At 37.4% G+C, this 144,179-nt stretch overlaps 4 protein-coding genes and 1 pseudogene across 13 annotated transcripts; all 5 read left to right on the forward strand.

The window, feature by feature from the left end:
- Positions 1–16,817: 16,817 nt before the first annotated feature.
- LOC105049109 (uncharacterized) lies at positions 16,818–59,620 on the forward strand. Of its 3 annotated transcripts, none has more exons than XM_010928668.3 (18): positions 16,818–16,956; positions 19,627–19,813; positions 20,521–20,760; positions 21,901–22,047; positions 33,029–33,107; positions 36,221–36,404; positions 47,399–47,464; positions 48,773–49,021; positions 50,425–50,631; positions 50,752–51,055; positions 51,129–51,288; positions 51,367–51,475; positions 55,882–56,017; positions 56,186–56,241; positions 56,359–56,658; positions 56,739–56,864; positions 57,727–58,434; positions 59,203–59,620. In XM_010928668.3, exons 2-18 carry the CDS (start codon positions 19,681–19,683, stop codon positions 59,371–59,373), a joined length of 3,375 nt encoding a protein of 1,124 aa, XP_010926970.1. In that variant the 5' UTR covers positions 16,818–16,956; positions 19,627–19,680; the 3' UTR covers positions 59,374–59,620. The 3 variants fall into 3 exon arrangements, with proteins under 3 accessions (XP_010926970.1, XP_029121561.1, XP_019707415.1); XM_029265728.2 differs by lacking the exon at positions 16,818–16,956 and adding an exon at positions 17,102–17,217; XM_019851856.3 differs by lacking the exon at positions 16,818–16,956 and adding an exon at positions 17,180–17,197.
- On the forward strand, positions 25,840–30,486 carry LOC140859130 (uncharacterized; annotated as a pseudogene).
- Positions 59,621–66,122: 6,502 nt separating the features above from the next.
- Positions 66,123–84,830, forward strand: LOC105049110 (uncharacterized). The gene is made up of 6 exons (XM_010928669.4): positions 66,123–66,703; positions 67,005–67,111; positions 82,994–83,102; positions 83,188–83,349; positions 83,739–83,912; positions 84,544–84,830. Exons 1-6 carry the CDS (start codon positions 66,362–66,364, stop codon positions 84,571–84,573), a joined length of 924 nt encoding a protein of 307 aa, XP_010926971.1. The 5' UTR covers positions 66,123–66,361; the 3' UTR covers positions 84,574–84,830.
- A 25,393-nt stretch (positions 84,831–110,223) lies between these two features.
- LOC105049111 (uncharacterized) lies at positions 110,224–111,358 on the forward strand. The gene has a single exon (XM_010928670.4). It carries the CDS (start codon positions 110,283–110,285, stop codon positions 110,898–110,900), a length of 618 nt encoding a protein of 205 aa, XP_010926972.1. The 5' UTR covers positions 110,224–110,282; the 3' UTR covers positions 110,901–111,358.
- A 27,174-nt stretch (positions 111,359–138,532) lies between these two features.
- On the forward strand, positions 138,533–143,564 carry LOC105049159 (uncharacterized). 8 transcript variants are annotated; one of them, XR_012142665.1, is made up of 5 exons: positions 138,542–139,145; positions 139,624–139,705; positions 139,782–139,917; positions 140,609–140,687; positions 141,681–142,274. XR_012142665.1 is itself a non-coding variant. In XM_073260844.1 (4 exons), the coding sequence occupies exons 2-4, from the start codon at positions 139,121–139,123 to the stop codon at positions 140,008–140,010; spliced, it is 336 nt and encodes a 111-aa protein (XP_073116945.1). In that variant the 5' UTR covers positions 138,533–138,691; positions 138,995–139,120; the 3' UTR covers positions 140,011–140,600. The 8 variants fall into 8 exon arrangements, 6 of the variants coding, with proteins under 6 accessions (XP_073116945.1, XP_073116948.1, XP_073116950.1 ...); XR_012142664.1 differs by having other exon boundaries at positions 140,609–140,930; positions 141,681–142,272; XM_073260844.1 differs by lacking the exons at positions 140,609–140,687; positions 141,681–142,274 and having other exon boundaries at positions 138,533–138,691; positions 138,995–139,145; positions 139,782–140,600.
- The last annotated feature ends 615 nt before the right edge of the window (positions 143,565–144,179 follow it).

The following is a 144,179-nucleotide window of genomic DNA, read 5'->3' on the forward strand; positions in this document are numbered from 1 at the left end:
ATAGTAGATATTGCAGACACTAGTGGTGCTTTAACCCTATCCAATTTCTGCACCTCAAGTGCAACAGACTGAAAACACCCAACTTGGAAATAATAAAGCCTCACATTAATTAATTTATTGACATGGAATTAACACATATACCATTGGGTATGTCATGATATGATTCCAAAGAAGAGAATTAAGTATAATAATAAAAGTACAGAAAGAATGCAATGATCAAAGCTAGATATCTAAATATATTAAAATTAGTAGAGTGTGCCAACTGGTAAAGTCAGCCACAAGGGGATCAAATCTCTTCTTGGACCTCTCCTTCTGAATCAGAACCCTGTGCTGATTGTGCCTTGATTCCTCTCTAATGTTCTTATTCTGTTTTCTGTGTGCCTCTAATACTCTGATGAGCTACCCTCTCTCTCTCTCTCTCAGAAAAAAAAAAAAAAAAAAAAAAGACTCTGATGAGGGCTTTATGACAATTTATTTTTGCAAGTCTTTATACTGAAGACTTCCAACTTGGAAATGATAAAGCTTAACATTAATTAATTTATTGACATGGAATTAACACATATACTATTGGGTATGTCATGATATGATTCCGAAGAAGGTAATTAGTTATAACAATAAAAGCACTGAAAGAATGCAATGATTAAAGCTAAGAATGCAATTATCAAAGCTAGATATCTAAATACATTAAAATCGGTAAAGTATGACCACTGGCAAAGTCAGCCACAAGGGGATCAAATCTATTCTTGGATCTCTTCTTCTAAATCAGAACCCTATATTAGTTGTGCCTTGATTCCTCTCTAATGTTCTTTCTCTATTTTCTGTATGCCTCTAATACTCTGATGAGCTGCTCTCAAGAAAAAAAAAAAGAAAACTCTGATGAGCTGACCTTATGACAATTTATTTTTGTAAATAGACTTTATTGTAAAAGCTGGGGCAAGCTTTTGTTTCCTCCATTTCCCTTCAAAAAAAAAAAAGGAAGAATAGTAGATATTGTAATATGATGCTATAGCTTTGTTTATGAATTAAGCATAAATTATGATATAGGATACCCTTTTTCTATGGATGTTACTAACCGATTTAATTACTCCAACCATCTCTCGATTTTGTTGAGGAGAGAGGAAGCCCAAAAGTTGCTCAGGGAATTATTCAAAACTTTGGATGGTCATCTGTCCTGAGTTTTATCACTTGCCTTGATATTAAATGAAGTCTATTTTTCATACCAATATGATCTAACTTGGAAAAAACATATTTTCTCCAACCCGTTTTACTCGAATTGCTTAAAAAAAATTAGAAGAAAATGAATGAATTACGAAAGTAGGATTTCGTTCCTTTTTCTTTTATTGATTCTCCACATTTTAAAATAAATAGCCTCTATTTATAATATTAGAGAGATTCTCTCTTGTACAATTCGAGTAGAATACCTCTTCTACTTCGAATAGAACTAGATATCTAAAAATTAATATGACTAATAGAAATAATTATAAAAAATATTAAAATTCTATAATAGATAGATCTTAACTTCTATATTAAGTTTGTCTTCTACCGCTCTATCTAATTCTTCATGGTTGGAAAATAATATCTGGTCAAAGTATTATTTGAAATTTTTTTTTGATTTGATCAATCCGTTTTGTAGTCCAAGTGATGGAATTTCAGTCCAATTTAATCCTTTAGAAGGTTGGCTTAAAATTGTAGATCTTAAAAAATCATCTAATTTCAAAAAAAAGATCATCTTATTCGGACATCATATGGCCATAACGTATTTTTAAGCTTGGCATGTGATTCAGCTTTTTGTTGTGAAGGATTTTGCTCCCGGATGCTATTTAGCTCTACTCATCATCATGGCCAAAGTAGTTCATACTAAGTCCAATAATTCTCCTAGATCATAATATGAATCTATATATTTTTGTAGGTAATCCTAAGAATGAAGCTAGATTACCACTAAAACACGAATCAATGGAAGCGCATATCCATAGGTTCCTTCATGTGTGGCTATCAAGTACTTAACCTGTATGCCTACATGGGCCAAGAAAATTGAAATTACAAGCTGATGGAATGGCAGTTAGTGATTTTTTTTTTTTTTGATGAAAAAGGAGGGAAAACTCATACAAATTGATTATAAAAGAGTACAAAAAGATGTAAAAAAAAAAAGTAAGAGGAGCCCCATCATCTCATCAACATTAAAATTCAAATTTTAAATTTTTCCTACCATCCCATCAATATTTAAAATTCAAATTTCCTTATATAAATAAAACATTTAAATTTTAGAATTTGAATTAAAAAAAAAAATCTCCATTGCACCGTCATGTGGAGTATGTGGAGCTGAGAGTTTATTTAACTTGTCCCAAAAAAGGAGAAGAGGGCCCAAACCCAATTTGGAGTGGTAGCTGTTGAATGATCGAAAAACAACTACTGCCTTGGAAAAAAAAGGTGGAGAAAGAAATAAACGATTAGTCATCCTCAAAGAGAGGATGAGGAGTCAACTGCAGAATGGGTTGATCAAACACAAGAGAGAAGAGAGAAGAGATAAGAGGGAGATATGGGAAAGATTCTCATGACTGATCCGCACCAAGAAAGAGAAGGAATCCGGTAGCCCAGGAGAGATAGTACCTACTGCATTGAAAAGTAGAGAGAGATATAGAGGAGGTATCCAATAGATGGAAAAAAAAATGGCGGTTAGTGATTATAAGTTAAATGTATTCTCTAGATTTCATCACTCTGGATGTTTATGGTGTAGGCATGCTACATGCAGCTGGGATATATGAATTCAGGAAATGAGATGGTAAAAGAGGGATTTGCATGAAACATTACATAAATGCACGCTGATGCCTTGTTCAAGGGTTGCAATAACATTTTGATTTCTAAGAATTTATCAGCTAGCTAGCTTGCATATTTAGCTACTTGAAGAACCTGAATCCAATAGGATAGAAAGCATTGAATTGATACAAGATGTATGGTTTCAAGTCCCATCTTCTCCGCAGTTCGTAACTTGGTGGATTAACTTCTCTTTTTCTCATAAATTAATCATATATATTATTAATGTGGCTTGAATTTTGGATATCTTTTATGGGCTCGAACTATGATCCAATCTGAAAAGCCCACGTTGCGACCTGAATGAAATATTTTGAGAGGTCTGTGGTAGTAGCGGAGGGCATGGGCCGATAGGCCCATGCCCGAAGCCCACCACTGACCTCATTGGGGGGTGCGGGGGACAACGCCCCCCGCAGTATGGACCAGTATAAATATTGTATTTTCTGCCAATCTCGACAGTTTTGTGAGAGGTTTGAAAAATCAAATTGCGGCTAGGGTTTGGAGAGTTCTTGAGTGATTATATCTCTCTTTTCATCATAGTGAAATTTTTCTCTCGTGTCTTGTCCGTGGACGTAGGCTTTTCAGCCGAACCACGTAAATCCTGTGTTTGTTTTTCTTTTTCTTCTCTATTTTGTGTGATTGTACGAATCTGTGTGTGCCTTATATTTATGCTTGCTATAATATATATATATATATATATATATATATATATATATATATATATATATATATATATATATATATATATATATATTTTTTTTTTTTTTTTTTTTTTATTTGGCAACGCAATAAGGTCAGAAACAAAATGCAGTCTTATAGATTTTTTCTTTTTTTTGGTTAAAAGGATAAACTAAACCAAACAAGTATAAGTGTATCCATAAGAATTAACAATGTAATAGGAAGATATATCCTAGAATCCCATAATATTTGATTGTGTATGATTAGTCATATAAGATGCCATCTAATCAGCTGTATTATTATTATTATTTTTATATATATATGAAAAATCTCAAATGAGAACAAAGAATGTGACAAACCCAAGCAATTTAGTGGTAGAGGGTGAAGTCTAATTTCAGCTGATAGGAGATCGGAAAGCCACCTTAATAACAGTCTGAAATTCTCTCTCTAAGTATTGGATGCTTGCAATGCTTGAACAGCATCAGATAGTTCTTCCCATCTCCACGAAATTCTGCCATTAGAATGGTCATGTTATAGATCCTAACGCCACTTGCAGCGACAGAAGCACCACTAGAGCCGAAACAAATCTTTAATCAATCTATTATAATGGAAGGAAAAAAATAGCAATTAAGATCCAATCAATTGCTTGCCTGTTTTCCATTTATTTGTTGGACTTCATTGAAGGCATTCTTTGCATCTAGAAATAAATTATCATAAACTTACTTGTGCTCTAACCATTTTTATTGGATTCTGCGGGACCCAATCTCGTTAAAGATGTGGCCACAAAAAATAGTCAGGAAGTCTGCAGATTATCCACAAGACCCGCCTACCGTCGCCACCATTTTGACAATTCTTTATCTAATATGTGGACAATTAAAAGCTTGGAGATTAACGCTTGTTATATTATGGATAGTGCATGAGATGACCCTTCAGAGGGTATCTGGTTGAAGGAAGTCAGTGTCTCGAATTGGAATAAAAATGAATGGCTCTTGTTGGGTATAAAATACCCACAGCCGAAGTCCTCAGCAGAATCGACTCCAGGAGGTCCGCTCGGACTCCTACGAGAGCCGAGCTTCCTCGCCAACGTCAAACACCAGCTGCAGACAGACTTCGTCCGGACTCTTACGGGAGCCGGACTTCGCCTTTAACTTTAAGTGCAGGAAGACTCCGCCCGGACTCCTACGGGAGCCGGGCTTCGCCCTCGACTCCAACGGCTGCAGACAGACTTCGTCCGGACTCCTACGGGAGCCGGACTCCACCGACAACTTCGACCTCAAGTAGACTTCGTCCGGACTCCTACGGGAGCCAGGCTCCGTCCTCAACGTCAACTGCTGGTAAGCCCCGTCCGGACTCCTACGGGAGCCGGACTTCGCCTTTAACTTTAATTGCAGGAAGACTCCGCCCGGACTCCTACGGGAGCCGGGCTTCGTCCTCGACTCCAACGGCTGCAGACAGACTTCGTCCGGACTCCTACGGGAGCCGGACTCCGCTGACAACTTCAACCTCAAGTAGACTCCGCCCGGACTCCTACGGGAGCCGGGCTCCGTCCTCAACGTCAACTGCTGGTAAGCCCCGTCCAGACTCCTACGGGAGCCGGACTTCGCCTTTAACTTTAATTGCAGGAAGACTCCGTCCGGACTCCAACGAGAGCCGGGCTTCGTCCTCGACTCCAACGACTACGAGCAGACTTCGTCCGGACTCCTACGGGAGCCGGACTCCGCATCTGATTTTGATTGCAGGGGATTCCGCCCGGACTCCTACGGGAGCCGGGTTCCGCCCGCAACTTCAGCTCCGAGAGGGCTCCGCCCGGACTCCCACGGAAGCCGGGCTCCATCCACGACCCCAACCGCAAGGAGGACTCCGCCCGGACCCCTACAGAGGCCGGACTCCGACCGCAGCCGAACTTCAGTCGATGGATCTGCGCCCCCTGGCAGGTCACAATAACAACCATGATCCTGCTCCACTTCCTGCGGCGGATTCCGCGCAGCTCCATCACCCCTGACAGGCCGCAGTAACGGTCGCAGCCCTGCTCTACTTCCTACAACAGATTCCGTGCAGCTCCACTACTCCATGGCAGGCCGCAATAACGGCCACGATCCTGCTCCACTTCCTGCGACGGATACCGGGCGATTCTCCCATCCGCTGGCAAGTCACGACAATGGACGCTGCTCCACTCCTCGCAACTGATTCCACGTGGCGAGCTACGACGATAGCCACGATTCCGCTCCACTACCCTTCGCAATAAATTCCTCCTGACTATGGGCGGTCCACTACCAGACGGTTACAAACGTCGCCATCAATCCGTTACCTCCTCCGTCTATAAAAAGGGGGACCCAGATACGTTATTCTATAAGCTCTCATTTTTCATCTCAAAACTCTGCTAAATTCTCCGTTCGAGCACTCCATTCTTGTTGAGGCAGAGAACTGACTTGAGCGTCGGAGGGTCTTGCCGGAGCAACCCCACCTCCGGTTTAGACTTCTTTTGCAGGTCCCGACGGCGACCGCGACTTTCCCGACTCCAGCTTCTTCGGCGCAAGCAGATTTTTGCACCAACAGGATTGGCGCTAGAAGAAGGGCCTGTCTTCGCAATATCCTTGTTCTTAAAGGAGCGCTCAACGGATCCACTTCCGACCATCTTTTCCAGCACCCACTCCTCCTTCCCTCATCTGATGCCTTCTCGCAAGGCCTTTGCACAACTACCTCCGACTATGGTCGCCGATGAGGAGTGGCCGGATGATCGGCCTCTGCCGGATTCCGTCAATGCCATCTCGGGGGAATCCCGACGGGAGGCAACCAACATACCAGCTGCATCCCCCAAGCGGCAAAAAGTTGAAGAACCCATAACCTTTACCGAAGAAGACACCCAGGGAGTCCAATTCCCTCATAATGACACGATCGTAGTTTTCTTGAATATAGCAAATTACGACGTCCGTCGCATTCTCGTCGACAACGGAAGTTCGGCCGACATCTTGTTCTACGATGCCTTTTCAAGGATGTCCGCTCTTGGCGGTCATCTGAGGCCGATTTGCTCCCCCTTGATAGGGTTTACCGGTGACGCCGTTCCGACGGAGGGAATGATAGCTTTGACTGTGGCCGCGGGTCAGTATCCAAAGTAGTCCAGGGCTCTGGTGAATTTCTTGGTGGTAAAGGCGCCATCCGCCTACAATACAATCCTTGGCCGACCCGGCCTCAATGCTCTCAGAGCTGTCGTTTCAACCTACCATTTGAAATTGAAGTTCCCCACCAACCAGGGGATCGGAGAGGTCCGGGGAGACCAAGCCCTGGCCAGACATTGCTACAACATCGTCTTGCAAAGAAGCGACCGGGCTGACCCCTATCCCGTCGATGGATTGGATGCTCGCGACGACCTCACCGAAGAAAGGGGCGGCCCAATCGAAGATCTGGTACCAGTTCCCCTGAATGATGGAAACGCGGAGCATGTGGTGTTAATTGGCTCTAACCTGGGGGAGGAGGTGCGGACGCATCTTATTGATTTCCTCCGAAGGAATGCGGATATTTTTGCTTGAGTTCCGACGGATATGTCGGGGATTGACACGGAAGTCATGGAGCATCATCTGGCAGTCGATCCGAAGCATCGACCGACAAAAGAAAAAATCCGGAGTCATGCCCCGGAGAGGCAGAAGGCGATAGCCGAGGAAGTGGATAAGCTTCTCAAGGTCGGATTCATTAAGGAAGTTAATTATCCTGATTGGATTTCCAATGTTATTTTGGTCAAGAAAGCAAACGGCAAATGGAGGATGTGTATAGACTTCAAAAAGCTGAATAAGGCTTGTCCAAAGGACAGCTACCCCCTTCTCAGAATCGACCAACTGGTGGACGCTACCTCAGGCCATGAGCTCCTCACTTTTATGGACGCGTTCTTCGGCTATAATCAAATTAGAATGGCATCGAAAGATGAAGAAAAGACAGCTTTCATCACCAATCGCGGCCTTTACTGCTACAGGGTCATGCCATTCGGCCTCAAGAATGCGGGCGCAACCTACCAACGGTTGGTGAACAAAATCTTCAAAGAGCAGATCGGCCGAAACATGGAAGTCTACGTGGACGATATGCTTGTAAAAAGCAAGTCTTCCAGAAATCATGTCGCCGACCTCGAGGAAACCTTTGACGCTCTTCGAAAGTACAGAATAAAGCTGAACCCAACTAAATGCGCTTTTAAGGTAACCTCAGGAAAGTTCCTGGGTTTCATGGTATCAGGGCGCGGGATTGAGGCCAATCCAGAGAAAATTCACGCTATCCAAGAGATGACCACCCCAAAGTCGATCAAGGAGGTTCAGCGCCTCACAGGGAGGATAGCGGCTCTTAATCGCTTCGTCGCGAGGTCGGCCGAACGATGTTTGTCCTTCTTTCAAACCCTCAAGCAGCCGAAGAACTTCTGTTGGACCTCTGAATGCCAACAGGCATTCGAAGAATTAAAAAACTACCTTAGCTCACCCCCGCTGCTGGCAAAGCCTGAACCTGGGGAGGAACTATTTTTATACCTGGCGGTCTCTCCCATGGCCCTTGCGGCCGTCCTTGTCAAAGAAGAAATGAAAGTCCAGCGACCAGTCTACTACATTAGCCGCGCACTGAGGGACGCCGAGACCAGGTACACCAAATTGAAAAAACTGACCTATGCCTTGTTGGTTGCAGCTCGGAGGCTCCGACCCTACTTTCAAGGGCACACCGTGACGCTACTCACCGATCAGCCGATCAAGATGGTTTTGCACCGGGCTGACGCCTCCGAAAGAATGGCAAAATGGGCGATCGAGCTCACGAAATTCGACATCAACTACAGACCTAGACCAGCAGTAAAGGCCCAAATATTGGCAGATTTCATAGTAGAGTGCACCATCCCAGAGGAGGCCGAACCTGAGCAAAGCAAAGGTGACGACCTGAAGTCTCAACCGAACTCCCTCAACGAAGAAGCCAATCCCTCCGATTGCTTTTGGACCCTCTATGTGGATGGATCTTCCAACATGGCAGGCGCGGGTGCAGGCCTGATCTTGGTCAGCCCGGAGGGAGTCATCGCGGAATACGCTCTACGTTTCAAGTTTCCCGCAACAAACAATGGAGCGGAATATGAAGCTCTGATCGCAGGATTAAGGATCGCCAAAGAGCTGGGAATAGGTCAACTCTGGGTACACAGCGACTCCCAACTAGTGGTGGGACAAGTCAGCGGGAGTTATGAAGCGCGGGAGGACAGTATGGCCAAATATCTTGAGAAGGTAAAGGAACTTACCCCCGCCTTTAGCAGTTTCGACATTAGGCAGATTCCAAGACTGGAGAATACCAGAGCCGATCTTCTCTCCAAGCTGGCGACATCGGCTCCGGCCGAATTGCCCAAAGACGTCCTCTTTGAAGTTCTAAAATATCCGAGTACAAAAGAATCGCGGCCCGTAATGGAGATCGACCACGAGCCCAGCTGGGTCGACCCGCTGATGACCTATCTTAGAGATGGAGTTCTCCCCCAGGACGCGAAGGAGGCTCGGAAGCTCCGAAATCAAGCCTCCCGGTACATCCTTTATGAGGATAAATTGTACAAAAGATCATACTCCTTGCCCCTCTTAAGATGCCTCTGGCCCTCGGAAGCTGACTACGCCTTATGGGAAGTACACGAGGGAGCTTGCGGAAACCATTTGGGAGCTAGATCTTTATCCCACAAGCTACTCCGCCAAGGATATTACTGGCCAACAATGCATCATGATTCGATTGAATATGTCAAAAAGTGTGATCGATGCCAGAGATACGCCAACGTCCAGAGACAGCCCGCCACCAAGCTCACACCTTTGGGTGTCCCATGGCCTTTTGCACAATGGGGGATGGACATCCTTGGCCCCTTTCCCATGGCGTCTGGACAAAGAAAGTTTCTCCTTGTAGCGATCGACTACTTCACCAAATGGGTCGAAGCCAAACCACTAGCAAAAATCACAGAAGCGAAAGTACAAGATTTCGTCTGGAAGTCAATTGTATGCAGGTTCGGTCTGCCTAGAACCCTAATCACTGATAATGGACAGCAATTCGCGGGAGTAAGATTCGCCGAATTCTGTGAAGATCTAAACATCTCCCACAACTTCACATCAGTAGCCCATCCTCAGGCGAACGGCGAAGCTGAGGTGACTAACAGAACCCTTTTGCAGGAGATTAAGACAAGGCTTGAAAAAGCAAGAGGAACTTGGGCAGACGAGCTTTATCATGTGCTATAGGCGTATCGAACTACCCAAAGGTTACCTACGGGGGAGACCCCCTTTGCTTTAGCCTTCGGAACGGAAGCCGTCATTCCGATCGAGCTTAAACTCCCGTCGGCACGAGTCGTGGCATTCGACGAGCACCGAAATTCACAAAGTCTTAGAGCCAACCTCGACCTACTGGAAGAAAGACGGGAGATCGCTCAGGTTCGAATGGCAGCCTACAGACAGAAAGTTGCTCGATATTACAATGCCCGGGTCAAGAACAAAGCCTTTAAAGCAGGAGATCTAGTGCTTCGATGAGCTGCTGTCTCGCAACCTCAGGACCGGAGGAAACTCGCCCCAAACTGGGAGGGACCTTATGAGGTCAAAGAAGTAGTCCGGCCCGGAACTTATTATCTTAAGGAGCTCGGAGGAGCCGACCTCCCGCGACCATGGAGCTCAGAAAACTTACGGATGTACTATCAGTAACTTCGTTTTAATCAAAAGTCACATACCCATATGTCTTTGGACAATTCAAACAAACTGTATCAAAAACAAAAGGGCAACCTCATAAAGTCGAAGGCCCGGTTCCATTTAGACCGGATTGGGGGGAGAGGCCTTACAACGCCCATATGTGCCCCCACAGCCCTGTTAGGGACAGGAGGAGAACCTCGCCCTAACTTGAGCAAAGTCGAAGGCCCGGTTCCATTTAGACCGGATGGGGGGAGAGGCCTTACAACGCCCATATGTGCCCCCACAGCCCTGTTAGGGACAGGAGGAGAACCTCGTCCTAACTTGAGCAAAGTCGAAGGCCCGGTTCCATTTAGACCGGATGGGGGGAGAGGCCTTACAACGCCCATATGTGCCCCCACAGCTCTGTTAGGGACAGGAGGAGAACCTCGCCCTAACTTGAGCAAAGTCGAAGGCCCGGTTCCATTTAGATCGGATGGGGGGAGAGGCCTTACAACGTCCATATGCGCCCCCACAGCCATGCCAGGAACAGGAGGAGGACCTCGTCCTGACATGAACAAAGTCAAAGGCCCAGCTCTTTTAGACCGGATGGGGGGAGAGGCCCTGCAACGCCCATATGCGCCCCCCCAAGAGGAAAACCTTGCCCTAGCTTAAGCAACTTCGATCGGTGATAAGCCCAGCCCGGACTCCTACGGGAGCCGGGCTCCGTCACCGACTTTGACTACATGACAGCTCCGCCCGGACTCCTACGGGAGTCGGGCTCCATCACTGACAACTCCGCCCGGACTCCTACGGAAGCCGGGCTCCATCACCGACATCGACTACAGGACAACTCCGCCCGGACTCCTACGGGAGCCGGACTCCGCCGACAACAGCAACTGCCGGTAAGCCTTGTCCGGACTTCTACGGGAGTCGGACTTCGCCTATGACTTTGATTGCAGGAAGACTTCGCCCTGACTCCTACGGGAGCCGGGCTCTGTCCAGGACGCCAAGGAAGGCTCCGCCCGGACTCCCACGGGAGCCGAACTTCGCCTCGGCTTCAGCGGAGAAAAACTCCAAGCAAAAAAGGAAGGCAATGGATTACAACAGTGACGATTGGAAAACAAACAGCATCCGAGAGGCTCGGATCCCTGAATTCAAACCCTAGGAGGGACCCCGGGCCCGAATGGCCCCAAGCGAACCTGCAGCCATTGACGGAATGACAACCGGGTATCTTCGAACGGCGTAAAAGCCGAAAAGGAGCTCGACAAATAACAACCCTACACGAATAAAAGAGGTCGTCGATGACCTTAGGATGACGTGAAAAAGAAAAGAAGAAAAGGAGGAAGAAAGAGGAAAGGAAAATGAAGAAGTTCGACAGACAACTATTTGATGCAAGATGCAGACAAGGTAACAAAATCTCCTTTTTCATTTAATAAGATATACGTTACAAGACCCGGTGGGTCAAGAAAAAAAGATATACATCATTGCAAGCCCCGCGAACACGGCTTGGAAAGGATATACCGGAGGCCGCTCCAAGCTGCAAACTCCTCTTCCCGTCTCTGTCCTTCTCAGCCGTGTTCTCCAGTGCGTGTAACGGACCTATCGGCTCTCGTCCCGTCTCGCTTCGCTCCATCTCCGAAGTCCCAACCCTAGGGGAAAAGGGTGGGATAGATTCCCGGGGGCGGTAAGGGCAACGACAGCAGTGACGAAGACCTGTTTCAAGAAGAGCTGGAGTCACCTTGGAGGCAGCGGTGATGCCAAAGATATGCTCCATCTCCGAATGCTCCGCGACAGCCGCCACCCAAAATACTCCGGCAAGGTCGGCATGCGCTACTTCCACCGTCCCCACAATAAATTCCACTGCCCCACCGTCGACGCCGACCGCTTCTGATCCCTCGGCCCCGACGGCATCAAGGATCCCGCCACAGCTTGTGACGACAGCTCTGCCCCCTTGATCGGTATCACCCCACCTTGCTACTCCGAAATTCTCGGGCAGAATAACTTTACCGGTGGCCCCCGTTATTAAACCCCTGTTGTTGAAGAAATTCTTCCTTGAGCCCCCTTTGAAACGATGGGGATCCTCACCGGCCACTGTTCTCCTCCTCGCCTTCCTCCAAGCCCTAGACATCCCTTCAAGGATGGCCTCCGGGGTAGAGGACATGGCGTGGGAACCCCTTAGAGAAGAATTGGGGGGCTGAAGACGGCAAGGACCGGTGCAGGGGAAGTAGCTGAGTAGCTAGGCTCTCAGATGAAAGAAGGGTGCCGTCTTCTCGGCAGAATGAAACCCTGAAGGGAGAGTAGGGGGTTTAAATAGCCAGCGGATCTTAGCGCAGTTATGGCAGCGGATGTACCTCGACCAACTGATACATGCCACGTGTCCGGCATGTCCCCCTCACCGCTATCGAGGATTGACCGTTCGCAGATTTCCGAAGCGCGGCGCTTGGGATCGCGTTTCGGCGGGAGTTCCGAAAAGACTCTTCAGGTCACCTTAACCAGAAAAAGAGCTCCGATATGCACACATTTAATGCCAAAATATCTGAGAGCGGCGGTGTGCAGGATTCGAAGGGACGGTTTCGGCTGTGCCCATCTCTCTGTACTTCCTTCATTCGAAATTCGAACTCGAAAGTAGGGGGACTGGTGTTGGGTATAAAATACCCACAGCCGAAGTCCTCAACAGAATCGACTCCAGGAGGTCCTCCCGGACTCCTACGAGAGCTGAGCTTCCTCGCCAACGTCAAACACCGACTGCAGACAGACTTCGTCCGGACTCCTACGGGAGCCGGACTTCGCCTTTAACTTTAAGTGCAGGAAGACTCCGCCCAGGCTCCTACGGGAGCCGGGCTTCGCCCTCGACTCCAACGGCTGCAGACAGACTTCGTCCGGACTCCTACGGGAGCCGGACTCCGCTGACAACTTCGACCTCAAGTAGACTTCATCCGGACTCCTACGGGAACCAGGCTCCGTCCTCAACGTCAACTGCTGGTAAGCCCCGTTCGGACTCCTACGAGAGCCGGACTTCGCCTTTAACTTTAATTGCAGGAAGACTCCGCCCGAACTCCTACGGGAGCTGGGCTTCGTCCTCGACTCCAACGGCTGCAGACAGACTTCGTCCGGACTCCTACGGGAGCCGGACTCCGCCGACAACTTCGACCTCAAGTAGACTCCGTCCGGACTCCTACGGGAGTCGGGCTCCGTCCTCAACGTCAACTGCTGGTAAGCTCCGTCCGGACTCCTACGGGAGCCGGACTTCACTTTTAACTTTAATTGCAGGAAGACTCCGTCCGGACTCCTACGAGAGTCGGGCTTCGTCCTCGACTCCAACGGCTACGAGCAGACTTCGTCCGGACTCCTACAGGAGCCGGACTCCGCATTTGATTTTGATTGCAGGGGATTCCACCCGGACTCCTACGGGAGCCGGGTTCCGCCCGCAACTTCAGCTCCGAAAGGGCTCCGCCCGGACTCCCACGGAAGCCGGGCTCCATCCACGACCCCAACCGCAAGGAGGACTCCGCCCGGACCCCTACAGAGGCCGGACTCCGACCGCAGCCGAACTTCAGCCGATGGATCTGCGCCCCCTGGCAGGTCACAATAACAACCATGATCCTGCTCCACTTTCTGCGGCGGATTCCGCGCAGCTCCATCACCCCTGACAGGCCGTAGTAACGGTCGCAGCCCTGCTCCACTTCCTACAACGGATTCCGCGCAGCTCCACTACTCCATGGCAGGCCGCAATAACGGCCACGATCCTGCTCCACTTCCTGCGATGGATACCGGGCGATTCTCCCATCCGCTGGCAAGTCACGACAATGGACGCTGCTCCACTCCTCGCAACTGATTCCACGTGGCGAGCTACGGCGATAGCCACGATTCCGCTCCACTACCCTTCGCAATAAATTCCTCCTGACTATGGGCGGCCCACTACCAGACGGTTACAAACGTCACTATCAATCCGTTACCTCCTCCGCTTATAAAAAGGGGGACCCAGATACGTTATTCTATAAGCTCTCATTTTTCATCTCAAAACTCTGCTAAATTCTCCGTTCGAGCACTCCATTCTTGTTGAGGCAGGGAACTGACTTGAGCGTCGGAGGGTCTTGCCGGAGCAACCCCACCTCCGGTTTAGACTTCCTTTGCAGGTCCCGGCGGCGACCGCGACTTCTCCGACTCCAGCTTCTCCGGCGCAAGCAGATTTTTGCACCAACAGCTCTCATTCTAACCGTTTGATAGGAAGGAGTTCCATTCTGATTTATATTTCGGAGCGAAATGGAAATGGCCCAATCTATCTAAAATTTAATCATTCTCTCTTCTAAAGATTCAAATTTCTATTCTGATTCTGATTCCAGTAATAAACCAAATGCTTAGGAGGATTTGGCCATTCTGATTTTGATTCCAATCCATTATGATTTCCATTCCAATTCTCATTTCAGTTGCGAACTAAACATCTCTTTGGAGATTAGAATCGAAATGAAAATCGAAATAGGAATGAAAATTTGAACCCTTAGAGAAGAGTAAGAATTGAGTTTTAAGTAAATTGGATCATTTCTATTCCATCTTGGAATTGGCATCAGAACGAGACTTCTACCAATCAAACGGTTGGGGAGTCATTCATTTCTATTTTGATTTCAGACCTCCTCCCTCCAATCAAACACCTCTTAAGTACAGTGAAGTCATTTAGATAATGTATTATGCTTCCTAGTTATGCATATCCCTCCGGTTTGGCTTTTCGTACAAAAAGTTTGTGTTGCTAACTTAGCATGATGAGATTGATACCGTTCAAGAGAGTTGGTGCAAATTGAAAGACCAATGAATCTCACCGTTGATAAATTTTTCATGTAAAAAACCAACCCATTATTACCAAAAAAAAATAACCAACCTGTTACAATATTTTTGATTTTTAATTTAAGTCACATCTTGTGCTTCATAAATATTTATTATTTTAAACCAATTTTATGATCTACATTGAGCAAATTTAACAAACAAATGAACAAATGTAACTAAAAGGGGATACATATAACTACTATGCTATTTGATCAACTGTTGCCATCAAACTTTCAGTAACAACAATATCTAGAAATTGTGATTGATCATTATAGCAGATATAGAGGTGGTTATATCAATACGCTCTACCTTGTATGATTGAAGTTATTCAATATTAACATAAAAAATATGATAATGACTGTTATAATGGTATTGCAACAGAAAAAAAACATACGAAGGAAAGATAATGTGGCTGTCTAAATCATCATTTATTTAATAAAAATATATATTTTTTAATATACGTGGGAGAAGTTTCCCCATCAAGCGTTAGCTATTCGCATCAATCATTAAAATATCCTAAGGTGCCTGGTGATGGCTGATGAGGGCTCTAAGAGGACCCTACGCCCACATGAGAAAGGTCTACGACACTTGGCCTCCATGTAAATATTATCGGCGATAAATGAGATGGGTGTCTTTCTAATCTACCCAACTATTGATCCAGGACACTATGTTTTGGAATCCCCTCTCAAGATTACATTGCAGCGTAGATTAGCCCCTCTCACATACCTCTTAGCTTGACAAAAAAAAAAAAAGAGAGAGGAGGCACCACAATATTAAATAGCTGAGTCTCCTTTAAAATGATATAACTTTTATAAAGTAAAATTTTATAAAAAATTTAACTTTGAAAATATTATTTATTAGAAACAGTAAACACATCAAAGAGATATTTAATATGAGATGATTCATCTAAGATCAGGAATGATGGAGTAGAGATAATAAGATCATCATATTTAGTTACATCATAATGATCCTACATTGCAATGATTTCAAATTATCCATGCTCCTCAAATTACTCTCAAATCCAGTGATGGATTAAATATCTTCAAGGTTGGAAATATATGATCATCTCCGGATAATGATTTTAGACTAAAATATATAGATAAAAATATCACTCAATCTAGCAAAAAAAATTGTATATCAATATATCGTTAATATATTATATCAATATTATATATTATATTATATTTGACAATATATATTATATTTATAATATATATTATATTATAATATATTATTAATCATATTATTATCATATTATGATTCAATGATAATTTTAAATTTAAAAAAAATATTTTATTGTACTTTATATTTATATAATAAAAATACTTAATATATTATTTTATTTATATTATTTTTTTAATCAAAATAAATATTTATATTAAGAAATAGTATATTATAAGTATAAATAAAAATATTAATTCTATAATAATAATTAATATATTTTTATAATATTAATAATTTATAGGACTAATAAATATATTTTTATAGAATCTATTATTATTAATATATTAATAAATATAATAATATTTTATTTATAATATATTATATGTGATTAATAAATATATATTTTTTGAATTATATTATAGATAATTTTGATATTATATAATCAGTATTTTTATATTTTCATAAAATATTAAATAAATTATTTATGAATATTCAAAAAATTTTAATGACTGGATCATGGCTTACTAAATGCTGTGATCTTAAATCATCCCGGTGACCCAAGAGAAAACTCTAATGAAATGGTAATTATGAGATAGATTACAGGAAGTAATTAATACTCACAAACTTTGCGAATCCAATGCACCGGAGGATAAACCCAAAATAAGTAATACATCCTCATTGGTTAAAGACCTTCGCTTTATTTACAAATCACCTGGCACACCCGATGACATCCTTTCAAGCCTCTATGACATCACCCAGCAGTTGCATCTATCCATCGTCTTGCGAATCTGGTGGATTTCCAAAGTAGGAGGCGGCGGGTGCTGGGAAGTCCGTCGTCAGCTGCCGTCATCTTCCAGTTCAACAGGTTTCTGGCAATTCTGTATCCGATCCAATCTTCTTTTATCAAAAGCAAGAAGATTTTTTGATAGATTTGTTGGTGTCATCTAGAGTGGGACACCTTGGTGGAGAGTGCCAAGGATATGAAACAGTGAGAAGAGAGATCACTGGAATTTCCATATCCTTGATGAGTGATTTATGAGCATGTTGTTATTGGTGAAGGAAAGGTGAAAAATAAATATTGAATATGCCAGTGGAGAAGTTGAAAGGTTTCAACTGTGATTAAACTGTAGGACTTCTACTTGCAAGAGTTCTAGTTTGATTATTTCAGTTCTTGATGCTCTTCTAGGGCAAACATTTTCTTCAGTTAGAGGGAAGCTTTTATGATACTATTCACTTCTGTTTTGATTCATTAATTTTATAGACTGCTGCTATGAACAGGGATCTGCTCTGAATGTGGAAGATTGAATGTGTTGCTAAGGAGAGTTTCTATGCTTTCTATCTTGGATTTATTTCTAAATTGGAGTAGATGTGGAACTTAGTTTCAGTTTTAAGCTGTTGGTGCTTTATTGATCTCTTTATGCCTCAGGAATTCTTCTTCTGTTTTTTTTTTTTTTTTGCCCCCTGAGTTTTGTTATGTCTTCTTTTATTCCTGGTCGCAGATTTATGCCATTTTGTTGCTTTTGACCTTCATTGCTGTTTTGAAATACTCTCGTTTTGTTTTGGATGGGATTTTGAGAGGAGCATCTCTGGTGTTTTCGGCTTGCTTGTGCATAGCTTTGTCTTTTAGCCCCTTCTCTGTTCTAGGATTTGATCGATATTACTTTTATCCTTTGATTTCCTGTCTGTGAACTTGTTGGAGTCTGCAAAACACTCTGCGCCCTCTAGATGGCTTTCTTGGACGGGAGTAAAAAAGAGTCAGTCGATGAGCTCTTCTGAAAAATGGTATGAGATTGTTTCGGATGAAGTGTGCAGAAAACTGCAGGTGGTCACTCTACAGAGGGTTATTGTAATTGGGTTGAAGTCAGGACTTACTAGTGTTTATTTTGCTGATCTTGTCTTAGCTGGAGTTTGTGCAATACTTAGAAAATTTGTTTACGCATTGTCAAATCTATTTATTAAATCATGTGGCTGGTTACAAGGAGGCATCATGGCTCTCCGATCTGATTAATCTGTACCTTGTAGGGGACATCACTGATAGAAAAGTGGCTGCCAGTTATGTTTCAGTGGCTTGACTTCTTGATTGTGTAGCTGGTTATAAAGAGCAGATGTTTGCATGGCTCTTTAAGTATCTATTAATTTGCACCAAGTAGGGAGATCCCTGTAGAATTTGGTTCGCAATATTTTTTAGTGTCTTAAAAGTTGCTACTTGCTTGGCTGAGTACTTCCATGAAAACAGGAACAATGACGAGACTTCAATTAATATTGATAGACAAGAGATACCATGAAGTTATTGGTTTTGGTATCTGTGATCTATTATACGAAATAATGGAGAGATGGATCAAGATGTGTGATAGAATTAGAGCTGGTTTGATAAAAAGGAGAGGTGTTTTTGGGATATCATGTGACCTACAAATACTTTGTTGATTTAAAGGAAAAGTTTATAGAATGGCTTCAAGGCCTCTAGTTTTGCATGACTATGAATGTTAGAGTGTAAAAAGGGTCTAGAACCTGTCAAAAAAATGAGAATGCTAAGATGAATGCATGGTGAAATTAGGAAGGATAGCATGAGAAATGAAAGAGTTGTAATGGTTACACTAATTAAGAACAAAATGATGGAGGAAAAATTAAGATGGTAGAAATATTATACAACACAGACCTCAGGGGGCTTCTATAACAATGGGAAGGGTACTTCAATTTCTGCTGAAGGACAGAGAAAAAGGAGAAGACATAGCATAACATGAATAGATCTTTTGAGAAAGTATATGGAAAATCCTGTAATTAGATTACAGCTGGTTGTAAGCAGGAATGCTTGGCAAATGAGGATCAATAAAGCTAACCCCAAATATTTGGAAGAATGCTGGATGGTTATGGTCATGGTAAGAGTTGCAAGTTTCTTCCCTAACCTATTGCATTCTCTGGGTTGTCTTCTTGGAAACAATGCTGTAAATGTGTCTATTGACCATATCAAGAGTAACATGAATGTAGGTGGCCTGGGATTTAGATAGGATGGGGCCGCTAAGACATTATATTAGTGAGATAACCAGCCATCCATATAAGTTTGTCTGACCTTAGCCGCTCTTTACCTTGTTTTTCCTTGCTTTTCTTTTGTTGGCTCTTTAGGTGAAGCTTATCATAATTTATATAAAGGAAATCTTTCTTCACAGTCTTTTTCTGTACTCTAGTAGTCACAGATGGCAACATGAACATTTCTTTATAAATATTTTGTTTCACACATTTCACAATTTCGGTACACTTTTTCTAAGATCACTATCAACATTATCAGAGCTAATGCCAGGGTTTGAAAGGTGCATGTTTGGAGAATTTCTTTCTCTATATTGTTTTTAACGCAAAGCAAAAGGGTAATTGAAACTGCATACTATTTTTTGTTACTATATTTTTTACACAATATATGAAATCACCAATGGGATTTCTGAAATCTTGAAGTTTTGAAGTTAAAATTGTTTTATAAGTTCCAGTGGCAGTTACAGACACTTTTTTTATTTTTTTTAGTTTTAATTCTTTTGCTTGCATGCAGGACATATATTCTATTACTTTGTCGAAACATATCTTGAGCAAATTTTCTGTCACCATGCCTGCGGATTTTCCGGTTGGACCCTTCTCTCCCTTAGATAATTCTCATAGAGTTTGGGAAGATCCATCCTTTATCAAGTGGAGAAAGTGTGATGCACATGTGCCACTGCACTCACATGATTCAGTTGAAGGTGAGCACACCCCATTCTACACCAACTGTACGTCAATTCCGTGTACTAAAATTTTAGCTTGGTTAGATTTTTCTCCATTACTTAAGTAGGTCAACTAAGTAAACTCCTCATGATCATAGCTTGATAGTTTGACAATTCTTTTGTGAAGGACATGTGATGTGCATGTTATTTTGTTAACAAAAATTTACAATTCATGATTCAATAGGCTGATGTCTTCTGTGGCTTCTTGTTTTGACCATAGAACTTGAGGAGTGAATCTGGACTGGATTTTATATTGCAGAGTCCATTTCTAGATGTGGGCAGATAAACGTGTCATATGGATTTAAACCATTGACATTTGCACATTGCACAGGAATATGCAGTATTTCTTCTATTCCTTTTGAGTATCAAAGTGGTGATTATTCCTGACTACAGATATGCTAGTATTTTTCACTCTGAGTGTAGCAACGAATAAGTTGTATGTCTGGATCCTATTCCTTCAGTTCATTGTATCCATTTTTCATCATGTCTGTGAATTTGTTGTGTTCCATGTCTCTCATCTTGCCATTGTTCAGCTTTGCCCTGGACTTTGTCATGGATGTTCCCTTGTGTAATACTTAGGGTGCTGACTGATATCAGTCAATAACCTCTATTAAGAAAATTTCCTGCAGCTAATGCTGTCAAAGTCTTGAAGCTATTTGTGCAATGATCTATATTATCCTGAACAGGATCTCTTAGATATTGGTATGAGCGCAGCAAGGTGGATTTGCTGAATTCAAATTCAGCTGTATGGAATGATGATGCTGTTTTTGCTTCCCTGGAGAGTGCTGCTTTCTGGGTCAAGGGCTTACCTTTTGTAAAGTCTTTAAGTGGGCACTGGAAGTTCTTTTTGGCCTCTTCTCCTACAAGTGTTCCAGCAAACTTTTGTGATAGCAGTTATGATGATTCTCTTTGGGAAACACTACCAGGCAAGTATTCATGACTTAAAAGTTGTTAATATCCATTATATATACAAGTCATTGTTGGTTGTTTTCTTTGTATTTTTAACTTATTATAGTATTACTTCAAAATTTTCCCTAGATCTCATTGATTCTAATATGCAGTTCAATACCTAGTAGATGAACTCGAATTTCAAGAAAAAATGTTAATTGTTGAATATATTATTTTAGCAAAATGAAAGGGCTGCAAAACATGCCTAATCGTTAACTTTCAGAAGTATGGGCTGGTAAATCCTTGTAAAATGGATACCTTTTAATAATAGATAGTTTCATAGAAAACAAGATCAGCAACGAAATGACTAGTGCTAATGTTTAATTGGTTAAACTAGCGGAAAGAGATAGAACCGCCAGTGGTTCATTATTTCGTTTTGGTCCTTTTAGCTTTACCTTTTTCCTTTTTTCTTCAGTTTTTATGCTTTTATGAACGTTGTAATAGTATTAATTCGTTAGCCTTTTGGAATGTTGAGTAAAGTTGGTCCATTTCTATACTCTTGATAAAATATATGTACTATCTGTTCTATCAATTTGTGAAGGTGCAAACTGACCAAAACATGTCAGCACCTGGAAGTAAACATTCCAGGTCCTTTGATTATTAAATTAATATAAGATTGATAGATTTCGAGCTATTTCATTTTGCACACACTTTTGTTAATATGTAGCTGTATCATTTGAATATTTCTGTTTATTATCTTTCTAAAGTCTATAAACCTATGTCTTGATTTTTTTTTTTCTTAATCATACAAATGGGATTTCTTTACTCTCCATCCTTAGCAAGAATTATAAAACCGAAGTACAAGACTAGTATATACCACCAGTATTGGCCCATATCGTCCCATATCAATACAGGAACTGTCTTGTCATGGCTGAATTGTAAGAACATACAGGCCCGCACTGTGGGACATGCCATACTGGTTCATGACCTATACTAGCCTGTATTGTGTTTCTTTTTTTTAATAAAAAAATTAAATCCTTGTTTACTTGTGCTATATTAGGGGTGTAAATTAAGTAATTGTCACAGTCTGTGTTCTCTCTCCCGCTTCGCTTAAACACTTGCACACATGCTTTTATTCTAGAGGACCTTTCTGATATGATTGTGCTTTGTTAAGGCAGTTCCTTCAAATTGGCAGACGCATGGTTTTGATTGTCCTATCTATACAAATATTCCTTATCCATTTCCTATGAATCCACCCTATGTTCCTCCAGACAATCCCACGGGCTGTTATAGGAAATATTTTCACATTCCAAGAGAATGGAGAGGTATGTTTTGCATACATTTTTTTGTATCTTATTTATGTAATATTTTCTTTCTTATTGATATTTTCTTCCCTTTTGTAATATATGCCAGTTAACATACTTATATGGATGTATCTCTTATTTATTTTGATTGTTGTCACAAGCTATTTAAAATGTTCAAATGCATTCTTGGCTATTTGGTCAATTCTGGATCTTTGATATTCCATTATATCTTTTGATGCACTAAAAAAGAAAATTAAAGAAATAAAGAAAGGAAAGAAATGGAATGGGAGATGTGATAAGCACATTCTAGTCAACCGAACTATACAAATGTTTTTCCCTGTAGAAGTGAAAATGTGAGGAGAAGACTACTAGTAAGAGAAAACTATATAGGCTTCTTTGTTATACACTTAAAAGGGGTGCTTTTGAAGTATGTAATAAGTTTTGCTTTAGTAGAAAATTGATCCAAGAGGATCACTAAACTTGATGTAGATCACTTTAACCACTGTAGCTTAAGGTTGAATGGGGTCTAGAAGCAATCTGCCACATCGTTAAGTTGAATCCTACGTCAAAATTCTGGAAGCCATAACGTGGCCATAAGATGCCCAATTACGATCATTTTTTTTATTTAAATTAGATAATTGTTTGAGATCTACAATGTGGCACCATCTCCTAATGTGGGTGGTGCAGCCAATGATAAGGTCCACCTTCCATTATTTGGTCCCGAAATAAGCTTGTCAAATTGAATTTTTTTACTCTGACTGAGTGTATCTTCCAATTCAAGAAGAATTTGGCAGAGTGACAGCAAGCAAAGTTGATGTCAAAGTTGAAATTTACTTTCCATAGGATTTTAGCTTCATTGTGTTTATTTCTACTAGTCCTGTCTATTTTAGAAAGCTAGTTTTATTCGAACTAAGAGAGGAATCTGGCCCGAATTGTGCAAGGGCAATCCTCACTATTGTACATAGAGCCTGTGTTTCTCAGTTTATGAATCATCAACAAAAGAAAATTTGACTTAGACCCTATTTTTGTCAGTCTCTCTCCTTTTTTTCCCTAAAATTTCTTGAGAGATTTGAGTTTGTGTGGGTTAAGGGAATTACTTTCTTCTCCCTAATCAGATCAAAAATTTATCCAAAACTTTAGTCATGAAAGTTTAACTTCACTTTTAGACTTGATAAACATATGAAAATCTGGAGCCATTAGATTAAGATGTGATGGTTGTATCTTCTTTCCTGAGTAAATATCATTATTATCTGATAATACTTTATAATGTAGAAATGCTTATGCAGTTAACTAATAAATAATATACTGTATATTATTAGATATTTATATCTTGAGTTATATTGAGCCAAACATGAGCAAATTGGACATAACTCATGCTCGCTTACTAATTTTCCAACTCAAAGTTTTAGCTCGTTTTGCTTGTTTACAAGATTAGCGCAAGCTTCTCACAAACAACTCATTTATTAGACAGCCCTATCCACGGTAGTCTTCTAGTCCATTTTAATCTATACTTTAACAAGGTTTTCTTTCACCTATATAGTGTGTCTTACTCCTTGAGAAGCACCCAGTAGTTGAACATAGATGATACAAAGGCCAACAGAGTGTAGCAATAGCAATAAAATTTCCTTGACTTCATTTCTATGTAGATCTCTAGAAGTAACATTTGATTGAGCCATTGGAGTTTTTCTTCAACCACCTACTAAGTGTTCAAATCCATTGGAAAGAAATGGGATAGTTTTTATTTTCTTACAATACAACCTTCAGTAAAAATTCCATATTTGGCTGTCATTCTACTGATAGCCTCAACTTCCAATTTGCAACAACATTAGAGAAGATGGTATTATCCATTTCAGCAAAGCCACCTTAAAATACATGTCTACTTTATTGTCAAATATACCATGTTACAACTATTAGGGATTAGGGTGCTCTTCATAACACCTGTCTAGTTCTTGATACGAGAATGAATTGACCATCAAAAACATCTTCTCAGTTTATATTTAAGATCTTTAGGAACAACAGTCACACGCAATGCTAAACACTCTTTTTGTAGAATTTCTTTTACATGTTATAGTATTTATTAAAGGATGAGGTAATGGCATATCAATTTGGTTCTCCTGAAATGTATAGAATTTCTTATCTTAGTTATATGTGAGCTTTTGTGTTGTTTTGGTTGCTACTATGAACCCCCACTGCATGGTTGCTTTGGCAATGTGGTGGTGATGCCCAGAGTTGCTGATGCTTGGCTTTTGCTCTTAATGCAAGATTTTAACTTTGGAACTATTTCTGCATGACCTTGATATGTTTCATTGCTATATTTCTTCATTCTGACTTGCTCCATATTTGCCTTTTGCTATGTAAACCTCTCTTGATTTTTAGGCTATGGTTTACGTTTTAAGGCAAACACGTGACTTGGAAAGCTTTTCTAAATAGAACACAACTATTAGTTAAACAACATATGTATATATGATATGGACAATGGAAATGAACTAGAAAAGCATCCCTAGGATGGCTAAATTTTATTTAAGAAAACTAATTTAAGTAGGGAATATCTCTGTATACCAGTGAAATAATGAAATTTTATAGTTTTCATTTCATTATGTGGAATATGTACTAATCCATAAATCCCATAATCGAAAAAAGGAAAACTATCACAAGCTTACAACAAATCACAACAAGGTGATTGACTGATTGTTTGATTTCAAATTTGAATTTTAAACTTGAATTTTAAATTTGAATTTAATTTTGAAAATAATCAAATTTTCCTGCTACTCCATTTGGAGCTTCAGCATTCTTTACACCCTATGAAGATAAAAATCAAAATTATTCATAACCAAAAGCTTTGATAAACATATCAGTTTGTTGTTTACTGGTTGGAATATAATTGTGTGGTGCTACTTGGTCTAGCATCCTCCATCTAGGTTTGGAACTTCCTTCCAAATTCTGACCCAAATTCTTATCATATAGGAGTTAGGTTAGGTTTAGGTCTAAGTAGGACTTCCTAAGACCTATCACTTCTATGAGTCAGGTATATGTATGTGAAACACTCATTGGTTCTAAATAAGATATGAATAGGGTTTGGGATGGTGTAGGAGTGGATTGGAGCAGTGTTCTTGGAGGTCAGGATGGTGCTAGTGTTAGCCTTGATTGCTTTATTGTCACTGGTGGTGGGGGAAGGGTCATGTGGTTATAAATGTTAAATGAGGCCAGGAGAGTCAAACAAGAAAAGGGAAGAGAAATTAGAAGAATTTTATATAAAGAAGGAAATTTTAAAGTGAGATATTTCGAGGGCACAGTCTAATGAGTGACTGGTGAAATAGCGGGATGATTTTATGAAGATGGAGTTTAAATCAAGAGGAGGGGTGTGGGATCAAAGAAATTATGTAGTAATTATAAGGGGCAAAGAATGAGTGGAAGCCTACATGTCAAAATAAGAGAGGGAGAGAGATGAAGAGTTACTAAGGGATGGGCAGAAGGTATTAGAGACATGTGGCATGAGAACAGGAGGTGGGAGGTGAGGGTGATTTGTGGGACTTCGAGATAAGAAGCGGGGCTTAGTGTGGGAAATCAGTGTTGGGAGTAGCCTGATGCAAAGGCTAGTGGCCTTAGGGGCATGATACAAAGAAGGGCCAGGGTAGCCAATGTTATGAAGGGTGTCAATAACAGGAGGTATAAAGGGGAGGATAGGGCTTGAGTTTTCAAAGAAGATATATAAGGGGATTAAAGATTTGGTAGGTCCAGTTCTCTTAATGTCATTACAAGGAAATAAAAATCTTCAAGAAATGACATATACACTTTATAAAATTTCATACACAGATGGTGATATATTATGTTCAGGTTGGCTGCAAAGTTACTAGATCTAAACCAAGACCTGAATTTTATTCTGTCCTTCATTGGATCCATTCCTGGCCTGTAAGTCTACAAGTCAGGATATGGTCTGCATTTGCATGTCTTAGTGAGTAGTGGCAACTCGCAATTACGTGCAATCTGGCTAAGAGGTCTGAAAGATATTGCTACAATATCTTGTAGTGATGTTTTAGTGTCTTGTCTAAAACTAATGCATCGGGCTAGTGGAAATTTTCATGTATAATTCAGTCTTTTGATCCAAGGTAGCTCGAGAAAGGGGTCAAACGGAAAAAAAATTTATTGAATTGTTAGTTTGGTGAGTTGGAGAATTGTCTTTTCATGAATGCTGTCTAAATTATTTGAAACCCATGGTTTGTTGCAAGGTCTTAAATCCCGTGGGGCAAAGGTGTCCTAGTTTCTCCATAGAACGGGATGTCCCGTTGTCCCGTCCCATCCCGACAGTAGTTCCGGTCATGCATCCCGGTGGATATCCTTTATCTTTCTCTTCTTCTTTTTTTCTTTCTTTCTTTCTTCTTTTCTTTCTTTTCCTCTATCTTCCTTTTTTTCCTTTCTTTTTTCTTTCTTTTTCTTCTCCCTTCATTTCCTTTTTTTTCATTTTTCTTATTCTTTCCTTTCTTTTTTTTTTCTTCTTGTTTCTTCTTCTCTCCTGTGTGGATGGATTTTGGTGTCTCGAGCCTATCCTGATCCCATTTTCTCATAGGAACGGGATGAGACAACTGGGACACCCCCCCGTCCCACTGGGATGTAAAACCTTGGTTTGCTGCCAGCTTCCTGGTAAGTATAAATTTGTAGTATATGTAGCTCCAAAATGAGCATTGATGATTATATTGGCCCATTTCAAATTTGATCAATAATCATTTATGTAGTTTGTGATGTTGTGTTTTTATAATTATGAGTTAGATGTACTGGTTTAAACACCTCTGCTTACAAAACATGGAAAGCAGAACAACCTCACTGGTAGATAGGCATCTTTCTTTACCCAAGTAAATCTCTATGAGGACTAGATGCTATCTATAGGATCTTTTGATGTAGTGTGCGATTTTTTTTTATTGGGCTTGATATGATTACGCTATATATGCTTGAAGAACACTCCAAATTAGGGTTCACCGTATCGGGTCGAACCGCCCGGTACGAGGCGTACCGAGCCGGACCGGTACTTTACCGGTCCGGTTCGGACCTTTTTTTCGAAAAACTCCCCGAACCGCACCGAACCGCTCGGTTCGGTCCGGTTCGTTTTCATACCGCCCAAAACCGGATGGTATGGATCGGTTCGGTCTGGTTTGGCGTGAACCGAACCGTGCCGATATGCCCATATGCATAAAGTGGAGAGGGGGGAGGGGGGTGGGGTCGGAGACTTTTTAAATCATTAAGCTTGTTTAGAATTCTCTGAGAAGTCTCAGAGAACTCCCGAGGACCCGAAGCTTATGAAGGTCTCAACGAAACCGTTGAGACCTTCGAAAAATTAGAAAAAAAGAAAAAAATTTCGTCAAATTGTAGGAGTGGTTCGAGGAGAGGCTGATCTTTGGTCGGAGATAAGATAATGTGTTATTTTTTTAGTAAATATTTTTTTTTTATTTTTGTTGTTAAAAATAGGATAAGAATGAGAAAGAATGAAAATAAGAGAAAATCATATGATTTTGGGATGATTTAATTATATGTGATAGATCTTTGGAAGATCTACACGATGACACTAAAATTGTTAATTTTCGTTAATTATATATTTTTTAAATATTTTTAAATATTTATTTATTTAAAATAAAAAAATTAAATTTTAGGAAAAAAAATCAGAGTTTGGGAATCATGTTTAGAATGATTCAAGCTACTTAAATCTAATTTCAAATTTTTTTCAAATATTTAAAATTAAAAAAATTATTTTTTTAATTATTTAAATTAAAAAATTTAATTATAAAATAAAAAATATATAAAAATAGTGTTATATTTTAGTTAATTTAAAAATATTATTTGAAGCATATAACATATTTATTTTGAATTTATAAGTTTTAAAATAATTATTAAAATTATTTTAAAATTATATATAATTATTTTAATTATCGTTAAACTATCGTGTTTTGTTGTACTTGCATATATTTATAAGAAAAAAATTTAGAGTATGACGTTCGTTCACTTTAATTAATCAGCTATTTTATAGTATATATTTATTTATATAAAATTATTAAAAAATTAAAAAAATAAAAAATCAGTGTTAGTTTTGAAATTGAGAATAATGTTTAGAATGATTCAAAACAATTGAAATATTTGAATCTAACTTGAGATTTTTTTGAAATTTTTTTTGTAAATATTTAAATAGTAAGAAATGTTATCAAATAAAAAATATATGTATTTAGTGTTATATTACAGGTAATTCGAAATAATTAGTATTTTGTTATACCTGCAGAAATGAGTAAGAAGAAAGATTCAGAGCGTGACATCGGTTGGGATTATGGCGAGATGCTCTCGGCTTAGCATCATTGAAGATGCAAATGGTGCAACACAGAGTTCAAGAGAGAAGGGGTGACTAGGTTGAAGCAGCATCTGACTGGTGGTTATCCTGATGTGTCTATGTGTCGGAAATATTCGCAAGAGGTCCGACAATTGATGAAAAAGTACTTTGCTGATTCGAAAGCAGCGAAGAAAAGGGCAAAGCAGAAAAAGATCGAAGTAGATCGTCGAGCTGCAGAGCCATCTTCTTATCACTCTAGAGAGTCAGAGGAGGCTTTTGCTCCAGATGATGAGGAGGCACAGATTGAGGCTGCCATTTAGACGAGCTTAGCGGATCAGTACTGGCAGGAGGAGATGGCCCGGTATAGAGAGCGATTTGGACCATCATGCTACGAATCAGGATCTGGATCAGCGACTGGTAGGAGAAAATTCGAGTTAAGGAGGACTACCTCAGTCAGAGAGCCTGGTGGTAGAGGGAGTAGACGCAGCATGTCTTCTTTGTTGGGAGCTTTTGACAATAGGAAGAGGTCCTCCAGAGATATTCCAGCAAGAGCCAGCATTCAGGATTTGGATCCACATGCTTTGTCCAGCAAGGATTCAAAGCAGCAGAGAATTGATAGTATGCTGAAAAAAGATAAGAAGAAGGATATGTGGTGAGCTATTGGATCATGGTTTCATTTCAGTCATATTCCAGCAAATGCAGGAGCCAATCCTTACTACCGATCTGCTATTTTAGCCATAGAGGTTGCTGGCCAGGGTGTAGATCCTGCAGGATCTAAGGACATCTATGGTCAGCTTCTTGACAGCAATAAGGAGGATCTGCAGAGATGGATTGCTTCTTACAAAAATAAATGGCCTACATACGGTTTGACAGTGATGTGTGATGGTTGGACAGGTCCTACAAGGCGGAGCATCATTAATTTTTTGACATACTGTGATAGAAAAATATTTTTTCACAAATCAATCGATGCTTCAGATAAGATGCACGATGCCACATATATCCTTGGTCTGATGGAGGAGGTGATTGATTCAATGGGTGAGCAGCATGTCGTGCAGGTCATTACAGATAACGGACCACAATATAAGGCTGCCGGAGAGTTGCTGATGGAGCAGCGATCGCAGATATACTGGACCCCATGTGCTGCACATTGCATTGATTTTATATTGATGGATATCGAAAAGATTCGCAGGGTGCAGCAGGTAGTGGAGATTGTCCAGACCATTACTAGATTCATCTACAACCACACATGGGTTCTTTCATTGATGCGGACGTATACTGGAGGGGAGATCTTACGACCGGATATCATACGGTTTGCTACCAACTACATAGCACTTGATAGTTTTTTTCAGAAGAAAACAGCCCTACGTCAGATGTTTGTCAGTGCCGAGTGGCAGGAGAGCAGATATGCGAGGGCCGGCACTGATGGAAGTCATGTGGAGAACTTGATGACGAGTCAGTCATTTTGACAGCGGGCTGAGAAGATAGTGAAGGCTATCAAGCCTTTATATGAGGTGCTTCACATCGTGGATAGCGAGAGATACCCCCAGATAGGCTTCTTATATTACATGATGGAGAGGGCAAAGAAACAGATCAGTGAGAATGATCTCAAGCATGCTCAAGAATTCATTAACATTATTGAGCACCGTTGAGACTATCAGATGGGCAGAGATTTGCATCTAACTGGTAAGTTTGGATTTAAGAATGTTTTACAATATTTTTTTGAAGCGTGAAAATAAAATTATGCTTAATCAGTCTTAAAATTTATCTGCAGCTTATTACTTGAATCCGAGATTTCAGTATATTATTCCGGGGATAGATATGGATAGCGAGCTTCTTGCTGCTCTTCGCAATGTCATATATAAGATGGTGCCCGATCCAGAAATCGCATCGTTGTGTCTGCAAGAGGTATGCTAGTTTAAAACAGATGTAATTGAATTGAATTTGATCTGATATATTTATAAATAATAAATATATTTTGTTTCAGACGAAATAGTTTAGAGAGGGATCAGACAGTTTTGGAGTCCCATCAGCTGTCGTAAGCAAAAAGCAGATGAATCCAGATAAATTACGTTCAATAATGAGCAATGTAGATTGATATATAAATTTGCTTAATAATATCATCAAATTTGATATGTAATTTTGCTTTTGTAGCTGAATGATGGATTCATTTTGGAACGTCAGCAGAAAATTTGAGATATATGACTGTCCGTATTCTTTCTCAGACGGTCTCTGCTAGTGGCTGTAAGCGCAATTAATCCACTTTCGTCTTTATCCACAGCAAACAGAGAAATCGTCTGACACAAAAATGCCTCGACGATCTTGTATATGTTCACTACAATCTGAGGTTGAGACTAAAATATATTCAAGAGGAAGTTCAGTTGAAGTACACTGATCTGACGAGGATGACGATCCGATCATCGGATGGCTTGCAGGTCAGCAGCAGGAGCCAGAGCTTGATGAGTCAGGATCCCCTCCACGACCAGCTAGTGTGGTGGCGAGGGAGATCAGGGTGGATCCAGGGCAATGGGCAAAAAAAAAAATTCCACATAGGGTTCCAGCTGATCAGCCACAGTCTGAGGGGACACAAGGGACTCATTCATCACATGACTCGCTATCCGATACATCTTTCTAGAGATTCGAGCGATAGATGTATAGACGATCTTCCCAGCAGCCAGCAAGAAGGCATCCATCCTCCCAATCACAGGAAACTCAGTCACAGAGGGGCACAAGGGGGGAAAGAAAAAGACAGTTGTACGTGCACCACTCTCGAGAGTATAGGAGCTATCTGGTTCAGATACGGACACCAGGGAGAGTGATGATGATACTAGTAGTAGTAGCCATGGATCTGATGATCAGGGAGGAATTGGAGGATAGGAGACCACCGTTTATGAGACATAGCCACAGGGTGATATTCGATTCATCGGTGAGTCTCAATTTACGCATGTCACACAGGATAGGGATCATAGTGGACGAGTCGGTAGAGATTGTGGGGAGCCAATTTCATATAGACGACGGGCTCCTAGAGGTTGTCCAGCATATGATGCAGCTGCGGACGATCTTGCACGTGGAGTAGGGCCCATGAATGTATCTGGATCATCCTCGCATTATGGATCCTATTATTCACAGCCACCTTATGATCCATATGCATATGGTGCATCCGAGGCATCATCTTCTAGTGGTTACTACCTTATGCAGTTTGGAGCATCTTACGGATCAGATTTTGCTACTGGCATATTTGGATGGACTCCTCCACAACCGTACCATCATCTCGAGGATACTTCTTAGAGTCAGAATTTTAGCGAGAGGTCTGAGATGTCTTACAATCCAAAGAGGATGCCTTATGGGATGATGAATATTCGAGAGTACGGTGCAGCTTGGCTAGAGGGTTGGACTGATGTCCCTTCAGACTATATTGATGATCCAGACATCTACGAGCGTCATAGACACTCGACAAGAAATTAAATGTAGAGTACATCTTAAGGTTCGTATATCAGTTATTGTGCTTTGTACTTAAATATTTAGATACATTTTAATGCGCATTTTATATATATATTTTTTAGTTTTAAGATAACATAGTTGAAATATAATGTAAATAAATATATGTTTGAAATTTTGGATCAAGAGTCTTTGTACCGCAACCTAACTCCAAATTGAACCCAAATATGTCAATAATATGCAATATAATGCTATATTGAGGTTGTATTTATCAATTATTAACTTCAAAAATTCAAAAAAAAAAGAAAATCGAAAAAAATATTGTGTACCAGTACCGGACCGGTATGCCTAGACGTACCGTATGTCGGTACGGTACTGTACCATACCAGTCCGGCACCGGTACGCTGTCCGGTACCAGTACAGCGAACCTTGCTCCAAACTATGCATATATTAAGCTTGTTTGTTACATATGCTATGGACTCCTATATTACTAGTCAATCATTCAAATCTTGGGGGATGCAGCCATGCTGGGTTTTTTATGCAATGGGATTTGTCACCATCCCACCTTGTCCTGACACTTGAGAAAGTGCCCATTCCCGAGTACCACTGGACATTCCATTGGGACTTGAATAATTGTTACTAGGTACATGTGTTCATCTGATATGCAAGTAATACTTGGTAATCTACACAAGCTTAACTTAAAGCCTGATTTATCCTCTTTGTATTATGTTCCTTAATAAGTTGGGCGGCTTCCCTTCCATCAAATAAAAATAAAAAAAGATCCATCAGGAAAAATTTGGATAAAAATTTGTGCATGAGGCTCATTATGTTAATGAGTTAATCTTCCCATGTAGAAACATCATATCCACCTTATGGGGAAAGAAATTAAGTCCCTTGTTTCAGTATACACTTAAATAAGTACAAGATCTGAACTTCTAGAAGACATGTGAAGGTTTGATCATGCTTTGCTTATTGCAATAGTAGGAGTTCATGCTACAAATGTAGCTTATTCTGGCTAAAGTCTCAACAAGCTGATTAAGTAGAATCACATAAAATTTCATCTATTTGAACAGGGTTCCCTTCATAATTTTCTAATTTATTTTCAAGCTTGGTCGAACTTAATAAATGAGATATATCTGTATGATTTCTCCTTTTTATTACCTTCATATAGACATATTGTTTGGTGACATGATTTGTATATATTTTGATGCTTTGGCTAGATGCTTCATAATTATTGATTGATCTAAAAGTGATAATTGATAGGTCGCCAAATCTTGCTGCATTTTGAGGCTGTTGATTCTTCCTTCTTTGCTTGGGTAAATGGAATCCTCATTGGATATAGGTGTGTGCTAAAAATATTGATGTTTTTATTAACCATACTGTTATAGCGTTGTGTTTTGCCTTTCACATAATTCTTGTTGACATTTAGATTTATTTTGTCTTCTTAATCCATTTGCAATAGATCCATTTGTGTTAATCTAATGCTCACTCTCACAACCTCTTTTCAGAAACTGATTTCATTGGAAGCATAATGATGTAACTTCTTGTGAAGTTTAGTAATTCTAAATTAAAAAGCTTTATTTGTTGGACAACTTTTAGATTTATAGCTTGTTATTCATTGACCATCATATACTTGATGCTGATGATATTATTTGAAAATTTTTAGCGTGAACAAGTTTTGGGCACTTGGGAGTGGCTATATAGGGTTGACACAACTAAGAGTAAATAATTGAAAGTTGCCACAGTTTGTTACTTTTTTGAAAAAATGCATATGTATATGTGGGGGGAGGATAAGGTCAAGCAAGATTACGGTAATGGGTTTCTAGGCCACGTAGAGTGCGGTCACTATTGATGGTTAGGAAAACTCAAGCATCATTACCTTTTTTAAGAATTGTTGTTTGTGCTGGATTTTAGTTATCTTGGGTTGGTCAAGATAGCAAATTTCTATTAAAAATGTGCTTGACTTAAAAAATATCAATATAGAGAAAACACAAGTAAGAAAATTCAGAAAAATATAGCAAATAAACTGGTAGGAATGCTGAAAAAAAAAAAAGCAAATCAATCAGTTGGTTATGCTTCAAGAAGCTTGAGCTCTGGTAAAGAGTACTTGAGATGGATTTCTTAAGCGGCAAGGCCTGCCTCACTTGATTGCTTATAAAAAAAAAAATAGCAAATACAAGCATTGTAATATGGAGATCTGAGTCATGTGATTGAGGAAGAAAAGGAGCTAACAGGCAAAGTAAGGGAAAAGTGATGGCAATGAGAGATGTATTATGCCTTATGGAAGTGTTTAGGAACCCAAACGTGTCAATCAGGTTGACCCCTCCAACCCAACACCTACGTTACATGATGACATTAGGTTTTGGGGCATGATAAAACCTATATTCTGCTAAAAAAAACTGCTGGAGTGATCCAACTGAGTTCTTCAGTTGTTTGAAGCAATTAAACTGCTTAAATTGGATGACTTGACCTACCGATTCAATTTATTAAGATAAAAGAGTAAAGCCCTACATTGTATTTGGAAGAGGATGCCATTACCAGACTTGAGGAGGTTGATGTTGAGATTGATGAGGATGCGGACATTGAAATTTGAGGACATGAATGCCAAAGCTGAAGAAGACACTGATGTATAGGAAGTGAAGGATACTGTTGCCAAATGAGAGGATGTTGCTGCTAGGGGAAGGAAATCGATACTAAGAGGAGGGAGATCTTATTCCACTATTCTTGTTTGGTTTAATCAAGGAGATATCCTTTCGGATGACAAATTTCTAGGTTGATAAATGGGGAGATCGGAGAAGAGCGTTCAATCTTAAGCTTTAGATAGGACTCTTGGAGAAACTCGGAATAATTAAGAGTATGGTCAGTTCAAGGTTTGGCAAAGGCTCGTAGGAAACCTAAAGGGGAAAAATATTTTACACCTTCACAAATGTTGGATCGACAAGGATCAAATAATGGAAAAAATAGTCAAACCATGATTGCCTTGCATCCAATTCAAAACCTATGACCCAGCCATGCTGTTTGGTCCGAGTTGGCTGCTTCAAATATTGTTATGGTATATTCATGCTAGTATCCCTTTTCTTGGAAGAACTCCCCCAAGCTGGGCTTGCACTTTCTTGCTCCTGTTATATCTCTTGCTTAGATCTAGTTGCTTAAGACTTAAAGATCTTCGTTTAAGCTAAGCTAGGTTAATGAAGGGAAGGTGGAAGAAATAGTTTCCATCGTAATGTGTTGTAGTCCAAGGGAAAGAAGGGAGAAGAGTATGGAGAAGGATTTTGTTTTTAGCCAAATGTGAGGGCATTTGAGAATAAAAGGGATCTTCAAAGAAATTTATTAGTACCGTATGGTACGATACATACTGTGTATTGAGACAAGCTTCCAGCATTTTTTATCACTACCAGTCATTAGCATCACTCTGAAATGAAATGGTATGGATTGGTAATGGATGGTATGAGGTGGCTTCACTTGGTTCAGACTAGTATAGGCCAGTTTCAACTTGTATACTGAACCGAACCTTGGTATCTTATGAGTAGTTTATTGGTATGGTCCAATTGGTATGGGTTGGTACATCGTATTAGTGTCAGAATTAATTTTAAGTTCAAACTTAGCCTGGAACATAAAACCGACACCGGCTGATTGGTACAGGTCGGCACATTATATTAGTGTTAGGATTAATTTTAAGGTCAAACTTAGCTTTGAATGTAAAACCGATATGGTCCGATCGGTATAGGTTAGTACATCCTATTAGCGTCAGAATTAATTCTAAGTTCGAACTTAGCCTTTACACTCTTAAAGTATATGTACTCGTGCTGTTCAAAACCTCGAACAATCCATGCTAAGAGATTAACCTTTTACATAAGGTTTATTATTTCAAGATGAAGTGCTGATCTTGTAGTGGTAGGAAATTATGAGCTAACGCAGGCAAAGATCTTGATGCACATCCATCACTAGAGTTATTGACTAAAGTAATAATCACAATCAGATAATCCATATGTCTCTTTTAGTCTCCCTCTCTACATATTTATTTTAGTACATAAATTTATATATGCACACACAAATATGCACATAGATACATACATATGCATGTGTTTATGTATCTATGACACCGCAAGAGTAGAGTATTTGTTGCTTTAGACAATTTCTCTATTAGAGTGGTCCTGCTCATCAACCAATACTATAAAAAAAAAATTCTTGCCACTGCTTTATATTTTAGTTTTCTAGTTTCACTTAGAGAAGTGCATTTAGTTATTAAGGATTCAAATAACTTTTTCCTTGATTAATGTCCTATTGATTGATATGGCAAATCTTGTCTAGATATGCTGTTCAATATTTTCCTCTACACTGGATAAATTTGTACAGAACTATGCTGAAAAGTCTCTGCATGTTTCCTGGTGATAACTTTAATTACTGTTTCTGCTAAAAATTTAAGGAAACTATGTTGTTTATGTGCTTATGCAGCCAGGATAGCAGACTACCTGCTGAATTCGATATCACGGATTGCTGCCATCCTTGTGATTCAGACAAGGAAAATGTTCTTGCTGTTCAAGTCATGAGATGGAGTGATGGTTCTTATTTAGAAGATCAAGACCATTGGTGGTTGTCTGGTATTCACCGAGATGTGCTTCTTCTATCAAAGCCACAGGTTTGTTTGCTTATCCTTGGTCTTTTTCTGTAGATTATATATATGTATCTATGTATACTTATACAACATTCCCATTTAAATTATTTATTTATGCATTTATCTGTGCAGACACTTACACATCCATGAATTATGTATGTATGCATGTGTGTGCCTAATTATGTTGGTAGGTATGTCTATAGTTATTCCATTCTGTTGAAAGTTGAAATACTAAAAAAATTAAGGCTTTTTCAATTCCTCCTAGAGAGTGCTGGCCTTCTATTCCATTAGATAGTCCGAGGCTCCGAGCACTTGGAATGTGTCCATTGTCCAAGCTTTTCTATATGTTTCTCACATCTCTTGTATATAAAGAACATGTATCAATACCACCACATGTTATTAGAGAAAGTAAACCATGAACTTGCCATCAATCACTATGTTCTTGCAAGTAAAGCTTAAAAATCCATGTGCTCAACCTTGACCATCCATTGCTAGGACCACCGTTCTCAAAAATTGCTACTTAATTTCCCATTAACATGGCTTCATAAACATCCAGTAAAATGTTTAATTGCGATTTGATCTACTTAATTGCTTAAACTATCATCTAGCATTTGTTTAGAAATAAATGTTGGGAAATAGTATGATATGATTCTATGGAATAACATTACATATTATAGTTTTTTGTTGCCATGCTAGGATAAAGACGAGCGAGGACATAACCTGCTATATGATTTTGTTCACTCTTTATTAAGGTCTGCCAAATCAGTACCAAGTGCCATACTAGGTGACTAGTATCAACCAGTATGGCACAATATCGGTTTGGTATTGTACCAACATGGTACGAAATAACATACGGGTCATTTGATTAGTGTGTCATAATCTTTTTTGCTTTTATTTTTTCATTTTTTTTTTTATTTTCAATTACTATTTTAATCATTGTGGTTGTTTAATTTAGGTTTTGATATTGTGTAGATGTCTTTTTTGTCATCAAATGGATTTGAAGTACTACCAATGCAATTGTAACATTACTAAAAGTATGAGTATGTATAATTAAGTATACATATAATATATATAATTGACTTAAAGTCTAAAATATGTATAAATATCTCAAATTTTGTAGGATGTCTATATCTTTTGCAGATGTTAGTATCCCAGTCACAATTCGGGCTTGGGATATTACTCTTTCTAGATAATCTACTCTATATCCCTGCATCACATAACCTACGCCTGCTGGTTAGCCACCTTGATAATGATCCTCTATTTGATACTCGATGGCCCTTTTGAAGGTCACGAAAGCAAAATCCAACCTGTAAACTGCCAAAGGCTGTGGAGGGTAGTAGCCGCTCGAATACAACACCTCAGATGAAGGATATCAATGCTGGTTATAGTTTGGCTGTGTAATAAGATCCAATGTATTACTTGAATTCAGGTACATCTCGGGATCCTACTTCACGTGCGAGGCTATCTTAGAAGTAAAACCATATCTTGAATTATCTTGAGGGGCCCATCTCCTGTATGCAATGATATCCTCATGGGCTTTACTAGGTTGTGCACCTTGGCCCCTATCCTATGTAGCACAATTGAACTAGGACTCATTGGTGAATGGAAGATCTTGGCCTACAAGTAATATGCAGCTGCGCATGTCCAGTGCTACCTTCTTGCCACCAGATGCATTGTTGCTTGAATTATCATTGTTATCATTGTTGTTATTGTGAGATGACCTAGGCAATTGGTCATCCAAAAACTCACTAGTGTTTGAATCAAGGTTTTAAGTTCCAATGGGATGTGGTTGTCCCGATCGTTTTGTCCTGTTTCTGTGAGAAAACAATACCTGGATGGGGTTGGGATTTTGAAACCCATCCATGCGGAGAGAGAAGAAGGGGAAAGGAAGAAAAGGAACGAAAGATGAAGAAAAGAAAAAAATGAAAGGAAAGAGAGAAAGGAAAGAAGGAAGAGAGGATAGAGAAAGAAGAAAAAAGAAATAAAGAAATAAAGGAAGGGTAAGAAAAAAATAAAGAGGAAAAAAAAGAAAAGAAGGTAGAAGAAAAGAAAGAAAGGGAGGAAGGAAAGAAAGAAGAAAAATAAAGTAAAAAAGAAAGAAAAAAAGATGAAAAAGAAAAAAATGGGAGAGAAACGGAGGATATCTATCTGGATGCATGACCAAGACCGCTGCTAGTATAGGGCAAGACAATAGACAATCTCGTTCCATGGATAAATAGGAACATCCCCATCTTGTGAGATTTAAAACATTGGTTTGAATAAGAGTGAACAAAATCCTTATACACTCTTTCTAATGGAACTGTAGTTTTCTTTCATTTCCTTTTCTTGCCTACATAAGGAATTGTCTTCTTTTACTGGATGCTCCTGCCTGTCAGGCTCTGTTGGGTGGTTCGACCGTGCTTACCATCCTAATTGGCCCTACCTATCTGGCTAGATTTGGCATTATGGTGGCATCCTCTTAGAATCTTTGTCACATCTTTGAGAGGGTCTCTTGGATATGGCGCCTTGTAATGATGATCGGCTCCCCTTGGTTGTTGTGGCTGCTTGCTTGGATGTGAGCATAGCATGTGTTGTTTTGCCTTGGATTCTGCATCCACCCTAGCCTCATTTGCTATGAAACTAGCCAGGCCAGAAGGAGATCTTGGCTCATCAAGCTATTGGTCCTCAAGCCCACCAATCATCGGATCCTCATTGTATATGAAATCATTGTGCAAAGGATCATCAAATGCAAAAAATCATGGAGTTACTTCAAAAAATACTTCTATAGCATCTATACATAATGATAATTTTTCATAATTTTTGTAATTATTTTGATATTTTTAATTAATTTTTATGTAATAAATTAATTAAAATATCTTAAAAATTAACTTTAATTTATATCAATGTGGAATCCTACCACAGATGCTACACATATTTTTATTTCAACTGACTATTGTTTTATTAATTATTTTAAAAATTAGTGAATTTTCATTGTAATTTAAAAATTAGCTTATTACTTCAGAAAATACTTTTGAATTATTCATATTTTTTATATTTTTTAATTATTTATGTATTTTTTATTATTTTCAATTAATACATCAATATTTAATGGTAAAATATCTATAAAATTAATTTTAGCTCAGATTGGTGTAACACCCTGCTAGGGGTGCTACTTGCATTATTCTTAGTTGATAGGTACGTACTAATTACTACTTATTTTTTAAATTTATTTAAATTTAGTCCTAGGTTGCTATGTGCACGGTCATGCCTAAATTTAAACAAAATTGCTATGAAATTGAGATAGCAAGTAGCATGCACACTCCAAAACCTGCAACCAATTTTTTTAAAAAAATAATAATTATTTTATTTTTATTTTTAATTTCAAAAATATATTTACAAAAAATTAATATACTTAATGGAAAACTTTGAATTTGGCTGTATTGTGTAGATCGTCCATAAATCTACAATATATTATAAAATCATGTCAAAATATTAAATTTTAGCACAAGCTCCTCTCATTTTCCCTATTTTGGTCAATTTTCTGCATGAAAAAGAAAAAAGGGATAGGAAGGGAAGAGGGCCGTTTACTTGAGTTTGGGTTGGATTTGAGTGGAAATCCATGAAATTTTCCTCTTTTTTCACTATTTTTGAGTGGAGAAAAAATATAGAGAATGAGGCATGAAGGCATAGATGGCCTTCTTTACCTCAATTATTTAATGTGGAACAGGGCCTGATTACTTTGAACCAAGGTTTTACATCCTAATGGGACGAGGGGTGTCCCGCTGTCGCATCTCATTTTTATGAGAAAATGGGATCGGGATGGGATTGGGACTTCGAAACCCATCCACATGGGGTGAGAAGAAAGAGGAAAGAAAGGAAGGAAAGATGAAGAAAAGAAAAAAGTCAAACAAAAGAAAAAAAAAATGGAAGAAAGGAAGAGAGAAGAAAAAAAAAGGAAAGAGAAACAAGAAGAAAAAGTGAAAAAACAAATAAAGGAAGAGATGAGAAATGAAAGAAAAGGGTAAAGAAAGAAAGGAATGTAGAAGAAAAAGAAAGGAAAGAAAAGAAAGAAAGAAAGAAAAGAAGGGAGAGAGATGGAGAATATTTATCGGATCGTATGATCGGGATCGCCGATGCGACAGGATAGGATGGTGGGGCATTCTGTTCCATGGGGAAACAGGAACCATAGGGTTCAAAACCTTGTTTGAACCACCTAGTTTAGGTCCTAGCCGCCCATTTCGAGCCTGTGGAAATGCTGAATTGCTCTGGTTCCGAGGTGGTATAGTTTCCTATGCCTATAATGTTGGGTGGATGTCTGGTCAGGACACCACCTCCCAAGATCCTTTCAGTACCACGCGATGCAGCAGGAAGAAAGAAGAAACAAAACAAAAGAAAAAATAATCAAAATACGTGGATCAGCCACAAAAGGGTTCGCCTCCACGGGGCATGCAAACTTCACTATGACAAAGAAATTTTACAAGAGGAGACCTCATCCTCAACCCTTGTACACCCAATTCTCTCTCACTAGAAGTTCTCCTCACAAAAGCTCTCTCTTTCTCTCTTGAAAGACCCCCTGAACCTCTGAAGTGCCTGGCGACCGCTGTCCAGGAGCCTCCTGCTCCTCTCTCAGCGCTTCCGCCTCTCTCTCTTCTCTTGGGTTCGTACGGCTCTGTACGGCGAGAAAACCCGAACCTCCACTTTACTGTTCGTCCACAGGCCTTTTAAAGGGTTAAAACCTAATTAGATTAGGTTTAAGAGTCCTTAATCAACCCAAATCAGGTTTTGAACCGTCGGATCAAAAGACAGATCAATCCACGCCCTCCGATCGCGACCGGTCCACGGAATAGTGCCGTGGACCGCGCGAAATGCATGGGAAACGCCCGCGCGGTCCACAGGCCCAGCCGTGGACCGCCCGGTCCACGGTGGACCAAGGTAAAGGGCCAGCAGGCCGCCTGGGCCTGGGCCGGCCCGCGCCCGCGCGCGGGCCCGTGCGCGCCTGGGCCGCGCCCCCGGCTGGGCTGCGCGCCCGCCTGGGCCGCGTGCCCGCTTGGGCCGCCCGCCCGCGTGGGTCGCGCGTCCCGCGCGCTGCCGCCTGCGGCCGCGCCACTGCCACCCACCGCCGGTCGTCGGCTGTCCTCCGCTGCCTCGGATCTCGTACCGACTTCAAAAGCTCGTATCTCCTCCATCCGAGCTTCGTTTCGGATGATTTTGATCTCGTTGGACTCCATTTTTCGCCGCGAATCTCGCTGTGGGCTCAATGTGGGTTGAATCTTGAGGCATCAAATCCTAACAATCTCCACCTCGACTCGATATTCGGCCTCCTCCAAACTCCGAGAGCTTCTGAATCTCCTCGCCCCCATGCCCTGGGGCAATCGCCTGCTGATCATGGATGGGCAAACATGGGAGTCGAGCCAGGCTGCTCGATCCCATCTCCGTCGTATGCTGTGCTCCTCCTGACCTGAGATCTGCTCGGGGCATCGTCTTGTGGCAATAGGAATCTCACCTTGCGACGTCGCCTCTCGTCCTCCCGAGTCTCCTGTCTCGTGCTTGATCCACCTCCTGGAGCTCCACCTCGCTCTGAGCTCCACCTGGCTCCCGAAGCTCCACCTCGCACTGGGCTCCCCACCAGGTAATAATGTCCTCTGCTCTCCTTCTTCCCCTCCAGCATAATCCCATCGCCGCGTAACACCCTCAGGATTTCTCCACCAGCTACCGTTCTGTAGCCTCTCGAATCCAGTCTGCTAAGTGAGATAAGATTCTGCCTGAAATCGGGTATGTATCGGACCTCCCCCAATTTCCTCACTGCACCGTCATGTGTCCTCCAGCTGACCGTCCCAATGCCTCTGATCGCACAGCTCGATCCATCCGGCAGATATACAGTGCCCTCACTATTCTCCAGGGAGTCAAGCTGCTCCTCTCTGCAACATACATGATAGGGGCATGTAGAATATAATATCCACTGCTGGAAAGAAGTAGATACCTCGTTAGATATCTCTGCAATATACATGATAGGGGCATGCAGAATCTAATATCCACTGCTGGAAAGAAGTAGATACCTCGTTAGATATCTCCAGAACATCTCCATCTGAATCGCTGCCGACTGTCGCTACAGCAGCCACCGTCCGATTTTTCAGTTGAGGGCAATCTCTGGCTAGATGCCCTAACTCCTCACACCGGTAACACCTGATTTTGCTCAAGTCCCTCCTGGACTTGGACCGCCCTCGTTGCGATCTCCTATCACTCCGTCTACTGCCTCCTGCTCCTTCAGAAGCCACCAAAGCTGAGCTACCGCCACCTGAGCTCGAAGCTGGGTTCTCCCTCCTGAGAACCTCGTTCTGGAGTATCGCCGCGGTGACCTCGTCCATCTTGATAGTGCTCTTCCCCACTAGAGAGCAGTCACCAAGGACTCGTACGAAGGGGGAAGCGACGCCAGCAAAACCAGCGCCCTGGTCTTCTCTTCAACGTTCTCGCCAACGCTGAGGAGGTCGGTGAGGATCTTCTAGAAGTGGCTCAAATGCTCCTGCACGCTCTGTCCCTCAGTCATCCGCAGTTGGTAAAACTGCCTCCAGAGGAAAAGTGTGTTGGTGAGAGACTTCGCCATGTACAACTCCTCGAGCTTCGACCACAGCACCGTCGGGGAAGTCTCGCTCAGCACATGGATCACCACCTCATCCGTCAGGTACATGCGGATGGTACTCACTGTCTGCATTTGTAGCCGTTTCCAATCCCGCACCTCCATGGTGGTCGGCTTCTCATCGCACAAGAGAGCATCGATCAACCCCTGTTGGATGAGCACGTCTTTCACCTTTGCCTGCCACAAGGAGAAAATGCTCTTACCATCGAACTTGTTGATCTCCATCTTGATTGTTCCTGTCTTCTCCATCTTCAGTCTTGCTCACCATCGTTGCAATCTGCATTTTTGTACCGCCTTGCTCTGATACCACTTGTTGGGTGGATGTCTGGCCAGGACACCACCTCCCAAGATCCTTTCAGTACCACGCGATGCAGCAGGAAGAAAGAAGAAACAAAATAAAAGAAAAAACAATCAAAATACGTGGATCAGCCACAAAAGGGCTCGCCTCCACGGGGCATGCAAACTTCACTATGAAAAAGAAATTTTACAAGAGGAGACCTCACCCTCAACCCTTGTACACCCAATTCTCTCTCACTAGAAGTTTCCCTCACAAAAGCACTCTCTCTCTCTTGGAAGACCTCCTGAACCCCTGAAGTGCCTGGCGACCGCTGTCCAGGAGCCTCCTGCTCCTTCTCTCTCAGCGCTTCCGCCTCTCTCTCTCTTCTCTTAGGTTCGTACGGCTCTGTACGGTGAGAAAACCCGAACCTCCACTTTACTGTTCATCCACAAGCCTTTTAAAGGGTTAAAACCTAATTAGATTAGGTTTAAGAGTCCTTAATCAACCCAAATCAGGTTCTGAACCATCGGATCAAAAAATAGATCAACCCACGCCCTCCGATCGCAACCGGTCTACGGAATAGTGCCGTGGACCGCGCAAAATGCGTGGGAAACGCCCGCATGGTCCACAGGCCCAGCCGTGGACCGCCCAATCCACGGTGGACCGGGGTAAAGGGCCAGCAGGCCGCCTGGGCCTAGGCCGGCCCGCGCCCGCGCGCCCGGCTGGGCTGCGCGTGCGCCTGGGCCGCGCGCCCACTTGGGCCGCCTGCCCGCATGGGTCACGCGTCCCGCGCGGGCCTAGGTCGCGCGTCCTGCGCGCCGCCGCCTGCAGCCGCCGGTCACCGGCTGTCCTCCGCCGCCTCGGATCTCGTGCCGACTTTAAAAGCTCATATCTCCTCCATCCGAGCTCCGTTTCGGGTGATCTTGGTCTCGTTGGACTCCATTTTTCGCCGCGAACCTCGCTGTGGGCTCAATGTGGGCTGAATCTCGAGGCGTCAAATCCTAACACATAATCAGGTGGTTGTGGTTGGTAGACCTTGCTCTTTATTGTATGACATCACATGGTCTAGTAGTTTAGATCTAAAGTGCAACTATTACACTTTTTTTAGTAAGATGATCACTTTTGCTTAGTTCCAATCATTTAGAAACAACATCGCGGAGTTGTAAGGTCTATAACAGCCCTAAAAGCTTTTCTTCCTGATAGTTTGGAAACTTTAGTTTTTAACTAGTTGATTGATTCCCAAAGCTTAAGCTAATAGAAAACAAGTCAACGATGTATATCATGCTTGACACCTGCCTTTCACATATAGTTTGGACCATAGACATGGAGGATAAGTAATTCGGAGATAGACAAGGATCAGGGTAACAAATAAGCAGAGATAATTAAATAAATAACTAGATTTGAGGGATTCAAACTCATGACCTATAACAAACCGGAGCTTTGATACCATGTTAGCGAACCAACTAGCTCCAAAAGCTTAACAAGGAAGATCAACAATACATATCAGGCTTAACAATGCTTTGGCCTTTATGCCAAAACATCAGCTGACCTTCCTTTGCACTCTCTTCTCCATCTTGTTCTTCTTCCTTCACTTTAGATGGTAGAGCTACTACTCAATGTTTTGTTGCTTAGAGGATTGAGTGAGATTTGATTGATTGTCGTATTTTATAACCTGCACAAGAGCCAGTAATAGTTTTGTTTCCTATCACGTAGAAACCCCTTTGTTCTCCACTTAGCCTTGTCCTATTTTAGTTATATGTTTTATTGGAACCTACAAAGCATGGAGATTGATACAAGATACGGATACAATATAATACAGAAACATTACTATGACAAAGCTTATAAAAGTAGGATATGATATGGCCAGGATACATCAAGTCTTGGTTTTACTTGTCGGAGGGATGGGGGGCATCCCAACTATCTTGTCCCTTTCCTATGAGAAAATGGGACTAGGATGGGATTGGGACTCCAAAACCCATCCATTAGGGAGAAAAGAAGAAAAAGGAAAGGAAGAAAGGAAGGAAAGATGAAGAAAAGGAAAAAGTGAAAGAAGAAAAAGAAAAATGAAAGAAAGAAAGAAAGAAAGGGAAAAGAAAAGAAAAAAAAGAAAGAAGGACGAAAGGAAAGAGAAAGAAGAGGAAAAAGGGAAAAAACAAACAAGAAAGGGATAAGAGAAGAAAGAAAAAGGAAAGGAAAGAAACAAAGGTAGAAAAAAAAGAAAAGAAGGAAAGAAAGAAAGAAAAGAAAGAAAAAAGAAAGAAATAAAAGAAGGAGAGAGAGATGGAGGATATCTATCGAGATGCATGATCAAGACCACTGTCAAGATGGGATGAGACAACGGGGCATCCCATTCCATGGAGAAACCGAGACACTTCCGCGATATGGGATTTAAAATCTTGACGAGGAATATATATATATATATATGTGTGTGTGTGTGTGTGTGTGTGTGTATATCTATGTATGTATGTGTGTGTGTGTATATATATATATATATATATGTGTGTATATATATATATATATATGTATATATATATATATATATATATATGTATGTATGTATGTATGTATGTATTTATATATTTATATCTATGTATGTATGTATATATACATACATACATACATACATACGTACGTACGTTTATGTATGTATGTATATATGTGTATATATATATATATGTGTGTGCACACACACACACATATATATGGACGTATATTATGCATATATACATGCAAATACATAAAATATAAATTCAAAAAAGAACCCAAAAAGCATATTGGCTATGTCTAACAAAATAACAGTCCATACTTTATATTTTATACGGTAGCATTAACTTTTACCAGCTCATCATCTAGTCATTATTTCATTGACTATTTTCCATACCTCATATTTCGAAATTAATACCATAGACTACAAATTTAACCCTCTCCTCTTTTTGGAGATACCGAGCAAGTATCTAAAATGTAACTAAGAAGTATCTGGATCGTTTTTTTAATTTTGAAAAATCGGATACTTAGCACAAGTAGGACATATATCTGAGAAGTATCCGATGAGTGTTGGTATCCAATAGGGATATGGTACACACACATCATGTGATTTGAAGTATTTGTTCTTCATAGGTTGGAACCTGATGATCCAATTTGGTCAAATACCTACTGATAAACTCCTATGTTTCTTTCGTTATTGTAGTTTTGAACAAGGATCTATATACAATCCTAGAATGGGCAAACCTAGCCAGAATAGTAAGATACTCTTGGACCTCATGTGGTTGAGGCTTGGAGGCTGCAAGTGGCCTCCAAGATAATTAAGACTTTCCAATCAGAATTAGGTGCAAATATCCAGGGTTGTGACTTTAGAGCTCTGGAACACTGCCAGGATATCAAGTATTTCTTTTAGGATTAAATCTGAAGCCCTGTATGGAAAAGCACTACCCTGAATGATGTTGAGGTTTGAGTCCCGCATAGCCCATGCTGCACCTGCAAGCTGATTTGATTCCTTAAACAAACCATCTTAATGGAAAATAAAATGAAGCATCTGAAAAACATGGAATATTTATCCTCATGCAAATTTTTTTGGTTTTGTTGGGAGTTAGATGGGCAATCCAGTCAGCTATTTTCTCAGGCCACCATCCCATCTATTGTCCTGAACATTCCACATAAAGAAACATGGTTCCCAGTTTGTCTAGCCAGTTAGTTTGCTTCTTGTTCTAGGTTTCTGTTTCGAGGCTCTTGAGGACACACCAGATGAAAGGGACCAGTCAATATGGTATCAAGCTCACCTCTAAACTCTTCTAGCCACTGGTGCAGAAGAAAAGGCAGTATGGTTTTTTTTCAAGTACCTCAACAAGGACAAATTGCTAGGCTAGGAACCTTTGCTTAAGCACTTCAATTTAAAATAACTGTAGAGACAGCCTTAAGAACCCCTGAGATTACAACTACTACAGTTAGAGGTTCTTAATTCATGACAGAAGAAAGTTTCATGCTTGTAAACGTAATGCTTTCATTGACGTGTTTCTTGTTGCATTGTTGATGTTGCTGTATTTTTAGTTTGAGATGTCATGCATGCTGCTATTTTTTTTTAACTCTGTAGATATTTTTTTATAATTGTTTAGGAAAAAAATGGATTTGCAGGTGTTTATTGCAGATTACTTCTTCACATCAAATTTGGATGAAAAGTTTCTTTCAGCTGATGTGCAGGTAATTTTTCTCCACAATACAGTTCCCATTTCATTGAAAATTTAATGCTAAAACTGCATATTAAGAGTTAATTTTTATGTAATTTTCCTGCATTTTATTTGCGGCTAATCTTTTTGACTTCAATGCTACAATCAGACAATTGCATAAGCAGTTGCTTCAAGATGTCTCGAGTCTCGACAGTATGCTTATTCGACTCCTCCTCCTTTTTTTTTTTTTTTCTTCAAGTTTCAAATATTTTTGAAACAAAGGTAGATGTCCCTACCTATACCTTAAATTGTAGGACTTAGAAGGACAAAACCCCATCCCTCAAATGGTGATTGGGTATTAGATAAAGAACACAGATTTACATGGCATTGGTGTTGAATTTCTGGAGCTCTCAGCTTAGCATCATTTTTGTACCTCAGCAGTCAATTAAAGACTGTTGGGCATACCTTGATTGCCACTATTTGATGATAATTGTGCACTGTTATATTTGAATGGCCACTCCAGATGTCTAGAAACAAAAGACCATAGGATACTATACTATATGTGAATTTCTTGGTGTACACAAATTTTCTTCTTCTTTTGTAGTTCAACTGATTGATGCAAATCAAAATGGTTATTCATCCATGAACAGTGGGTTCTGATGACTTTGACTAAACCTTACTTCCAGATTGATTCTTTGAACTCGAGCCATCTATACCGTATACTAAAAATATCATTTTTTTTTGAAATATGTATTAATAACATGGCTTTTATATTATAGTAAAACTCTTTGTTTTTGTAAATGTTGATTGTAGCCTGTGCCTTTATATAAGACATCTTATTTTTTTTCAGATTATAGATACTACATTACATTTGATTTAGCTTCAATCAACTCATCAACATACTGAAATTTCGAGAATCTGGGGGAAGATGAGTTGTTTCCAAACACTGGGTCCAAATTTTGTTGAAATAAATGCAATTCATCCTAAATCTGCTACTTGCTTCCAGGAAATCTATAGTGAATTTATCAGGTCATGGTCTACAGGGCACATTTTCTTTGAAACAGGATACAGTGTCACTTACTGTCACATGTGCAAAAATCCTTTCATTGTTTTACTTATCTACTCTTAGATTCCCCAAGTAATAGTTTTGATTTCCATAAATGGCTATTCCCGCTTGCTTTCTTTAGATATCTCAGCAAATAATGGCAAGAACTATCATTCCTTGTGCAAAACTTAAATTCTATCATGCATAGCTAATATGCAGTTTTATCTGACTTGGATGTTTAGAACTAGAGCATGGTATCTGATTGCTTCTTTCTTGTTTTTCCTGCTATGTGTACAGGTTGAAATTAAAATTGATGTGATGCGGGAAAATTCTGAGGATGTCAATCTTTCCAGCTTAACCATGGAAGCTACACTTTATGATAATGCAGGGTGGTCTAACAGTGGAGATAACAGTAGAAAGATGGATCTGACTTCTTATGATGTGGTACATATGAAGCTCAAATCACAGCCTGCTGGAAGTCTTGGGTTTCATGGTTATCATCTCGAGGGGAAAGTGGAGAGGCCAAGACTTTGGTCCAGTGAGCATGTGAGGAATCTCATCTCAAGTGACAGGGACTCAAGCCACCCAATAGATTAATCTTATTCCAAGCATTCGAAGCTTGGCATGCATGATAAACCAATACTTCTAGTAGACTAAAGAAACCATGCAAACCTGACCCAGGGTGGACATAGACATGGATGCAGCACATAATAGACATATTGACAAATGACCATATTTGTTGACTATTAAAAAGGATATACAAAAAAGGTGGTAATACAGAATGCAATCATTTTTTGGGTTCAAGAATAGTAAACTTGAAATAGTAAAGAAAATCCAATTATTTATCACCTCTAAGTTTTAGGACAATTTTTTATAATTTTAGATAAGAATATACCTGGCTGTCAGTTTTGGAGTCAGTATTTGAATATTTTTAAAGTATTTTGTTTCAGTATTGGTGACAGTAAATGATGGCATCATATGATTTTAGTACTCTATAGGTATAGATGTTGTTAGTATGATCATGCTTTCACTTGATTTGGTGGGACACTGGTATCAGCATGAATGATGGGGTATTAAATTGTTAATAACCAAGTGACCAAAGATCGTGTTTGCCAAAGCCTAAGATGTTGGAAATGAGTCACCAGTATATATCAGGCTTAGTATGAATCACCACTCACATGCGGTCTAGAGCATGAATATGAAGGAATAATTGGCTGAGGACAAACGAGTTAAAAGACAGATAAGTGTCAAGATTTCAAATAACTTGGGATAATTAAATAAATAACTGAACTTGAGGAGATTTGAACTGATGACCTTTAGTAACTTGAGCTATGATACCATGTAATGGTATCAAAACAACAAGAAAAAAGAATAAGAATAAAAAGATATGGTGGTGAGAGAGAATAAGAATGGAAGAGAGAAGACAAGTTGGGAGAGAGAGATGAGGGAAAGAAGATGAAGAGGAGTTATGAGAAGGATGCTGCATGGACTTAACTGATCCGTGTGTTATCAGCCCTTTTAAAAAATAATGGGCCAGTTTCTAATTAGGGCAAACAGTAATCCCCTGATAAGTGGCTTGTCAAATACAATGTAAGCTTGGGCTTGTATGGATCCAATAAAGGCCTAATAACAATAAAATTGAAGAAAAAACAGCCCAATATGCATAATACAACAGATTATTTAGCAAATATCTGGAAAAAACTCCTTGATCAACATAAATTGTATCCCTTAACTTGCTTAGGAACTTGAGTTAAGAGAAACACTTATGCTAGGAGATGCTAAGAAATTTCTCTCTCTTTATTTGCATCTATTTGAGATTTGTTTATTTTGTTATACATCTTCAACAGAAAATATTTCTTTTGAGCACCATATTCTTCTTGAATGTTGCTAAGATATTTCATCCACATGTCTAAAGATTATCTGTTTTGCTTGTGATCTTCCCTTTTCAGCCAAATTTATATACTCTTGTCCTCGTTCTAAAAGATGCATCCGGGAAGCTACTGGATTGTGAATCATGCCAAGTCGGCATACGGCAAATATCTCGAGCTCCAAAACAGATGCTTGTGAACGGGCTTCCTGTTGTAATACATGGTGTAAATAGACATGAGCATCATCCACGTACAGGAAAGACAAATTTGGAGGCATGCATGATTAAGGTGGTATTCTTTTGCATTTATTATTGCTTGAATAACATTGATGAGTAGCAAATGACATTTATAAACCAGATAAACTTTGTTTGTCTTGTTGACAATCACATGTATGTGTATTTCCTGCAGGATTTGGTTCTAATGAAGCAAAACAATATCAATGCTGTAAGAAATAGCCATTACCCTCAACATCCAAGATGGTATGAATTGTGTGACCTTTTTGGTGTCTACATGATAGATGAAGCCAATATCGAGACGCATGGTTTTGATCTTTCTAGCAATTTCAAACATCCTACATTAGAACCGAGTTGGGCTAGCTCCATGTTGGATCGCGTCATTAGCATGGTCGAGAGGGACAAGAACCATGCATGCATTATTGCATGGTCCTTGGGAAATGAATCTGGATATGGACCTAATCATTCTGCTCTGGCTGGTAAGTCAAGATTTTCAGTAACCATTCTTTTATTATTTATCTAAATGATGTCTGATCAAATACCTAAATATAGGTTGGATTCGAGGAAAAGACTCATCAAGGCTCTTGCATTATGAAGGAGGTGGCTCCAGAACATCATCAACAGATATTGTATGTCCTATGTACATGCGTGTATGGGACATGTTGAAAGTCGCTGGAGACCCTTTTGAAGATAGACCTCTTATTCTGTGCGAGTATGTCATCATCATTTCCTTTGCCTTCCCGTTTTTCAATTTGTTCTGTTGTTACTAAAATTTCTTTCTCTTCTTAAGGTATTCACATGCAATGGGAAACAGTAATGGGAATATTCATGAGTACTGGAAAGCTATTGACGGCACAGTTGGTCTCCAAGGAGGTTTTATTTGGGATTGGGTTGACCAGGTACATTGTTATCCTACTTACATAATTGGATGGTTGAAGTCAGTATCTCTTACAAAATTTTCTGTTAATTTTTACATTAAACAATGCTTTATTATTTTATTTTAATTCGATTTTTGATGCATATTACTTTAAGTGGAGGAAAACATAAATGGAAGATGGAAGCTACCATGTATCAACTAGCATAGTTGGACAACCATGAACCACTTACCAAGTAGTATAATGCTACATTTCGAACGTGAAAGGACATTGGGCATTGATGTGCATGTGTGTATCCACTTGGTTTCTCTTGAGCAGCATTATTTGAATTCGAAGAGTGCCTCAAACATTTTTATTAGACACTTAAGCATATCATCAAGCTCTAAGATGTTTATTTGACCCATCAGAATTGATTGAGAACAACAATAGTCATCACCGAACTTCTTAATGAATTCTTCACATCTAAGACTAGTCACATAAACTAATGTTTGTTGAACACATACAATGACCAGTACCAATTAGGTAATGGTCGGTATGGTACAATACCATACCATACCGACATATGATACATAGCAAGGTATTGGTCAGATGCGAGTTTAGCCAAAATAAATTTTTATTTTTTTTATTCTTTTGGTTTTTAAGGTTTTTTTTGTTGGATCATGCAGGTAGACTGAGGTAGTGAGAGGGAGAGAAAGGAAGTGGGGAAGGAGGCAGCCTACCAGATTTGGTGAGGGAGGGGTCCTACATGGGCAGTGGAAGAGGAGAGGGAAGGAGGAAGCTGCAATGCCACCATGAGTGATGGAGGAGGGGGGTGTGCAGAGGAGGTATCTAAGGTATTTTAGAGCCCTTGAGCGGCTCAATTCTACATGAGTGAACTGATCAAAACTTCTTGAAACTAGATAGAATTGATCAGTTCGTCCTTATTTGGCCTTGTTCAGACCTATTCCCCTCTGCCCCATTTCTAAAGTCTGAACCATCCCAGTTTTTGGCTAGTTTGGTATGGTATTCCCTGAACCCAAGCAGGTCGGGACAGTTTGGCGAACCTAGCATAAAATAGACCAAAGATCAAGTTGGATCAGCAACCACAAATGAGACAAAGGTGGTTAAACATGGCAAATAAAGAGGGTTCGATACTTCCATAGACTTATTCTTGTCTTATATATTGACTAAAGACTAATATTTCTAGTCTAGTTTTTTGGTTTGAGTTAGAATGATAAGCCTATCTACAGATTGATAGTTCTTTTTTTAGTATGTATGACATGTTCTTCATTATGAGAACTAGGATTGGGAAAAGCCTAGCCAAAATCAAGGTGAGGGTGGGACTTGAACCCATGTCCTTGGTACACACACAGACTTTATCAGCCGTGCTAGTTGACACCCTCTTAACGAGTATAACATCCAATAATAGTATATATTAGTGGGACAATCCAATGTGATATATCTCATGAAAATGCTAATAGGGATTAAAGTATCGCGCATCATGTCTGGCCTAGTCAAGGACCATCATGGCCTCCATATTGTTCCAATAGTTGGAGTACACAAGTGGGAAGAGATGTGCAACGTATGAAAATATTTGCAACTTATTTATCAAGCTAGTCTAATTATTCAGTTTTTCATTATATATGGACAAACTTTGACTACTTTTCTACAGTGTATAGACAAAATAGTTTCCAGCTAATCCATGGAAATCTTGAATGACAAATCATTCTATATACCTTTGGTGATTGTAGTCATTACATATTTTCAAGTTGTCTCACACTCTGAGAAAATAAATGCTATTCATTGTACTAACATAAGAAGGGTGATCATATTGATTAACATTGCAACAATTGTTTTACACATTACCAATCAAAAAAACAAAATTTGTAGTAAAAATATAGAGGTTAACAACTCATTTTAAATGTTCTACATATATTGCCGTTACTATAGGAAGCTCATATCTAATTCAGTACTGCAATACTGTATCGAACTACCCGATTCAGTACATGTCGTATCATATGGACTATGATTTTGGACAATCTGTAATCTTGGCACAGGTTTTTGCCTGAACTAGTGCGAATTGATCCTTACCAGGCCGAATCACTTGGTTCCGCATGGTTCGGCCTGGTAAGAGCTACATATCTGTTCAGGCATCAATAATTAGGGGTGAAAGGGATCTAGCACCCCTTTTCCCCTTTGTTTTAGGGTAAGAGAGGAGAGAGAGGAGAGGAGAAAGGGATAGAGTGGAAGGGTGAGTTGTTCCTATGATTCAGGTATTTCCCTCTTCTATTTTCTTTTTTTAATTGCATCCTATAAATGGGTAGAAATTGAAAAAGAATGGGGAAAATGGGAAATCATGCCAAAATTTTGGCATGATTTCATGGTCTCTAATAAACTTGGAATTGAAAAAAATGCATGTATGTTGTGTTTCAATTTTTTAATGGAAGTATTTTACGTTTCAATTAGTTAGTTTGACTTATGTAGTCATATTCTTTAGGAGTGTAACATAAAAAAATTAAACTATATTACATTTAAACATCAAAAATGAACTCACAATACCCAATTCCCACCCAAAAGATAAAATAAAGGAAGCTTAAAAACCTTGAAAACAGAAAAAATGGTGGTATGGCTTGGTATCATAAAATACAATACCAGAACTGTATCGTGCCAATATCCTACTGGTATGTGATCTGGTATGGAGACTATGAACCTTGTATAGTAGTATTTTGAAAAGGCTTAAATGTTACCTTAATGTTCAACTTTTAGTCCAATGTAAGATGAAACTTTTTTTATTTTATCATGTCTGGTGGGAACTAAAATCCTCAGTGAAAAAGAAGAAGATATTTGAAAAGAGTTTCTAATCACCTAATGTGGAATCATAGGCTGTTTAGAATGGTTGAGTACAGGAGGGACATTATGATCAAGTTAATTTGGAAAAAATCACTTTTAAAATAAGTGGCGACATTAATTAAGTTGTCATGTTGGCTTGTCTTAGTTGTCTCATATTAAAGGAAGCTTATCATATAGAATGGTTTTTAGCTACAAATTAAAGGAAGCTTATTATATCTCCATTCTTAGACTTCTAAATTATTTTATGGTAATATTTTGTGGAGGATTGCAACAAACAAATGTAAGAACTAATTGCATTGCAGTCATTTGACCATATTCCCTTGCCCTTTATCACATGGCATTGTGCTTTTGAAAGTTTATTGAAATTTCTACAAGGTTATCTAGGTAGATTTGTAATCCTCTTATATTGTTTCCAATTGCAAATACAAATTATTTTGTGACAGTTTGTTTCTTTTTTTTTTTCTTTCTTTCCTTTTTTTTTTTTTTTTTTTGTTGAGAAGAAGAAGGGAAAGGTTCATCAAAATCCATTGAGATTATTAGTTCTTGTGAAGACAGGACTTGAACCCAAACCCCAGTTACTTTAACAAGTCAAAGCTGGCACTCTCCACTGAAACATACTTATTGAACTTGGTATAATAATAAATAACGATTCTATTTACAATCATTTCGCTGCTCAGCTGTATCTCTTTACATTTCTGCTGCTTAAAAATTGAAGAAATGTTTTAAAATTGTATCAAACTTTTAGAAGAAGAAATTACTTAAAAACATTCAGTTGAAATCTTATTTATTTATTTAAAATAATCCATAAAGACACTTATAATTTTATGTTTGATTCTGCAATGTGAGGGGTTACTGGGAAGAAATATACGATTCAAGCTAAAACTCATGTTGATATGTGCTTTCCAGTGGGGTGGGGAATATAGCCTGCAGTGGAGTTTTGTTTCATTTGTATGCAGAACTAGGAACAACAACCAAAATCGGGAGACAGTGATTTATATTTTGTCAAGCTCATGTTTTGAAAATATAAATTTTTACTTCAAGTGCAAAAATATATAATGGAAAATGTTTGCATTTGTTTTCCCAGGTGTAAACTCAGATCAATGGTGTATTACAAAAATTGATTTTGCTCGGTAAAGTGAGGTCAATTTGCCACTTTGTTAATTGTATTGCCTTAAGTAATTGTTATACTCTCGTAATATATTCAGAAAATGCTGCAAGAGATGATCTTCAACTTCTTTCAGCTGAATAAATCAACAAACTCATTTCTGGCTTGCCTACTTCAAAAAATCCGAGTCTATAAAATATAGTTTGTCCTGAATTCTTTGAGCTTGCAAAGAACAATTTATAATGAATTAAGTTGTTTCAATACATTATCTTTTGATACTGTGCTGTTTCCTAGCTTTCTCGTTGTAGTCATACTCCTTTTTCAGGCGACAACATTGTGCTGTTTAACTATAGAATAAGGAGTAATACTTGTTCATATTTGAGTATGCCCCAGCTTTCTCATTATAGTCATTTTCGTTTTGAATGGAACATTGCTCTGTTGAACTAAAGTGCAGAGTGTTAGTTGTGTCATATGACTTTTATTACTTTTCATGCAGGGCCTGCTGAAGGAGGGCAGTGATAGACGTAAATATTGGGCATATGGAGGTGACTTTGGAGATACACCCAATGATTTAAATTTCTGTTTGAATGGCCTTACATGGCCAGATCGAACTCCTCACCCTGCTCTACATGGTAATTAAAAATTAATCTGTCTCTTTACATTTGAAATTATTGAAATTATATTTAACTTGCCCACTATTATGGTCATTAGACATGGGGGCCAGTCAGGTGATTGTGTGTGTGAAGGATTTTTAGGCATCAAAATATTATCCTTACTGATTGCAGATTTATTATTTTCAGAGGTTAAATATGTCTATCAGCCCATAAAGGTGTTCTTAATGGATAGCACAGTTAAGGTATTTCCCTGATTGGTATTCATATAACCTTCTTGGATGCCATCATTTTTTATTTTTTAATTTTTTAAACTTTCCCCTCACAATCAGGTACTGAATAGCTCTTTGTTTATTTTGTAGATAGTTAATGAACACTTTTTTGACACAACACAAACTACAGAGTTCAGTTGGATTCTTCATGGAGATGGATGCAACCTGGGTTCTGGGATACTTGACCTCCCTGTAATGGCACCTCAAAGTAGTTATGATATTGAATTCAAATCATCCCCATGGTATTCTCTTTGGAAATCATGTTCAGCAACAGAGATATTCTTAACAATAACTGCAAAACTAAAACATTCAACACGATGGGCAGAGGATGGTCATGTCCTTGCTTCTACTCAACTATGTTTACTCGCCAAAAGTGAATCCAGTCCTCATGTACTTGTTCTGCAGATCCCTATTCAGGTTCTTAATATCACTGTTTGTTGGATTCTGAAATTGAGTGTCATCCTTTTCAGGTCATCAACTTGACAAAAAGCAAAACCCTACTTTCTGAGTATGTTGGTGATATTTTAACAGTTAGCAATCAGAATGTCTGGCAGATAAAACTTAACACCTGCACTGGAACAATTGAAAGTTGGAAGGTAATTGTTTTACTGATAGTTTTCATAATCATCTTCTGTGTTTTGGAGAATGTCTATACTCTGTATTCTAGAACTTTATGGATTTTTTTTGAAAAAATTCAGTAATCTGTGCGGAAAGCTCTTAGATCAGCTTTGCAAATTAAAATCTCAAGGTAATTCATTTTGTGGATCTTAAAGCTGAGTTTTCTTTAGTGTCTGCCCAGATTAACTTTGTTTAATCGTGGATGGAAGTGTCATGCCCCAAAACACAGGCTGGCACGTGACATGGCCACACCTTCCATAGCGTATAACGCTATGGTTAGAGGGAGGGAGGAAGGTTCTAGTAATTCTAGTAGGTTTTTCTACATTCTTCAGTTGTAGTTTTTGGGCTTTTAAACCTTCTCTTCTCCATTGTGCACCAGTGCTAATCTGTATGAAGGTACAGTTAATCATCATGAGGTGTAGGATCATGAATGTCAGTGATAAAATGAACACTCCTGTGCTTATTCTTGCACCACAGAGATAGGGTGGGCCACCATGCTATTCATTGATTGCTATGGCACATCTTTTTCAGCACAATATGATTGTTCATGCAGCAACAACATGGCACCAGTGATGAAGTGTTCAAAGGTCGCTTGGTAACCATAAAAAGATGTTTTTGAATTATGTCCATATCTCCTTTCTTCATATGAACAAATGCCTTAAAGAATGGCCCTGCCTTTACAAAAGTTGATAACTGATTGGCCATATTGCGTCTGTTTTCTGTGGAACTTGGGTTTTGTATCAGGCATCCTCGGTTGCAATCGTGTCCATACAATCCATTTTATCCAGAAATTTTTTGGTTGATTAAGAAAAGAGCACTTAAGATTTTGATGAACTACAGGTTGAAGGGTGTCTACTTATAAATCAGGGCATACTTCCCTGCTTTTGGCGAGCACCTACTGACAACGACAAAGGAGGAGGTCCAAACAGCTATGCCTCCAAGTGGAAGGTGGCCGGCCTAGATAATGTCTCATTTCATACAGGGCACTGCTCCATAAAGGAATTGACAGATTGTACTGTTCAGGTATCAGCTGTATATTTTGGTGTTTCCAGGGATCAAGAGATCCTGCGGGGTTCTGGAGGTTTCAACGAGCATGAACATTCAAGTTACATTCTTTTCAGAGTTGATGTGTGTTACTGGATCTATGAAACTGGTGATCTGATAATTGAATACAATATAAATCCTAAGAATAATCTTCCTCCTCTTCCTCGTGTTGGGGTTGTATTCCATGTTGACCAATCATTAGATCATGTGACCTGGTATGGGAAAGGACCATTCGAATGTTATCCAGATCGGAAAGCAGCAGCCCATGTTGGTATTTATGAAAGTACCGTAGAAGATATGCATGTACCTTACATTTTTCCTGGTGAGTGTTCTGGTCGAGCAGATGTACGATGGGTAGCATTACAAAACAGGGATGGTGTTGGCCTGTTTGCTTCCATTTATGGCACATCACCACCTATGCAAATGAGTGCAAGCTACTATAGTACTGAGGAACTTGACAAGGCGACTCACGTCCAAGACCTAGTCAAAGGAGATGACATTGAGGTAGTCCTCTCTCTCTCTCTCTCTCTCTCTCTGCGCGCATGCGTCCGTCCGTGTGGTTGTGTGCATGTGATTTGTATGTAGTTATCACTTCCACGTCAATGATTGTTGCATCATACGTAGTGCTGTATGAGCACTTGGAAGCCATTTGTTTGATCACCCATGTGGTTTTCAAAACACTGGCTGGTTCAATGGGGCAAACCATATTATTCTTCAGATTTTCACCAAGTTTAAGAGGTCTTTGACCTATTGGAAGACTTCTCCAATGATTGTTGGACTTTCTCAGTTAAGTAAATCTTCTGGTATCATCCTACATTTTCCTATATGCGTGCGTGCGTGAATGCACTTTTTTCTGAACTGATAAGCATTGTGAGTTATTTATCAAATCCTAATGTCTTGTTATATTAGAAACTCCTTAATGTTACTTCATCATCCCAAAACCTGATTTATGTTAGGCATGGTGGTTTAAGAAAGATGTAAGCTTCTTGTTATGGTAAGTAGTCAACTAACAAGATCAATGACAGTTCCAATATTGATCTTTGGGAACCAGAATACTTCACATTCTTATTCATGATTAGAAAACTTGATTCTCTTTCTATAATCCTCCCTGAATGTTTAATATGTAATTTGTGAGTCTTATGGTAGGCTTTATTGATGCACTTTCTGAACTCACATAGTACTCAGATAATTAATTCCCGCTAAAATTACTAGCGTCTTTTAGTTAGATAAAGTTTTTAAGCTGAAATTTGCAGCTGGTTTCTTGAGTTACAGGTACATCTTGATCATAAGCACATGGGTTTGGGTGGGGATGACAGTTGGTCCCCTTCTGTACATGATCAATACCTGGTGCCTCCAATGTCTTACTCTTTTTCCATGAGACTATGCGCTGTCTTTCCAGCAACTTCATGCCAAGAGATCTATAGATCGCAGTTTCCACAGTGATATTACTGGTACCTGTTGGACAAACAATGAACTATGAGAGTTAATCTGTACTATGGACTGACTAGCGAACAAGATTGCTGGACAGAAAGATAATGCTCTGACCAATGAACACATCATGCTATATATTCAGACAAATTCTTGGACAGAACTAAAATGGTATTAAGCATTGTGTGTCTAGTGCTGAACTCTTGTATTTTAGTCATCCAATATAGTTTTCATGGATGAAATATAACTTATATTTTGTGCAGTGTTATTTTTTCTTTTTTGTTAGGAAAATGTTAAAATAGTGAGTTATTTTATTTGGTGCATGGTGAAAAACAAATGATTGCCAAAATATTTATATTGGTGACACTGGTTACGCATATAAAAACAGCATGAAACTTTATACTTATTTTGGAGAAACAATGATAAAAATTAGAGGTCATATGCCTGTCTATAAGATGGTTCAATTATATAGAGATAGAGAACTGAATGTTTCTAGTACTACTTAGCCTAGAGGTGAAATTATATTGAGCCTTAGAATTTTAAGACGATCAATTAAAAACTGACTTCAAGATTGAAGAATGCTAAAGAAACCGGTTTTAGAATCTTGTGATCTAAAATAATATTGAAGACGGGCATTGAATAGTGATATAAAATTTTAAAATTCTCGTGAGTTTAAAATTGACCATCAAATTTGGGATATCTTAAATCCTAAGAAGTTATTACGAATTGAAAGAGATTTCTCTCTCTCTCTCTCTCTCTCTTAAAAAGCCTACTTCATGTCTCCTTTCCTCCCTAGGCTTGGAATGGTGGTTTTGGAGATGGGTTCTACCGTCAGCTCCTCCTTGGTGGCTAAGTAGGTTGGTTTGTAGCGTGAGTTGGTTAATAAGTTAGGTAGGTTGAGTTTGTAGGATAGGTAGATTACAAGATATCAGACAAATAGGCCTTTATTAGATTTTTTTTTAATTTTTATTCTCTTATTTAAGATATTACAACTAACTAAGGGTGCATTTGGTTAGCTATTGAAAAAATATTTTTTTTATTTTTAAATTTTTAAAAAGCATTATTTGTTAATATCATGAAAAGTAAAAAGTAAAAATTAAAATAATTATTTTATATGAAAAATAAAAATTTTTTGCTTTTCAAAATTTATTTTTTTATTTTTTTTTTATTTTTTCATATATAAAATATCAAATCAAAAAGTAAAGAGTCTGAATCCTTCTCCTTCGTTGAATTCTTCATCTCTCCACCTCTTTCTCCCTCCCTTTTCGAACTCTTTTCTCTCATCGAGTTTTTCACTTGCCATCCCAAAATATTATTTTTTATTTTATAATAACATAGTTACCAAATATACTTTTTACTTTTTTATTTTTACTCAATAATAAAAATAAAAAAATAAAAAATATTTTTTAAAAATTAAAAATCAAAAATAAAAAAAATGTGTAACCAAACGCACCCTAAGAAACCGCCCTCATATTTGAGTTCAATAAATCTATTTTTTATAATTCAAATGCCTCAAGAATAAAAATTGATTTCATAAGTTTATATAAATTTTAAATTCTTGGTGTCGACTCTAATTTCAACTCTTAAATGCAAAAATATTTCTCGATTTTGAAGGCCCATAAGTTCTGTTAATGTCTAAACTTTGTTATCCCAAAGGTCAAGCAAACCAAGTTACATATCGATCTACAAGGCATATCACTAAAATGACAGGAAATATCACTTAGTGCTTGAACAGACTTACTTATTTTCAACTTTTATGTATATAAGCAACGATATATTTTTCCATGCATTTTGGGTTATCACACCTGACAAGTTTGAAAAAAAAAAATTCTATAATATTGAGATGAACGTAATATAAAGTAGGAGAAATTGAGAGATCTTTCAAAAGATCCAAAAAAAACAATGTTGGCATAGCAGCCCAGATAACATTAACAAACAAGATCGTCTAAGAAGATTTAGAATCACAATAAGGCTTGAAAAGCGTTGTTTGAAGATCATATAACATGATTCAAAATAAATTATGTAAGAATTTGAGTGCAGATAAGTAGAAAAACTTGTCATAGGATTGTCATTGATAATGTTAATGAAATACATTTTTATATAGAGAGCCTTGATTCACTAAGTTTTGCAGCCTGGTGTGGGTTATGCACTTGATTTTGTAGTTTGGGTTGGATTCTCCTTCTTAGTTTCTAGAAAGATTTTTGCTATTGCACAATTAGGTAGGATTTTTCTTTCTATTTCTACTAGTCAGGACTTTTTCATCGAAAATAGATGTGTCTAATAAAAATAATTTAAAAAAAATTAAAAATTTTTAGGAGGTAAATTTTGACTTCTATATCAATTTTATTTTCTATCGCTCTATTGGATTCTTCTTGAATTGAAAGTTATGCCTGATCAAAATCATACAAAAAAAAAAAAAAAAAGTTGGATTCAACTATTTCATGCCTAAATAAAGGATTTTAGGCTTGATTGCTAGAGGTGCTGCCCTCTAAAAAATGAGCATCATGGTGTAGATCTCGAAAAATTTTCAATCAAAAAAAAAATCAAAATTAGATATCATATGACCAAATTATTCTGAAAATTTGACTTGTTACTCACCTTTCCAATAGGGTGGATGTTGCTTCTAGACTTTATCGTGCCTTATTATAATGATTAAAATAGTATATATCAAATTTGATGATCCTTCTGCTAGATCATGGCACATGAGATATAATATAGGACCATATATAGAAAGTGCACACATTATACATGGTTCTATTATCAATAATTTGCATCACATATTTTAAAAATACGAAGAAAGAAAAAGCATGCATGGAAAATGTGTATTGAAATAAAAAAGAAATTTTCTCAATACACAAAGTGTGGCTATTAGTGCATTGGATCATTAAAGTAAGAATTAGCTCTTTTCTTTTAAAAAAAAAAAAAGTTTTTGATCGTATCTTATCTCACTAAGCCTATAAAACCGAACCACCTAATTACCAAGCTGCATGGATTTCTCGCAGTTTGAACCATAGAATCTGCTCATGGATGTTGGGTCCAAGTGGAATCCTCCGTCAACTAAATTTGTGAATGCCGTATTTTCTTTTATTTAAATGAATCTACCACCAAGTCAAGCATAGATCAACCATAAGTTCAGAATTACTCTCTGGATAATTTCTTGCGTTGTCCTACCAGCCACTCCTCATCCCTTTCCAAAAGGTTTCAAGCTTGAATCTTCAATAGTGCACCTTCAGGACTATTCATCTTGAGGTTGCTCTACTTTTTGCTTCTAAAAAGTAAGTGAATAAATAAATAAATAAATCCACCATTATTATGGGTATGGTTAGCTATGCTGCAAAGTCCACATCGAGGAGAATCATTTGGAATTTTTATACTCCAACATCTTGGATAATGTTACCAACTTTTATTTATTAAGAGGATAGGATTCCAAGGTCACATCCCAGCTGTACCTTTCCGTTTAGAGTATATATGTGACATGTAGATTAAGAAACAAAAACATAAGAAACCAAATAATTGTGCCCTTACCTCTCCATTTTTCAGCGGTTGAGGGTGGCCTCTCTCTCGTTTTCAGAATAATCTTATCCCCCAACATGTAAGACACAAAAGTGAGGGACCCCACCAGCAACGTATGTGAGACGCATGAGGAATCTTGGTTGCATGCATGCATGGCTGACACGTGGCATGATTGTTAACATAATTATTTTTTTCTTTTTTCGGGCTTTCTTTAATTGATAGAGTAATCGTCACCATAGAAAATATGCGGGCAAACTCGGAAAAAATGGGTTCTTCCACTTTTGAGGAGTCCACATGGAGAATGGTATTAGCCTTCCAAACAAATTTCTATCGGCTGCCAAAATTCATCGATCAACCAGTCTCTCAGTCTCAATCGTAGTTCATAAAAGGCAGGCAAATCGGCGAAAGCTTTGTTACTATAGCAGAAATTATCCTGTAAAAAATTAAATCACCAAGGTGTAGTCTTGAAACTGGACTTTGAGAAAATGATTGGCTATGTCAATTGGAGTTTTCTACTATCATCCTTAGGGTCCATTCTTTTATAGATAAATATTATAAAAAAATTGATCAATTTTTTTATTGACTAACTTATCTATATTCTCACATTTCTCTAGATAGATAAATCATTTTTCAATGGATAGCATTTATCTTAAAATGGAAACAAAATCTTACCCACCTAGAAGGTGGATAAGTCATTTTTCCATCAACAAAAAAAAAAAAATCTTTTTATTTCTTTCCTAATATATCCCTAATCCCATAATATTAATATACTAATATATAATACTATCTTATATATAATATAATATAATATTTATTATCAAAAAATAATATTTTATTATTTTAATATAATATATGATTATAATAATATGATGTTATAGTATAATATCTCATTTTATCATTATAATATAATATTAACATCTTATATTATTATTATCATAAAATATAATATAATTGAATAGTATATTATCTTAATTTATATTAATTCTATACTATATTATAATATATATTTTATTTTATTATATATATACAATTTGTTATATTATGTTATATGTACAATATATATTATCTATATTTATGAATATATCTTATATAATATTATATATTATAACATAAAAATATAATATATTATAATATAATGTGTGATACTATATTATTATATATAATAATATTTATATAATAAAAGATAACATAGAAAATATGGATAAATCTTAGTATTTTATTTAGAAAACTAGTAATACAAATGAACATGAAAAATAGATTCTTAAATCATTTTTCAGTGCTTAAAAGAATATGAATAAATTATTTTTTTATTTAAATATTATTTAAAAAATATTTATTAAAAAAATATAAATTTTTGGATAAATTTGTTATCCTTAAAAGAACGAATTAAGGCGAGAGGATTCAACTTCAAATGGTGCCTCTGTATTGTTGGTATGCTTCACTCTGACAAGTTGGCACTCATAATCAATGATGAGCCCAACAAAAGGATCAAATCAAGCAAAGAACTCAAGCAGGGAAATTTGTTAACAACGCTTCTTTTCATTGTAGTTGCACGTATCCTAAATCGTATTCTCAGTGTTGCTTCGACTAACAATCTCATAGCAAGCAAAGGACCATCACAAACTATAGAAAGTATCCTCTACTATAATATATAGATGATACTTTAATCTTCTACACCAACCTAAAATAGCACATCAAGAATCTAAAATTTATTATTAATTCCTGCAAATGTTGCATTGGACTAAGCATCGGTGAAAACAAATGTTGCAACTATGCTAAGTTGCTTGGCTGTGCAAACTTGAAGCTGGTGATTAAATATAATTGGGACTTTCTCCACACTATGACAAGGCAAGAAAATCGGACTAACTATTCTTAGAAGAAAAAATAAGGAGGAAGTTATATAGCAACATGGGAAGGAAGTTTGCTAATCTTTGTATTCGTGAACGTAGTTCTAAACATAATTCCAATTTATTGGATGCCATCCTTTCTGTTGCCTTCATTTAGTAATGTAATATAGATAATGGAGAAAACAATGTTGTTATTCATTTGGATGTCATTATCTCACAAAAAAAATCTTCTGACTTAGAATGGATATTTGAATTTTAAAAAAATATATTTTAGTTAGCCAAATAGTCAATGTTAAAATGCAAAAGTTATAACAAGAATATTAACCTGAATGATGACTCTGGTACGAAAGTTAATGATGCAGGTTTGTAATGTAAACCTTGTAAGCTATATAACATTATAAGAGACACTGTTTAAATTTCACCCTAAGTTGATTGTTTTATTGATAAAAAGGAAGGGATCACAACCGATCATTATGAATCAATTCTAAAGCAAATAAATTGAGGTCCACAAAAGATAGGACTATAAGGAAAGAAATTCAGCTTAATCAAGTTAGTTTTTTGATCAAACCGAGCTAAATCTAAATTTGTCTGAATAAGGCCCAATCCCACGCATTCTCTTGTTCAAATCAGAATAAATTCTTCTATTTTCTACCATCATAGAAAGCAAACTTTGATTTAGACATGCCTGCATCTTTTGTTGTCTTTTTTATCATTCAATAAAGTTTCACTACATGTACCTCTCTCTCTCTCTTTTTCTTTCTCCTCTTCTCTTCCCTCTTTCCACCACCGCCCCCCAAATCCAGTGGCAAAGAATCACTTTTTCTCTTCGTCCACTATTTTTTTTGTTTTCCTTCTTCTTAAGATCAGTGGACAGTTTTCATTCTGTCTCCAGATCTAATCTTCAGAGGATCTGTAACAAAAATCATCATCTAGTCTGCTACAGTATTAGTCTTTCGATAAACGTACTGAACTCTGACTGCAGCAGCTTGACGAAGAGAGATTTAAATATTTCAGATAAGATGATGACTTTCAAGATGCCTAGTATCCTCTAAAGCTAAGCAATGAGTGACAGAATGATCTTCAAGAAAGATTTTCTCTGTATGAAGCTGCTGTCTGACAAAAATGATATCTGTCCAAAAAATATGAAGCTTCGCACTGAGATAGAAGGCTCAAAAAAATAGAACTACCAGAGATAGAAGGCTCAAAAAAATAGAACTACCAGAAGTTTATCATTAGAGCCACAAATAATAAAATTAACTCCATCTTTTTTATTTATATTTTTATCATCAAAATTTATGATGGCACTCCGAAGAGATGGATAGATCATTGTCGGTGATCCAACCACTATCTTTTTGTTCCAAAAATTTTGATCTGTTAATCCACCCCATGGCATTTCCGTAACATCTCCCAAACTCCCCCGTCAAAAACTACAAGATCTCTCTCTGCACCCTGCACGGATACAGAGTTATAAACTGACACCACCCTCCCTCGACTTCCAAAGCCTCTACTTGGTGACAACCCGCACCCCCTCTCAAACCCTCCCTCCTTTCTGATGACAGAGACGAGGAGCAGCACCACCGGCGGCGCGACCCAGGTCACCGGGCGACGAGGCCGAGGCGACGGCGGCGAAGGCGAAAGGGACGATGGCTAGGGTTCCGACGAGGGATTCCCTCATGGCCGCCGTCCGCCTCTGGGCGAGACTGAGAGCCGGCACCGGTTCTCCTCTGTGTAGAAAATATTGCACCTCTCGCCACCAGGACTACTACACCGAGGCGGCCGCGGCCGAGGTGGTGGTGGCGAGGGAGTTGCGGCAGCTGCCGGGTGGTGGCGGCGCCGGGAGTGGTGGGGGCAGCGGTGGCTGGGATTTCGTGGGTGCGAAGGAGTATCTGGACTATAGGAGGGCCTTGTATGGAGAGATCACGCACAAGGCTCTCCTCGTCGACGCCGTCGGCACCCTCCTCGTCCCCTCTCAGCCCATGGCTCAGGTTTTGCCCAACTCCTTTTCCCTAAAACAACTCATTCATCACCATTTTAGCTCCAAGATAGGCTTCGTAGGGTTTTTTTTTTTTTTTTCGTGTGTGTGTGTGTGTGTGTGTTTTCGGTCGGTTTACTTCTTAAAGGTTTGATTTTTTTTTTTTAACAATATATTTTAAGATACATTGTTGTTTTCCATGTGTTAAATATGTGCTACTTACCAGATTTACTAAGAGATCAGGCAGGTGTACTTTTTTTTGGATCGTTCTGTTGTTCTAGTGCTGATTAATGCAATTTTTTTGGAGCGTTTAGATTTACAGGAAGTTTGGAGAGAAATATGGCGTCCAGTATTCAGAAGATGAGATATTGAGTCGGTATCGCTGGGCCTATGAGCAGCCCTGGGGCAGATCTCGTTTGAGGTCTGATTACCAAAAGCATTTGTTCTTCTTCTCAATCTTTTGCTACGTTGATTTATATTATATAATTAATGTCTAGGAACACATGATTGATTGGATTTTTGTCATTACATTTGTGTCATTGAGAAGTATCACTTTTTTCCAATTAAATAAGGAGTTGCTATTTGTCTTCCTTGTTATTATTATAGAAATGCGTGGCCTCTGTACAGTGTCATTTATAATTTTTCCCTGCATTTGTTAGAGCAGGACATTGAGTTAGGCTTAATTTACTCTTACGAGGACAAATTGGTCCTTCAAGTTGCATGCTGTAAATGATTAATAGTTTCCTTGATGTTAATTGATGTTTTTACTTGCTATAATTTAATAACAGTTGAATGAGATTGACTAAGTCCTTGGCATAGTTTTTTATCAGTTTAAAAATGCATGAAATTACAAATAAAGTGTGTAGCTTATTTGTTAAATAGTTATGGTGGGCAATAGCTATGATGCTGTAGCAAATTTTTACTTGTCATGGGCCTTGATAACTTCCCGAGCATGTTTCCTCAGTGAAAAAGTATTTACCTATTTTTTGAAATTCATAAATTTGAAGAATTGTGGAATGATCTGAATATGTATGGTAATAATTTTAGCAGTATATGGCTGATGGCGGCCAGATTTAAAATTGTTTGGAAACAGCAGTCCCCTTTCATTTGCAATTTCCAAACTTAGAAGCTTCATTTTCTTCAAGGCGATAATATATGCCCACTTGTGGTTTAGGACATTGAATGATGATATTCATCATATATAAATTAGTTGTGCAGTTATAAATTCTGATATTATTACTGCTAATTATTCATGCGTCTGAGGCTTGTTGGAGAAGAATCCTGTTTATTCCATTAACATTTGAAAGCTGCAAACCCCTGGATTTATAAAAGACATGGACAACCTACAAGCCCAGGATATTTCTCCTTATATTTATATCTTTATTTCCATTGACAGCAAGGGGAATGCCACTTGTGTCACCTAGGCCATTGAATTTAGCTTGAAGAATCCTTATTCAGATATGTATCAGATGTTTAGATACTTATGAATACGTCATTGCAGTTTTTATAGTTTGGTGGAGAGTCGGATTATACCCACAATAAGTTTGACCTGCCATAATGATGCTAAAAGTTTGTCTATAGATGCTTTTAGAGATTGGTCATTAATATTGGTATGACGATCTTGTGAACTGTCATGTTTGCTATATCCTTAAACTAATATGCGAGTGTGGATGGGAAACATTTAAAATTGAAGGATATTAACAAACAAGATGTTTTAATGTTTTCTTCTACACAATGATTATTTAAAGGAAAACTTGTATAAATTACCTAAAATCACTGTATGTTGTGTTGATGTGTCTACTTTTTTTCTTCTTTCTGAATCAAACACTTGAGTGATGGAATCCAAATATCACACGTCTCCGCACAAAAAACTCTATTACTGGAGAAAAAAGAACAAAATCATTATAGAATTTTTAGGAGTTGTATATTTAATTTTGTATATTGTTTTAAAGTGTATAAATTTGTTGTATAAATTTGTTGGAAAATTTTTATAGTAATTGAGACTATGCATTTGTGCATCTTACATTTTTCAGAGGTCTATTTCACCACCATAAAACCCAAATTCATGTCCACCACCAAGTTCCCATTACATAGAGACAACCAGAAATATTAAATTCTGTTGCTATTCATATATTAGTAAATTGGTGAATATTTTCACAATGATATAAAATTACTTTTTTCTACGAGTTGATTACATGTAGGCTTGGGAAACCATAGAGTCAGACACAAGATGAGGAGCATTGATAGTGCAAAATGTAAGACAAGGAAATTAATTGTTGAAAGATCCTTTGGGTCGTTAAACTTAGATAAAAGAAGACACTAGATATTAGCAATTGCATTATTGTATCAAAACTCGAATCATGTTGGCAGATCGAATGTCAAAGCGAACTCTTAATTGTTAATACCGAATCTGTATTCAGTGAAAATTAAAAATGGTATCTGTTTTGATCAAAAAGAACATATCAATGAATTTCTCTTTCCTCTATGTAATGGGAAAGCTCCAAAGTCCAGCAAGAGGAGCCTGCTGGACTCTGAGGCCTTCCTGCTTAGAGTCCAGTGTTTTTTAATTCTTTGTACTATTTGTTTATCCTAAGGGGTCTCAAGAAAAGGGGAAATCAAGGCCTGATAACTTGGCACTATTATCCTATTACCTTCGGAGAATTGAGGCCATGTCTGTAAGTTCCCCTTTCTGAGCTAAAGCACATGAATTGCGTGTGCTGTATATTAGCACTGGAAAATGCAAAAAGATCTTATGGAGCATCTATATGACAATAGATCATGATTATGTCTTTATATGATTATATATGATCTTACGGAGCAGCTATAAAAACAGACGTTGCTTACCAACCATTAGTTTGCATTGACACACTAGGTGAACAAGATTTAGTGTGGGATAGTACCTAAACAAATTTCTTCTCTACTAGCAACTGCACCCCTCTGAGCATGTACAGTTGCCCCCCTTATATTCTTTGGTCTAGAATGCATATAACTTATGGTATTATTATGCAAGATTCACAAATCAAAGATGTATTAATATATTGTAATGGGTGATTGATATAAGGTAATGCTTACATCTTCTATTGTTTGGGTAGCAACCAATGCATCATCCTCCATCTTGTATATAACATTCCTCAATGCACTTAGGAGCCCTTTACCAATGTCCATCCTTGGAACTGTATGGAGGTAGTAAGCTATCAAGTTTTGTGTTATATTTGATTCGATTGTTATTATTAGTGATATGTAATAAATAATACTGGCTTACCAGCTAGATGCGTGTTGTTGCCCATCTGGGTATCTCATCTCTCCTAAATGATGTTGATGCAATCATCATGGGATCAGCCTATATGATCTCTTCCATGGTCATCATCATCATAGGGTAGAGGAAGCCCATTTGTGGGCATCTCTTGTACCAACAGCCTGAAGCACTCGATAAATTGGTGTGATGATCTTTAACTATTTCCTTGGCTCGTTTCTAGAATCGCTGACTTGTCCCTATCCCCTCCATATGGTCCTCCTCCATGCTATCACAGGCGTATCAGCTCTGCATCCACTCCTTGCTGAGGAATTGGACTTGCAAACCTGCCTTATTCTTGATCAAGATGTCAAGGGCATGTAGCATATTGGGAAGCGGGTAACTGCTGAACTTAGTATGTCTCCCCTAGTATACTTCCTCATCAATGCCAATACCTGCGCAGCTGTATATGAATTTGGTGATGGCTTGGGCTGTCTTCACCACCTACTTCACTTTTCGAAGCTTGCCAATGCCCTGGAGAATCAGATCAATGTAGTAGGTGGTAAATGGGATCCAAACAATATGTAGCCTTCTTAGCATCAACTACTTATTGATTGGTCTTCTTTTATTGCGCTCTGTTCAGTCACCACTTGCACAACATCCTCGTTGTCATTACTTGTCCATAAACTCCTCCATCAATCTGTTCATATGTCATGTACTCCATCTAAATTATCAACTAACTTGTGAAAGAATGTCTTCTTGTCACAATATGTAAGGAAGTTAATAGTTCTTCTCTTGGTGGGACTTGACCAACTGCCATTCATCAATGTCAATCCATATGTGAGCCATTTGTTCTTGGAGGATGCTATCCAAGACTCTAATTCAACCCTATCCTCATCATGTAGCTTATTAGACTAGGTGGATCAACATCTTGATTGACCCTTTGGAGGCCGTCAATCATGTTATGATGATAGGTGTTAACTGTGGCATTTACTGGGAAGTGGCTAAAATGGAACCAGTTTCCCATAATCCTCCACATATCCTTCTTGTCCTTCAACATGCTATCGATTCTTTGTTGCTTTGTGCCTCTACAGTGGTTGGCCCTGATCCTTGCATATCCTTACTCATCTTGCCTTTCCTATCACCGAAGGCTCCAAACATGGATGCTATCTTGCTGACACCTAGAACTATGATTGATTGGGTCCTTAAACCTTGATCTGGCATAGCAGAACTGGATCTGAAACGCTCTTTGTATTGTGAGGATAAAAAAATTAGCTCTGTGCCTAGCCACCTCATCCATTCCTTGTTGCTCCTCCCCACTGGCCTGGACAGCAACCTGAATACGGGCGTCTATGTTAGGATATAAGATCTCCAAACCGGTGAATGCTAGATTCAGACTCTGATAGGAAGCACTAAATATAACGATATTAAACACTAGTAATCTAATTAGTCTGGGAATTACTTAAAGTTGGGCTTTTATTCAAGAAGCAATCAACATCCCAAAAATTAATCAAATTGCTGTCAACAATAGACAATGGATAGCATGCTAGACTACGAGCATGATACTGTATGTTGGAACTTAAAGTCTCCTTTCTATTAATTTTTTCTGACATATATTTATAATAAAAATTAAAATAAATATCAAAAATCATAAAAGTTATACCATTGCATAGATAGATTTGACTAAGATCTATGATATATTATGAAATGATATCAAAATACTAAATTTTGGCATGATTTCCCTTTTCTTTGTCAATTTCTGTTCATTTATGGGTTGTAACAAGTAAAAAAAGAAAAAGAAATGGATATACATGGATCAGACCTCTTGCTTGCCCTTCCACTCTCTCCCTTTCTTTCTCCCCTTTTACTATGAAATAGAGGGATGAAGGGTGTTAGGCCCTTTCACCCCTAATTATTGAGACCTTGAACTGATATGGGGCCCTTCTCGGGCTAAACTACCCAGAACCGAATGGTTTCAAGCAGTTCAACCTAGTAAGAACTGGTCCGCACTAATTCGAGCCAAGTATTGTACCATATACCATGATGGCATGGATGTAAATTTTTTAATTTAGAGTGCTATTGACTAGTCAACCAAATCTAGGGGTCATCATCTTTTACATATTTGCTTTTTACTTTTATAAATTGTATTATTTGGAAACATCTCGATTCTCGACACAAGCATCCCATGTCGAGATTTTTGGAGGTTATAATGTTAGACACTTCGGGACTTATGTCAATTATCTAGGTAACACTATGCAGTGGATGGGGAAAAAGAAACTTTTGATAGGCATTTCTTTGCCTGAGTACTTACTGTACTTTATAGCCTGTTTTGAACTTGAATCATCATATTCTTGTATGTTATACGTGACTTTACTAATGTTTTCCCTTTTACCCCACTTTATGGGGGATCTTCAATTGATGCTCATAGGGAATCTCTTTCTGGTTAGAAAGAAGTTTTCTTATTTTGTTTTTGCAAGCCTTGATTCGGAAACTATGGCAGATATTATGCCTATTTTAGAAGCACGCATTTGATTGAGATTAGGGAATAAGAGAGCTAGGATGATGTTAATAATTAATATTCAATAACCAATAACTTAATGGAATTCTCTTTCAATAATACAACTCTGACACGGACCGATTGGTTATGGCTGATGTTGTGATTATAAAATAGTAAACAGCAATGCCACATCATTCCCTTTTTACCTGGATCTTGGTTGAAATATATATTATTTATACCATCATGCATTGTGTTACGGCCAATCCCCTGTCGCTTGTCGCTGGTGAAGAGCATCTGTAAAACAAAGTCCTTACAGATTGAAATTGTGTCCGACGGAGATCCTTCGATGCCTAAGTCAGCAGAGAGTGGTAAACAGCAGATAAAGAATATTTGAATTGACAGAGTTTCAGCTCAGAATTGTCTTATCCATGCTATAACCGTCGAGCACGTGGTCTCGCTTTTTATGACGCTAAATTATCGGATCATAATCGTGGAGTTAATGGACCGTTTATGTCTACTAATCATCGTGACACGTAGTTGATAACCGTTTATAACGGTTAGATGTGTAGGTTCTGCACATTCCAGCCTTATGTGATCATGGGAAGATAAGCCGACTATATATCGGTAATAGTAATTAGTCGGTAGTCGTGAAGATCCGAATGAGCATCGGACGATGATTCTGATATGCCGATGGTCATCAGTCGGATATTAATTGAATTGTCGTGGTTGTCTGTTATTGGTTGATAACAGCCGACTGTCGGTCGGTTAACTGATTGTTAGTCGGAGTATTGTGTTCATAAGGCCGATGTAGAGTCGGAGTTGAGGGTCTATTGAATGGTCCCAACAGTTGCCCTCCACTCCCAAGTCTAAGGTGGTCTGACGTGTATATCATCATGTGATCTATCACGTTAGACGAAGAAAGTTGTCACATGTCGTCTCGAGCCCTGACTCGGCTGCTGATATTAATGAGTTTTTGGAATATGAGAGATCTCCAGCTATTTTGATAGCTGTGAAATCATTATTGAGCTGTCGTTTCAGAAAGATAATTCAGCATCGGATGATTTAATTCTGACTAGTAGATTTTGGCAACATATCAAAACATCATTGGCTCTGAGCTATTCACGTGAATAACAGTGAGGTGGCACGATCGGGAGGTGTGTCGAATCATCCGATCAATGGTCGGTCTAGATGTTGCCACATGTCATATTCTGATGAAATTCAGATTTGACTGATTTCATTCTGACCGTTGAGGGATCTTATATATATGGAGTCATTTTCAACCAGGCTTTTACTTTGCATTTGTCACCATCTTCTGCAGCTGAAGGTTCTGTTGGTTGTTCTTAGGCTTTGTCTCTTGCGCCATCTCTGATTTTAGGTTGAGTTTCTGTCTTCTTTCTTGGATTTTCTTCCCCTTAGGGTTTTTCTTTTTTCTTTTCTTAGTTCTTCATTTTCCATGGCTAGTAGAAAAGCTTCTTCTTCTCGGGATAGTCGGTCAGAGAATCCGATCGACGACTCTCCTTCGGATCCAGAAACGGAAGCTTCTTCCTTATCCGGGCTCAACATTGAACGGCTCTGGGAATAATACCGTATTCCGAAGCAGTATCAACTTTCCGCTCCTGGCTCGGATGGTCGGATGAATTCCCCTCCTCCGGGTCAGGTTGTAATTTATGTCGAGGACCTTCGGACTGATCTTCGATTTTCGATTCCGAAGTTTGTTCGGAATCTTCTTGACTGCTACGGCCTCTACCTTGCTCAGCTAGCTTCAAATTCTATCCAGCTGATCATCAGTTTCGTCCTGTTGTGTCATCTTATACCGACCGTTCCTCGTCCTTCTCTTTTTCGATCTTTTTTTGTCTTTCGTCCTCATCCGAAGGCCAAGGGTTGGTGGTTCTTCAACTTGAGGAAAGATCTTTCTTTCATTTTTGATTTTCCATCGTCCATTCATGGATGGAAGAATCAATTTTTTTTCGTTTTTTTTCTTCTCCTTGGGGCTTTCCTTCGTGTTGGGATGATCCGAGGACTGGTCCCAATGAGAACAATCGGGTGGAGGCCGATGATCGAGAAGATTTCATCCGATTGAAAGACATGGCCGTTCCATCGCAATGAGAGCTGATGATCGAACAAGCTCTCTACGATGTCGGGCTTAGTTTGGTCACTTCTTTAGATATAAAACAGTCGGTCACTTTATTTTTCTTGTTTGTTTCTGAATTTTATATTGATTTCTTTGTTTTGATTGCAGCCATGCAGTCGAGGACACGAGTGTCATCTGCTGATATCCGCTCGCACGCTACCAAGAAAAAGGCAGCAGCTGAAGCTGGGCCCTCCCGACCGTCGAAGAAGAGTTGGGTCGCCACTCCATCTGTACTGGCGAGGGAGTCCGATATTTCGTCGGAGATGATTCTCGAGTCAGTTTTGGCATTGTCGACCCCGACAACGCTTCCTAAGGCGCCGTCTGCTGAAGGTGGGACGGCAGGAGACAACGGAGTTGCAGCATTACCATCGGCAGCTCCATCAGCAGAGGTTCGGACTGGGGCGGGCGTCGTGGCAGAATCCGAACAATCTATGGCTGCGCTAGTTGTTCCTCCAGCGGAATGTTCTTGGGCGCAGTCAAGCTCCGACTTTCTGACATTTTGGAGTGCGGGACTATCGATCGAAAATCGGGGGAAGGCGCCAGCAACTTCAGCTAATGACGGGTCGTTTGCAGGCCTTCCAACTCTTGTCGACATTCGGATCTCTGAGGATGAGTCAGCTTTGGCCAATCCGACATTGGCTAGGCGGCTCATCGAAGCTGTCCTCTTGACTGATCGAAAAAATAGGAAGAATCGGACTGTCGTCGAGATGTTTTCTTCTTTTTATCCGATGATACTCGGGGTAAGTTTTTTTTTTTTTTGATCTGATCTGACTTGCCTTCTATTTCAGTGGGCGCATGACATGCACGATCTAGAGAGCGGCTATCGGAAGATTGCCGACTTTCGTCAATCGTGGATGGATAAGGTGGCGGCCATCACCACTGAGAAGACTGCTGTTGTAAAACAACTTCAGGCGGCGATTGAACTGGAGAAGAAACTTCAGGAGCAGATCTCCCAAATGACGGCCGACCTATAGTCTTTCAAAGCCGAACTTAAGTTGGCTCGTCAAAATATCTCATCTCTTGAGTCACGGATCAAGAGCAAGAAGCATTCCATCCATCGGCTTCGGCGAGAGAGGGATGGATGCATTGATGAACTTGAAGCTGAACACGGAAGGCATCGGGCCACCCTGGAAAGGTTGGCACTGGCCGATGCTGAATCGGCCTCGCAGCATTGGCCTCCGTGAGAGTTGAAGCAGAGTCGGCGAAGGAAGCCCTGAGTCTGGCTGTTGAGAACTTCAAAAATTCTGAAGAATTCAAAGAAGAAATTCTCGAAGACGGATATGCTTTCTATTGCATCGGGTACGAGGACGGTCGAGATACGGTCGAAAAGTTATATCCAGACTTAAATTTGAGCAGCATCATTTCTTCTTGTTCGGGAGATGAAGCTGCCGAAGAAGGGGTTGCGTCGATCGAAGACGACGCACCGACTGTATCAGAAGCTGTTCCAGTCGTCGATACTGCACCGGAGCAAGGAGCGAAGACAACGTCTAGTGATCGATGTAGCATTTTTGTTTTTCTTTTTGTAATCAGACCGTTGGTCCAATTTTGTAACTTCCTTTCAATAAATGAAAGAAAAATTTTCGAAGAACCAACTCTTTCCTCTCTATGTATATGTAATATCGTTGAATCATAGTTTGACTATCGAATGTCGATCGGTGAGTCGAATCATTTAGTAGTAATTGTAGAATTGTTCGTTAGTCGAATATCAATAGACATTATCTTTTAGGCATTAGGATAAACGGTGATAAGTTGAATATCTTTCGACCGATCGTAGTCAAGTCAGTATGTCTAGTTGTTTGATAAACAGTGGCAAGTCGAATATCCTTCGATTTGATCGACCGTAATCAAGTCAGTATGTCTAGTTATTTGATAAACGGTGACAAGTCAAATATCCTTCGACTGATCGTAGTTAAATCGGTATAGTTTCAATTCGATCTGGGTCGTATTGGTATAGTATTCTGCTTAGTTAAAACTAAGTCGGCATAAATAGTCGTTTGACTAGAATCGGTTTTTACAGTGGAAAGTCGAGATATAGTCGGTACCGAGATACAGTCGGTATATTGGTTTTTACAGTAAAAATCGAGATATAGTCGATATGTCAGTTTTTACAGTGAAAAATCGAAATATAGTCGATAGAAATTGACTGTCCATTTATCGATCTAATATCACTTTGTAGTTGGTCGAAATTTTTGTGATTCTAAAATTTAATATTTCATTCTGAGCACTGTACATACGAACAACTTTATTGATAATACATTTTTAAGTTGTTAGCATTCTACGTTCGAGTAATAGTTGTTCTTTCAAGAGTCTCCAGCTGATATACGTCCGATCTAAGTATCTTGATTATTCTGTAGGATCCTTCTCAATTTGGAGATAATTTTTTCTGATCCAAAAGCTTTGAGACTTCTACCTTTTTTAGGACCAGGTCTCCTGAACGGAAGACCTTCGGCTTAACTTTTGAATTATAATACCGGACTACTCTTTGCTGATATGCTGCCATCCGAACTTGAGCTTGCTGTCGGACTTCTAAAAGTAGGTTTAGATCGGCTCTCCGACATTCTGAATTGCTCGGCTCATTGTATTGTTCCATCCTTGCTGATGGTAATCCGATCTCAAGTGGGATCATCGTTTTTGTTCCATAAGCCAGATTGAATTGCGATTTTCCCATTGGTATACGAGAAGTTGTTCGGTATGCTCATAGGACCGGATACAGTTCTTCCACCCAGAGGCCTTTAGTTTCATTCAGTCTGGTTTTGAGTCCATACAAGATTGTTTGGTTTATCACTTTCACTTCACCATTGGATTGTGGATGGCCGACTGATGTGAGTTTGTGCATAATGTGAAATTTTGCACAGAATTCTTTAAAATTTTGATTATCGAATTATCGACCATTGTCGGTGACGATGGTATGTGGTAGACCGAATCTGCATATGATTGACTTCTGAATGAAGTCTTCCATCTTACTTTCAGTGATCTGTGTCAGAGGTTCAGCTTCCACCCATTTGATGAAGTAATCAATGGCAACTACTATGAACTTCTTCTGACCAGATGTCAGAGGGAAAGAACCAAGTATGTCAATTCCCCATTATGTGAAGGGCCATGGTGCAATAGTTAATGTTAACTGACTGGCCGGCTGGTGTTCTATATTTGCATATTTCTGACATGGTTCACACCTTCGGACAAGTTCAGCTACATCTTTCTTCATGGTGGGCCAGTAATATCCTTGTCGTAAGATTTTGTAAGTCAAAGATTTGCTCTTCAAGTGATTTTCACAAATTCCTTCGTGTACTTCTCTGAGTGTATAGTAGGCGTTTGATGGTCTTGAACACTTCAGTAAGGAAAGAGAGAACGACCTCTTATAAAGCTGATCATTCATTAGAATATATTGTGAGGCCGCCTATCTGAGTCGTTTAGCTTCTGAGGAATCCGTAGGTAGAGTTCCATCAGTCAAGTATTGGATAATCGGGTCCATCCAGCTTGGTTCATCATTGATCTGTAGCACTTCTTCGATTTTATTAATACTCGGCTGTTCAAGGCATTCGATGAATGTCCAATCCAGCGAGTTGAAAGAAGTGGTTGTAAGTCACGAAAATACGTCAGCTCGAGCATTTTCTGCTCTTGGGATGTGAAAGATCTCAAAGACTTTAAAGTTGACGTAAGATCTTTCACCTTTTGAAGATACTTCATCATAACAGGGTTTCGGGTTTTAAATTCGCTCTTAACCTGTCCAGCAATCAACTGTGAGTCGGTGAAAATCTTCATATTGTCAATATCAAGCTCCTTGGCAATCTTTAAGCCAGCTAAGAGTGCTTTATATTTGGTTTGGTTATTCGAAGCTTCGAAATTGAATCGAAGGACATATTTGGTTACAACCCCTTCGGAATTGATGAGGATGAGATCGGCTCCACTGTCTTGTGCATTAGATGCTCCATTAATATGTAGCACCCATGCTGATGTTAAGTCGGGCTCGGGAGTTGTAGCTTGCTTTATGTTGTCGTTGGATTCATCCTCAGGATTATTATCAGATATTGTATACTTGGCGACGAAGTCGGCCAAAACTTGTGCCTTCATCGATGGACGTGAGCGATATTGGATATCAAACTCGTTGAGTTTTATTGCCTACTTTGTTATTCGATCTGAAATATCAGGTTGGTATAAAATTATCTTCAATTGATCTATTAAGATGACAACAGGATGTGCTTGAAAGTATGGGCGAAGTCGTTGTGATAATATGATTAGAGCGTAGATCATCTTCTTTGCTCTTGAATATCTTATTTCGGCATTGTGAAGCATTTTGTTAGTGTAGTAGATTGGTCGTTGAATTCAATTTTCATCCTCCTGGACAAGTACCGAACTAACTGCCTCCGTCGAAGTCGCCAAATAGAGATACAAAGTTTCTCTGACCTTTGGTTTTGTAAGCAATGGTGGAGACGTCAGATATCTTTTTAGATCTTCAAAAGATTGTCAGCACTTGTCTGACTATGAGAAGTCTTTTGCTTACCTCAAGGTTTTGAAAAATGACAAACATCTTTCTGCCGATCTTGAGATGAATCGATTGAGTGCGGCGATCCTTCTATTAAGCTGCTGTATTTTTCTTGAAATTAAGATGCTTCATATTAATGATAGCCTTTATTTTCTCAGAATTGGTTTCGATTCCTCATTGTGACACAAAAAATCCTAGAAACTTTTCAGAAGTTACTCCAAATACATACTTGGTTGGATTTAATTTCATCTGGTATCGTCGAAGTGTACTGAAGGCTTCTTCCAGATTCCGAACATGATCAGTAGTTTGAGGACTTTTCACTAGCATATCATCTACATAGACTTTCATATTTCATCCAATTTGTACCTTGAATATCTTGTTAACTATCCGTTGGTAAGTCGCTCCGGTATTTTTTAAATCGAACGGCATTACTTTATAACAGTAGATGCCCTTGTCGGTTACGAAGGCTATGTGCTTTTTATCTTCGGGTGCCATCCGAATCTAATTGTAGCCTACAAAGACGTCTATGAAGCTTAAGAGTCGGTGCTCCAAAGTCGCATCAACTAGTTGATCAATCTTTGATAAAGAAAATTGTCCTTCGGACAGGCTTCGTTTAGGTTTGTGTAGTCGATGTAGATTCTTCACTTCCTATTGGCTTTTCTCACCATTACTACATTGGCGAGCCAATCGGGATAATTTGCTTCTCTAATGAAATTAACCGCGAGGAGCTTGTCGACTTCTTCGTCGATGATCTTCTGTCTTTCAAGAGCAAAAGTTTTTTTTTTGTTTCACTGGCTTAATCTTTGGATCAATGTTTAGCCGATGGGTTATTATCTCCAGAGGAATGCCTTGTATGTCAGTAGCCGACCAAGTAAAAATATCAGCGTTTGCTCTTTGTAGACTTATTAGTTGTTGCCGCTCTGGATTAGGCAACTGTGATCCAATTTGGACTGTCTTCTCAGAATCTTCTTTTTTTAGTAGGATGGAAACCAATTGATCGGCTGGTTCACCCCTTCATTTTTTTTTTGATCCAATTTATTAACGGACAGAGTTTTCAGATTGATTATTCTGTGTGAAAATCAGGAAGCAGCGTCAGACAAGTTGTTGATCTTCATGTATTTTTTCGATTTCATTTTTTGTCGGAAATCGGATTAGCAGATGATATGTCGAGACTATTGCTCTCAGAGCATTAAGACCAGATCGTCTGAGTATGGCATTATAAGCCGAGAAAACTCGGACAACCGTGAATGTTAAGAGAACAGTACTCTGTCGTGGATCTGTTCGGATAGTAGGAGAGTAATTTTTTCTTCCACGGTAACTGCGTCCCCAGTGAAACTGACTAATGGCGTCGAGACTTTTTTGAGTCGATCAGTCAGTAGTCGTATTCGAAAGAAAGTCGAGTAAAACAGAACATCTGTTGAGCTTTCATTATCCACTAAAATTTTTTATATATCATAGTTTGCTATCGTTGCCGAGACAACGACAGTATCATCGTGGGAAGTTTGTATTCCCCGAACATCTTCTTTCGAAAAAGTAATTACATTGTGAGTCGTTATTTCTTCGTCGACTCTTCTTCGGAAGTTGTCCCTCAGTTCTTCTGTCGTCCGGAGATCATGTTGATTACTCCCGTCGTTGGTCGATTGTTGAGTGTCTTCTCAGTTTGCGGCTGAGGTTGTTGGTCGGTGGGAGGTTGAGTCGGACGATCGCGTCGGAATTTTTCGAGATAGCCTCGTCGAATCAGGACCTCTATCTCATCTCTGAACTGGATACACTGTTCGGTATCATGACTGTGATCACGATGGAATCGACAGTATTTTTTTCTGTTACGATTCGATGGCGCTTTCATTGGTGGGGGTGTCATAAATACTCCTCTCCTTCGATCTCCATCAAGATCTGCGCATGGGGAGCAGAAAGAGGAGTATAGGAGTCATACCTGCCATAGCTATTCGGCTTCGGACTCCGTCGTCGAGGTGAATCTCGCTTATTGGTAATTGGCCGACTTGATTCGGTCGGAGTTTCACTCTTCTTCTGTTTCTTCTTCTGACCATTTCCGTCTATCTGGCGTCGGTCAGAAGCAGCTTCATTCGCACGAATGTACTTGTACGTGCACTCCAGAAGTTTAGTATAGGTCCGAGGAAGAGTTTTGTCTAGAGAGTAGGTGAATCTTGATCCCCTCATATCCTTCTTCATGGCCGATATAGCCATATCTTCATTGAGATCTTTGACCTTAAGGATGGCCGCATTAACTCGAGCCACAAAATCTCTCAACATCTCTGTCTCACCTTGCTTAATTGAGAAGAGACTGTTTGATGTCTGTGGTGGTCTTCGGCTAGTATTGAAGTGGGCCACGAAAGATTGTTCAAACTGCTCAAAGGAGTTAATGCTCTCCTACTGAAGTCCAGAATATCAGGCTCGAGTAGCCTTCCGAATAGTTACCGGAAAGCCAATGCATAAGAGGGCGTCGGTTGCTCCCTGGATCATCATGAGAGCCTTATAGCTCTCCAAATGGTCGATCGGGTTAGTGGAGCTGTCATATGGCTCCATTTGCGGCATCTTGAACCGAGACGGAATCGGTTCGTCTAAGATGCGCTGAGAGAGAGGCTGGACAGTGTGGAAGTCGTAGTCATTGGAAGACTTCCGACCTTCCACCTGAAGTCGGGCGAGTCGGCGATCGATCTCTTTGAACTTGCGTTCATAGTCGTCAAGCCGTCGTTGCTGAGAAACTCCAGAGGTAGAACCTCCTGAAGAGCTTGAAGATGGAGAGGCAGAAGGTGTTCGCGGCATTTTTTTTTTCTGATACTATGTGCATGAGAAGGAGAGGGAGCGCCGCGAATGATGGATGGCATGGTGGGAGTGCTGAGAACGTGGCTGTCCGTCTCGGTGAGAGTGTCGAGACGGTTGTCGCTCTGGAGAAGAGGATGAGCGCCGTGGAGGGTGGCGGCTGTACCTAGATGGCACGGAATGAGCCACCGGTGGTTGCTGCTGCTGCTGTGTTTGTTGCTGTTGGAGGCTCTGAACCGTCTCCGTTAATACTTTCATTTGCTGCATGAGTGCAGCAATTTGTGCATCCGTTATGACCACAGGACGTGAAGAATTGGGCTCTATCATTGAAAGTGGGAAAGGAATATCTTCCCCACCGGAAGACTGCATTGCTGAACCTGTTGAATGCTGGGCTCTGATTTTTGGCATGGTTGATTGTATTCTTTTTCCTTCTTGGTGCGCCAATCTGTTACGGCCAATCCCCTGTCACCTGTCGCCAGTCGTCGGTGAAGAGCACCTGCAAAACAAAGTCCTCACAGATCGGAATTGTGTCCGGCGGGGACCCTCCGATGCCTAAGTCAGTGGAGAGTAGTGAACAGCAGATGAAGAATATTTGAATTGGCAGAGTTTTAGCCTAGAATTGCTTTACCCATGCTGTTCATTTACCTCCCTTTTATAAATGATTCTGATGTAATCGTCGAGCACGTGGTTTCGCTTTTTATGTTGCTAAATTATCGGACCATAATCGTAGAGTTAATGGGCTGTTTTTGCCCACTAAGACCGTGATATGTAGTCGATAACCGTTTATAACGGTTAGATGTGTAGGTTCCGCACATGCCGGCCTTATATGATTGTGGGAAGATAAGCCGACTATATGTCGGTAATAGTAGTAGGTCGGTAGTCGTGAAGATCCGAATGAGCATTGGATGATGACTCTGATATGCCGATGGTCATCAGTCGAATATTAACAGAATCATCGTGGTTGTCTGTTATTGGTTGATATTAGTCGACTGTCGGTTGGTTAACTGATTGTTAGTCGGAGTATTGTGTTCATAAGACCGATGTAGAGTCGGAGTCGGGGGTCGGTTGACTGGTCCCAACACATTGTATGTACTCCAATTCCTTCAATGTGTGTTTTTGTCCAGTTCATTTATATTACCTTATTAAGATTTTGATTTCTTTATGTCTGACTTTTCCCAGGTATGTGGCTGATGGGAGGCCCTTTTGGCAATTCATAGTTAGTTCTTCTACAGGGTGTTCAGATTTACAATACTTTGAAGAGCTATATCAATACTATACAACTGAAAAGGTGGGCTGAATCTTATGTTGAAACGTAGTTATAGTATCTAAGTTTGCTGTCAAGTCAGGTCTTACAGTTATTATGTTGTTTTTAGGCTTGGCATCTCTGTGATCCTGATGCAGAAGAAGTTTTTCAAGCTTTGAGAAAGGCTGGAGTGAAAACAGCTGTAGTCTCAAATTTTGACACCCGCTTACGACCTCTGTTGCAAGCCCTAAAGTGTGGTCACTGGTTTGATGCAATTGCAGTGTCAGCCGAGGTAAGTAGCCTTTTTTGTTTTTCCCCCCCCTTATTTCATTCCTTCCTACAAATAGATAGGTAAGTGTATGTGGTCATTGGTCACATATAATGATTTTTTGACATTTAGAGTTCCAAGTTATGAAACCACCCTTAAAATTCTTTACATTGTTCATCTGTATTAAGATGCTTTATATAAAGACAATGTATGTTGGTGAATTCCCATTTATATTTATATTACCATGCATTTCATGCAAATAAATTGACATAATATGTATCCTTTAATGATCTTTTTTCATTCCATCTAATATTAAATTATTGTCCTTGTCACTGCGAACTAGCTAATTTTATTGGTCTTGATCTTACTTATTTCTGGACTTCCTCTAAAATTTTATGAATGCTTTGTAACAGGTAGCAGCTGAAAAACCCAACCCAACAATATTTTTGAAGGCCTGTGAGTTTTTGGGAGTAAAACCTGAGGAAGCAGTGCATGTTGGTGATGATAGAAGGAATGATATATGGGGAGCTAGGGATGCAGGTTGTGATGCATGGCTTTGGGGCAATGATGTCCATTCTTTCAAGGAGGTATCTTACATACTCTTCATTGTTAATTCATGACCTAAATTCTTGGTTTTCATCAATCACATGATTAAGATACTCAGGAAATGTTGCATGCATAAATTCTTTGGCTGCTGTGTTTGCTGGATACAACTATGCCATTGATTTTGATATAATGATGATTCCAAGACTCTTTGCAAGTTTCTGTTGTGAAGAAATCCATGTTGCAGATTTTCTTGGAGATTTCTCACAAGATTTTTAAGTCCACTGGAGGATAAATTATGTTCTTTACCAAGCTAATATATCTTAATAATTGGCCTGAATACCTTACAGATCAACACTGCTGTTGTTTTCTTTTTTGGAACCCTGTTATTTTTTCCGAGGTTTCTTTTAGGGCTAGATGTTCTCGGGCTTCTTAACTCTGACGTGGTTTTGGTGTGGTCTGATGGTTAAGCAGTATGATGGTGCCAACCCTGTTTCTTCCCCATTTTTCTTTCGTCTTTCGTCTCTCTTCGCATGAACATTTCATATTCTTAATGAATGGTGGTGCTTCAGGACCATATTTCGCAACTGAAAAAAAGCCTTAATGCTTTAATGCATGGCAAGTTGGTTTCAGGCTATGATACTCTGGAATCTTATTCATGGGTTATCTGTGCAGGTTGCTCGAAGAATTGGAATCCGAGTTTGAGGAATGCAGTCATGCTCATGCCACCAAATAATCAATTGTTCAGATCATACGTACAGGATTTCATCTCTTCTCTGGAATTAAGTTTCTGATAATAGCTGTATTATGTAAATTTGTAGGAGAAATAGTTAGGAAGAAGGGAGATGTATCAGAACAATGGGATGTTCATGGATTTTCAGTTCTTTGGAGATGTATAAGAACAATGGGATCTTCATGAGTTTTAGTTTCTTATCTTGGAAATAACTATGTGAACTTGGCTATGCATGATTACCATCTACTGCAAGATTTTGCTGTTGGAAATATTCTGTAACATGAACAAGGAGAGTGGGTTTCAGGAATTTTGCAATATATTTATCTATAAAGAACCAGGAATTTTTCAATAGATTTATCTATTGAGAACCAGAATGGAAAGAAACCTGGCAGAGATCCAGGTGAGGGCAGGCCTGGTGAGTGTTTTTGTTAGTGGAATTTTGTAATATATTCAGGTTATCCTTTTTGTTTTTTCGGATGGCAGAGTAAAATACACCTCAGCCATGACTGGTGAGTGTTTTTAAGCCAGCCAAAACCATACCTAGCTATTCTAGGCTGAAGGTAAAGCATATAGACCTTTTTGTTCTTTAATCTACTTTCTGGTATTTCAGCTTAAATAGCTGATTCATCAATCGAGTTTGGTATTTTTGTAAGATAAGGCTCATGGAATGGCTAATATGATATGTATTTTTTAGTAGCATGACATTAATTGAAGTCCATAAAAGATGTTCAAATATTATTTTTTGTGAATGCAATCAACTATCATCATGTTAGTAGTTCCATCTATCTGCCTTATGAAGTGGTCCATGTAGCATTGCTCAGCTGGTAATTCTGTTTGAAAATATTTCCCACTTAACCCTACAAATGTGGTTCCCACTGCCTTTTATGGATGCTGCGCTGTTTTGTAAAGTCAATGGTGGACATGTCGACCAATCTTACCTGTATTATAAGTTCAATTTGTTTGTGTTTTGAGTTTGCTGCTTGCTGATGAATTTGGCCAGTCTTCAGTAAGATCAGAAAATATCTTCATGTAATGTCAATAAACATTTAATAGTTAAATTCTTTGACTGGAACTTCTTGATCAAATACATATGGGATCAGAGGAAAATCAGGTAGTAATAAGTATCAAAAATAATCAATGAGCTGGATAATTGAATGGTGTGCTATTCCTACATACCTTTTTTTGGCTGGAATAGAGTTTACTTAAAAAAGGTTGATGTGAGTTCAGTAGAAAAACTGACAATCATAAGCTCAACCTGATCCCTTTCAATATTTGTATAGAAAGCTATTTCTGAAAACATTAGACAACAACCTGATCCTTATGCTTCTTGCAGCCGTGGCTTGGGTGTGTTGGAGATAAAGAAACTCTAGAATATTTCTGAATAAGTATTACCGATATTGAAAAAATTGCAGCTGAAAGAATTCATCTCTTTAATGAATGGTCTGTTCTTTGTGATTACAAAACCCTTCCTCACTTTGGTGGTATATGGTCCAAAGTTAAGAACATTGCGAGATTGTTATCTAATATCTAATTTTCAGCTGCTCCCAATATTCTGATCTACATTCGATTGTTTCAAGAGTATCCTGGCAAGAAAACATCTTGGTTTGATATTTTTATAATCAGATTTTCAGTTTTCAGAAGAAATGAAAAGTATTTGGTTTGCTTCAGACATTATCATGTATGCTCATGTGTCTTGGTATTTCTCGTGGGTGCTGGATCAATTTTCAGAATTTTTGGACCTGTTTATCTCTTGGAGTTATTGTCTAAAAGGTTCTTAGGTCCGACTTTGTCAGACTCTTCACAACAAGATGGTTTGACTTGCTTCCTCCTTATAATTCAGTGAGATCCATTCAACTGCTCTCTCTTTGGAGAAATTATTGTCTATACTGCATGCACCAGCATGGCTGTGCTCATAGCCAATCATGACCGCTGATTCCTATGGTGGTGCACTGAGATGCGCAAGCTGCTGTTATTAGTTTCGCACATGACTATGTGGTGCATCCAGTGTATGCAATAATTTGTCCTCTCTTTGACTGGTCTGTGTCACTGGTCATTAATATGTATTTGTTAACTTCTGTCTCGCTTCTATTATTCACTTCAAACCTTCATCTTTTCTATGTAAATTCTGTATGATATTCATTTCATATCATATTATATAATATTCATTTCATATCATCCATCACAGGGTTAGTGTAATGGCCTGCACCTACCAAACAAAGACTCCTATATGCTTCAGTCACATGGGCACCTACCATCTTCTACCATAATTGTAACAAACTGAAACTATGACAACTAAACCAAGCAGCAGTTACCAACCAAATAAGAAAAACAAAGTCCTAAGAAAACTAGGATAACAAGCACCTAGAATCGACCTTAAGTGTCTGTTTACATGCAATGAGTTAGATTGAAAAGGTTTGGCTATTTTTATAAAAAAAAGTAGATTGGATATGGATCACCAAGCATCCTGACGCAATTCCAAAATAATCTGAAGTGATCCAAATTTTATATAGTATGTTTTGATTTAAACACATCCTGATCATCAATCATCAAAATAATGACTGCAATTTCAAGTGTCAAAGCAAAACTGCTCCTACTTTTTGTCCAATTTGCCTTGTGAGCCTGACACTATCATGACACCACCATTAGTTGTCCCTCACAGCCACCTACACAACCTTCCCATTTTAGACCATATGGAAAAGTAAACCCAGCATTATTTTTGCCACTGTGTTTATTGATTATGTTACTGCTAAACTGTATCACTCCTTTGATTTGTTATGATTGCTACAACCACTGATTGAGTGTTCTGAAAGGTAAACCCAGTGCTATTCTTGCTTATGCCTGTTTCTTGATCATGATGTAGGCATTCTTTTCACTGGGACATTTGAAGATGGTGTGTTATTACCAGCCAATTCATGGAATGAATTTGTGGAGGATATATATACCCTCATCTATCCTACCCATTTATGTAAAGGAGTGGAGGCATACCTCTGAAATAGTACAGAGATCTGGGTTGTATGATGTGTTTTTATTTGTTGTAATGAAAAATGAAGGCAGATCTGCTAAATTAGCCCTTTCAGGGCATCATTGCTAATTCATCTTGTAGACTGGATTTAAAGTAAATACCTGTTTACCCAATGGATCGAGTCTAGCAAGCAAGCCTCGAGAGTCGCAACTTTGGCAGCATCTCAGCAATGATTCAGTGCTTCTTTTGTTTTTGTTTTGTTTCTCTTTTGTTTTTTGTGATTTTGTTTTCGTTTTTTCTTTTTTTTTCCCCCCTTTTTTTATGTTTGTGTTGCTGTTGTTAGAAAGTGGAGCCATTTTTATATGAACCAAGATGGTCATTAAAATGTTTTTTCATACAACAAATATTGTATTGCATATTGGTTACATTATTGATTAAGAACCCAATATAAAACAGGTCAGCTATCAATTGCCTGCAGTCTTATCCCTCTGCCTAGCAATTAAAGGGCTCGGACATCTACCCAAGAATTGCATCTCCAAGAATCTGGACCTAAATAATTATAACGTATGTGGGATTCTCTTCTCTCAGAGAAATAAATCATAGAATTAATATTATGTACATTATTTAGAGGAGTGCTTGATAATGATATGAACTGTTATATCCACTAAGATGAAAAGTTTAATATCATGTTGTTTGCAAATCAGGAAGACGATCAAGTTGATACCAAATAGACTTTATCCAAGCTTGCATGTTTTTCTCTGTCGTTTTATGAATTGTAATTGTACATGTTGCTTCAAATTTACTTTCTACGCAATAAGTTATGTTCCATATTATTAGTTTAGCAGGGCTACTTGGGTCAGCTCCGATTCTAGATCCTTGTGATTGAAGTGGCCCTGAATCTCAATTAAACACATCTAAATTGGGATAATATCATCTATAATATAACCTCTATCTGAATTGAACAAGTGCGCAAAAAAAAGGAAAGAAAAAAGTATATGTGCATAGTTAGAATATATATGTGTATTTGTACATATTAATTTTTGTGCACAAACTTGCACATTTACATATTTATACATAGAGCAACATAATTAAAGTTATAACAATTTGGAACCTCACTAAAAAAAAAGATAGTTGGAAGATACTATTTAGATTCTTTGGCCCATATAAGTATCCAAATTTTTGTAAAAAATAATCGATATACGACTAAATACACGTTCCCAGAGATTCTCATATACTCCTCCTGTTTAAGCACTAGTATCCTCTGTCACGCCCCAAATCCGGGACATAACACGGCCATGCTACCGAGAGATGGAGCCCACGATAACACGAAGTCAATCCATCATAATCATTTAAAATCCGTCAAATAAAAAAATTCAATTCTATTATTCATCAAATAATCGAACCAATATTGGTTCAGAGCATCTAAATCCAAAAGCAAGTACTAACCCGAATCTCAACATTCATAAATAACTACAAATTTATGATTATAAAATAAATTAAACTTCTGTTGTCAAAATTTTCAGCTTGCTATGCCGATCTTCAAGCTTGGATTCCTTTTACCGATCCTAACTTTATTTCTCTGTTCAAATAAAAAGAAAACAAAAAGAATATGAACTACACTAGCCCAGTAAGTATAACTTGCGCTTCCTTATCGGATCAAGCATAAGTTTTTCATGATAATACAATATTTAGAAAATAACAGATAATATAAAATAAAATATTTCATAGAGCATATAACAAAACAAGTTATAAACTCATCATGCATGCATAAATCATGTATATTTCACAATCATGAATCGTAAATCATTTTCATCATGTATTCATGTCATGTTTCAAAACATTGCTCACAGATATTCGTGCTAAGGTCACTATTATACCCGTGACAGGGCCATGTTTCTTAATCGACAGAGTTCTTAATTCATGTGCCAACTTTATACCCGCTGGCAGGGCCATGTTTCGTGTAGATGCTAGCTCCGGATGTCGACCTTCCCGAAGGGATTCATTCATAGTCATCTGATGAGCCTTTGAAATCATTATATCTTTTTCTTAAAGCATACATATACATAGATGGAAAAATAATGAAATTCATGCTTCATAATCATGCTATTTTCATAAGACATATGCATGAAATCAATGCTCATAACAAAATATGCTTTTTCATATCACATATGCCGATCCTTATTTTATGATTTCATCAATAGCAATTCTTTACATAAAAATATGATCATTTAAAAATAAATAAGGAGCATAAGATCTACTTACCTCGTTCATCTTAGATCTTCAGATTTTATTAAAAGAATCAGCTAATCCTATTTAAAATATCAAATCATCATCAATTTCTATTCCATAAATATAATAAGATTAAATCATAAGGAAAGAGGATTGTTGTCCGGATGTGTCGGTCCATTCCAGATACCAGAGCAATTCAGGATCTCTGATCTGAGGGTCAGATTTAAGTGACTTGATTAAGAAATCGTGAAGCACAGATCGAATTAAGGTCAAGATCAATCAATAGGATTCTTTAATAATGAATTTGAAAGATCCTTGATATGATCAAATGAGGTTGACATACAGCACGGATATCAAAGCAACTTCGGATCATCTTGTTAGAGTCAATATGAGCTTCTAAAAGATGAAGGCATGACTCGATACAGGATTCATAGACCTTTTTTAGAGAGAGAAAGTCGATCATGAGAGAGAAAGTAGAGAGAGAAAGTGGAGAGAGAATCTTCGTATCCTTCAAAAGTGACAATCATGATTGAGATCATCAGAGATTATATCAGGATGACTTAATATGGATTAACCACGATCGATGTTATCAATTTCGAAGAAGGATCGGATCAGGATCTAATCTACTGCACGAATTTTGGAGCAGTCTCAGATCATCATATTTTCATCTCAAGTTTATCCTAGGGTCTGTGATGCAATCAGAGAGAGAATGATCCTAGAGAGATGAAATCTATAAAAAGAGATAAAAGGTCTAGAGAGAGAAAATAAGGAGAAAATTTAGAGAGAGAAAATGGAGAGAGAATGTAAAGAGAAAAAGTCCAATTCTAGAGAGAGAAAGACTTAAGAGAGAGATGAGAGAAACTTTCTCTCACATGTATTTTTTTATTATTATATATTTTTTTTCTTTTTCTTTTTCTTTTTCTTTTTAGAGAGAGATAATAGAGAGAGAAAGAGAGAAAAGAGAGAGAAAGAGGGAGAAAGAGGAGAGAGAGGAAATTTTTCTCTTTTCTTATTATTATTATTATTTTTTTATTTTTCTATTTTACATTTTCTTTTCTTTTCTTTTTCTTTTTCCTTTTTCTTTTCTTTTTCTTTTTTCTTTTTTTTTTCTTTTCTTTTCTTTTCTCCTTCTTCTTCCTTTTTCTTTTCTTCTTCTTGGGCTTCCATTGAGCTGAAACAGGGGATCTCACAATCCCCTGTTGGCCGGCCGACCGACGGTGCAACCGGCATGGGCGGCCGTCGGCAGGAGGAGGGGCGACTCTGCGGCAAGAGGAAGGCCAAGCCGGTGGCCGGCGGCGGCCACCGACGCCCACACATTCAAAAGGGACCGAATCCTTTTCTCCAAGAAATCCGGCGACTCCGGTCGCCGGCGATCGTGCACACGGGCATGGGGAGAAAGGAGGAGAAGAGAGGAAGGGGAGGAGGCTCACCTTCGACGCCGCCGAGGCTTTTCCGGCGAGCAAAAAGGATGGCACAGGGATGGTCTCCGCGGTGGTTTTTCGGTGATTGCCGCCGACTGGGTCTCGAATTTTCGGTGAGAGGGAGAGAGGAGGATTCTCCTCCTTAAATAGAGCCGGAGGTGGGGCTCTTTCCGACTCCGATTGGGAGCCGGTGAGAGAAGGAAGAAGACTCCCTTTGGGAGTCTTCTCCCCTATATTTTTTTTTTTGGGCTCTGTGGGCTGGTTTTGGGCCCAATTGGGCCGGGTTATCACATCCTCACTAAGTTAAAGATCCAAATTCATACAAATCCATTCATAAGCACCACAATCGACTATGATCAGCTCAATGAATCCATGCTGCAGTATACTTTAGTCCATATGGGCTATGATGGGTTAGGTCAGTTTTGAAACCATTTGTAATAATTCAGAACTTTATAAAAAAAAAACTAGTCGGAAAGTATTATTTTGGTTCTTTGGCTTTGTGTAAACATCAAATATCTTTCGATTAAATAATCGATATAGGACTAAATAGACGTCCACGTAGATTCTTACAAAAGTAACATAAAAATGATTGATTGAACTGAGTTGTGGACGCCAAAGCTTAAGCTTGGACTCAAGTCTTTTGAAGTTAAGATATGGCTAGGTTTATTTCTGTTCCATGCACATAAAAATAGGTCCACTCCTTTATCCTTTTTCTTGGTACTGAACTATTTCATAAAACTAAGTTTTAGATGATATTCTTCTCGTATTGTAAATAATTTATGGGTGCAATGATACTAAGGTCAACTCTTCAACCAAACTTGTTATTAAAAGACACTCAAATTCCACTACCAAAAAAAAAAAAAAAAAAAGAAAAAAAGGAGGAAAGAAAGACACTACAATTAAACTTGTTAGAATACTATATCTTTTCAGTACACCAAATCCTAGACTTCAATAGAGTGCAGCATTATCCAAATGAGGATATTGACATTGCCAAAGAAACACGTATGATGATAAATATGAGATATATGTATGGCTCAAAGGACATAACGAAACGTGAAGAAACGTGAAAGAAAAAAAATGGTCAAACCCTACGGCAGTTGTTGGTCGCACTTACGTTTCTTCCATTTTCTTCTTTAAACTTGGACAACGTATAAAGGCAATAAGCTGCACCATCCTTCCCGGTCAAAGGACCGAGCAAGCTATGGGTGAGAAAGCTGTGGTGTATGTCGGCTGCGCACAGTGAGTATTGGATCAACAGTAGTTGCCAGGTAGTCTATCTAACCTCAACAGCAACTATAAACATCAGTAGTTTGCAATGGAAGTATTAGTATGCTGTCCTTATCAATGATTTCTTCAGAAGGTTGGTTTGGAATGTGGAAATTTCTATTTAATTTTGTGAATTAAATATAAGCAAGCAGACTGACCTGGTAGCTAAATTTTTACTGGGTCATAATAAATGCATATGTAAGTAGCAATATTGGTATGATGATGAAGAAAGTGATGATAGTTTATAATGTGAAGTGATTGAGGAGAAGGAAGTAATTCCTTCAACTTGATCAACTTAGATCTCTTAAAAATATTAGAAAATAGAAAGATTGACAAAAATAGGGTTTGGATCTGCTTTTTTTTAACGGATAATAAAATTAAGTTATAAAGCTCTATTTGTACTAATGAGGTATGTCTTTACATAATTTGGTTGGATTTCTCTTCTAATTTAAAGAGGAAACTGCTCACATGAAATGAATAATAAATAATTATGAAACATAAAAATCTTATGGGATGCAGATTTCGACTTCTTTATTGCTTAATTAATTATTCCCAAATTGATGGACAAGCTCGGTCAGATTCTTTCTCACTTTTTTTTTTATAAATAGGTCCGTTTCACGACCCAAATGATGAAATTTATTCTTGATCACTTGGTGTGCTGATTCAAAAGTCATGCATGTGCTTTGGCTTTTGAAAGTTTGGCATGCGACTCGGTAAATTTCTTAATATATTTCAAAAAAACTATCTTAATCAGACATCATACAAGCAATTTAGAACCTTTGAAAGTTTAACACACAAATCCTCCTCTTCAATGTGACAAATATTATTTTTGGACCCTATTCAATCCTCGCCAGAGTGGTCCACATGCTAACAATTCTAATCACAAGGCCTCGTAAGTGTCACCTTCAATTTCTCATCAATCGTGCCATCATCTTTTATTGTGTATGGCCTCATCACCAAAATTGATGCTTTGACCGAGTCAAGTGGATCAAGGATAAGGATTGTTTTACGTGCTTACATTGAACTCAGGTACTCAAATATATCGAAAATTAAATCCTTCGAAATAGTGCAATAGGAAAAGAAAATGTACAAATAGGATTTTTTTTTAAAAAAAAGATAATGGTAATTGTTTTTTGAGAAGAAAAATGGGCAATGATCGAGAAATCTAAGACAAAACAAGACAAACTATGCAGAACATATGTAACCATTAAACATTTTTCACATCATCTATTCAGAAGATGGCCCTGCCTCAAAGGAAGGTTTTAACTTTAGAATTGTAGAGTGGGAATCGGTCTTGGCAACGAAGTTGAATGTTCTTGTTTTTCTTGAGAACACGCAGGTTGTTCATCATGATGTATGTTTGAATCTGAGAGCTTTGACTCAGAAAGGAAGGTAACAACCAGCTGAACTGACAGCTATTGGCACTGTCCTTGTATTCCTTTCCTTTGGGATTTTCGAGGGCATTGCGACTGCAAACATATCCCAGTTTGGTTTCAATCTCTCTTGGTTCTACACCAAAAAGATAATATACAGATCCTGGTGAGCCTTTCCATTTCAATCTGTCCTCGAAGTAACTCCAGATTCTTTTTGAATAAGAGAACCTGAGAAATATATGAGAAGCAGTTTTTTCATGCAAGCGCCAAAGAAGACAGTTTGATAGAGCTAGTCAAAGCCTCTTTCTTAAATTATCGATAGTAAGAATCATTTCAAAGCTATTGGATAAAAATCTTAACCTTCTAAGGTATAGAAGAGATGCCATACGCCAATTAATTTAGTCTAAAGTCTGAGGACTTTGTGAAGAAAAGCTCACAGTAAGAAACTGTGTGAAGCTTTTCATCTCCATTTATCTGAATTTAAACTAGAACTGATGAAATGAAGAAGATACAGCATATATACCATGAAACTCAGATCTTCAATATTTCTTTAGAAAAATCATTATTTTTTGGAGAGGAAAATGCACCATTTTGAATAATGCCAAAGCAGAAACTTTAGCCTCTTTGCTGTCAAAAATTCTCAGAAACATATTTAGCTTTGTAATCTATCCTTCCAAAACTTCGTTATTTTACCTGTGCCAAGAAGATAAGATATTCCATATTAGAACCCTATTTTTTAAAAGCAAGAAGCTTTTATCAGCACTTCAGAGGTGCATTCTTCTTTTATAATTGATAGCATGAATTAGCCAATGATGTCCATTAGACTTAGGACATCTCCACCATCTCCCAAGCAATGCAATATCTAGAACGCCAAGACCTCCTTGAGTTTTAGAAATGTACGAACGTGTTTCCAAAAATAAAAAGTATGAGGGGAGATTAAAAGGAACAGAATTTACCAATGTGAACCTGCCACTAATTAATGATATGTTAGATGACCAACCAGCCAACCTTTTATCATTTGCAAATACAAAATCCGGCCAAAAGCTACAAATTTCATATCAACCATCATAGCGTGATGTGTTCAGCCGTGTTCATGAGTTGAAGTTTATGATAGATGGTGTGCATCAATCATTGTATATGTCCCATTTAATTAGCTTCACCTTCTGAACATAAAGCAATTGTACTATACTAATACTATTTTAAGTGTAGGAATGTTCCGGTAATTAGTTTCTTCTTCTTCTTATTTTTCTATCGTGCTATTTGACTTTGTTTTTTTAATCAAATGGTTGGAGCACCATCAATTAGATTGACATTAAAACTTGTTTGGGAAATAATACTATCAAGATTCGAATCCAGAACTTCCCATATGAAGAACAAATGCAACCGCGCTATATATAACTTAGTTTGCCAATTACAAGTCCTAGTATATTTCTATGCGTTGACTTAGATTTTATTCAGTACATTATACTAAAATAAGGTTCTTTTCTTAGAAGTTTGACTAACCTCAAAAAAATACCTTCTTTCCTTTCTACTATGTTTTTATTTAAAAGAAGATTGGAAATATATATATAAAGTAATTACTCAAGCATTACATGGTATAAATAGAATGTTCTCTTTACAAAGTATACTTCATAATTTGTAAAGTATACATATTCTACATCATCAAATCACCTAGAACTGCATCAACATCAATTGTTAGCAAACAAGAACAAGATAATCTAGACAAAACACGAACAAGATACTCTAATCACTTAATGATTACCTCATTTTCAGTAGATAATCTAGAAAAATTTTATAACTTTTGTAGACAAGAGGAAGAGAGGAGACAAAGGAGGAAAAGAAGTCCTCACCTCTTTGATCGAGAATGGCCGCTTCTTCTCTGAAGAAACCCTAGATAAAAGCACAGTATATAGAATTAGGTTTCTTTCTAATAGACTCTATTAACTGGAAAATACTTTATAAGTAAAACTAATCCCAAAACCAAAAATAGATCCAATTGCACATGATATCTAATGAATGCATCGATTTTGGGATGGATCGAGATCAGATGTGGAAAAAGAAGAAGGAAGAAGGGCGAATAATACCTCAGTCTCAGAAGGAATCCTTCAAAAAAGTTGATGAATCTAAACTCGAACCCTTGACCAATGGATCAAGAGTGGCTTATAGAGGAGATCGAAAGAGAAGAAGGATGGCTCATCAAAAGCTCACTAGAAGTTGGGGATGAAGCCAGATCGGAAGGAATGGAAGGGTGGCAGCCAGAAGATGGGGGGAGGAGCATGCAAATGCTGAGGATCAAAGCTCGCATCAGAGGAGACCGGATCAGAGGAGGGGGAGTTGGCTCGAGAGAGAGAAGAGGATGAGGAGTCTAGGGCATCGATTTGGAGATTGAGGATAAAGGATAAATGACTTTCATCCATGCTTTTTAGCATGGTAGTTTGCCAACACTTTAAAATATCATAACTTGTCGATACTTATAAAAAATATCGGTAGGTGGATATGGGATTTGAATTTTAACAATATTTCATAGCTTCCGTTGATGCTTTTGAGCATCATAATTTGCCAACGTTTTAAAGTATCATAACTTGTCACTGTTTTCAATACTTACAAAAAGCATTGGTAGGTGGATGTGGGATTTACTGATGCTTTCTCCTAGCATTGGCAAAATTGAGCTGATAATTCCCATTATTCCTATAGTGACAATTAGAGTATAAGTAGAATATTCTCTTTACAAAGCATACATTATAATTTACAAAGTATATACATGTTCAATTTATAAGCTTTTTCATGTGTTTTAATTATTGTAACTAGAGTCATACATCCACATGATTCATACATAGGAAGCTTTGAAAACACATAATTTGATCGGTGATGGAGGCTTAGGCCCATTTTTATAGCCAAGACAAGCTATCAATTTAAACCTTGGTTAGTTGGTTCCAAATGGACAAATTAGCACATAAAAGCATGATGGCTATAGAGTAGTTGGAATGTCACTGCATCATTTTAGCATTTACCAAAACCCACCTCTTAAACAAGGACTCTAAACTTAATTAATAAACTTTGAGAATCATAGAGAATACCAAGAAATATTAGAAAAGATTTTCAGCTAATATTAGAGAATATCATGAAATATCAGAGAATATCAAAGAGATTTAATTCCAGCCGATAACCATATTAGAGAATATCAAAAAATATCAGAGAATATCAGAAAAAACTTTCAGCTAATGTATCATATTAGGGAGTATTGAAAAAATCCTGTAATATGTATCATATGCACTAAAATTATAGGATCCTGATTTTGTTTATTTCTTGTACTAAAATAATGGGATCTCGATTTTCTGCATCTCCATATTCTTGTATATATATGCCATTCTAGTGAATGAAATATCATAACAATTTTTTTTTGCTCAATTTTAATAATATCTTAATGCAACATGTAATAAGCAAAGTCGAAACTCTAGACACTTCGGTGTGCAACCTGCAGTTGACTTGAAGCTATGAACTATATATATCATTCAAATGCCTACCTTTGAATTGAATTGAGTACAAAGTATGTAAACAAGTTTAGGACAATCTAAGCAAAAATAGTGATCTATGGATTATAAGGCCAAATAAATCCACAGCTTCACAACCAACTTGGTTTGGAAAACCAGGTCTCCATGTTCTAAATCAATCAAAAAGGAGAAAAAGAGGTGGCAATTTGAATTCTAAATCTTAAACCCTTGGGGACCAAAGTCAAGTTCTAATACAAGTTGGAAGTCCTCGGGTATCTGTTGAAATGAGCTGTAGATCCCTATGAGTTGTAGATCTCTCTAATTGGGAATATAATCTTCCTAATTGGAGAAAAATAATGGTTGTATATAGTTGTAAAATTCTTAAATTGAGGTTCTAAAAATTAATAAAAGGGATCATATAGATCCTAGAGGAAATCAATTTCTCATTCCTTCGAAATCCCATCTTCCTCTCTTCCTTATCTCTCTTCTTTCGTCTTTGTTTTTCAACATGGTATCAGAGCTTTAATCTATATATCCCTCTACAACCTCCACCGATTCTTTACAACCTCATCTCCTTCTATCCAACGATCCTAGCATCCACCATCGCCAATCTCCTTGTGTTCGCCTCCTTTCTGGCACTGTCGAGATCTTCGACATCGAGATCTTCAGCGCCAGCATCTCACCCTTCAGTCCCGCATCGCCTACACTTTCACCGTCAGCATCCACCCCATCGCCCACCTCTGTCGCCGACCTCCTCGCCATTCGCCACTGTGATGATCGTGTAGCACACATCCTCTGTCTCCAGTAGCACCGGTCCTTTATCCTCGATGGTCCACTTGTTACTCCTACGTCGTCGATGTCGCTTACACTTTCACCGTCAGCATCCACCCCATCGCCCACCTCTGTCGCCGACCTCCTCGCCATTTGCCACTATGATGATCATGTAGCACACATCCTCTGTCTCCAGCAACACCGGTCCTTCATCCTCGACGGCCCACCTGTTACTCCTGTGTCATCGATGTCTTCACCGTCGACATCCATCCCGTCGGTCGTGGCCTCCTGCTATCCGCAATCCGAAGAAGCTAATGAGAAGATGAACAGTGAAATCTTCTGTTGATTTCCTATGAAAAAGAAAGAAAAAAAAGAAAAGAAAGAAAAAAAAAGATCAAAAAAAAATTGGAGCAATTACCACATGTGCCTTCAATTCCAGAATACTGAGGCTTGTTCTGGAGCAGCGATGGAGCATCTTCCTTGAGGATTTCTGAATATGTCGAAGTGCCTTTTATGCAAGTAGGCATTCGACGCTTTTTATTCATCATCTGAGTTTATCTTAGATCGTTGGTGAAAAATTCTTTCCTCAAGATTGCATTTGTTTATTTGTGGAATACCATTTGAGTGTTCTTTGGTAATGGACGATAAAACTCCTTTAACCATAGAGGATTTGAAAAAATTGATGATTAGGATGATGGAGTCTCGTATCTCGAGTGGTGAGTCTTCAAAGATCATCCTAAAAGCTAATCCGATCAAATTAAATGGGTTGGCCGGATATCTACTTAAGTTGGACGCGATATGTTCGTCTAATTTTGGATTCTCATAATCTTGAGGGGTTCATAAGTGGTACTGAAAAAAGGTCAGAAGGAGATGGGATAGCTGTCAGACAGTAGAATTCTAATAACTCCTGGGTGATTGCATGGCTCCTTACCTCTATGGTACTAAGTGTTGCTCACACGGTAGAGGCACTGACGAATGCTTATGAGTTGTGGCAGGCCGTGGCCACAACTTATTTCTATAAAGGCAATAATATGCATGCCCATAAGATCCATCAAGAGCTTCAGGGACTTACTCAGGGTGCCCAATCTATAACAGAGTATGTTGGAGAGTTAAAGAAGTTGTGAAATGATTTTGATTTTTATAATCCCTTTACTCCTACTCATCCTGGTGATGTTGAAATGTTTGGCAAATGGATAGAGCGTCAACGTCTTGTGGATTTTTTGGATGGGCTTAACCCAGAGTTTGAGTTTCGACACTCTTCTATTCTTAGTACACAGGAGTGGCCAACTCTAGATGAAGCTATTTTTTTGGTTCTCAGTGAAGAAACTTGATTAGCCACTATGTCTTTTTCTACGAATACGTCTATATGCTCTGCACTTGTGGTACAACCAACTATCTTAAAAGCTCTTCTCCTGTAAATTCTGCCCAAGAGATTTAGTCTCGACCTCGTGGGGTCAAGATTTGTGACAACTGTTATAAGCCGGGCCACATCAAAGCTTTCTGCTATGAGCTGCATGATCGTCCGACTAAAGGTCGTGGTCGTGGAGGTGGTCGTTCTGGTAGAGGTCGAGGCTAGCATAATCAGGCCCATTTTTCTTCTATGAGGGAATTATCAGTCGAAGAAATGCAACTTCTGAGAAAATCAGATCTAGTATAAATATTTTTGAAAGCAACGCTTCCACAGAGGATTCTCCGGATCAACCAACTAGTTCTCTCTATCAGAGTAATTTTGCCCAAATAGATATCAGTGATCAAGTTCATGCTCTTAACTGTAGTAACTCTTTTCCATGGGTAGTTGACTCTGGAGCATCCAATCATATGACTAGATCCTTTAGAAATTTTGTATCTTATATTTTTTGTTCCGATCGTAATAAAGTTCGTCTTGCTGATGGCTCCTTTGCCCCTATTTCTGGAAAAAGATCTATCCAATGCACTTCTGAATTATCCTTATCATTTATTCTATATGTCTCTAGATTTTCTATCAATCTCCTATCTATTAGTGCTATTACAAATGATCTTGATTGTGCCACAATTTTTTTCAAAACACATTGTGTCTTTCAGGAGCCAAGGACAGGAAGGAAACTTGGGACTGGTATAATGCATAATGGACTCTACTATTTGGAGGAAGGAGTTTCCGGAGGCTACTCAGAGACCAGTTTGATAGTGTCATCTTCACAAGAGAGAGATTTATTACTCCAGCACCGCAGGCTTGGTCATCTTCTATTTGCTCTCTTAGTTCGTATGTTTTCAACTACTTTTGAATCATATAATAAAGAGAAGATGGTTTGTGATGCCTATGAACTAGCTAAACACACTAGAAATACTTATCCAAGCTCTGGCTTACATAGTAAAACAATATTTGAGGTAGTTTGCTCTAATGTGTGGGGACCTTGTGGGACCACTACTATTTCTGATCATCAGTGGTTCATTATTTTTATTGATTGTTTCAATTGTTGCACTTGGGTTTATTTATTGAAAAATAAGAATGAAGTGTTTCAGTCATTTAGAGATTTTCATAAAATGATTGGCACTCAATATGGAGCAACTCTTAAGATTTTTCGCTCTGATAATAGGACAGAGTATCTTAATAAAAAATTTGAGGAGTATACACATAATAATGGTATTATACATCAAACGACCTGTGTTGACACACCGGCTCAAAATGGAGTTGCTGAAAGGAAGAATAGGCACTTGCTTGAAGTTACAAGGTGTTTGATATTTTCTATGAATATTTTTAAATTTTTATGGAGAGAAGCAGTGTTAACTGCAGCGTATCTGATTAACTGAATGCCTCTTCGAACTCTGGACTATAAGACACCTCTTGAATGCCTACAGGAAACTAATTCTTTCATAGTTCCCTCCAAGGTATTTGGTTGTGTTTGTTTTGTTCGGGATCATCGACCTTCAATTGGCAAGCTTGACGCTCGTGCCCTCAAGTACATTTTTGTAGGCTATTCTTTTATACAGAAAGGGTACAAATATTGGTGTCCAACAGAGCGAAAGTTGCTTATCAGTATGGATGTAACATTTTGGGAGTTTCAGCTATTTTATATATCTTCTGCATCCTCTTCCGTCACCTCTGGTGCTGGTCGAGAAGGAAAGTTCTCTACTGAAGGCGGTCCTATTACTATGGATGTTGGTAGTTCTACTACTACAGATGGTGGTTCTAACACTCAGGGAGAACCTAGTTCTGAGGCTAGTTCTGCTGGAGACACTCAGAGAGAACCTAGTTCTGAGCCTAGTTCTGCTGGAGAGCCTAATTCTGCTGGCTCCGACACTCAAGGGAAAGCATCTAAGTCTATGTCACAGCCTGTTACTCCAGATTCACCTATTTCACTTTCCCTTTCAGAGCCTATTGCACATTCTCCAGTCTCCAGATCTTCCTCTTCTATCCCAACGGCTTCATCTTCTACATCCCCTTCCAAGATGAATGGTAATTCCCTCCTGTCTTTCATTCATTTTATATTAGATAATGATGATTTAAATATTCCTATTGCTTTACGTAAGCCTACTCGTCATGCTGGTATTCTCACTCGACTTAAGGATGGAGTGGGGTATAAACATGATATCACTAACTTTGTATCCTATAAATCTCTCTCCCCATCTTATCAGAGTTTCATAGCTTCTCTGTCTTCTATCTCCATACCCAAGAATTGGAAGGTTGCTAAGGAAGATCCCAAGTGGAAAGCCGCCATGCTTGAGGAGATGCGAGCACTAGAAAAAAATGATATATGGGAACTTGTATCTTTGCCAGTCGAAAAACAAACAGTGGGATGTAAATGGGTTTTCACAGTTAAGCAGATATCCGAAGGTACTGTTCAATGTTACAAAGCTCGTTTGATAGCAAAAGGGTATACACAGATTTATGGTATTGATTATGATGAAACTTTTATACCCATTGTTAAAATGAACTCTATAAGGATCCTTATATCGTGTGCTGCTAACTTTGGATGGAATCAGTTCTAGCTCAATGTAAAGAATGCTTTTCTTCATGAAAAACTTAAGAAGGAGGTGTATATGGATATTCCATCAGAGTTTGCTACTGCTCAGACAGCGAGCAAAGTATGTCGGTTACGACATTCTCTTTATGGTCTGAAGCAGTCACCTTGTGCTTGGTTCGATCGCTTCCGGTAGACAATTATTCAAATGGGGTATAAACAGAGCAGTGCTGATCACACACTCTTCTTTCGGCACAACAGGGGTAAGATTGCTGTTTTGATTATCTATGTTGACGATATTGTGGTCACAGGAGATGATTCTGAGGAGATAACTCATTTGAAGGATCAGCTGGCACAGGTATTTGAGGTGAAGGATCTTGGACATTTTCGATATTTTTTTGAGATAGAGGTTGTCCGTTCTTCAAAAAAAAATTTTCTCTCTCAAAGAAAATATATTCTGGATCTTCTTACAGAGATCGGTATATTGGTATGTCGACCTATTGCCACTCCTATTGAGCAAAATCATCAACTAGTAGCTGATGCCGGTGTTCCTATTGATCGAGAACATTATCAACAGTTGGTAGGACATTTGATTTATCTTTCTCATACACGATCGGATATTGCATTCTAAAAATTAATAAAAGGGATCATATAGATCCCAAAGGAAATCAATTCCCCGTTCCTTTGAAATCCCATCTTCCTCTCTTCCTTATCTCTCTTCTTCCGACTCTGTTTTTCAACAGTATCCTTGGCCACAAATATTTGCTATACAAGTTATTTGGAGAAGAATTGCTGTTTTGCTTTGCTTTGCTTCCTTATTGACAAAAGTTCATTTATTATATATATATGACGTATGACCAAAGATTGATCAATATAACAAAATTTGACCATGATTTTCGGCTGTGAAATTAAAGGATTTGACAATTACATGATAATGACTTATATGAGTTCTGTAATGAGTGGTTAGAAGAGTATTATGGAACTCCAAATTGGATGGGCTTTGGCTATGACAAAGCAACTTTGAATTTGTCGACCTCCACACCCTTGATTAACATTCTTCTTCTATATTAGATTCAGAGGTTATCTTGGCCGATTAAGATGACCATGGATTGTGACGGTAGGAGTAGGTATATCAAATTAGGAAATGTTTTAAGACCTTTTGAAAACCTGCAAATGGTGAGATCGAAGTGCTAGATCTATAAAATATTACTCAGTAGGGCTTGTAACGTGCTATCACAGGCCATTTAATTAATGCTTACATAGACATCCATTCTCCATTGTTGGTTCCAATGGAATGTTGTTGTGCTGTTGTTAGAATTGCGGGAGATTTACTCATATATAAAGACTACTAGAACTACTTTAGGTGAAAGAGATAATTATAAATTCCTTATCGCATTCTTACTTGTTAAAGCGTATCTTGTATCCAAATAAGACCCTGGAAAATGGTTTCCATCTTGAACCTTTAAGATGTTCATATATGTGTATTTTTGCCCTTTCTAGATTTTAGGATTATCTCTTTATTTTGTGGCTTTCAAGTGCTGCCAAGATTGAGTTTTGCAATATTTTCTTCTTGGTACTCTTCCACCATTATGAGCTTTCTATAATCGTCTCCATTTGTGGAAATAATCTGTAAGCTAAACCATGGAAGTTCTTTGTTTTCTTTAGTATTCTCCATTTTCTCTACTAATCCTAAATCTAACTTCTTTCATAACATGCACTAACTAATATATTAATCATCATAACATAATTAACTAATGATATTATCATAGTTTTCTACTTGCCTTTTTTAAAAAGGAAAAGAAAATAGCAATGCCATAAATATCAAAATCAAGGTGACGTGTGGAAAGTGATACAGCACGTTATCAAGATCAAAATATTGTTGAAGGAATTTTTGAGGTAGAGATACAAGCACATCTTCCAATCAGCATGTTGATAAGATGAAGTAAGCTGACAAACAACCTAAAACTTACATTAGTCAGAGAAGAAGACCCAGTCAACCTACTTAATTTACATAAGATCAAACAGAAGAGTGTGAACCTAGAATTGGCAACCATGGGCGCATTGATATAATTTGATTAGTAACAAAAAGTAAGGGTAGTAATAAAAATAGTAAGGGTTGAATAAAATTGATATATTGAATAAAATTATAGTATATGAGGATAACATGACGAAGCATCCATTTCCTGTTCCTGAAATAGCCAGTGATCAAGACTAAGAAGACGGCTCTTGAAATAAGGAAGTGATCATTTTATTATTCTTTTCTTTTGATGAAAATGGGAGGCAAAAACTACCACTTAGGTATGATCATTTTATGATATTAAAATTGACCTATACTTAAAGTAGCAATGAGAACCATAAATTATTTATCCATTTGAAATAGTTTAGGCCTAGTGGATGTAGTTGGTAATCTCAACTCTCTTCAATGACTATTTCAGCGCCTTTGAGAATATTTTGTTGGTTATAGTTTCTGTGATCTATGTGATACTGTGTAGGAAGATGCCCAGCATGCCATTATTTCTTGCTCATATGCTGAAAGATGCTGGACGACATTGCAACATATAGATGGACAGAGCTTTTCTCCTTTATCTCTCCTGGCATTGGTACAATATGTATCAACAAGCAGGGTTGAGTCTATGACATGAGCCGTGCATGCCTATGTTGCAGCCAGCATATGGTTGGCTCGCAATGAGCATATTTTCCCACAAATGCAAATATTTCCTCAGCAACTTCTCATGAAAGTTATAACTGATATTAAGCTTTTGAATCGGTTGACACCATCTATTGCTCTGTCATGGCACTGGAGTTGCTTTTCTTCTGTCCCATCACCATAGAGTTCATACATGGTTTCATGGCAACCCCCTCCCATTGGAGCAATCAAGGTAAACTTTGATGCATCAGTTACCCAAACAAAGGTAGCTGCTGGATTTGTTATCCGAGATTGTTCTGACATGTTGCTTGGTGTGGGTGGCAAATAGTTTCTTTCACTCTCTGTGCCATATGCAGAATTAATTGCAACATGGCTGGATTTATTGGTCGCTCGCACAAAATTTAAGGCACAGTATTGTTTTGGAGGGAGACTCTGCCACAGTAGTTAATTGGCTAAATTCTAATGGTAAGCATCATAGTTCACAGTATCCTATTTTATTGAAAATAAAATGGTGGCTAAGCAATACTCCAGATTGTAAAGTGTATCATATTCATCGGGAAGGGAATAGAGTAGCTGATTATGTGGCTGAGATGGCTATGGCTGGGAACTATAACTTATCTTTATACGACCCTTTACCTCCTCAGCTCAATGACATTCTACAGGCTGATTGTTGGGAAGTGGTTTTTTGCTAGCCAGTAGCCACTCCCAATTCTAGTTATATCATGGGGTAGCCTCATAAATTTTAAAACTCTGAACTGATGCATTATTACTTTTCTGATTTTTTGCCTATGGCCTTTGTTCTTCAAATGCAGTGTCAAATGCAACAGGTTACTCATGGAATGGGGCTAGTGGAACTCAAAGTTTCTTTTGATCCTGGCTATTTAAATATGAATTTGCGGTGTTTTTCATTACTATCACAGCCCTTCCTTTTTGCTGCACATATCCACTCTAACATCATTATGTGTTGCTTCATGAAGTATTTCAGATATCTTATACTTCAATAAAGTGGATTGTATGATGCGTTACAGGAGTTATTTCAAAGATAAATGATCAGTAGAAGTGGAGCTCTTCATCAAATTACACTTAATATGTCCATCCTCTGAGGCATGCATTACATATGATTGGGAAAAATTCTTACTGTATCGCGCTGATGCTGCTACATCCGGTGGTCAAGTCTTAAGAACTGATTTTATCCCATGTGTTAATAGGATTGCCGGGCAATGTTTGATTTCAGTAACTTTCACTGTTACATCTTTCTCCAACTTACTGTGGCCACTTGATCACTTTGGTATTATTCAGCCTTCATGGTTTATATATCATCTTGATAGGAAGTTACAAGACTATATGTACTCGTCATGATTGCATTGACATTTTTCCTCACTAGCATGGCGGGTCATATAGTGCTAAATGCCTCATTGTTCATAATCGTCAGTCATGTTAGATGTAGGTTAATTGTTACCCAAACAGTGGGAGTGCATGTAGCGGTTGGATTTCCTAAAAGAATTTACAATGTATACATACGGTTAGATATAGGGCGCTGGTTCATTGCCTTCGGTTGTTTATCTTTAATTTTGCAGAGCCTATGTGCGAAGTTGATCCTAGGAGCAGGATCTATACTTTAATGCTTAACCAGAGCTACTGGTTTCTGTGAATTTTCAGCTTCATATTCTATGGGCTATGTTCTGATATGGGTTGGTTTCTTGCAGAGATGGGAAGCTACCTGCTAAATTTTGTAATATATATACCCTGTCTATGTTTCCTATTATAATATAAGCTTCGTCATCTACAAAAAAAAAAAAAGACATGTGATAGTCGGCTTTTCGTGATAACATCAAAGGATAGATATATCTAGTGTTTGGATGTGCTTGTCCTGTAGCAATCTCTAGTTTGACATATGAGCTATGTAATTGTTAAAATATTTATGGAAGAAGAGTAATACAAGAGAGAAAGAAAGAGAAGTAGAGGCTTTATTATCTCTATTTCGTTTGCATTTGATACATCTGAGGGGTTATACATACTCATACACAAACTCAATACAAGGAAAAGAATATTAATTAGCTGATACAGAATCATGCTAAAAATAGAAAATAATATAAAATACTGTTAAAAAAAAAATATTATGGGATCACATCAATAAAAAAATATTATGGATTATCATGTGATCACCTAAAATCATGCTAATACCCTGTAGATGCCAACTTAAGTTTAGAGACTAAATTATGAATGTTCTTAGAATCTAGCATGCATGATAAATTAACATGTCTACTGGTGTGGTTGATTTAGATGATATGACTGTGAGAAGACACAGAAGATAGTGGTTGCAATAAGACTGACGCTCAAAGAGAAGACAGTTAAAGATCGATAATTTTTGTTGATAAAAATATCACAGGAGAGAAAACCAACATTGAAAGAGAAGGCAGTCGTAGGCCAATGATTCTCGCAGACAAAAACACCATAGAAGAGAAGATTGGCACTCAAAGAGAAGGTGGTTGAAGGTCGATGATTTTCGCAGATAAAAACATCACATAAAAGAAGACTGATGCTTCAAGAGAAGGCAGTCGAAGGCAATGATGAAGAAAAATTTACCAAATGATGATAAGGAGAGACAACCGAAGATCGAAAGCTGAGGAGAAAAGTGATAGAGAAAAATTGTGGATTCATCTAAAATAAAAATAAAAGTTCTTCGGATATTAATCTGCTAAAAAATAGATGATTTGCAAGTCCACTGAAAATAAAGAATCTGCAAAAAATCAGGGATTGATAGACCAGCAGCAGTGGCCATAGCAAAGATAGAAGATATGACCATAGCATATTAAGTATGGCTCTGATATAATGTTAGAATATTTACGGAAGAAGAGGAAAACAAAAGAGAAAGAGAGAGAAATAAGACTTTTATTATCTCTATTTCAATCGCATTCGACACATTTCAAAGGTTATATGTAATAATATATAGACTCCATATAAGAAAAATAATATTAACTGATATAGAATCATGATAACAGAAGAAAATGATACAAAATAATGTTAATCAAGAAAAATGTTATAGGATCAGGTTAACAAAAGAAAATATTATGGGTTGCATATGATCTCTAAAATAATGTGATCATCTAAAATCATCCTAACAATGATAGACTAATAGCCATAGGAAGTGATGTATCTTAATCCAATATAACCATGAGAGCAAGCTTGTAGCACCTAAATAATTAAGAAAATAAAAGAAAATGTAGAATATGGTGTATTATTATGTTTGTGATCAATTATTTGAGTTACAATTTGTCAAAGCAAATGAGTAACATTCAAGTCAAAATCTACCAAAAGATGACATCTTTGTTTTTCTTAAACAGTGGGAGTTAGTAAGATTGGTAAAGCATCAAAAGGCCTAATGCGCAAGTAGAGCCTCTCATGTTCCACTTCAAAGGATATGTTTAGATGTACACTTGATCATGTTATTGCATGTATTTACAGGTTTTCAATATGACAAGTTACAATTTTATATGATCTATATTCAGATGTGTAATAAACTTTTATAGAAGTCATAAAATTTTAAACCTAAACTTTTGTTTTGAATGGACTTTTTTAGAAACCTATTTTACTCAAATGTTCCTTTTTAGAAAGAAACAGGAATAACCGAACCACTTTTATTAAGAAAATGAAATAGAGTACAAAATAAAATAAAAAACAAGATAAGATTGAAGACAAAAAGGGATAATTTCCACAAAATGAAACAAACAACCAAACACTAATTCTGATAAAATAAGTAAAGAATAGGTTGTAAAGATTTCAACTTCTTTTCCAAGGCAACTAGTCCGGTTGAACTTTACATCTACTACTAACTGAGATGGGTTGCACTGTCTCTAGTGAAAGAATTTTAAAGTTTCTTTCAATCTTCTCTAGGATAGTGAGTTCTCCAATAATTTTGCATTCTCTATCTTGGACACCCTTTAGTTAATGACCAGATAGATTCTAGCTAATTTTAAGAGAATAGGAGGGAGATCCATCTATGCAATAATTAGCCGGGTCCAAAATTCAAATCCATAACCTTTGATTAAAGGGTGCGACTATTTGATCCGATTCACAACCAAAATCTTCTGATTACTTGCAAATTTGAAATCTAAAAAGAGGAGGGCACCATCTAGTGCAGCTTGCACTTGTAAAGTCAAGGGGCCGGTTGGGACCACTAATTTGGGTTTACCTTGACTTCTTCCAGTTCCTTCCATCATAGTTCTCATATTGAGAGAGACAGACAAGAATAAATGTTTTCTATATATAATACTATAATTTTAAAAAAACTTCCAAATACGGCCTTAATGATCCCATTATAGTTTACATTTGACATAGTGAAGGCAAATACATAATGTTCATATTACTAATTTTATAGATAAAAAATTATATTTTTATTATATTTCAGTATCTCAGAATCCACAACTTGTGCAGTTACGAATTTTTAACTATGATCAGAGGAAGCCTAGCCGTAATCCAGATTAGGACAGACTCAAACCTCGATCAGCAGTATAGAGCCCTGATGACTTCGTCAAATTATACAACCTCCGTGCATGATATATGATCTTTCGTGTCCCATGAACCACTTCTCCTCCGCTTCTGGCCGGCTTCCTTACCAAATTGCCATGTCTTTTTCTCTTTTTTTTTTTTTTAAATAAAAGTGATATTTGACTAATATCATGGCCTTTACGTTTTCGTTGAGCAGTATAATACTATAATTTTTGCATGGCAAATACTGTCACTCCTTTTACGACGAGGCAATAAAAAAAAAAAAAAAAAAAGAAGAAAAAACTCTCCCAATCGTTGAACATGCCCTATTATTGTTCTACTGCCATGCAAAACATTGCACTCACCTACCCAAAGCGTTCCTTTCCCTCGACCCAACATGTTTCATATGCCCAATGTACAAGCGAGCATCACTACCCATTATGGAGCATTACCTAAGTTACAGCAAGCTCATCTTTCGATATAATTTTGAACATCTCTGGTCTTTTATAATTTTTTGTGCATACATATATACATATATATATATATATATATAGTCACATTTTATGCCTCTTTTCCCTCCCTGGCCCCGGTAGCCGTCTTGCTTTCGACATCAATGGCCACAGATTTCCGATGCTTACGTTAATAGCAAAAAGGCAACTGAGCAAAAGGACATGTTTTGTGGGGACCACCAACCATAAATAGGACCAGAAATCTCCCGTAGCTTGCCCTGGTCCAACTGCAACCAAAGACGTGGCTCCATCCAATCCAGACCCATGCATGCATTAGATTTGGAGCCGTAGCGTTCATCACTGGCTACGAGCAAAAGCCCCCATTTATTACCCAAACAAGCTTAGGTGAGGAATTTTCCCTTCTTCGTTGGCAGTTGACAGACCTCTCCACCACTTAACCAAAGCCGTCGGTTCTGACCACCGACCGGATCCGAACTCAATCCCGTATTTGTCCAAGTCAATTCCTCTCCAAGTTTCTTATAAAAGCTGCCCCGCCAAAAGTCTTCACCAAATCTAACCATCCCCTTTCATAAAACCAATATTTCTAGCTTCTTCCCTTCTCTTGATACAATAGAAACGGTCCACCATGGGCAATGGGCTCTCCCCTTGCTTCAGCTCATCCTCCGATAACCTGGTGAAGCTCGTCTTTTGGGGCGGCACAACCAAGTTCCTCACGGAGAAGCAGCTCGCCGGCGAGCTCATGTTCCAATTCCCCGACTGCGTCGTCTGCCACGCCGATTCCTTCTACATCGGGCAGCCGGTCCCGGTCATGTCCCTCGACGACGAGCTGCATGCAGGTGAGACGTACTTCGTCATCCCCGTCGCCCGCTTCCCATACAACCAAATCCTCACGGCTGTAACCCTAGCGTCGCTTTCCCCCGGCCCGACGAAGCCATCGCTTGCCAGCTTTGGTCAGTGCCCGTTTGAGTACGTGAAGGCCGCCGACGGCAGGACGGTCATCAAGGTTCAGCCCAAGTTTATAACGAAGGTCATCACCGCCGACGAGGGGAGGCAAAACTGTGGTAGAGATTGTGGAGTTTTGTGCAGCACGCCGGAGCTAAAGAAGCACTATGCACAGCTTGTAGGGTCGAGAGACCGTCCTTGGTCTCCGAAGCTCGAAACGATCTCAGAGAGTAAGAATAGGTTATCCCCAGTGATATTATCACCAGCGAGATTGTTTGGTTTGGAAAAGAGATCGAGGTAGAAATAATGGCTTCCTTCTCTTCGAGAAAAGATTGGTTATGGATGGTATAAACTCACCTTTGTAAGAGAAAAATGATGTTGCAACGATGAACTTGTAGATCTGGTATTGTGGAGGAAATTGTGTAGATTTTAATTTATCACTGGACATAAATTATTTGCCCTTTTTACTTTGCTAACAAAGATTGAGCTAGTGTTGGTTGGCTTAACAAAAGGGAAAGAAAAGTGATGTTTGGATAGCTATGAAGTCATTATGAGTGGAGGTAAAGAGACACTAATCCGACAAGGAGGTACACTAGTATTTCTTCTTGTGAATGATTATGGTGAGTGCTCTTGCCGTTGTTGGTGCAACTTTTAGGTCTAACGATGAGATGTTGATACAATTCACAAACAAAATGGCCTTCTATGGTCGCTTTGAAGTTGTTAAACATCCTTCAAAGCATCGTAGCTTCTCATATATATGCTTGATTGGTGGATGTGAGATTTTCTGATCTAGATTCCCCACTCTGGAAAGTTAGAGTAGGAGAAATTAGGATATCGAGTTGTTGTTACTAATTCAGGGTTTCTATATTTTCACCCCCTTCAGAGCATTATGCACAATGCTGTAGATCGGGATCACCAAGTAACTCTTACCTATTCTCTTTTTTGAGAGAAAACTCTTATATATTCTCACTTTTATTTCCTTCATCATGCTTCTTACTCTCTCCAAGTTAAAAAATTTATACTGGATTCTCTAACATAACATTTAGATTTTGTACTTCATTACCATATAGAGGGAACAAAATATTGTAAGGGTATAGATCTGACTGCGTATCACTCAAAAAGAATTTTGAGTGCTAAATCTCCATGCTTTTCCGATGTCTGAGAATAACTGAACTGTTATTGCGGATCTGTTTCTCTTTGATATATTCTGGATACTTCAACTATCTAGTCCAATTCTTGCACAATTTAATCATGTTAAATTTGCATGATTAGCGGAACTCTTCATTTGCAGAGACGAAATTTAAATATTCCACCACTTAAAAGTTCATTTTTGGAAAAATTAAGAATTTTAAGACATGCACTTCAATCTTTTTCATCTTAAACTTCAACATAAATTGCCAAAGATCCATGGAAGTGCATGTTATTCACCTTGCTCACACCCTGCTATTTTTTGTTATTAACTGTTAATGTTTAGAATCTCTTATCGAACTGACTCGCATTAGTACTCGATAACTTACAAAGGGCTATAGAGCAGCTTTAATTTTTTCTTTATCAAACACATAAAAGAGAATGAATATTGTTCAATCCCTCATCGACATAATCTCCAGCTGTAGAAAAGTTTCTCACTACTTTGACAAGATCGTGTTTGAGACTGAAACCTAAGGAAACGCAACTATAACTCCATCGAGACTGGAGAATTTTAAGCTTGAGTCAACCATGGACTCTCAGTTTCAACTTTAGTATTCGAAGTCGATGATCATCAGTTTGTTCGATCCTTCTTCTACAGCCCATTTGGAAAGGATAAATTCAATTTTCCAATCCATGCATTATGGTTTGGATTAACAAGAGAATCACAGAAAGTAACATGGTTTCCTAATTATGCTATTAGTTCACATAATAGTGAAACTAGAATACGACAACAAACGTAAAATAAGCACAAGATATCCATTCATTCGACGCATGCTATGCACGTATTAATTAAAACCTGCACTTTTATATATCTATATATATTTGATAATTATGTTGATACCTTAAAGCTGAAGTGATTTAGATGTCGCAAGGGCCTCTAAGTAGATTAAAGCTGAAGTGGTTTTCTAGAATTATAGGTTATCAACATAAATATTTCCCAAGTGAAGGAAAAATCTAAAATTATGTCCATATAAACCCTAATATTGGTTATGATTTCCATTTTCTGGTCTAATCTTCATAGTTAGCTATCCAGTGACACAACTCTTCATAAAATGAAACTGAATAACTTCCATAATTTAGGAAACTGAATTATGGTCAACTATCTGCTCAAATCTATATCATGTAATTTAAAGCTAGCTAGTTAGTAATAGAAAACAGTATGAAAATTTTGAAAAACTTTAATAAGTTAAGAGATAATGGAGATTACTATTGGCCGGCACTAGCCGTTGGAGATTAATTCAAACGTGGGCAAGCAAGGTGGACAGCTGTAATTGCCTTGCACATTTGTTTTTTTTTTTTTTTGTTCCACTTGTCTAGCCTACTGTTGTTTAGTTGTTCTAGGATTATGAGATCATGTGGAGTCAAGTAGTTGAGAGTCTTAAGGAATTATTTAGTATGCATCATTGTTAGCAAAGTTAGGAAGTGGACTACGTGTTTTTAACTACCAAGTTGTAAGAAAACATATTTAAATCTTGTGTACGTACCCCAGCTAGCTTTTGTGTAACCCTAGAAGTTTCGGTTCAATAAAAAACTATGAGTACTTATCCATTCAAAATTCTTTGAGTGCGTTCTTTCTAACAATTTTCCACGTCCTTCCCTGGCACTAGTTACATTACTTTATTACAACACCAACATTACTCTAAGCACACTGTCACCCGGATCTGCAGAGGATGAGACAAAACCTAAGCTTGCTTAACCTATCGGAGAAACCTGACAGCCCTGATGGATACCCGCAAATTCTCAGTAAAATAATTCTATTTCTTCCTAAAAAATGGGGGCATAACACCATACTTCAGTACGGGATGATTGTGTGGGATATTAGAATCCCAGAAAAAAATTAAATTCCTCATCTATCTCAGCTACTATGATAGAATCCTAACAAAATCGAATCTCATCAAGCGAGGATGGAAAGGCAAAGATAAATGCACACTGTGTGACTCAAATTTAGAAACAGTAGACCATCTATTTCTATAGTGCCCCTTCTTGAGGAAGGTTTGGTCAGATCTTATGGTTAATCTTCATTTAAATGATTCCCATAATCACTAACCTCCCTCTGGTGTTCATGGAGGCAAGAAGAACCAATGTGCACTGTGCAAGGATATCTAGACATCTTGCTTGCCTCAGGATTATGGATATTGTGGAAAGAAAGAAACAAAAGATGCTTTCAATATCATGCATTTCAGCTGAAACCTGTTGTATCTTAAATTGCCAGGCTCTACATTTTTTGGGCCAAATACTTAGGAGGGGAAAAGCATTCTTCAACTCAGTTGATCAGTAACTGTATGCGAGAGTTTTTGTAGCATAATAGGGAATACGCACAATCTATCAATTCTGCAAACGTTAGATAATTGTCATGAAAATTTGAAATATTCCTCTTCATACAAATGATAACCAAGAGGGAGTACATAATATTGTTGTAGCTAGGTTGTGTGCTATTGAAGCAGGAGGTAGAGGATCAAGACAAGATTGCTGACATTACTCCCATCGTTGCTGTATCCCTGATGCGAATGAAGAAACTTCTTGCTAGTTCACTGAAATTGTTGTCAGCATAGTTTAGACTTTCCGATATTTTCTGATCTGAAGATCAACAGCTACTTTCAGATTGATAGAGATAAGATCTGCTATTAATCTTCTATTGCCTGCCCATCCTTTCTAAGAAAGTCCATACCTGAAGCTGTAGCATAAATTTCTTCAGGCCTAAAAACTATATCTTAGAAGTCGATACTCCTGTAACTCTAATTTTCTGAATCTGAAAAATTTGAACTCTGATCACCTATAAATCTGATCTTTAAATTTCTACAGCCAGGCTTTGAATCGAGCTTTTTCAGCTCGATTCGCTATCTTCTCATGTAAATATTCATCAAAAAAAAAAATATCAATTGAAATTGGATGGTCAATCGAACTCATTAAAACTTTTAAATTTTGTTTCTATTCTTTAGGTTTGTCCAAAAAATATATGAAAAGTGACTTCTTTTTTTTTTAATCGATAAGCTACATTATCAGCTTTGGAGTTGATTACAAATTCCTTCTTGTACTTGGAAACATCGGGACTTCCATTTTGTTTCATTTGTATAGAAAGATAGATAGCCTGTGTGTGTGTGTGTGTGTGTGTGTGTGGGTGTGTTTTCTCGAGCCTACATGTCATTCTGTTGCGTGCATGCAGCAACATTTTAATTAATTCCTGTTACTACTCAAAATTTGTCTTTTCCATTCTAATTAGTAAAACTTAGAAACTAGTTTGTGGATTTATAAATTTTAGTAACTAAAAACTTTAATATAGGTGGAGGGCCTATCCTGCTGTGTAAGCCACAAATTGCCAACAAGCCTCATTTATATAAAAAAAAGTAAGTAAACCATTTGATATTATTTCTTAAGCAAATTAAAAGGAAGAAGAAGAAGAACCATTCAATACGTCCACGACATGATGTGGACCACGGCAAACTAGAGAAGCAGATCAAGCCTAGAAGTGCAGTTCTAGTTTTATATTTTATTTTATATCATATTATTACTAGTCTACCTTGATATTTTATGGCGTAGCCTTCACTGGCCTAGCTTGGATTCAGTAAAGCCTCATATATAATACCAGACTGCCTGCAACCGGAGTTGAGAAAACTTAATTCCAGACTATATTTATTAAAAGTCCTATGTGTTTTGTGACAAAAACTCCGGTCTGTCACATGACTCAGTCTGGATCAAGTGGGCTAAATCGATAGAGTAGATGTTGGTCTCTGACTTTATACTCACTGACCAAAATCTGGTCAAAAATATGAACCAGCTTTTGCCTCAGACGGGAAGAACGAACTATAAAATAAAACGGAAGGATAGACCTCTTCCAGCTCCAGTTCAACTGACTGATGTAGTCCGTCAATCAATCTTCTCAAGGTATCATCTACTGATTGGGCTCATAAATTTTGGTAATTCTTGACTTGACTCGACCATAAGGCATGCAATTATGGCAGGTAACTTGGATTCTGATCATAAACAAGTTGACCTGACTTTTATTGCATGCATTGAGTTTTGCAGCTTTGAAGTGGAGGATTAATCTAATATATCTGGAATGACCTGTTTAATAATCAGAATGGGTGGACAAAATATGACTCGAATCTAATATTGATTAATGTCAATCTATTTAACTATATATGTTTGTAATCATATGTTAAAGTTACACTTGTGGAGTAATGTATGAAGCAACAAGTTAATCTAGTACAAACTAATTAGTGGGTTAAAATTAGTTAATCGATTGAACAAATGAGTATCAAGTAAACCGTGTCAGCTTGCATTAGGGGTTCGTTTTTTCTACAATTTGCCAAAGTAATTGGTTCAAAGTTATATTTTATAATAACAATCTATAATTTCTTTTTTTTAGATAATCCCAACATAAAAATTGTGGTCAGATAGGATAACATCTATCCCAATCAACCCTCCCCGGCCCCCATCACAACCAAAAAAAATAAAAATCATCTAATCTTAATGTAAAGATTCACATGGGCATGTCCAATATCGGCTATATACTGAATATATTTTGGATATTTACATAAGATCAAAAATCTAATTAATATCTTTTAATTATATATATATTTTTGAATGAGGTTCTAGATTATTACAAATAGTATCCAAAATCAAAAAAGAGGTTTTTAAATGAGTTAAATCTTACAGATTAAGATGGATTATACTAACTAAGCTTTGCCGTCTTAGCCAACAAATTGTAACACCCAACAAAAAGTTCCAAACATGCCTTAACTTTTGGTTCATCAAACCCCCATAATGCTGGCCAATCTTTCATTGTTTAAATAGACGAACACATGCAGGTCCACTAGTGTGGCAATTCCCTATTCTTCCTCTCTTCTCTTTTTTTTTTTTTTTTTTTTTCAGGTAAAAAGCTCATTCAGTATTGGAGTTTATAATAGCATGGCATAGTAACAATCACTTCCTTCATTCTAACAGAAAAAAAAAGAAAAAAAAAAGAAAAGAAAAGAAAAATGAAGACAATCACTTCCTTTGATAGATCGATCTTATGTGTCCTACTTCCTTCAAGAATATATCTAATCCTTTATTGTCGAAGATACCATGTTATAGCAGACATGATTACTTTTGGTAAGACATATTTGGCTTTTATTGTAAAAGAAAAACCCGAGAGATGCAGGAAAAGGAGGAGAAACATAAAAAAAAAAGTGGAGAAGATCTCTTCAATGTATTTCACTATGATATGTACATCCATATATAAAGATGAAGAAGAGAGAAACAGGCAGGAAATTGGAGAGATCACGATATCAATCACGTGATCCTCCCAATTCAAAAATATGCCATAGTAATTATAAAATATTCTAGACAATGGACATTCCTAATATTCTGTAACATGCTATTGTAAAAAATATTCTAGACAATGTATATTTCTAATATTCTGTATATTCCTGATATAAGCAATGTACATTCTTAATAGTCCCCCTCAAGTTGGCGCATAGAGATTTCTAATGTCCAACTTGCATAGAATCTCTTGAAAATGATCACAACCGAGAGCTTTGGTAAAGATATCTGCAAGCTGACAATGTGTAGGAACATATCGTGTAGCAATGTCTTGAGATTGTAGTCGCTCTCTGACAAAATGACAATCAATTTCTATGTGTTTGGTCCGCTCATGAAACACAGGATTTGCAGCAATGTGTAAAGCTGCTTGATTATCACAATAAAGGAACATGAGACCATGATGTGAAACATTGAGGTCGGATAAGAGAGCTCGAAGCCATAATAATTCACTGATAGTGTGTGCCATTGCCCGATATTCGGCCTTTACAGAGGAACGAGACACTGTTGTCTGTTTCTTAGCATGCCAAAAAATTGGAGCATCTCCTAAGGAAATATAGAAACTTGTAGTAGAGCGCCTTGTCATGGGACATCCTGTCTAGTCTGCATCACAATAAGCATATAACTAAAAGGTGTTGACACTTGAAAAAGATATGCCTTGACCTGGAGACCCTTTCAAATATCGCAAAATGCGAAAGGCTGCGTCTAAGTGTGGTTGCCGAGGAGATTGCATAAACTGTGTCAGAACATGCACCGAGTATGCAATATCAGGCCTAGTGATGGTCAAATAAATGAGTCATCCCAGTAATCGATGATATGGACCTGGATTATCAAGTAGTTTCCCATCATCCGCTGTGAGCTTGAGATGTTGCTGCATAGAAAATTTTGTGGGCTTGGTCCCAATCATTTCGGTCTCCTAGAGAATGTCAAGAGTATATTTTCATTGTGATACAAATATGCCCGAAGGTGATCGTGCCACTTCTAATCCAAGAAAATATTTTAAGTTGCCCAGGTCTTTAATGTGAAGCTTGTCTTGCAAATATTGTTTCAGTGCCTGACATTTCGAAGGGTTATTTTCTGTAATAATCATATCATCCACATAAACAAGAATGGCAATGAAAGAGTCCTCATCCTGTTTGGTGAACAGAGAGTGATCAGCTTTAGATTGAGTACAACCATATTGGAGCAAGGAGTGGGAGAACTTTTCAAACCACTGTCTTGATGCTTGCTTGAGTCCATAAAGAGACTTACGCAACCGACAAACACGTGTATCACTTGGTTTTAGAAATTCTGGCGGAGGTGTCATGTATACTTCTTCATGAAGATTGCCATGAAGGAAAGTATTGTTGACATCCAACTGATTTAACTGCCAATGTTTAACGGAAGCAACAGCTAAGAGACACCATACTGTAGTCAATTTAGTCATCGGAGCAAAAGTCTTGGTGTAGTCAAGGCCTTCTATTTGTGTGTATCCCTTTGCCACTAACCGAGCCTTGTATCGCTTAATAGAACCATCAGTCTTGTATTTAATTTTGTATACCCATCTCGATCCAATGGGTTTCTTCCCGAGTGGTAGATGCTCCAAAGTCCAAAGGCCATTTTGCTGGAGAGCAGTGAGCTCAGCCCCCATTGCTTCTCGCCACTTAGGATCCTTTACGGCTTGAGAAAAAGTTTTAGGTTCTTTATAAGAGGTAATAGCTGAAATAAAAGCTCGATGAGAAGCATTAAGCTTAGAATAAGTGAGGTAGCAAGAAATAGGATAAGGCTTACCTGAGGTCACTGAATTGGCGGATGTGTCCGGAGGTCTCCCCACTCCTGGGGTATCGACAATGTAGTCATGTAATCGAACGGGTTGCTTCCTATCTCTGACGGGCCATGAATTAGGTCCAATGGTCTTAGAAGATGAAGCCTGCTCAGGAGAGAGAGTGTCGATTGTATCAAGAGTCCTGTTCAAACTTGACATTTGGTTCGAATCAATGGAATTGGTTTGTGTTTGATCTGACTCATGAGAAAGAATAGGGTTTAAAATCTGTCCTTGGGTCTGACCCAAATTAGGTACATGAGGTAAATTATTGGTTGCTAAAGAAAATCCCACATCATAATCAGTCTGATTTGGTTGTGAAAAAGAAGGTATAATAGAAAAGAAAGGTAATGTTTGAGAATAAGAAAATATCTTCTCATGAAAGATAACATCACGTGAAGTAAATATTTCATGAGTTTCAAGGTTATATACACGATAGTAGCCCTTTTGACCAAGAGGGTATCCAACGAACACACAAGCATGAGAACGAGGTTGAAATTTATCACTGGACGTCTCATACACATAACAAAGGCTACCAAAAACTCTCAGATGATCATAGGTGGGTGGTTTATGAAATAAGAGTTCGTAGGGACTCTTGCCATTCAATTTTGGTGTAGGTGTCAAGTTAATTAAATAGACGGCAGTCAAAACACATTCTCCCCAAAATGACACAGGCAAGTTGGCTTGAAATCTTAGAGCACAGGCAACATTTAATAGATGTCGATGTTTACGCTCAAACCACCTCATTTTGTTCTGGTGTCCCAACACAAGAAGTTTGTGATATAATCTCATGTTCTAGAAGATGTGATTTCAATGGTCCAGCTACAAACTCTTGAGCGTTATCACTACGTATGTGTTTAATATTGGCATCAAAATGATTTTTGACCATAGCATGAAAATTAACAAAGCATTGGTATGCCTCAGATTTTCTTTGTAATAGATAAACCCAAATAGCCCTTGTGCAATCATCAACAATAGTGAGAAAGAAATGAGCTCCCGTGTGTGATGGGGTGCGATATGGTCCCCATATATCAATATGAACTAAATTAAATGGTGAAGCAGATTTATTAATGCTCAAGGAAAAAGGCTTTCTTGTCTGTTTTGCACGATAGCAAATATCACAATAATTATTTATAGAATCAAAAGAAGTATTTGAAAGAAAAGGAACAAGTTTCAAACGCTTGTAAGAGCAATGTCCTAACCAAACATGTCAGAGATTAATCGAAACATTGACTTTATTTGTCCGTGCAGGACGTATTGCCAAGCCTTTGAAGTAGTAAAGACCATCCCAGAGTTCACCCAATCCAATCAGCTTCCTCGTGGCAAGATCCTGTAGAGCACAAAATGTGGAAAAGAAGAGAACAGCACAATTAAGTTCTCGAGCAAGTTTGCTTACTGAAACAAAATTGCAAGTAAAATTAGGAGCATATAAAGTATGGTGCAAGGTAATATCATTGGTCAAAGTAACATCACCATATGAATGTACAGGCATATTGACTCCATTAGGTAAAGTAACTGGGAGTGCATTGTCAAGAGGTTCAATATTATGAAGAAAGGACTTACAAAAGGTTAAGTGTTCGGAAGCACCACTATCAAGGATCCAAGAATGATGAAAAGAATCAAGAGAGGCCTTACCAACAAAATTTACGGCACTTTGAGTCTTATCTTGTCCAAGAGGGAAATAAGTTGCTGATATTGTGTAGGAGAAAGATCCGGTATTGGAGAGATTCTGTTTGTATTCAATGTAGTAGTATTCACGGCAACCCCTCCTTGGTGCTGACTACCGATCTCGGCTCCATTGCCTCTACCCTTAACTCGATCTTTGGATTGCCATCCAGGTGGGTACCCGATTAGCTCGAAGCATCTATCACGGGTATGTCCTGTCTTCTTGCAGTGGTCGCATCGAAAATATTTTTTATTCCTTTCTTTGGAGCCGATCTCTTTATTCGCCCTTTCTGTCATGGGCTTAACAGCGGGAGCCGCGGCTTCGGGTTGAGAAGTTCGAACAGCGACGACTTTCTTCTGTTTTTCACCTCAAATCAATAAGGCATATGCCTTATAAACTGTTGGTAATGGCTCCATGGACAGCAGCTGATCTCGCAACATGTTGTAGGAGTCCTTGAGACTAAAAAGAAACTGATGTAGTCTCTCTTCTTCTTTCTCAACTTGGATCTCTCTAGTGGCTCCACACGAACAAGTCGGCACCTTGGAATAAGCTGTAAGTTCCTCCCACAAGCCACGAAAATGGGCATAATAAGCAGCAATAGTTATATCATTGCCTTGCCTGAAACTCTAGATTTGGGTCTTTAACTCATGAATGCGAGGAGCATTACCTTGAGAGTATCTTTCCTCAAGATCGACCCAAATATCTCGAGTACTTTCAAAAAAAGAGATGCTGTTATAGATTTCTAGTACAACAGAGTTGTAGATTCATGACATCACTATTGAATTGCACGTATCCCAGAAAAAATGATCCCGCGATCCATCTATAGGTCGTGCAAGTGTCCCATCAACGAATCAAATTTTTCGTTTGGCTCGAAGAGCAGTGATAATGGCCCTTCGCCATGCAGGATAGTTCGGCCCTTTGAGTAGAGATGTCACAAGGGCATTCCCAGGATTCTCTGAAGGTGAGATGAAATAGGGAGATGTTGGATCATGTGCAGCATTTAAGGTCGATGACGAACCATCCTCCATAGATTCGATTGTGGTGCTTTGATTGATTTGATTGGACATGTTGATGATGACAAGATGTAGCAACTATTTGCCTCCAGCTACGTGCAAGAGAACGCTTCAGCAACAACCTGCTGTAAGCACTTAATCGAGGAAAAGACTTGGATCAATGGCGACCCTGCTCTGATACCATGCAAAAGAAAAACCCGAGAGATGCAGGAAAAGGAGGAGAAACATAAAAAAAAAGTGGAGAAGATCTCTTCAATGTATTTCACTATGATATGTACATCCATATATAGAGATGAAGAAGAGAGAAACAGGCAGGAAATTGGAGAGATCACGGTATCAATCACGTGATCCTCCCAATTCAAAAACATGCCATAGTAATTATAAAATATTCTTGACAATATTCTAGACAATGGACATTCCTAATATTCTGTAACATGCCATTGTAAAAAATATTCTAGACAATGTACATTCTTAATATTCTGTATATTCTTGATATAGGCAATGTACATTCTTAATATTTATTTTGAAAGTTCCTCTTGATATTATCAAGTTTCATCATGGAAGCCTACCTGTTTAATTTTTGGGGATAAGAAGCAAGCCTCCAACATATACAGAGTGTAGGAGCATTAAAAGGACAAATGATCTCAAGTTTCTTGGTGGGATCCACAGAGCACTAACGATGCATCTAATTTCATAATGGACACATGATGCACCTAATCTATATATATATATATATATATATAAAGGTGAAACAGAGAGAAAGTGTGGTTTCTTTGTGAGGAACTCTCTCAAGGTAAAGATTCTATTTTCTTTTTTTTTAATAAAATTTTGAGATTTTTCAGTTTGCACCAAAAATAAGCTTAAATTTGTCTCTCTCATATTAATTTCACTTTTAATTGTCTTCTCTTATAATAATTTTGTTTCTACCATTTACTCTTATATTGATGGTTGGAAAGAGGTGGATCATAAATGTTGATGATAATTTTTCATAATAACAGATCATTTATTCTTATATTGATGGTTGGAAAGAGATGAATGATAAATGTTGATGATTATTTTTCATAAAAATAGATAGGACTCTCTCAAGGCAAGGATTCTATTTTTTTTTACAAAATTTTGAGGCTTTTCAGTTTCCACAAAAAATAAGCAAATGTGGTTTTTTTGTGAGGGATTCTCTCAAGGCAAGGATTCTATTTTTTTTTTTGACAGAATTTTGAGGCTTTTCAGTTTCCACCAAAAATAAGCCTAAATTCATCTCCTTATTAATTTCGCTTCTAATTGCCTTCTCTCATAATAATTTCGTTTCTACCATTTACTCTTATATTGATGGTTGGAAAGAGGTGGATGATAAATATTGATGATAATTTCTCATAATAACAAATCATTTACTCTTGTATTGATGGTTGGAAAGAGATGGATGCTATATATTGTCTCTTGCCCTATCTATTGAGATATTCCTCTTCAATCAAGCTTTATTCTTGACATAAGGACTCATTTATCATGAGATATTATTTGCTGAATGAGCTTGATGGTACAAGAGAATATTGGATAATAAGGGTTAGAATATGCCATATTTGAGAATCTGTCAATCTCAAAAATAATTCTGACTTGATTAGCTTGGATATGATTTTAATTGACGAAAAGGTGATGTTTGAATATGGTTTTCTTATTAGTTAATGAGTTCTATTTTTTTTTTTTCAAACAGTTCGTAATTTATTTAGTTTTGATGTTTATAGAAAAATTTGATACATATAATAATTAGAAAAAATCAAGACAGTTCGTAATTTATTTAGTTTTGATGTACATAGAAAAATTTGATGCATGCAATGATTAGAAAAAATCAAGTAAACAAGTTTAGGCACCTATTGGTTGAAGGGTGTGTTTTTTATATGAAGAATTTTAAAATGGTGCAGAGTACTGGTCAATATCAGTCGATTATGAATGATTACAAGAATATTTTCTTGCTCATGACATCAGTGTGGAAAGCAGAAAAGGGTGGAGCAAAGATTGATCACTATGGTTTCTAATTTATTAGTCTTAAATTATTAGATTCTCAAATCAATGATAATAGGATTCTATCAGGTTTAATTAATTCCAGTTCTCTTGTTGTTTTTCTTTTTTTTGGAAAATTTTGATGTACTTTAACCCTTATGGTTTTATGAGCCATATTTGTTTTGTTTTCTGTTAGATGTGATTAGGTATTTATCTGGTATTGGTGCGCTTTTGAAGTTGTTGGATTGGGGAGGAAGAAAAGAGACATTGAAGTGATAATAAATTAGTAAGATTTTTTTTTTCTATTTCGATGTTGTTAGTTATGAATTTTAAACATAATCGCTATAGTTTTTTTTTCATAATCCAGATTTTATTTTGTTGTTTTTAACTGTTTGATTGTTGAAGCAGCTCAATGATGGCTAAAATCACTCTGTGAAAAAAGTTAGCTGAAAGTTTTGATTTTGATTTTTATGAAAAAAATTCAGGATCTTTTATTCTGATCGTGACGTCGATGATAGTTAGAAAATTCAGAGGTGATGAATTGTTAGATTGGAGAAGATTGTATATGAATTTTTTTATATGAAATTCATAATATTTTGTTATTTTAAAAATTAAAATTTGAATGTTTATATGAAAAATGGCAGATGAGGTTGCATTTTCTGCAACAGGTGCTGCGAAAATTTATGTTAATCTTGAAATGAAATATATTGCCACTCTGAATGAAAGGTCAGTGTCTATACTGATTTGGTACCGAAACATTAGCTGTCACTGAATTTTTGAAACACTTGATTTTGTTATGTAGATTTTCCTCTATTTCCAATGGTATGCAAATTATCCAAGCTCAGCTTGTTAATGATATTCCATTAGAAGAATAAATGTTTATAAATAGGATGAGTATAAAACAGTTGCTGGAGACTGATTGGGATGTTAATATTCAGATTGGTGGGGTATTGGATTTTTTTCGCTTATTTGTTAGAAAAAATGCTGATTTTTAAAAGCTGAAAATTTTTTGCCCTTTTCAAGAGCATGTAGTTACTGTTAGAGGGACAATTATAGATATGGATAATTTCTTTGATTGGTATTATGTTTCATGCAACATATGCAGCAAAAAAATTGTGCCTGTTGATGATATGTACATATGTGATGCTTGAAATAAGGAATGCAAGTTCCCTTTGGTCAAGTAAGCTAAAGTTCATTTCCCATGATGTTTAGTGGGATTTATCTATTGTCAGAAGTTTTACATATTGCTTTTATAAATATAGGTATAAGATACATTTGAAGGTATCAGATAAAATAGCAGTTTCTACTTTTGTGCTGTTTAATGTGGTTGTCCCTCACAAGGCAAGGATTTTATTTTTTTTTTGTAGAATTTTGAGATTTTTCAGTTTCCACCAAAAATAAGCCTAAATTTGCCTCCCCCATATTAATTTCGCTTTTAATTTCTTTCTCTCATAATAATTTTGTTTCTACCATTTACTCTTATATTGATGGTTGGAAAGAGGTGGATGATAAATGTTGATGATAATTTTTCATAATAACGATCATTTACTCTTATATTGATGGTTGGAAAGAGGTGGATGATAAATGTTGATGATAATTTCTCATAATAACAGATAGGACTCTCTTAAGGCGAGGATTCTATTTTCTTTTTTTTATAAAATTTTGAGGCTTTTCAGGTTTCATCAAAAATAAGCAAGTATGGTTTCTTTGTGAGGGACTCTCTCAAGGCAAGGATTCTATTTTCTTTTTTTGCAAAATTTTGAGGCTTTTCAGTTTTCATAAAAAATAAGCCTAAATTCATCTCCTTATTAATTTTGCTTCTAATTGCCTTCTCTCATAATAATTTTGTTTCTACCATTTACTCTTATATTGATGGTCGAAAAGAGGTGGATGATAAATATTGATGATAATTTTTCATAATAACAGATCATTTACTCTTATATTGATGGTTAGAAAGAGGTGGATACTATATATTGTCTCTTGCTCTATCTATTGAGATATTCCTTTCCAATCAAGCCTCCTTCTTGATGTAAGGACTCATTTACCATGGGATATTATTTGTTGAATGAACTTGATGGTACAAGAGAAGATTGGACAATAAAGGTTAGAATATGCCGTATTTGGAAATATGTCAATCTCAAAAATAATTCTGACTTGATTAGCTTGGATATGATTTTAATTGACGAAAAGGTGATATTTGAATATGGTTTCATTATTAGTTAATGAGTTCTAATTTTCTTCTTTTTTTCAGACAGTTCGTAATTTATTTAGTTTTGATGTTTATAAAAAAATTTGATGCATAGAATAATTAGAAAAAATCAAGACAGTTTGTAATTTATTTAATTTTGATGTTTATAGGAAAATTTGATGCATGCAATGATTAGGAAAAAATCAAGTAAACAAGTTTAGGCATCTATTGGTTGAAGGATGTGTTTTTTATATGATGAATTTCAAAGTGGTGCTAGTATTGGTCAATATCAGCTGATTATAAATGATTACAAGATTATTTTTTTGCTCATGACATCAGTGTGGAAAACAGGAAAGGGTGGAGCAAAGATTGATCACTGTGGTTTCCAATTTATTAGTCCTGAATTATTGGATTCTCAAATCAATGATAATAGGATTCTATCAGGTTTAATTAATTCCAGTTTTGTTGTTATTTTTTTTTTGTTTGGAAAATCCTGATGTACTTTAACCTTTTATAGTTTTATGAGTCATGTTTGTTTTATTTTTTGTTAGATGTGATTAGGTGTTTATCTGGCATTGGAGCGCTATTGAAGTTGTTGGATTGGGGAGGAAGAAAAGAGATATTGAAGTGATAACGAATTAGTAAGATTTTTTTTTCATTTCAGTGTTATTAGTTATGAATTTTAAACATAATTACTAAGATTTTTAGTTTCATAATCTGTTGGATGTATGCCCTAGAAGCCAATCTTGGTTGATGCATATCATATTTCTAGGATATATTTTTATATTTATTGGGCATTTATATTGCCATTCATATTTTATGTGTTCATGAATTATCCAAGGGATTAACAAGATGATGATACATATTTTCAAGGAGTTGAGTATTTGAGATATGTATCATTGATGGTTAATTCTTAAAATTGCTCCTAGTCATAGGATCATCTTGAAGATGGTGATTGATCTAGATAGATCATTGCATGGATCACTTTCTTCAGATAGATAAGTCTCGAGTCTGCAGTGTGGTGACACTGAAGCGAGTATGCATGTTGTTGTTAGAGAATAACTAGCACTGAGCATGACTAACATGAGAAGTCACGTGGATGTCTGCTCACTCATTAGTAACTTTTTCGATGCTGTAGTTGTATGACTGATCTTTTAACTTGCAGTGTTACAGTTGCTCGCAATGAGGCTGCTAGAGTTTGACTGACACATAAACATGGATCTCAATGAGCCCTTGTAGTGGATATTGACAACAGTTGGTCCACTGTAGGAGTACAGTGTGCATCTAGATAGAATCTATCGATCTTAGTAAAAGGGAGTAGTCCTATGAGATTTATGAAGCTGAGTCTTTAAGTCTATGGCCATAGCAGTATGATTGATGGAAAAAATTTTTCATAAGAATCATGCATAGACTCGAGCTGATTGAATCTATCATATGATCGATAATGAGGTTTGACAATTCATCCATGATCTACCATCTGGTTAGGACTCATGATAGAGAGACTGTATCATACGTTAACTGCACCTAGAGTTCATCACCTTTTATTCTGTTGGGTTGCCACTATATACTGCTAGGTGTCACTAACAGATTGTGAGACCCACGAGTATCATTGTTTAAATAGACGAACACATGCAGGTCCACTAGTGTGGCAATTCTCTATTCTTCCTCTCTTCTCTTTTTTTTTTCAGGTAAAAAGCTCATTCAGTATTGGAGTTTATAATAGCATGGCATAGTAACAATCACTTCCTTCATTCTAACAGGAAAAAAAGAAAAAAAAGAAAAAAGAAAAGAAAAATGAAGACAATCACTTCCTTTGATAGATCGATCTTATGTGTCCTACTTCCTTCAAGAATATATCTAATCCTTTATTGTCGAAGATACCATGTTATAGCAGACATGATTACTTTTGGTAAGACATATTTGGCTTTTATTTTGAAAATTCCCCTTGATATTATCAAGTTTCATCATGGAAGCCTACCTGTTTATTTTTTGGGGATAAGAAGCAAGCCTCCAACATATACAGAGTGTAGGAGCATTAAAAGGACAAATGATCTCAAGTTTCTTGGTGGGATCCATAGAGCACTAACGATGCATCTAATTTCATAATGGACACATGATGCACCTAATCTATATATATATATATATATAAAGGTGAAACAGAGAGAAAGTGTGGTTTCTTTGTGAGGAACTCTCTCAAGGTAAGGATTCTATTTTTTTTTGTTATAGAATTTTGAGATTTTTCAGTTTTCATCAAAAATAAGCTTAAATTTATCTCTCTCATATTAATTTCACTTTTAATTATCTTCTCTTATAATAATTTTGTTTCTACCATTTACTCTTATATTGATGGTTGGAAAGAGGTGGATCATAAATATTGATGATATGTTTTCATAATAACAGATCATTTATTCTTATATTGATGGTTGGAAAGAGATGAATGATAAATATTGATGATAATTTTTCATAAAAATAGATAGGACTCTCTCAAGGCAAGGATTCTATTTTTTTTTTTTTGCAAAATTTTGAGGCTTTTCAGTTTTCGTAAAAAATAAGCAAGTGTGGTTTTTTTGTGAGGGATTCTCTCAAGGCAAGGATTCTATTTTTTTTTTTTGACAAAAGTTTGAGGCTTTTCAGTTTCCACAAAAATAAGCCTAAATTCATCTCCTTATTAATTTCGCTTCTAATTGCCTTCTCTCATAATAATTTCGTTTCTACTGTTTACTCTTATATTGATGGTTGGAAAGAGGTGGATGATAAATATTGATGATAATTTCTCATAATAACAGATCATTTACTCTTATATTAATGGTTGGAAAGAGGTGGATGCTATATATTGTCTCTTGCTCTATCTATTGAGATATTCCTCTCCAATCAATCCTCATTCTTGATGTAAGGACTCATTTATCATGAGATATTATTTGTTGAATGAGCTTGATGGTACAAGAGAAGATTGGATAATAAGGGTTAGAATATGCCGTATTTGGGAATATATCAATCTTAAAAATAATTCTGACTTGATTAGCTTGGATATGATTTTAATTGACGAAAAGGTGATATTTGAATATGGTTTCGTTATTAGTTAATGAGTTCTAATTTTCTTCTTCTTTTCAGACAGTTCATAATTTATTTAGTTTTGATGCTTATAGAAAAATTTGATGCATAGAATAATTAAAAAAAATCAAGACAGTTTGTAATTTATTTAATTTTGATATTTATAGGGAAATTTGATGCATGCAATGATTAGGAAAAAATCAAGTAAACAAGTTTAGGCATTTGTTGGTTGAAGGGTGTGTTTTTTATATGATGAATTTCAAAGTGGTGCTAGTACTGGTCAATATCAGTCGATTATAAATGATTACAAGATTATTTTTTTGCTCATGACATCAATGTGGAAAACAGGAAAGGGTGGAGCAAAGATTGATCACTGTGGTTTCCAATTTATTAGTCCTGAATTATTGGATTCTCAAATCAATGATAAGAGGATTCTATCAGGTTTAATTAATTCCAGTTTTGTTGTTGTTTTTTTTTTGTTTGGAAAATCTTGATGTACTTTAACCTTTTATAGTTTTATGAGTCATGTTTGTTTTATTTTCTGTTAGATGTGATTTGGTGTTTATCTGGCATTGGAGCGCTATTGAAGTTGTTGGATTGGGGAGGAAGAAAAGAGATATTGAAGTGATAGTGAATTAGTAAGATTTTTTTTCCATTTCAGTGTTGTTAGTTATGAATTTTAAACATAATCACTATGGTTTTTAGTTTCATAATCTGTTGGATGTATGCCCTAGAAGTCAATTTTGGTTGATGCATATTATATTTTTAAGATATATTTTTATATTTATTGGATATTTATATTGCCATTCATATTTTATGTGTTCATGAATTATCCAAGGGATTAACAAGATGATGATACATATTCTCAAAGAGTTGAGAATTTGAGATATGTGTCATTGATGGTTAATTCTTAAAATTGCTCCTGATTATAGGATCATCATAAAGATGATGATTGATCTGGATAGATCATCGTATGGATCACTTGCTTCGGATAGATGAGTCTCGAGTCTGCGGTGTGGTGACACTGGAGCGAGCATGCAGGTTGTTGTTAGAGAACAACTAGCACTGAGCATGACCAACATGAGAAATCACATGGATGTCTGCTCACTCGTTAGTAACTTTCTTGATGCTGTAGTTGTATGACTGGTCCTTTAACTTGCAGTGTTACAGTTGCTCGCAATGAGGCTGCTGGAGTTTGACTGACACATAAACATGGATCTCAATGAGCTCTTGTAGTAGATGTTGACAACAGTTGGTCCACTGTAAGAGTATAGTGTGCATCTAGATGGAATCTATCGATCCTAGTAAAAAAGAGTAGTCCTATGAGATTTATGAAGCTGAGTCTTTAAGTCTATGGCCATAGCAGTATGATTGATGAAAAAGAATTTTCATAAGAATCACGCATGGACTCGAGTTGATTGAATATATCATATGATCGATGATGAAGTTTGACAATTCATCCATAATCTGTCATCTGGTTGGGACTCATAATAGAGAGACTGTATCATACATTAACTGCACCTAGAGGTTCATCACTTTTTATTCTGTTGGGTTGTCACTATATACTGCTAGGTGTCACTGACAGATTGTGAGACCCACGAGCATCATCTTGATGATCAATGATCTTTGATGGGTAGAGTTGGAATAGTTTCAATCCATTGAAAAAAGTTTTAATAATATTATGATAGAGATCACAATATATCTCACTAACAGATAGAATAGAATCTTTGAGATCACACAGAAGGAGACTTTTGACTGATCAGATGATTGAATTATGATTATGAATCATGATAGGATTTGATTATCAATTTGATTGATGATTGATCCAATGTAAAAGTTGCAATAAGTAACTCGCTAAAAAGTTAGTGAGTTATAGGAGGATTAATTAGCAATTGGATTGCTAATTGGCTCAATTTAATTGAGCTATGGGATTTGCATCAAGTCTAATTAAATTAGATTTAATTTTACTTGACATGGATTTGATTTGATCCAACCTAATTGGATTATGAGATAATCAAATTGCATGAGAAAATAATTTTTTGTCAAATTAAGATTTGGGTTTAACTTCATTCTTAATTAGACTAGGATCTAAACAAGAATGTTTGAGTTCATATTTGGACTAAAAATTCTCATTTTCATGGATGCACCAAATCCTAATTGGATTAGGATTAAATTGAGTTTGACTCAAGGACCAAGAGAGAGTTCAAAAGGATTAGGACTCCTCTAATTAGGTAACACCTAATCTAAATAGTTTGGGCTCCAAATCAGATTTGAATTTCTATCTATTTAGATCTAATCAATTTCTAATATGATTAGAATTGGTTAGAGATTTAATTGGTTTAAATTGCCGCCTAATTAGGAGTCCCATGATCATGAAACTCTCTCCATCCATGTACCTTAAACCAGCCCCACGTCAACTCAATTTTGGATGCCAATTTTTCCACACCCCCTCTCCTTTTATTAGCGTGTAAAAAGCCCTCTTAATACCCTTTCTTTTTGTGAGATTTTTGGGTGAAACTGGAAGGGATGTGATGGCATAAAATTTCAAGAGTCCATGGTTGATTGGACTCTTATCTTCCTACCCAACTCTGTCTCTTTTTGCCTATTTAAACCAAGGAACCTTATGGGATGGTATGGACCTGATATGGATCAGGTTGAGATGCCAAAAACCAGGGGGTTGTGTGTTGAGAAAAATCAAGGGAGGGGGCGCAGTGTGAATGTTTTGGGCGTGAGGTAGGTGAGGTGATATCCCTTCTTTCTTACCAACAACTAAGGATTGGTTGTTGGAGCCTCTTCTCTCTCTTTTGTCCATGTTTGGATATAGATTTTTTCTCCTCTCTTTATTTAAAAGTTGGATAAAATTTTTACATCTCCAGTGTAGAGATTTGGTGCATGAGTTTTAGGAAGAAAAGAGAAGAAATGGTTCTTCTCATGATCTCTAGCGTAGAGATCAATATCCTCCTATTTCTTCTTCTTCTCTAAGAGTGTCTTGAGAGAAAAGAATATTTTTAACCATCAAGATATGATCTCTACAAGGAGGTTAGTACTCCGATGAGATCAAAAAGCTTCTGATCAGATCGAAGTCTCGTGTAGATATCCATAGAGATCGGACACTTGTGCAACTTTAAGGAACCTTCGGAAGACATCCATGATCATCAGTTTGCGCTGAAGATTGATCCGTGCCAAGGTATGTTCTTTATTTATTTATTTTTTATTTGATTTCTGTATCTGAATTCTATCTCACATATGATGATCCTGCTTATGGTTTTAAGATTTGATCTTATGCATATTTAGATTAAATTTGATTTAATCTGAATTTTTAAAATTCTATCGTATACTCATTTTGAAATTTTTTTGCATGTATGAAATCATAAAAAATTAATAGTGGTATCAAAAACACATCATATGCATGAGACTAGGATTTGAATATGAAATCTGTAGAGAAAAATTTTAGATCTAAAATTTTTTAATGTTGTTCTGATATAAGGTTACCCTAGCATAACTTGTTATGCTGAATGGTTGTCCTAGAATGATATTAAAATTTTTAATAAAATAAAATTTTAGATCTAATTTTTTAGCATATATGTGATATATATTTTATTATTTAGATCTGAAAAGAGTTTTGAGATCTATTTTGATTTATATATATGATATATGATGGCATGCTTAGGGCTAAAATTTATTTCTATGACTTGAACTTATTCATGTATATGATATATATTTATATGTATGATCTAAAATTTTTTTGAGATCAAAACATACTATTCATGCAAAGAATTTAGATCTGAAAATTCAGATTTAAGATCTGAAATTAGTATTTGTGCATGATGGATTGGTCATGGGTAGATCAAATTAGGTCATATAATTAGATTACATCTAGGATTTCTGTTTTGATCATATTAGGTCTAAATCAATTTAGTAGTTGATCGAACCAAATCAAGTGTTGATTAGGATGTGGTTAATAGAGCTTAAGTTCATACAATTGTTGGTGATTGAATCGATTAACATCCATATATAGAATCGATTAACCTAAAGATCTAATTTGGCTCTATGGCTTAAATCTGATTCACCTAAGCTAACCTATTCATGGTTATTTAATTGGTTCCATTCGCTGATATGATCAATTTATTAGTGTCTAAGGAAAGCAATGGGGATCTCTACCAATCTCTACTTAATTGACCAATTTGAGAGATTGAGTCTCTAATATGGTTGCTTGGAGGTTTGATTTAGCCTATGCCAATTAGATCAGTCATATGATGACTGATTAGATGAGATCTAAATCCAAATCTCTCCATAAATATTAAGTAAATGATCTTCCACCATTGTAGATGTGCGGGCGTGCTATCGACGTTGATTTTTCTCGGCTGATCACAGTGGTTCAGTTGCATCAGGAACATGCAACCACTTTGTGAGCAAAGAGTTGCTCCAAGATAAAGATGGGGTTGGGCCCAATAACTATTAGATGAAGGACCCAATGATGACTTTGCATCTATTTATGAATAATAAGTCTGACTTAACTAAGAAGTATAGGCAATAATTATTAGATGAGCCTACATGATTTAGAGACCAAGTAGCTGCAACATGCTTAGAGAAGCATCTGGACAAAGAGTTGTCCATGTATCGGTGTTTGTTCGTATTACTAATAACTGTTAGGTGAGATGCACGGCATCGGTAGGACTACAGCACTCACTAAAAATCTAGTTGTCGTGTTAGAATTTTTATTTCTCTATCCGAAGAGTGTGGAAGATCTGATAAAATAGTGAAAATTCTCTTTTGTATCTAAATTTTCTAGAGCAAATTATGAAATAAGTACAAAAATCCAATTAGAATCTTTGCTCTCTGCTATTTATTGTATCAGCCTCCATCCCTCTAGCTCAAATCTTAGATATCAACCAATTAACCAAAATTAATTACATAGAATGGCTCACAAACCTAAAAATTATTTTTAATTTTAAAAATTAAGCAATATTCTCTATCAAGTTATTCTGATATTAACAGTCTGTCTTATCCAAAGTCAACGAGCTATACTTGATGAGTGGATGGACAATGATAATAAAGATGGATGCTATATGTTAAAGTTCATGTTCGATAAACTCCAACGTATGCATGAGTACATGTTCACTCCCAACGATATATTGATTTATCTACAAGTGTTATGAGGTGATCAGAATCGCACAGTGCATGTGATGCGTGATGGGCAGTCAGTCTATGATCGTTATTTAATAATAATTGAGAACATTAAGGAGCTTGAAAGGCTCGACATATCCATGCATAAGAAATTACTTATGGATTTGATCCTGCGATCCCTGATTAGTTTATATGGTTAGTTTATGGTAAACTACCATATGAAAGACTATCCTGGCATCTTATCTAAATTGGTCAAAGTATTGCTAACAAAGAAACCTTGAAAGAGTTCAGAGGTAAATACTTGAGGATCCTAAAGAAATAAAGACACGTCTAGAATAGGCATGTCAAAATTATTTAATACTATCCTTACGATTTTCTCTTCTTCCAGTTGAGCTATAGACTTTAGTGATTTTATATAGAGTCGATGGAAAGGTAGAGGACTGAGGAAGTAACCCTTAAAATTGGTAATAGAGTAAGAGTTGCTGCTGTCGTCATGGACATCTATCCTTTGTAATTATCATTTGGATTTAGTTCTTAGAGATAGTCTCTATCATTTGCATGGTGATGTATTTGTGAACTTAATTGAGCAAGCAGTGAATGTCATTGGATCTGAGAGATCCAAAGTTGAGATAAAAACTTAAGTATATGTGGAACCTTAGGCTAAGTCATATTGGAGAAGAAATGATTAACAAACTAAAAAAATATGGATCTTTGAGCTCATTGACTGTCGAGTTATATCTAATTTGTGCATCATCTTTTTGAAAAAATATGATCAAGCTACTCTTGTGGGATAAGAGAAAAAAGACCATTGAGATACTTATCCTAGTACATATTTAATGTAAGTAGCCCATGTGATGTGCTAACAAAAGAAGTTGTCTCTACTTCGTGACTTTTATCGATGATCGATCATGGTATGGGTAAGTATATGAGATACAAATCTAAAATTTTTGAAAGGTTCAAATAATTTAGATGTAAAGTAGAGAAGCAAATCAAAAATTCCTAAAGATACTTCGATCGGATCGAGGATGCAATACCAATTTTTTTTTTTTTGATTATCTCATAAAATAACATAGTTTTATATTGGACCCCTCTTAGTATATCTCAGCTCAATGAGATAATTAAGAAGAGTCATGAGACTATATGAGATATAGTCTGATCCATGATGGAATTCACTGATTTATTTTTGTTTCTTTAGGGACATACTTTATTTTTTCGAAATTGGGTTCTCTCTAAACCTGTTTCTACCACACCTATGAGATATGATATGATGAGAACTGAATCTTAGTTATTTCAAGATCCAAAGATGTCCAGTCTTTTTCTAAGACAGCAGATGGATATGTTAGAGGATAGGTCTATAAAATTCATCCTAAAAGAGTTTGGAATACTACCTTTTGAAAGGATTACAATGTAATTGTAACCTGACATGTTATCTTCTTGAAAAATTATTGAACTAAGATAAAATAGTGGGAGAAAAGTTAAGCTCAAAGAGAGTATCTCTGAAGAGCAATGAACCGAAGGACCTAAAGAACCTATTCTTGATGAGCCAATAGACGTATATTTCTCCTCCACCTCGTACACATAGTAGGATCTCCAATCCTCTCGAAAGGTACTTGGGTATGCTTAATAGAGGATGTTGAGAAAGCCGCTTCTCATGGGAGATAGAGAACATAGAGATGATTCTCAAACCTACAATGAGGTAATGTTAGACATCGACTCCAAGAAAGGGATGTGAAATAGCTTTTCTGACTAGATATCTTTTGAAGATTTCTATATAGAGTAGCTTATAGATTTCACTTCTCATGATAGGAGATCACAAAATCGATAATATTCTTGGAGTTGGAATATTCATTTCGATGATATGATTAAATTATTTAGTCAGAAATAAGGAGTTATGTACTTTTCAAAATGGTCAGTGAGAGTGTCCAATACTGACATCGGTTAAAATATAGTTGAATATAGAATTCTCTATAAAAAATATAAAGCAAGCATCCTATATTCTGAGAATATAAAGATCTATAGAGATAGATGCAATTGGATGCTTGTGTTTTCATAGATAAAGTACAGAGAGTAGATGCTGAAAGAGTTCAGCATAGAAATTTCAGGGAGGGATCTGCTACCCTCTCGGACATAGATGTGTGTCATGTAATATACTTGAACTGATATAGTTAATACCGTGAATGTCACGAGTAGATATCAGTTGTATCCAGCTGAGAGCGCTGGATTGCTGTGAAAACATCCTTAAGCTCTTGAGAAGAACTAAGGATTTGTTCTTAATTTGAAGATGGATCAAAGCTAGGAATGAGAGGATACATCAATTCAGATTTTATGTCTGATGTTGATGGTAGAATGTCTACATCATAGGTGTAATAATATCGATATCTTGGAAGGATTCCAAGCAATCGATCGATGGAAGCTGAGTATGCTGTAGATGTGTAGGATATATTCTAGTTCTAATGTTAGTTGCAGAATTGGATGTCATACCATCAGATGCCATGATACTACACTGTAAAGATAATGGCACCATAGCCCTTGCTAAGAAGCTTAGGTCTCACCAGATATCCAAGCACATAGAGCAGCAGAACATGCGACTACCTCAAGTAGAAATACATAGAAGTACCAAGAGTAAACTCTACATGAGATATGGATGACACATTGGTAAGTCACTTAACTAGCCTCAGACTAAAACCTGTCTTGTGAAGATGGGGGTTGGTATATGGTAGAATGGCTTAAGTGCAAGTGAAAGATTGTTGGATGTATGTTCTAGAAGTCAATCTTGACTAACGTATATCATATTTCTAGGACATATTTTTATATTTATTGGGCATTTATATTACCATTCATATTTTATACATCTATGAATCATCTAAGGGATTAACAAGATGATGACATATATTCTCAAGGAATTAAGAATTTGAGACATATATCATTGATGGTTATTTCTTAAAATTACTCCTGATCATAGGATCATCATGAAAATGGTGATTGATCCGAATAGATCAGTGCATGGGTTGCTTCTTTCGGATAGATGAGTCTCGAGTCTACAGTGTAGTGATATGAGAACGAGAGTGCGGGTGGTTGTCAGAGAACAACTAGCACTGAGCATGACCCACATGAGAAGTCACGTAGATGTCTACTCACTCGTTAGTGACTTTCTTGATGCTGCAATTATATGACTGATCCTTTGACCTGCAGTGTTATAGTTGCTCGTAATGAGGCTGCTGGAGTTTGGCTGACATATAAATATAGGTCTCAATGAGCCTTTGTAGTGGATATTGACGACAGCTGGTCCACTATAAGAGTAGGGTGTGCACCTAAATGGAATCTATCGACCCTAGCAGAAGGGAGTAGTTCTATAGGATTCATGAAGCTGAGTCTTTAAGTCTATGGCCATAGTAGTATGATTGATAAAAAAGAGTTTCCATAAGAATCATGCATGGACTCAAGCTGATTGAATCTATCATATGACCGATGATGAGGTTTGATGATTCATTCATGACCTGTCATTTGGTCGGAACTCACGATAGAGAGATTGTGTCATACGTTAACTGCACCTAGAGGTTCATCATCTTTTATTCTGCTAGTTACCACTATATACTGCTAGGTATCATTTGTGAATTGTGAGACCCACGAGCATCATCTTGATGATCAATGATCCTTAGTGGGCAGAGTTGGAACGGTTCCAACCCATTAAAAAGAGTTTCAATGATATTGTGATAGGGATCATAATATATCTCACTACCAGATAGGATAGAACCTATGGGGTTACACACAAGAGGCTTTTGACTGATTAGATAGTTTAATTATGATTATGAATTATGATAGGATTTGATTATCAATTTGATTGTTGATTGATCCAATACAAAAGTTGTAATAAGTAACTCGCTAAAGAGTTAGTGAGTTATAAGAAGATTAATTAGTAATTGGATTGCTAATTGGCTCAATTTGATTGAGCTATGAGGCTTGCATCAAGTCTAATTAAATTAAATTTAATTTGACTTGACATGGATTTGATTTGATCAAACCTAATTAGATTATGAGATAACCAAATTGCATAGGAGAAATATTTCTTATTGAATTAGAATTTGGATTTGACTTAATTTCTAATTAGACTAGGATCTAAATAAGAATATTTGAGTTTCTATTTGGACTAAAATTTTTTATTTTTATGGATGCACCAAATCTTATTTGGATTAGGATTAAATTGAGTTTGACTCAAGCACCAAGAGAGAGTCCAAAAGTACTAGGACTTCTTCTCTATTTAGGTGACACCTAATCTAAATAGTTTAAGCTCTAAATCAGATTTAAATTTTTATTTATTTGGATCTAATCAATTTTTAATATGATTAAAATTGGTTAAAAATTTAATTGATTTAAATCAGCCACCTAATGAGGAGTCCCATGATCATGAAACTCTCTCCATCCATGTGCCTTAAACCAGCCCCACATCAACTCAATTTTAGATGCCAATTTTTCCACGTCCCCTCTCCTTTTATTAGCATGTAAGAAGCCCTCTTAATCCTCTTTCTTTCCATGAGATTTCTGGGCAAAATTGGAAGGGATGTGGCAGCATAAAATTTCAAGAGTCCATGGTTGATTGGATTCTTATCTTCCTACCCAACTCTGTCTCCTTTTGCCTATTTAAACCAAGGAACCTTTTGGGTTGGTATGGACTTGATATGGATTAGGTTGAGATGCCAAAAACTAGGGGGTTGTGCATGGAGAAAAATCAAGGGAGAGGGTGCGGCGTGAATGTCTTGGGCATGAGGTAGGTGAGGTGATATCCCTTTTTTTTTACCAACAACCAAGGGTTGATTGTTGGGGCCTCTTCTCTCTCTCTTTTGTCTATATTTGGATATGAGTTTTTCTTCCTCTCTTTGTCCAAAAATTGAATAAAATTTTTACATCTCTAGTGTAGAGATTTAGTGCATGGGGTTTAGGAAGAAAAGAGAAGAAATGATTCTTTTCATGATCTTTAGCGTAGATATCAATATCCTCCTATTTTTTTTTTCTCTAAGAGTGTTTTGAGAGAAAAAAAGATTTTTAACCATCAAGATGCGATCTCTACAAGAGAGCTAGTATCCTGGTGAGATCAAAAAGCTTCTAATCAGATCGAAGTCTCGTGTGGATATCCGTGGAGGTTGGATACTTCTACGGCTTCAAGGGACCTTCAGAAGACATCCATGATCATTAGTTCATGGTGAAGATTGATCCGTGCCAAGGTATATTCTTTATTTATTTTTTTCTATTTGATTTTTATATCTGAATCCTATCTTACATATGATGATTCTATTTATGGTTTTAAGATTTGATCTTATGCATGCTTAGATTAAATTTGATTTAATCTGAATTTTTAAAATTCTGCTGCATATTTGTTTTGAAAAATTTTTGCATGCATGAAACTATGAAAATCCAATATAATCTAGATTTTATTTTATTATTTTTAATTATTTGATTGTTGAAGCAGCTCAATGATGGCTAAGATCACTCTGTGGGGAATGTTAGCTGAATGTTTTGATTGACTTTTATGAGAAAAATTTGGGACCTTTTATTCTGATCGTGATGTTGACGACAGTTAGAAAATTTAGAGATGATGAATTATTAGATTAGGGAAGATTGTGTATGAATTTTTTACATAAAATTCATAATATTTTATTATTTTAAAAATTAAAATTTGAATGTTTATATGTAAAATGACAGATGAGGTTGCATTTTCTGCAACAGGTGCTACAAAAATTTATGTTGATCTTGAAATGGAATATGTTGCCACTCTGATTGAAAGGTCAGTGTCCATATTGATTTAGTACTGAAACATTAGCTATCACTAAATTTTTAAATTACTTGATTTTTTTATGTAGATTTTCTTCTATTTCCAATGGTGTGCAAATTATCCAAGCTCAGCCTGTTAATGATATTCCATTGGAAGAACAAATGTTTGTAAATAGGATGAGTATAAAACAGTTGCTGGAGACTGACTGGGATGTTAATATTCAGGTTGGTGTGGTATTGGATTCTTTTCACTTATTTGTAGAAAAAAATACTGATTTTTATGAGCTGAAAATTATTGCACTTTTCAGGAGCATGTAGTTACTGTTAGAGAGACAATTATAGATGTAGACAATTTCTTTGATTGGTATTATGTTTCATGCAACATATGCAGCAAAAAAGTTATCCCTGTTGATGATGTGTACATTTGTGATGCTTGCAATAAAGAATGCAAGTTCCCTTTGGTCAAGTAAGCTAAAGTTCATTTCCCATGGTGTTTAGTGGGATTTATGTGTTGTTAGAAGTTTAACATATTACTTTCATAAATATAGGTATAAGATACATTTGAAGGTGTCAGATAAAACAACAGTTTCTACTTTTGTGCTATTTAATGTGGTTGCTGAGAAGTTACTAGATACATCAGCTCATAAATTATTTAATAGACAGTCTCGAAGCAATACTGATCTCCCTGCTCGGATTTGTGGGCTTTCTGGGAAGAATTATGTGTTCAAGTTAAAACTGAACAGCTATAATTTGAAAAAAAGATTGGAGAGTTATTGTGTTTCAAAGATATTTCTACCTGATGAGACACCGAAAATACAATATAAGTCTAAAAATTTGAGCAGGTGTTTTGTCATTTCTTTTGTGATTTTGTTTTATTTAATTGAATTTTTAATGTTGTTATCTGAATATTTTGCAGTGACTATGAAAAATAGGCTTTGAAAGAGACTGAAAAATTTGAGAAGAATGAGCTTCGCAGAGTCATGGTTGGTCGAAAGGTCAATTACATTAGAATATTTTTCTTTGCATTGAATCCTACAATGACACTGTAATTGTCAGAGTTAATTAGTAGATTTTTTTTAAGAAACTATTGTTGAAGAAGAATCGACTGTTAATTTGGAAGATTCTGAAGAAGATGTTATGATTTCGGATAATTTAAAAGGGAGAAAAAAGAGGAAGAAGATTGTGGATGAACATGGGTCAGATGATGATGACAAGAGTGCTGAGAAACAAAAGCTTCGGTAGGCATATTTATAATAGCTATTATATGAATACTTATTAGTTTGGTGTTGTTTTATTCGGATTTTATGTTTATAATTAAGTATGCAGGTTTATATTAAGACTTATTGGTGTGGTTTTATTTTATTATGATTTGGTTTGACAATGCATTTGAATTTTTAGTTATTGTTTGAAATGTTTATGTATAATTATCCAGGTTTATGTGCTATTTTGATTATTTAGGGAAGGTATTATGGAAAGATTATGTATTATAATATGTGAAATATATTTGAAGGTTCTTAGATATACAGATTTTATATTATTTTTTTATTTTGTTCTATGTATCTTTTGGAGTAATTTGGTAAGATGTGGTGCTATATTAGGATTGTTTTATTTTCAATAAACATATGAAGGTCTCAAAGGTGATTTTCAATGTAAATCGAGCACTTGTGTGAATTTTGTCAAGAGACATTAAGCTGTGATACATCATACAAGACTTGGATGGTAGATGTGAGTGCTCAGGGTCCGTATATAAACGTTGTGAAAGTGAAGTTCTGGGTTCATATCTGATTTTATTATTTATTTGAGTTAATATGACTAAAATCTTTCTATTCTCAAAGAATCACATATCCTGACATAATTATTTTTGTATCAATGTCAACCTCTACTTGATGTTGAAGATTTTATATATTTCTATGGGAGATAAGAAGAGCAAGTAATCTTACTTTATTTGGGAATTGATATTGAAGTATTCATTCTATCAATATCCTAAGGATGATGGTGGCAGCATTGGTATGGTGCTGTTGGAAAGAGAGAAATTCATGACCGTTTCTTAACAAAGCATCAACAGAAGAGAAGGTGTTTTGGAAGATGCTCCATCTTTTCAGTGACTGATCTATTCTCTGTGACCAAAAAGAAATATCTGGTTTTGCAACAGTGGCAGCTCAGTTCTTCAATGGAAAGATGAGTCAGCTGTCTGCTCCACTCTGAAAACATTTATGCTGGCTCTATTTTTGTGATCTTTTTCTTTGACTTGCCAAAATATCTTGTAGGCCACTTTTGTCTTTCTCTGTTTGTTTTCTGCTATTGTAAAGTTGCATTAAAAATCACAACTATGATACTTCTATGGGCTTACTCCATCTTGGACTGACCCACCCTTGTATATTCACTCCACTTTTCAAATAAATTTTGGTGGCTTAGACCTCCTTTACCTTCAAAAAAAAATGCTAAGGATGAGGATTACGTTTCAGGCAATACCATTGCGGCTGCAAAGGTTTATGAGCAAGAAAGTTGTACTGTAAGTAAGATTGGCACACAAAATGCTATAAAAGTTGATCATATTTACCCATTGGATGTTGCAGAGGAAGCAATTGATGGAGTGTTAAAATTAACCTAGATTTTTGACAGGTATTTTTGATATCAGGATTAAGATATGGATGATTGTGTCTTGTTAATTGGCAGTGGGAATATTAAAATATTCATAGTAGTTGAATGTGTTTGTCAAATTCAAGTACACAGCAAAAGAACTATATATTGTGAAATACCTCATATTTGTCAGCAGTAGGAATACTTGGAAAAGGATTATTCAAACTATGTGAGCATATTTAGAATAGAAATGAACTTCAAACAAAATATCTTATGTGATCAAAAGTATTTTAAAAAAAGAAAAAGTAACAAATCCGAGAACTCCAAACAGAACAAAGAATCATCATAGGAAGTCACATTAACAGAAAAAAAGGCAAATCAAGAGATCCAAAAAAAGAGAGTGTATAAACCAACATCTACCATCATAATCATCGGTTCTTTGATATGCTGCTTACCTTTTCGGCAATCTGAATAATAATCCTATTGGAGAGAAAAAGAAAACACAAATGATAAGGTCCACAACAAAGTCCATTAGAACTTCAACATTCTTAAGAGGATCTAAGCTTCCAATGAAAACATCAAAGAATATATTCGATTCAAAATAAACTAGATTTCATGCAGCTGGCCCACCTAAAAAAAAAAATTCCCAACCACCATCATAAAGAACCACAAGGCAAGAATTAAATAAATGCACAGATGCGAATGAAATCCAAAAGGCGAGGTAGATTGAGAGTGAGAGAAGTACCAGAGATAAACTCACCAGTGATGGCGTTGGTGCCGAGCTCGGAGCTTTGGTCACGATCGTGATCGTCTGCCAGCCGCAGATGGCAGGAGATGGCCCTCATGTGGCGTTGAGCAGCAGAGGCATCCATGGCATCCCTTTCCTCTCTGTTATGCCTCGCTCATGCTTCAGCCATGATCTCTTTATATTTTTTTTTTCGGTAGATATCTTTATATTTTTTTAATAAAAGATTAAAGTGATTTTCAATGTAAATCGAGCAGTTGTGTGAATTTTTTCAAGAGACATTGATCTATGATACATCATACAAGACTTGAAAAGTGAAGTTTCAGGTTCGTATATGATTTTATTGTTTATTTGAGTTAATATGACCGAAATCTTTCTATTCTCAAAGAATCACATATCCTGACATAATTATTTTTTATCAGTGTCAACCTCTACTTGATGCTGAAGATTTCATATATTTCTGTGGGAGATGAGAAAAGCAGATAATCTTGCTTTATATGGGAACTGATATTGAAGTATTCATTCTATCAATATGTCGAGGATGAGCATTACATTTCAGGCAATGCCATTGTGGTTGCAAAGGTTTATGAGCAAAGAAGCTGTGCTGTAATAGAAGAAAAATCTCAGATATTTTATGATTGTGGTAAATGTATGATGACATTAATTTTTTGAAATAAAGTCATTGCCTCATTTTCATATTGAGTTATTTTGTTTATTGAAAATGCAAGTTACCAGGAAAAGAAAAAATATTATATTGTTTATTATTGTTCTATATTTATCTATTATCATATAAAATTGAGTTCTAACTTAATCTTACCACACAACATTTTAACTTTTAATATTTCATGACCACTATATCTATTATCATATAAAATTGAGTCCTGCAATAACTGTTCATGCACTCCACCTCTTCATATTCCAAGACGACTATTCACATCTAATCAGCAGTTTATCTTTAATGCATTTTAAAACCTTAGCATTTAATCTTCTTCTCTTTTTACAGAGAGTTGTAAAGATTTTCTATTTCATCAACTCCATATTTATAATTTTTTCTTCACTTTTTCAACTTTTTTGTTCCTTTCAAGCTTAGTTCATCTTAGGTATTTGCAACAATTCTTATAAGGAAAGTGTAGTATACCTAATTTTTACGAAGGATTGATTT

The sequence above is a fragment of the Elaeis guineensis genome, chromosome 7, assembly GCF_000442705.2.
Source record: "Elaeis guineensis isolate ETL-2024a chromosome 7, EG11, whole genome shotgun sequence".
In the NCBI taxonomy this organism is placed as follows: domain Eukaryota; kingdom Viridiplantae; phylum Streptophyta; class Magnoliopsida; order Arecales; family Arecaceae; genus Elaeis; species Elaeis guineensis.

Bases quoted from the DNA above. Each gene is read 5' to 3' on its own strand.
- LOC105049109 (XM_010928668.3), top strand. From the start codon at position 19,681: ATGCCTGCGGATTTTCCGGTTGGACCCTTCTCTCCCTTAGATAATTCT. The intron at 19,814-20,520 runs GTGAGCACACCC...TATCCTGAACAG, and splicing joins CTCACATGATTCAGTTGAAG to GATCTCTTAGATATTGGTAT. The intron at 56,242-56,358 runs GTATTTCCCTGA...TTTATTTTGTAG, and splicing joins TAATGGATAGCACAGTTAAG to ATAGTTAATGAACACTTTTT.
- LOC105049110 (XM_010928669.4), top strand. From the start codon at position 66,362: ATGGCTAGGGTTCCGACGAGGGATTCCCTCATGGCCGCCGTCCGCCTC. The intron at 83,103-83,187 runs GTGGGCTGAATC...TGTTGTTTTTAG, and splicing joins AATACTATACAACTGAAAAG to GCTTGGCATCTCTGTGATCC. The intron at 83,913-84,543 runs GTATCTTACATA...TTATCTGTGCAG, and splicing joins ATGTCCATTCTTTCAAGGAG to GTTGCTCGAAGAATTGGAAT.
- LOC105049111 (XM_010928670.4), top strand. From the start codon at position 110,283: ATGGGCAATGGGCTCTCCCCTTGCTTCAGCTCATCCTCCGATAACCTG.
- LOC105049159 (XM_073260844.1), top strand. From the start codon at position 139,121: ATGGTGAAGATTGATCCGTGCCAAG. The intron at 139,146-139,623 runs GTATATTCTTTA...GTAAAATGACAG, and splicing joins GAAGATTGATCCGTGCCAAG to ATGAGGTTGCATTTTCTGCA. The intron at 139,706-139,781 runs GTCAGTGTCCAT...TTTTTTATGTAG, and splicing joins GTTGCCACTCTGATTGAAAG to ATTTTCTTCTATTTCCAATG.